The sequence below is a fragment of the Notamacropus eugenii genome, chromosome 1, assembly GCF_028372415.1.
Source record: "Notamacropus eugenii isolate mMacEug1 chromosome 1, mMacEug1.pri_v2, whole genome shotgun sequence".
Taxonomy (NCBI): Eukaryota; Metazoa; Chordata; class Mammalia; order Diprotodontia; family Macropodidae; genus Notamacropus; species Notamacropus eugenii.
In genome coordinates this window covers 693,323,699-693,466,019 of record NC_092872.1, presented here as the reverse complement: position 1 = coordinate 693,466,019, position 142,321 = coordinate 693,323,699, and the positions used below count along the sequence as shown (strand labels likewise).

General features: G+C 41.2%; 3 protein-coding genes and 1 long non-coding RNA gene across 4 annotated transcripts; all 4 read right to left on the bottom strand.

Moving 5' to 3' along the window:
• Positions 1-222: 222 nt before the first annotated feature.
• On the bottom strand, positions 223-33,828 carry CMTM3 (CKLF like MARVEL transmembrane domain containing 3). The gene is made up of 5 exons (XM_072635929.1): positions 33,621-33,828; positions 12,207-12,362; positions 7,335-7,430; positions 3,925-4,045; positions 223-2,289 (listed from the first exon to the last, which is right to left on the bottom strand). The coding sequence occupies exons 1-5, from the start codon at positions 33,747-33,749 to the stop codon at positions 2,261-2,263; spliced, it is 531 nt and encodes a 176-aa protein (XP_072492030.1). The 5' UTR covers positions 33,750-33,828; the 3' UTR covers positions 223-2,260.
• Positions 33,829-51,104: 17,276 nt separating this feature from the next.
• Positions 51,105-65,193, bottom strand: LOC140521196 (uncharacterized). The gene is made up of 4 exons (XR_011972828.1): positions 64,978-65,193; positions 62,029-62,190; positions 58,104-58,208; positions 51,105-51,388 (listed from the first exon to the last, which is right to left on the bottom strand). It is a non-coding gene; the product is annotated as an uncharacterized lncRNA (long non-coding RNA).
• A 4,918-nt stretch (positions 65,194-70,111) lies between these two features.
• Positions 70,112-97,637, bottom strand: LOC140521193 (chemokine-like factor). The gene is made up of 4 exons (XM_072635926.1): positions 97,405-97,637; positions 92,620-92,778; positions 85,129-85,227; positions 70,112-70,516 (listed from the first exon to the last, which is right to left on the bottom strand). The coding sequence occupies exons 1-4, from the start codon at positions 97,540-97,542 to the stop codon at positions 70,190-70,192; spliced, it is 723 nt and encodes a 240-aa protein (XP_072492027.1). The 5' UTR covers positions 97,543-97,637; the 3' UTR covers positions 70,112-70,189.
• A 20,268-nt stretch (positions 97,638-117,905) lies between these two features.
• Positions 117,906-131,897, bottom strand: LOC140521192 (chemokine-like factor). Its single transcript, XM_072635925.1, has 4 exons — positions 131,702-131,897; positions 125,054-125,212; positions 121,942-122,037; positions 117,906-120,033 (listed from the first exon to the last, which is right to left on the bottom strand). The coding sequence occupies exons 1-4, from the start codon at positions 131,789-131,791 to the stop codon at positions 119,836-119,838; spliced, it is 543 nt and encodes a 180-aa protein (XP_072492026.1). The 5' UTR covers positions 131,792-131,897; the 3' UTR covers positions 117,906-119,835.
• Between the last annotated feature and the right edge of the window lie 10,424 nt (positions 131,898-142,321).

Sequence of the window (142,321 nt, the reverse complement as noted above, 5' to 3'; positions counted from 1 at the left end):
AATGCAAGTTGTCCAGAAACTTGGAAAAGCTGAAAAACAAGTTTGTGTGGTTAGGTATTACTCCAGAATCCATGACCAGTTTTAGGCAGGATTTGTCCCTGGGGACAAATTTCAAAGAGGGGGAGGGAACATATATACATCTATATATATATGTGAACACAAACATGCACACACATTATACACGTGTGTAGATAAATTTATATATGTACACACAGGCACAACTAAGTAGTCACTATGGTTTAATCCATCTTGACTTCTCATGGATGATTGACATGCAGTATATTGTCAAGTGAAAAACTTTACAAATTAAAGGCACTTAAACATTTATATTAGTTCTCAAGTCATAGCAAATGCCATTTACTTAGATGATTGCTTTTGTATATTGAAAGCTTTTAGGCTTAAATTTTATATAAGAATGTTGTAAAAGATAACCTCTTGTTTGAGAGAGAGATACAGACAATCACAGTTAACTGAAACGATTAAAGATGGTCCTTCTCATCCCTAGAGAAAGTCATTGGCTATGTTGTAGTTTCCACAGTACTATGGTGTTCTGTGCCCCCTGAGTGCCCCTAGCCTGCTAGCAGGCACCCATTTGGAACAAGGGTTTGGCTACCAACGGCCATTGCATGATTCTGCTGCCGATTTTCTTTCCCCTGAGTTTGTTTCTTTATCTGTCAAATGGGGATAATATATATATATGCTTGTACCACCTCATTCACTGGACTGTTGCAAGGAAGGCCTTAGAGTCCTTAAGTCATGCAAACTGCTGATATATCTATTAATCACCTTGTCTCTGAGGTCTATTCCATCACTAATAAGTCTTTGATATTTGTATTACCTATTTTGAACAGGGGCTGGGATGGTGTCCTTTTCTATTGAAGGATGACAGCTTACTTCCTTAGGCTAGTCTTTTAGAACTACATTCTGGCAACCTTCACATGTGGAATTAGATGTGTTTGTATAGGTCCCAGTGGAGTGATGAGTATCCACTATCTGAAATGAAAGATGTCAGAATTGTCCCTGTGTACCAAGAACATGGAGAAAAGAACTGTCTAATAATGGATTCTTAGAAAGACCACTATTATTCAAAATGTCAAATGCTTCAAATGGCTGTTTCCTCAAGACCTGGTATGTATGTATGTATGTATGTATGTATGTGTGTATGTATGTATGTGTGTGTGTGTGCATGCACGCTCATGGAGAGAGAAGAGACAGAGCTGGAGGTCTGTATATGTAGCACAGTTTGTGGTACACTGTAGGTGCTTCATAAATGATTATTGATTGCTATGTCAAGGTGAAGAAAAAAATCTGTGACTTAATTAGTTAGCATAAACCTCTTGCTCTGTGGAAAGTGCCCACTGGGGCAGATTAACCACACATCAGCAGATACAGTCTTAGAGCTGCTTAGAGGCATTGAAAAGTTAATTGTTTTGTCCATTGTCATTGAACAGGTATGTCTTAAAAGGCAGGGGACCACCTAAGACACAACAATAATCTTTTTAACAAGTGACTTCCCCTGAGCCCCAGTTTTCCTCCTCTGTCTCTTAAGGAGACAATAAGAGGTAGAGGTTTTTTTTAAAGGCAGAAAATGAAACTCTCCTTGGCAAATAGATATCAATTTTTTGATAAGCAAGGTTCCATATATTTCAGTGAAGATTCCTGGGGACAGTCAAACCACAAGGGGTACAAAGATACCTCTTCCTTAACAGATAACTCAGTATCACATGTAATATAAAATGCTTGGTAAAAACCGAGGTAGGAAGACTACATGGCACTGTGGGACCTGAATGCAGGTATAGACTAAGGCCTCCATTGATTGCGTTGTATTCATCTCTGACACAGAAGTCTAAATGGCTCAATGGTTCGGGAGAGATATTTGTGTGAAGTGAATTCTTCATTATTATAAGTCTAAAACTCAAAAGTGTAGAGCTAGTTCTGCTCAACAGAGACTTTCAAGGAAACTTGATACTGAAAAGACACTTAAACATGGGAAAAGTGTGCAGACCACAGACTGAAACAACTTATCATGATCTGTTTGGAGGATAGAGCTGAGAGTGGGGAGAGTCGAGAGTTGTGTTGTTCTCCACAGCCACAGCCCCTTGGGAAACCATAATGTAGAAGGAATGAGAGGCATTGTTCAACATAAGAGGGAAAAGCCTCATTCCCAGCTGGCAGTGCACTCAGAGGCTGAAAAATTAAGAGTGCCCGTTGAGATTCCCTTGGTGACTTGAGCAGTAGTGTCGTCCAGGTTGGTCGATCATCAGTCGGAATCAGAATTGGAGTCTTCCTCTGAAATGGAAGAGAAAAACTTCAGAAACAGACTGTTCTTTAGATACAGATTAGCAACTTCAAAGGCCAGCAAGGCTGGGGAGGGCTCTTTAGGATAACCATGAACACCCTCCCCTGGCAGTTCTCCTGGAGTTGCTGGTGTCTAACTTGGTGTAACATGGACCATACTTAACCTTAGGTCTTTTCTAGCTCTGTTCCTCCCCTGTCAGATTCTCTCTGCGGGTTGGTAGGCAGGATAGGGTCTTGAGCTGCCAGGAATTAAAGGTCTGCCTCGGGTGGGACAGCATGATGTGGTTCCAGAAAGGCTGTCGCCACCAGGATGGCATTGTTAGGAAGAAGAGACCTGATATAATAGTCAGTGTTTATATAGCACTCTAAAGTTTCCAAAGTGCTTATAAACAGGATCTCATTTTCACCTAAATGCAACGATGGAAGGTGGGTACTAGAATTACCCCCCTCTTACAGACATATGAAGTGACTTGCCCAGGGTTACATAGCTAGTAAGGTCAGATTTGAACTCAGGTTCTCCTGAATCCAGGTCCAGTGTTCTATCCATTGTGCCCCGCCTCTGATGGGTAAAAGCTTGAGAGAGGCATAGTTTAGCTTGATACAAGGAAAAACTTCCAAATAAGAGCAGTCCAAAAGTGAAATGGGCTACTTCAGGTTCTCCCTCAGTGGAGGTCTCAGGGAGAAACCTGATAACCACTTTTTGGCTTTCTTTTGGATAACCATTTTTCACTAATATTTTAGGAGGATTTCAAGTTAAGTATGGGTTGGACTAGATCTCTTTGGAAAGTCTTCTTCCAAGTCTGAGATACAGTGCTTTTGTGACTCATTATGACCTTGGGTAAAATGTCTCCTCTTTCCAAGCCTTAGTCCCCTTATCATAAAATGAGGGGGTTGGACCGGAAGAGTCCTAAAATCCTTTGTCTCTTTAACTTTGTATGCTCCAACTTTGTATACTGTCTGCTTCTATCTCTTCTGCTTGCATATTGTGTTCTCTGCTTTAACCTGTTCTAAGATCACAGTCCTAGAATGTTAGCATTGGAGGGGCCTTGGGAATCACATGGTAGAACTTCCATGTTTTAGAAGCAAAGACCTTGATGCCCTGAGATGCCTTGTCCAAGGTCACACAGCTCACAAGCAGCCATCTAGAGACTCAGAGTTCTTACGTCGGAGCCACAAATTCCTTACTATTTCCACTTTACCAGATCTCCTGGCCTTTTAGCACATTCTCTCTTCTGAAGATATTTCTAGTATGCTCTGATTCTATAAAATATCAAAAGATAGATCACAGAAGGACTAAAGAAATATCAAGAGTCAGCTAACCTGGGGAGTTAGCTATATCTTACTTTTTAGCACAACTGCTTTAAAATTCTTTTCCTATACACACACACACACACACACGTGCACACATGCACACACGCACGCACACTTCAGATGGATCCCTATGGACCGACATATTTCACCTTCTTTACTCCTTCTCCCTTGCTCCTTACAAGGTGAAGATGGGGAAGCACAGAGTCACCCATCTCCAATGGAGGTGTGGGGTTGTAGTTAAAGAACTCACAAATGTTGTTCAATGACGTACCTTAGGAGAATTTTAAGGGTCATGAAACTGACACATCCACTTACCTTCTGATTTTTCAGCTTCTGTGTCATTGGCAGAATTTCCTTGTTTGAGAAATTTGGACAGATCATTAAAGATGACGTAGAAGTCAAAGGCATACACAATTGTGGCGATGAAACCAAAGACCTATAGGACACAACAGCAGGGATCACAAAACTAGGCCCAAACATGTCAGGACCACAACTATATTTAACAAGCTCGCCTGTGACATGGATAAGGTGGCTACATAGGGTGGTACTGTCAGTCAGCATTTATTAAGTGCCTGCTATGTGCCAGGCATTATGCTGAGAGCTGGGGATACAAAGAACGGTCAAAAAACAAGAACCCCAAAACCAAGACCACTCAAATGCAAGTCCTTGATCTCGAGGAACCCCAAGTCTATTGGGGGGAGACAGCATGCAAATAAGTATGTGTGAATAAGATACACACAGGGTAACGTGGAGATGTTCTCAGAGGGAAGGCACTAAGATTAAGGAGGACTGGGAAAGGTTTCTTGCAGATGATGGGACTTTAGCTAGGACCTGAAGAAAGCCAGAGAAACCAGGAAATGGAGATGAGGAGGGAAAGCAAGTGTTCCAGGGGGACAGTCTATGAAAATGACTAGGAGATGGAATGTCTTTTTTGAGAAACAGAAGAGAGTCCAGTATCTCTGGACTGCAGAGTATGTGGCATCAGAAGACTGGGAAAGTAGAAAGGGGCTAGCTTATGAAAGGCTTTGAATGTCAAATAAAAGATTTTATTTTTGACCCTGGAGGTGATAGGGAAAAGAGCAGAGTGACACTGGCCTGCCCTGCCCTTAAGAAAGATCATTTTGACAGCTAAGTGGAAGATTGTCTGCAGTGGGGAGAGAGAGACCTGTGGCAGGCAGACTAACTAGCAGGCTACTGCAACCCTGTACAGGTATGAGGCAATAAGGACCTCTGGCAAGCTGGGGGCAGTGTCAGGAGGTAAGTGATGTTACAAAGGTAGAAACAACAGGACTTGACAACTGATTGGATGTGGGGGTGGAGGTGAGAGTGAGGATATGAGGGTGACCTCTATGTTATGAGTCATAGTGACTGGCAGCATGGAAATACCCTCAGCAGTAACAGGGAAAACCCAGAAATATCCATTTCCAGATAGAGAACTGATGGACTCAGTGTAGATTGAAGCATATTTTTCCTCTCTTTTTTTTTTCTTCCTTCCTTCTTTCCTTCCTTCCTTCCTTCCTTCCTTCCTTCCTTCCTTCCTTCCTTCCTTCCTTCCTTCCTTCCTTCTTTCCTCCCTCTTTTTCTTTCTTTCATTCTTCATTTTTTTTACAACATGGCTAATATGAAAATGTTTTGCATGACTTCATATGTACTATGAGTATCATATTTCTTGCCTTCTCAATGGGTGGGGTAAGAAGTGGAGGAACGAAAAGAATTTGGAAATTAAATTAAAAATGAAATTTAAAAAACAGTGATGTTATGAAGATGAGAGGGCTTTGGGAGAAAGATAATGAGTTCAATTTTGGACATGTTGAGTATAAGATGACTCTGAGATAGCCAGTGTGAGATGTACCATAGGCAGACTGGCAGTTGGGAGAAGGTAGGGCTAGATAAGTAATCTGAGTCAATCTGGGTCATAGAGATGTTAACTGAAACCATGGGAGTTGATGAGATTACAAATGATACTTGTATAGAGGCAGAAAAGGAGAGGGCTCAGGACAGGGTCTTGGGGGAATACACAGTATCATCGAGTATGACCTGGATGAAGATCCAGCAAAGCAGAGGTGGGACAGTGAGAAATAAGGAGCTCTGGTTTCTTCACTGCACCATAGACCCTGTCCCAGTCCCAAATCCACCTTGTACATTTGTGAATCAGCCTGTGCTTCTGCTCACATCTTGCTCTAGCTTTGGAAGGCCCACCTCAACTCTCTCCACTCAGCCTAGCCAGATTCTACCCTTACTTAAAAACCCAGGACAAGTCTCTTGTCCATGAAACATTCTGTCCACCCTTATCTGCTGTGATTACTTCCTCTTGTGACTCCTAAACAGCTGTTGATTCTAAATTACTGGACAGACATAGAGATCATGAGCTACCCTATTAAATTCTTGCCTTGTTCATCCAACTAGACTCTGCCTTGAAGGCAAGGACCACATCTAAATCATTTGTTGGCTGCATTACAGTGGAGTCTTTTGTTAATTACTGAAAGTTATATTTTACCCCCCACCACCACTTCCCATCAATACCTGTTAAATTCCCTAGGGCAAGGGTGGGGAACCTGCAGCCTCAAGACCACATGTGGCCCCCTAGCTCCTGAAGGGGCCCTTTGACTGAATCCAAACTTCACAGAACAAATCCCCTTAATTAAAGCATTTGTTCTGTAAAACTTGGACTCAGTCAGAAGGCTGCATCCAAGGACCTAGAAGGTCACGTGGCCTTGAGGTCACAGGTTCCCCACCCCTGCCTTAGAGGAATAACAACCCAAGTTTCTGCAGCCTACACTGCATTTTCTGTAATGCATATTCATCTCAGAAATACTTTGTAAATTATTTCCAGTTGTCTGGGCCTCATTGTGGGAAATGGAGGTGACCCTAGGTTGTGCCAGTGGATCATGAGTTCTACGAGGTTCAATCATATTGGAAGGACTTCAAGTAGAAACCTAGAGACAAATTGTTCTCCAAGGACCGGCCTCGGTGAGTGCAGAAAAGTTCATTACTAGAAAGTGGACCATCAGGGCATGATGGGGTTTTTTTGACAGTTTTACTAGAGCATAAAAAGGATTTGATCTGTGTTGGTGGAGGGAACACCTACACTAATGAAATCATAGGTCTTTGGAAGTATTGACAAATTTGCCTTCAGATGATTAAATTCGGTCGGTGTTCATCAAGTCAGACTGAACCTTGTGTGCAAGGTGTTATGCTAGAAGGCTAACAGGACAGTCCTTCTCCAAAGTATGTTTATAATCTAACAGGAGGTAAGACACACCTCTATAAGGCACATACATAGTGTTAGTGTAAGCTACTAGGATGTAGAAGGTAAATGGGAAAACAGAGTTGTCTATGCAGACTGTTAATGTAACATGCTAAGATTAAGAAGGTAACTGGGCAAACACAGATGTCTTTAGGTCCCCTTGATTGGCTGAACAATCATAAAGTGCTCCAACTGGGAAGCAACCCTAAATAATGGTGATGCAAAGAAGGCTTAACCTGTGTCATTTCCTTTGATTCCCCCAGTCCTGTAAGCTATAGTCTAAGTATGGTTATGTCCCTATTCTACAGAGAAGGACCCAGAGTGAGGAACATATGTACAGGGTCACTTGGGTAGTAAGTGGCAGAGCCAGAATTTGAACCCTAGTCTCCTGACTCCTGGATTAGTGCCTTAGGGGAATGGAAGCACACATGGAACCTCACAGTTTCCCACCCCCAAAGCCTGGCTATCAGCTACTTACTCCAGCTGCTTTGGCTGCCCCATCTGAATACTTGGAGATGGCAGTGATGGAGATGGCAAAGTAGATGATGGCAGCTGTGACACAGCGAAGGAAGTCCTGGAAGAGAGCACAAGGGCAGAGAATTGAACGAAGTAGTCTGAGCACAGCTGCTTCTGCCAAATCCAGTTTCAGTTGATTGGATTCTAGCTGCCAGCACTGAATGGTTTGGGAAGGCCAGGGTTGGACCTGAGCTGGGAGCCAGTGAATAAGCAGGCCAGTGTGCTGGAAGATCCCTGGTGGGTTGCTGAGGTCTCTCTTGGTAAGACCTTCCCTCCACATTTCATAGAATTAGAGGTGAAAGGAATCCTAGAGAATGTTCTGTTAGAGCTTCAAGGCCCTTAGGATATGGATATTAGAGATTAGAGACTTTAAGAGATGGTCCAGTCCAGCCCTCTAATGTGACAGATTGTTTTCCCACTTATGATTTTCTTAATTTGGGACTTTTCTCCCCTTGCGTCCCATCAAAATGTACCTGTTTCTTCTCTATTTTCTCTAGAGGCCTGCTTACTACTGGTGAATTCATAAATATTTTCCGCTGATGTGCTAATTACTTGCTTCCACCACGTAATAATAACTAGAATAAACCACATTTATATAGTCAACTAATGGTTACAAAGATCTTTTATGTACGTTTATATTTGAGAATGTGTGGTGACATACTCAGGGTCATAGGGCTACTCCCCCTGGAGAGCTGAAAGGAGAACTCTGGTCCCAAGAACCTTTAAGGGCCAATGCGTTTAACAACACAGGGGCTTAAGGGGAAATTTCAGGAACCAGCATAGACCTGGTTGGAGAAAGGCAGGCTAATTTGGGGGCAGGGAAGATACGTTGTGATTTAAAGGACGTGGACCATAACCTTTCAGAATTTGTCTTGTTTCTCTTCCAAAGGAGCTAGAATTTGGTTTTGAATTCTTCTGTTCTTAGGATAACTGGATCTCACTGTCTCTTAATGCCTTTTCTGGGACTGGGACGGCTCTAAGGTGTGGCCTTACCTATCCTTTGTTTTTCTTTGTGGTTAGTCTCCTTCTCAAAGAGGACCAAAGACCCCAGGAGGGTGATGTCTTGATTTGCAAGTGAATTGGATTTAAGTGGGGCAGAGCAGTGCAAAATCATTAGCCCCTCTCCCTCCTCCAGAGTCATTGGGGTCCAGTGGAAAGACATAGGTCAACACAACCAACATTAGTCCCCTGCCCCCCATACAGCGGGAGACCTTGGCCTTTTTAAGCTAAGGTCTTTCCCAGATCTTTGTCTGAGAACAATACCCATTCAGTAGCTAAACTGAGGTAAAAGATAGCCTACTTTGCCTTCACAAAAGAATTAATGGGGGAAGGGGAGACCCTCAGAGTTTCTGCCCAGAACAGAAAAAATTACTATTTACCCTTACTGTGAGCCATCAAAACCCGAACAAGGAACAAGTGAGGCTTGGGCTGGGACTTGTTATCAGCCAATCAGTGAGAGCCCATATTGATTTGGGTTTAAACACATAATCAAGCAGCCCCATTTGAATCCTATTGGGCTTTGTCAAAACCTGGTTTTCCAGAGCTATATTTCAAGAAATCATAAATGAAAACTTCACGAGACAAAAGAGTTAATTGCCCCATAACTTCTTAAAAATCAGTAGGGAAGAAAAAAATCTAGCCCCCAAACCCCAAGATACCTTGTGAAGTGTAAGCCAACCATTCGTCCTAAGGAGGGAAGGCAGGCTGAGGCCGAGTTCAGGCTTTAGCATCTGACTCTGTCTTAGACAAATGGGCAGGCAGTGCTGGGTTCTGATACTGTACCCCAGGGTCTCAGATTTTTTTGTTCCTTATCTATTAAATGGATCTAACAATACTTATGCCACCTCAGAGAACTATAGAAATTTAGAGCTGAAAGAGATCTTGGTGGCCATCTTACTTGGACCTGAAAAAGAAATCCCCACTATAAGTACCCAAATGATCATCCAGCTGTTGCTTGAAGACCAGCAGTGATGGAGAACTCGCTGCCTCCCATGACTGCCTATTGCATTTTTAGACACCTTTAATAGTGAAGAAGTTTTCCTGCTATCAAGTCTAAATCTGACTTTTTGTAACTTCTAGTTATGACTCCTGGTGCTGGCCTTTGAAGCCAAAACAGAACAAGTATAATCCCTCTTAGCACATGAAAGCCTTTCAGATACATGTAGACAGCTATCATGTACCCCCTGAATCTTATCTTCTGTAGGTTAGTTACCCTCAATTCCTTTAACTAGATGTTCCTTATGTGACATGGACTCAAGGTCCTCCATCATCCTGGTAGTCCTCCAAACACTCTCAAGCAGATTCGGAATCTAGCGCTTTGTACTCCTTAATAATGGACTAGAGAAATGTGAGTTATTCTCTTGCTTAGACCAGGGGGCAGGGAGGGATCATATGTGGAGTTAGTCAAAATTTGAGACTAGAGCTCAGTTGTCTTAGGCCAGTGTGCTATCGGAGAAAGCAGAGGTGACACATTAAGGTTTTGAAGCCCCTTTTCCGTGAGTCGTCCTTGGAATTATAGTCACAATTCTCTCTTGCCTTCAGGAGGCAATGAGATACACATACACACACATACATATATATGAATGTTAGTATAAATAATTGTAGTTATATATACACATATATATAACCACATGTATTTATAACTAACATTCCTGTTATGTATAATTATATATAAATGTGTGTCTATATATTTATGTATCCCATATATATAAATACACACATATATGTACATACACACATAACATAAATTTTTGAAAATCCTCAAATTCCTTTAACTTCATAATTTCTTAATTATGTGGTAGATCAGCTTAGAATAACAGCGGCACCTGGTGGTCAATAAAGGAAACTTGTTCTTGAAATTTCTTGATTCAGTAGGGGAAAAAAGACCCACTTTACACAAACTCGGTCAGCCTATCCTTGGGTTCCTGGGCTCTCTTCTACCCTCAAATCATATTTTCCATGTTAGATCAATCCGATGGTTGCTTTTTTCTTTAATTCACTTCTAAGGTAAGTGTCCAAACACAGAAGGGAGATGGAGAATCAAGGCAGAGTTCACAAAGACACACTTACATATGATTTGTGACTATGAAATATTTCACATCTTATTTGACTGTCAAATGATAAACAAAAAATAAAACAGAGGTGCAAATATAATTGGAATCATTTTATTCCCCTCACAATCTGGCTCCAGCTTGGCTTTCTAGCCTTCTCATATATCTTTCCCTTTTACTCACTGTATTCTAACAATGTTCCTCACAGCTGACTCTCCATCGCCCACTTCCATGCCTTTGCACAGCTTGGTCAGCCAAACCCAGAGCCCATTTCTGCCTCACCTCCACCTCCTAGAAACCCTGTTTCCTTCAAGCCTCAGCTCAGGTGGCACCACTTCTGTGAGGTCTTTCCTGCTCACTCCGGCTTCTAATGAAGTGGCCTTCAAAAGTTTTCTGCTTATGGCACAGGATTATTCCTGGATGTGAGGAATCCCAGAAAATTATGTTTGGGAAAGGCTCAGGCATGTGCATGCCATTACAAGTGTTAGATTACCTGTAATTCAGAGCATACTCAATTGAGAACCACTGTGCTACTGAGCTCTGCTCTCCCTACCCCCATTACCTAGTATTGATTTTTTAGCTACTTATCTAGGTACATGTTGCCTCCCCTTGCTGGACTGTGAACCCTTAAATGGTAGGGATGGTTTCATTTTCCTCTAAATTTTCAGCACCAAGCACAGCGCCTGGCATACAAGGCACAAAAGATGTTTAATATAAGGCGTGTTAATTGATCTGGTGCTTTTCAGGTTTCTAAAAGGCTTTCTTTAAAACTCTGCTAAATAGGTGGTGTCAGCAGAAGAAGCTTTGGGTGATGCCAAGTCTTGATAAGAAATGTTTTTTGCCCTCAGTCCATTAAGACTGCGAGAGCAATCATCCCATTGACCAGTCATCTCCATGCTAGATATTTGGACTTCATCGGCCAGATTTCCCGGAACATCTTCTCTGGTATGCCTGTGTTGATGGGTTCAGCTAGGCAGGCAGTGAGTGTGCCAGTGGGCACTCCCTCCCACCCTGCCCCCCCTTTCTTGTTAAGGAACGAATAAAGTTCCCTGAATCTCACTCTTGTCAAACAGGACCCACTCTATTTGAGCAAGATCAGACATGTAGTCTCCTTAGAGGCTGCATGCTATAGTCCAGGGGTGGGGAACCTGTGACCTGGAGGCTGCATGGCCACAAGTTCCCCATCCCAGGTATAGTCAATTCATCAACAAGCATTTATTAAGTGCTTACTATATGCCAGATAACTTGCTAAATCTGAGAATACCAAAAAAAAAAAAAAAAAAAAGGCAAAAACAGACCCTGGCCTGAAGGAGCTCACATTTTAGTTGGGGGAGATTTAGTTGTGAATAACTAGGTTCATAAATATTATATACAGAGAAGATAGAAAGTAACCTCAGATGGGGCAGCACTAGTGGCTGGGGGGACCAGGGAAGGCCTCCTACATAAGGTGAGATCTGAGGCTAGTCTTGAAGAAAACTAAGAGGCAGAGTTTAAGAGGGAGAGCATTAGGCATGGGGAGGGGAGGATGATATAATAATACTGAATTTTTGACACCAGAAGACCTGAGCTTGAATTTTAACTCTCCTACTTACTGTCTTTATGGTCTTGAGAAAGTTGCCGCTCCTCTGTGGGCCTCAGTTTCCTTTGCTGTAAAATAAAGGGTTTGGACTAGACAGTCTTGTAAGTTCCCTTCTCTAATCTTTCAGCCATTCAGTGTTCCATAAAACAAAATTCCCTTCGTCTTTCCTCCCTCCCCACCCACCCTGATTCCACAGCTTGCTTACCGAGAGAGGCCAGCACATCCCTGGGAACTTCTCATTGATCTTCATGAAGTAGCCAAAGAGGAAACAGAGGGCCAGCAGGAACATCAAGAGGGGCACAGTCAGGAAGGGAGCCGCCGTGGATGCGATGTAGCAGATAAAGATGATGAAAGAGAGTGCCTGCCAGGGAGAGGAGTCTCAGCTTCCTCTGGGGATGGATGACCCAGGCCTGAGAAAAAGCTGAATCTGCTTCTCTATGCCTGGCCTTACGCACCTCACACCTTTCCCTTCCTCTTCCTGCCTCCTGGGCCCAAGTGAGAAAGGGAAACACCCACAACAACAGTGTAGTGGGACTGTAACAGTTATCTGGTTCCCCTTCACCTGTATCCAAAGTCCTTATGCCTCAAAAGTTCAATCAAGAAACATTTATTAAGCACCTACCGAGTGCCAGGTACTCTGCTAATCACTAGGGAGACAAAAAGAAAGTTACTGGCCTCAAGGCGCTTATGCCATTTAGATAGACAGGAGAGGGAAGGGACCCTTCATTAGAAACACTCCTCTGAGGTTCTGCTTCATGCTTGTCTGACCGTTGAAGATGGCCACAAAAGGGAAAATGTCCAATGTGACAGGATCTGTAGGAAAACGGGCCCATGGATGCATTGCTGGAGGAGCTATGAATTGGTCCAGCCGTTCTGGAGAGCAATTTGGAACCATGACCAAAAAGTTACTAACCTGCAATAATATTACTTTGACCCAACAATAATTATACTAGTAGGGCCTAGTAATATAATTATTGTTGGGTCAAAGTGATATTAGTAACTGGGCTCATCCCCAGAGAGATAAAAGGAAAAGGAAAAGGATCTATTTGTACATTTGGACAGCTCTTTTTTGTTGTTGTTGGCAAAGAATGGGAAATGAATGGTTGAACAAATTATGGTGCATGAATGTAATGAAATGCTGTTGTGCTATAAGAAATGATGCAAGGAGTAGTTTCAGAGAAACCTGGGAAGACCTGTATGAGTGGGTAGCAAAGTCAGCAGAATCCACAATTGTAACATTGTAAAAATGATAAATCAGAACTGGGATCCACACAATGAATGACCAGTTGTGATTCTGGAGGACCAGTAATGAGGCATTCTTCTCATTTCCTAGGAGGTGATAGACTAAATATACAGAATGACATGATCAATGGGGACATTTGTTCTGCTTGACGAGGCATATTTGTTATTAGACATTGGGAAATTCCTTTACGGCAAAGACCACGTTTAGAGTATCTCAACAACACTACATAGTAGAGGCAGATGTGTGTGTGTGTGTGGATAGTACCCTCTACCCCTGAGTTCAAATCCTGCCTGTAGGACTCTGGACAAGTCACTCAAATTTCTCTAAGGCTGTATAATGGGGATAATAATAGCACCCACTTCACAGGGTTGTTGTGAGAATCAAACAAGGTATTTTTAAAGTTAAGAAAATCTCAAAGCACTATGTAAATGCTAGTTATTATTATCCAAAACTGCTGCTGAATATGGATAAATTAATATGTGTAAGTCCTATGCTTCCTAAATATATCCATATCTACATGTATATTTACATATACATATGCACCCACATATACGTCCATTTTTATGCCTATGACTTTCTTAGCAATTTTCTCTTCTGCGAGGACAAGCACCAGCCCTCAATTCACACTTCCTTGGATGCTTAGCAAATCCACTGTTGAACAATAATACTTTCCATGTGGATGATCCCAAAGCTCCCGTTCTCTTATGGGCAGCTGAACACAACTTGGAACATTCCTTTTTCAGCAGAGTAGAACAGGTAGAGCCTTGGTCTGGAGTCAGAAACCTCTCTCAGCCTCAGTTTCTCCCTATGTCAGATCACATTTGTACTTCCTCTGTCACTGGGTAATTGGCAAGATCAGATGAGAAAATGTACCTAGGGCTCTTTGTGAGTCTTGAATATGTAAAAACATAAAAACAAATGTATTATGGTGCTCCTTAGTGATTTCATATCTATGATTCTTCCTTCAGCTTCCTCCCAAGAGAGCAGAACTTGGCCTCTGTAGTTGTCTCATTATCTCCAGAGAGAGAACAATGGGTGGTGTTAAAAGACAGGAGTTTTATGATCTTGGACAAGTCCATTTCCTTCTCTGAGCCTCAGTTTCCTCCTCACTTGTAAAATCGACCCCCTCACACTCATCAGGATAATGAGGTTTACATGCATAGGGGACCTGAGAGATCATCTGAGTTTTACAGAAGAGGAACCAGAGAGGGGAATTTTGGTTTAGTCATAGCGGGAGTAACAACTGAGAATCTAACCCAGGGCTTTGGACTTCTAATAATGCTACAAACTCTGCTGGCCACCCATGAGTCATATGCTGAAGGGCACAGAGCTCCTTCCCTATATCCTCCTGGCTCAGGAGCTGCATTCCCTCTGCCTGGACAGACAACAGCAAAGAAAGGTCCCAGCTCAAGTCCTCCCTTCTCTGCCCAGGAGTCTTCCATTCTCTAACTTCTTCCCAGAACTGTCCAACACATGTCATCATGAGGAAAGTGCTATGGAAATGAGTTCCTTATTCTCTATGTGTTCTGGATGTGATTCCTGGAAGGCAGATGTCCCTTCTCCTGCCCCTCTCTCAGCTACTGTCCCCTCATACACCGATTGGCCCTGGCACAGAGCTGGCCAGCCAGGGGCTCCCTGGTTGGTTGGTTGGAATGAGCCACGACACTTTCTGAAACTTTGTCTTAAGTTGGGGAGGAGGAAGAGGGGAGCAAAAGTCCCCCTGCTGACTCAGGTGAAGGGAACGTGAGCATCACAGCCCCAGGGACATCAGAGCTTTCCAGAGCAAGTGGGTGTGGACAGTGTGGTGCTGAGGAAAGAACCTATTTATTGAGCACCTACTACAGTCAGGCAGCATGCTAAGCACAGGGGATACAAATACAAAGGTGAGACAGTTCTTGCCTTCAAAGAGCTCGTATTCTAAAGGGGAAGATACAGTATGCTCACAGATAAGTAAATGCAGGAGCTATATAAAATAACTACCCAGTGATGAGTTTTGGGAGAGGGACTAAGAACTGAGGGCATCAAAGGGGCACTTGAGGAGGGAGACCATTCCAGGCATGGGAGACATCACGAGCAAAAGCAGATAGGCAGGAGATTAAAGTGTATGTATATTGGAGACAGTAAAGAGGACAGCTGGCCAAGGGGAGATGGAGTGAATGAGAGGGAATAACAGTAATCTACCTGGAAAGAAAGATGAGCTGCAGCCAGACTGTGAAGACTTGGAAGTGCCAAACAAAAGTTTGTGCCTTCCCCTAGTGTGGCAATGGGGAGCCAGAGGAGCTTCTTGAGCAGTAGAAGCATGGTCAGACCTGTGCTTTAGGAATACTAGATTGACTGTTGTGTAGAGAATGGAGGGGAAACCAATTAGGAAGCCACTGTCACAGTCTTTTTTAGTCTCAGGATCACTTTACACTCTTAAAAATTATTGAGGATTTCTTACCCCCCTTCCCCAAAGAGCTTGTGTTTATGTGGTAATATATATTATCAACATATCTAATGATATTTCCCATATTAGAAATGAAAATATTTTAGTATTATTTTGAGCATAATTTTGGCCTCACAGATCCACTCTCCCAAAGGATATGGGTAGTTCCCTGAACCCCACTTTGAAGGTCTGGACTGGGGTGGTTGTGTGATTGATGCAAAAGATATTGAGAAGATGAAATCAATAATCCCAGGCAGTTGATTGGAAATGAGAGGAGAGTGAACAGTCCCCTAGATTGTGAACCTGAGTAAACACCAGAATGGTGGTGCACTAAACAGAAATAGGGAGGATGGGAGAAGGACTGGATTTAAGTGAAATCATAATGAATTTGGACTATGTTGAACTTGAGATGCCTCTGGGATATTAGAGGTGGAGATATAAAGCAGCCAGTTGGAGAGGTGGGACTGAGGGTCAGGATAGAGAAAAGGGCTAGATTTGTAAATTTTGGAGTCATATTGAAAGAAATGCTCCTTGAATCTGTGGGAACTGAGGAGTTTACCAAAAATGAGTCGAGGGAAAAGGAGAGGCTTTAGTCTAGAACCCTAAAGCAAAATACTCTTCCTCTTCATGTCTGCCTACTGGCTTTCCCTGGTTTCCTTTAAGTTCCAGCAAAAATCCCACCTTCTACAGGAAGCTTTCCCCAATCCCTCTTAATTCCAATGCCTTCCCTCTGTTAATTCTGTCCTGTATATAGTTTATTTGTCCGTGTTTATTTGTTCTCTCCCCCATAGGATTATAAACTCCTTGAGGGCAGGAACTGTCTTTTGCCTCAGGAAAAGACCTTAAACCCCAGGGCTTAGCACAGTGTAATAAGTGCTTAACAGATGTTTCTTTTTGATTGATAAAACCTGCAAAAGAGAACTGGAAGATCAGCTTAACAGATAAAAAGACAATCAGGGCGAAGCAGCATCACAAAAGCCCATGAAGAGACAGTAGGGGTGACCAGCAGAGTCAGAGGGTATAAAGTAGTCCAGAAGCCAGGACTGAGAAAAACTATTACATTTAACCACAAAGAGATAGATCATTGGTCACCTGGGAGAAATCAATTTCCCACAGAGTGGCAAGATGGAAGCCATGTTGGGACAGGGTGAGAAGTGAGGAAGTTGAGGCAGGGACTGGACAAAGCTTTTTCTTAGAATTTGATTCGAAAGGAAGAAGAGATATGGGATGACAGACTGGAGGGGTGGTCAGGCCAAGATTTTTGAAATATGAGAATCACCAGGTACATTTGTAGGTAGCAAGAAGGAGTCAGGGAATAAAGATTTTAAGTCAGAAGACATCTTTAAGTCCTAGCACTGGTGTTTCCTTCTTGTATGACCCTGGGCAAGATCCTTCCCCAGTCTGGTCCTTAATGTCCTCTGAAAAATGCTAGGGATGAGCCAGAGAATATACTTTCCAGGTCTAGATACCATGATCCTTATCTGCTATGGCTAACAGGGTCTACAATGTGCTGTATGTAATATTACGTGCTGTATTTTATTTATTATTTACTGTTTATCTATAATATACAATAATTTGTTTTCAATATAATATGTTATGATATTTATTCCATTATATATAGATAGCTCATAAGACCATATTATAGATAGTCTATAAGGACTGTCTAGCCTATTCATTCTTCCTAATGTGCATTTCCATAGTGGTAGGGCATAATATGGATGTAGGTACCAGATCAGTTACTGGGGCAGACCCTGAAATGGACTTTTCTGCCTGTTGTCCTTCTAGTCAATGATGAGGGGTAGAGAAAGAAGCCTCTCGATGGTGCTCTCGTGGGAAAGATGCTGGTTCTACTACTTCCTGTGTGATCTGGGTCTCAGTTTTCTCCTATGTAAAATGGGGAGAGGGGAAGGAAATTGGAACTAAAATCCCTTCTAATTAGGTGGTGTAGTGGATAGAGTACTTGTAGTCTGGAAGATCTGAGTTTTAAAACTGCCTCAGACTACTCACTGGCTGTCGGCTTGAGCAAGTCACTTTACTTCTGCCTCAGTTTTCCTATCTGTCAAATGGGGATAATAATAGCATAAAGTTGTTAACAAGGATCAAATGAGGGAAGATATGTAAAGCATATTGCCAAAGTTAAATAGCTATCTAAAAGCTAATATTATTATGATAATGATAATGAATATTATATAGAATGATCCTACAAGTCCACCCAGTGGGTCCTGTTCTTGCCTGATCTGGTCAGAGAATGCTAGGAAGGATTTTAGAGAAGATCAGTCTAGCCCTCCTCATTTTAGAAAACTCAGCCCCCGAAGGGAGAAGTCACTTGCCTGTGGTCCTTCACCTAGCAAATAAAACCAGGACCCCAGCTCCAATCTCCCAATTTCTAGGCCAAGACTCATCGGCTTTTACCTCTAGCTGGGAGTCAGGCCCACCCATCCTTAGGTGGGAGCTTAAGTTTCTTGGGCAGTGCCAGGACCAACTCATACCAAAACTGTCTGACTACCTGGAGAGAGTCTGGACTCTAGCAAAAGGCACTTAAAACACGGTGTGTCCCCAATCTCCCATGGTAAATGACCTCTTCCATCAGGTTTAATGACAGCATCTCTTCTGACAGGTACAGACAACTGGCTCTCTTCCTACCTGTCTGGGGAGAAAGCTCCCGCTTCTACCACATCTCCCCTTGCTCCCCAGCTCGGGGCCCATATATCACATAAATGTGATAATGCTAATCTGCCAACCTTCCTTCCCCAGAGAAAGTGAAAATTTAGAAGTGGCTGCCTGCTGTTTTCTGGTCATTTAGGCAACCGAAAAGATGTGGGAGTGAGCTTATCAGGACAGAGGTATCAGAACAGAATGACCTGAGAGGTCAGCCTAGCCCAGCCTCCACATTGGAATACTCAGTCATTTGCTCCAGGCTCTGACTCCTACACAAGTTACTGCTGAAGAGCTTGGGGTCCTGGTGCTCCATGTCAAATGACCATGATTTTGGCAGACCTTAATGAAGGAGCCTAGGAACTGGGACAGAGACCTAATGATAATAAATAGCATTTATATAGGACTTTACAGAAGTTATCTCATTCCATCCTTACAACAATCCTGGGAACTAGGTGCTGTAATTATCCCCATTTTACAGATGGGGAAACTGAATCAGACAGTGACTTACCCAGGGTCACAGAGCTCATAAGGGTTTGAGGCTGGATTTGAACTCAGGTCTTCCTGACTCCAGGTCCAACACTCTATCCACTGGCCCACCCAGTGTTTCCTAGCTGTAGGAGGTTGCCATTTGGGAGCAGTTAGTAACAGGTTGGATGGGGTAGACTTCTCTGCTCAATTGGCACAAAGTAACAGGATGCATGTCAGCAGCATCTGAGGCCCAAGGTATCAACCTTTTCTCTCACATCCTCCCTTTCACAGCTGCATAGGGGAGGGACTGCTGAGAGGCAGGGTGGCAGGATGGGGGGAAGCTTATAGGAAGAAACTTTCAAATGCTTTCACTGCTACTTTGAAGCTCCAATTGACTTCTCTTTTGTGGCTCTGTTTATTTCAATTAAATTTTATTTTTTCAGTGAACAAAAATCTGCCTTCTCTCTTTCCCCCTTCCTTTAGATGGAAAAGAAAAAAAGAAACCTCTATTCCAAATACATATAGTCAAGCAAAATAAATTCCTGTGTTAGCCATGTCCAAAAAACTCCATGTTTCACTTTGCACTTTGTGTTCATCACCTCTCCATCAGGAGGGGGATGACATCTTTCATCGTGAGCCTTCTGGAATAATGGCTGGTCACTGTATTTCACAGTTGTTGGTCTTTACAGTAGTGTGGTTGTTGTATAAATTGTTCACCTGCTTTTACTCACTTCATTCTATATTGATTCATACAAGTCCTCCCAGGTATTTCTGAAAGAATGCCTTTCCTCATTTCTTAGAGTACAACAGTATTCCATCACTTTCATATACCGTAACTCCCCAGTTTGATAGGTAGTTTACAATTCTTTGTCCATGCAAGCAGAGCTGCCATAAGTAGATAGATGGATAGATAGAGAGATAAATGGATAGATGGATGGATGGATGGATGGATGGATGGATGGACGGATGGATGGACAGATAGGTAGGTAGGTAGGTAGGTAGGTAGGTAGGTAGGTAGGAAGGTAGGAGTCTTTTCTTCATTCTTTGATCTCTTTCAGGTACAGAACCAGTAGTGGTATTGCTGGGTCAAAGGGTATGCACAATTTATTAACTTTGCGAACGTCGTTCCAAATTGCTTTTCTGAAAGCCTGGACCACTTCACAGACCCACCCACAGTGACTACATGTGCTTGTTTTCCCACTGCTCTTCCAGACTTTGTCATCCCAATCTGTGTCAGCTTAACCCCACCCCTTTCCAAGGCCCAATCCCTCCTCTCAGAAGGGGCAGCAACAATGATCTCTTAGTATGTGGTGGTTTTTTGTGTCCTCTTTTCCCCCAGCCAGGCCAGGGCAGACTCAAGGGCCCAGAAGTAATAGTGGCACATGAAAATGAACACTCATCTTATAGTCAGAAGACCTGAGTTTAAGTCCTAGTCCCAATACATTCCACTGGTTACCCTCGATACATCACTGAAATTCTCTGAACCTTGATTTCCTTATCTGTAATCTGACGATAATATTGACATTCTCTGTCTCACAGAAGAGCACTGTGTAAGCCATAACTTAAATGAAAGGTCCCTCCCTCCATCAGTCTAAAACACAATAGCACATCAATGATTAAGTTGTTAAGTTCTGAGGAATTATCTGGGGCACATGCACAGATGTTACATCGCTTGCCTTGGGCCACGTGATCAATACCAGAGGTGAGCTTTGAACTTAGGTCTTCCTGAATCCAAGCTATCCATTACAAGACACTATCACTATGTAAGTCTGTAATAACCCTATGCAGAAATAGTGTTCTGATTTGTCTTATAACAATCTATGGACTTTGTTGTCGCCTGTAAGTGTGGTCTGGTAGGAACTGGTACTGATCTTAGAGTCTGAAGACCTCTGAGACTTACTAGCTATGAGATGCTGGATAAGGCATTTAACTTACCTAAGTATCAGTTTACTCTTTTATAAAAAGAAGTCACTAACACTTGCAACCCCTTCCTTCTTTCACAGAGTTGTAGTGAGGAAAAAGCTTTGTCAACCTTAAAGCACTAATGGTGGGGGGAAAAAGAGTTATTGAATGAAAAGTGCATTATTATTGCTGTGGGTGGTGGTGGTGTCTCACTCCGTGTCTAACATAATATGGCCTTGTACCTGCTTTAATAATGGAAGGATTCAGGTTTCGTCACTGCGAGCACTCATTACTCAATACTAATGAGTAACATTTATCTACTGGAAAGACAGTGCATTTCACATATGATTGTCACATATTATCCACTAGATGATTCTGTGGGAAAAGGAATGGGGAAAGAGAGAAGGCCTTGAGCAGAATAAGAAGATATTACATAGGGGACTTGGAGAGGTTTGGTGGATAGAGTACTGAATCTGGAGTCAAGAAGACCTGAGTTCAAATCCTACCTCAGACACTTACTAGCTATGTGACCCTGGGCAAGCCACTTAACCACTGTTTGCCTCACCTTCCTCAACTGTAAAATGAGGATAGCAGTAGCACAACAATCCAGGGTTGTTGTGAGGATCAAATGAGATAATATTCGAAAAGCATTTTCCAAACCTTGAAGCACTGGCTATGATGATGATGATGATGGTGGTGGTGGTGGTAGTGATGACATAGGTCAGAAGTTGAATTTGGGGAAAAGAAATCTGACAAAATTTGTGAAAAATTGAGGGTAATTTGAATAGTTTGAACAGTTGAACAATTTCTAGGCCCAGATAATGGTTTCGATTTTCCTTTATTGTAAAAGAAGTGGGATCAAAGAGAATGAGGGAAAATATTAAAAGATTATGGAGGATTAGGAATAGAACCCCAGGAGATACACAAGGTAAGTCAAGTAAGCACTTAGCAGAGTGACTGGCAAATAATATGCACTTAATAAATGTTTATTGAATGACTGAAGAATTAAAGGGATGAGCAGATTGGTGGAGTGGACTGGAGGGTAGGAGAGATGAGTGCAGAGAATCTGGTCAAGGCCCAAGGGATAGAAGAGGATGCTGTGGCTGCCAGCTGTGGTGGAGACAAGGAAAGGAATCCTAGTCAAGTTCTTCAGAAACGATCATTGATTATAAAAACTTTTCAGCAGGGGCTGAGTGTTAAGGTGTAGACAAGCACCCATAAATTCTTTCAAGAAGCAAGGCTGAAAATCTCAAGCAAAGAAACGTAAGGGAAATTGTGCAACGTCTTAGTCTGGAGATGCTGTTTGCATCTTTTCCAACACCAACAACAGAGTTGTCTTCCAACAGCCAAGTGGCTGTTGTCTGTGTTCCAAGTGTTGGCTAGTTTTCCTGGAGGAAAAGGGGAAGGGACTTAAGTAACACAGCTCTACACCCTAGGTTGTGTGTGTGTGTGGGGGGGGATGGAGGGTTCTTACAGGTAACAGAAGTAAGGCTTCAGTGAGGGTGAAAGTGATCTAATGTGGAGGAGGGAAGATGACCCTTTCTGGGATGATGGAGAATGGAGAAAGAGAAGGAAAAGAATGTTTGTGTAACTAGAGATTAAGTACAGATTTGAGGCTCTTCATACAGAAGAGGCAATTAGATGTTCTGAGGAGTAAGCAGCCACATATCTTCCTAGGAATGATAGAGGAGAGCCTCAGGAACTGTTGGCTAGGGGATCGTCCAGGTGGAAGCATAGGAAGAAGAGAGGGTAGTGGTAATAATTGGTGATCCTCTGCTCAGGGTTACTGAGGCAGCTATTTATTGTCCTAATAACAACAACAGACATCTCTTGTCTTCCCAGGGTACAACATATCCAAGACATAACAGAGAACCTTCCAAGACTTAACCAACCAGACAACAACTGCCCCTTTCTGGTGATTCACATGGGCACAAATGGTACTTCCAGAAAGAAAATGAAAAAGTATTGCCAACGATGATTAATTAAGCCTTAGATGAGACTGGGGGGCCCAGCTGGTGTTTTTCTCACTGTTGCCCACTGAGGGGAGGGGACACAGGAGAGAAAAATCATTTTGGGAAATGCACAGCTGGTTAAAAAATTGGCATCTGAGGATGGATTTTGACAAATCCTGGCCAGAGATGGAGTCTATGCAAACAAAGGCTGCCAAGAAGAGATTTGCCAGGTATCTTGCCAATCTAAAAATAATAATAAAAAAGCTTTACAGTATTAAGTATGGGTGAGGGAACAAGCTTTTATTAAGTGCCTGTTATGTGCCAGGACTGCCTGCAAACATTCCCAAAGTTAGCTACTATATGTAACCACAAAGAAGGAAGAAGAATAAATAGTTGAGACACTAAGAAATTCACAGGAAACAAGAAAGCTGCCACTAGCAAAACCCATGATCTCAAGTGTCTATATATAAATGCTGAAGGGTTAGGCATGGGGAGCCAGGAGTCCTGATTCAGTTATCCAGTTATCCACACATCTGCTGAATGATTCATTCTCTCTCTCTCTCTCCTCATTTTATCTCATCTCCCCCCCCCCCCCAAAAAAACCCAACAACAGAATGGCTAATTACTTCTTGATTTGCCTTAGTGATAATTTAATTCTGCCAAAGGTGAAGAAACCAACAAAAGGAAATCTCCATCCTCACCTCTGGTTCCTGGCTTCCTTCAAGAGTCAGCTCAAATCCCAGCACCTGCAGGAGCCTTTCCTGTCTCCTCCTCCTCTTTACCTGACTAAAGTCTTCCTTTGAGATTGCCTTCCATTTACATTGTATTTATCATGTAAATACAGTTATTTGCTGCCTGTCTCCCCCATTAGAATGTGAGCTCCTTGAGGGACTGTATTTTCACCTTTCTTTGTATAATGCCTGGCACATAATATAAGCCCTTAGTCAGTGGTTGTTGAGTGACTGACCAACAATTCTGGATCTAATTCTCACTAAGAGAGAGGAAATGATTTTGGGGATGGGTGTAAATCTTGGGAGCTCTGGAGGAAGCTGTCCACTTCATCCTGGATTTTGTGATACGAATTAACAAGGAACTCACCAACCAACCTAGATATTAAAGAAAATGAAAGTAAGACCTGGTAACAGCATGGCTGTAAGAGTGTGACGTGGTTCTGTAAAAACAGTGTGAGGAATGCTAAAGCTCAGAAGGAATTGTACATTGCCAAAGTCATCAAGGATCTCTTAAATCTCTTAATTGCCAATTTAATGACCATGCTTCTTGATCTCTCTGCAGCCTCAGACTTTGTCAATCACCCTCTCCTACTTCTTGGTCCTTCTCCTACCTTCTGGACTCCTCCTTTTCAGCCTCCTTATCCAAATCATAAAGTTCAGTCCTGGCCCTCTACAAGCTTTCTCTCTCTTTCTCTCTCTCTCCCTCTCCAAGCTCTCTCTGGGTAACCTCATCCACTCCACCTCCTGGGAATGGGTTCAATTAGCATATGTACATGATTACCAGATTATATATATCCACCTTCAATCTTTGTTCTATGTTTCAGTCCCACAAGGCCAACTGCCTATTCAACATTTTGAGTTGGATATCCCCTAGGCATCTCAAACTCAACATGTCCACCCCTCTCCAAAAAAAGAAAAACCCCACTCCTCTTCTGAACTTCCCTGTTACCTTTGAGGGACCCTAAATTTATCAAGTCACACAAGTTAGCGATCTTGGCATCATTTTGGATTCCTCTCACCCCCACATCCCAGATCTTGTCTTTCTACCTACACATCTTTTGGATATGCTCCCTTCCCCTTCACTCATGTAGGCATCACCCTAGTTCATGCCCTTATTATCTCTTGCCTAGATTTTGCAATAGGCTGCCACTTGTTTTTTTCTGCCGTCTCTCCTTACTCCAACCTTCCTCTTCACAGCCACCAAAGTGCTTTCTCATTATGTCATTCCCCAATGCAATCAACTATTCCCTCTAAAATAAAAAAAGGAACACAGACTGACCCCTTCCTACCCTTCCTATCTTCTTACATGTCACTTGCAATCCAGTCGTCCTGGTCTGCCTATCATTCCTCACACAGTATGCACCATTTTCTGTATCTGTGCTTTTGCATTGGATGTCCCCTGTGTCTGGAATAAATTCCTTCCTCACCACCTCCTGGGATGCCTGTTTTCTTTCAAGATTCAAATCTAGCACCATCTAGAGTGGGAGGCATTTCCTCATCCTCCATCTTCCCTTTTTCTTCCACTTTGATGGTTGCTAAACGTTTAATTTATACGTATCTTGTTCAGACTCATATAGGGACATGAACCTCCCATCAGAAAGTTCCTTGGCCTCTTTTCCCTCTCTCTGTGCCATCTCATTTCATGATCTTACCATCTCCCAAGGGTTCAATTATCTCTATGTAGATGCTTCTCAGATCTATTTCTTCAGTTCTAACCTCTCTCCTGACCTCCAGTCTTGCATTAAACAGCTGCTTGTTTCAGAAACATTTCAGTCATTATGGATGTTTCAGAAAAATCTCAAAATCATTATGCCCCAAACAGAACTTATCATCTTCTCTCCCCAAACCCTTCCCTCCTCTCCTCTTTTCTGTTTCCATGGAGGGTACCACAGTCTCAGTCACTCAGGCTCAAAACATAGGGTATCATCCTTGACTCCCCACTCTTTCCTCTCCAATGAGTTACCAAGTCCTGTCATTTTTACCTCTGTAATATCTCTTACATGAGCTTCTCTCTCTCCTGCACATGACCACCACCCAAGTATCAGCCTTCATCGCCTAATGCCTACTGCAGTGACTGCTGGTTGGTCTCCCTGCCTCAGGCTTCTCACGACTCCTGTCCATCCCCTGTTCAGAAGTCAAAGGGATCTTCTCAAAGTGCCAGTCCGAACATGTCACTCTCTTACTCAGGGAGCTCCAGTGACTTCAGGATCCCATTTAAAGTCCTCTGTTTGACCTGTAAAGCTCTTCAAAAGCTGGGCCCTTTCCTACCTTGCCTTTCTCATGCTTTACTGCCCTCCATGTACTTGACAATGCAGTCGCTCTGGCCCCTGCACAGGGCACTCATCTCCTCACTTGATACCTTTTTGCTGGCTGTTTCTCCATGTCTGGGATGCCCCCCCCCCCCCCCCTGCCTCTTGGCTTTCCTGACTCAAGGCTCAGCTCAGATCCCACCTTCTGCAAAAGGTCTTCTGTGGGAGTCTCCTCCTGCCCTTTCTTTCTGAGACTGCATCCCATTTGCACTGGCATGTATTTTCTTGGTGCACTGTTGTTTGCATGATGACATGAGCTTCTTGAGTGTGGGGACTGTGTTTCTGTCTTTCTTTGTATTCCCAGGGATCAGCACTGTTTTATCACATCATGAGTGCTTAATAAATGCCTGTGGACTGACTGACTAAAAATGGATTATTTCATTTTTCGCCATTGTATTAGGAGGCAGCTGGAGGCACAGTGGGTAGGGTGCTGGACCTGCAATCAGGAAGACCTGAGTTCAAATCCTCAGACTCTTATTAGCTTTGTGAGTCTGGAAAGTCACTTAACCTCTATTTGCCTCAGTTTCCTCAACTATAAAATAGGGACAATAACAACATCTACCTCTCAGGGCTACTGTGAGGAGCAAAGGAGATGGTATTTCTAAAAAGTGCTTAAGCATGGTGCCTGGCACCTAGTAGGTCCTTATTCTCTTCTCCTTCCTCCCTTGTATTTCCAGCATTTTTTATAGTATCTGTCACATAGTAGGTACAAAATAATGATTAACTACAGGGCCTCGGTAGGGCCTATCAGAGCTGAAAGACAGCTAGGTGGCATAGTGGATAGAGTGCCAGGTCTGGAGTAAGGAAGATCTGAGTTCAAATTTGGCGTCAGACACTTGCTAGCTGTGTGACCCTGGGCAAATCACTTAACCCTGTTTGTGCCAGTTCCTCATCTATAAAATGAGCTGGAGAAGGAAATGACAAACTACTCCAGTGTCTCTGCCAAGAAACTCCCAAATGGGGTTACAAACAGTCAGACAGGGTTGAAATGACTGAACAAGAAGAGTATGTAAATGAATTACAAAAGGGCTGAGACCAGTTTATGAAGAGAAGAGTGTCTCAGAGTAACTAGGCTTGATCTTCCCCATAATGACATGGCCAAGGAGCTGAAGTGAAGACTTGTCTAGCAGGGATATATTTGGAAAAGAGCATAGCGGCACCAAAGCTATCTATGAACTGTTCTAACAAAGTCTGAGTCTGCTTCCCTCAGAAATCAAAGTGGGACAGTGGAGCACGTCCTCCCAAGGACTTGAGGGCAAATGTTTATAGTTTGTTCTTGCTATGTCTTTAAAGTAAACATCAGTTTCTAAAAGCTAATTGATGTTAAATGGAGTTGTAGCATTAGTCACTAGTGGCTACTAGTGTGTGAATGTGTGTGTGTGTGAAGGTGTGTGTGAATGTGTATGTGTGTGATAGTGTGTGTGAATGTGTGTGTGTGATTTAGAGCAGAAGGGACCCTAAGAATCATTTAGTCTTGACCCTTCATTTTATTGATGAGAAAATTAGGGTCCAGAGTAAAGGATATGACTCACCCACAGTAATGCAGAGAATGCCAGAGATGTCATTGAAACTAGGCCCCTTTACTCCACTACACCAAGCTGTCTTCAACCATGTCCTCCGAGCCTATTCTCTGAAAGTCTTCTAACTTGCCCTGGTTGCTCTGGGGGGGGGGGGGGGGGGGGGGAGGGCTGGACAACAACAAGCAGTTTGCTGTCAGACATAGTCACTATGTTGGTTTTGCCATAAAGAAGGGTTCAATAGGGGTGGTTGGGAGGATTGGTGAGGAGGAGAGTGGTTACTGGTTAGTGACAGTGGTGTAAATACCAAAATCCTCAGTACAGCATTTTTTTTAAAGGAAAAGAAAATGGCCAATAGAAAGAAGGAAGCTAAACAATAGGAGATAGTGGTCTCAAGGCAAAGGAGAAGGACAAATTGAGGAAGAGGGGCTGTGGATGGGGGAAGGGCTATGACTAAGTTCCTTCACCAGAGGGAAGATGATGTCATTGACCTGGGGGTTGGGAGCAGCAGGCCTGAGTACCAGCTTTGTTTCCGAAGATGGATTTTATCAACTCCACCCTTCCCCTTCCTTAAACGTCCTATGGACTGAGTGATTCCCATCCAGTCAGACTCTGGAAGAAATTGCAGATTAGTACCATAGCCTTCTCATTTTGACTTTACAAGATGAGCTGTGGAGGGAGCTCACATTGTTTGAGTGACTTAAGGTTTAAGGCTGCAGGTTTCCCAGTCTTGATCTACACTTACTGCATTCCTCTCGCCTCATTTTCTTCATAACCCTCTGTCATCTGCCTTCAGCCATTCAATTAAAACAACTCTTCCACGATGCCAATAATTTGCCTCTCATTGCCAAAACTTCTGACCTCTTCTCAACCTTCATCTTGCCTGTCTTCTCTGAAGCCTTCAACACCGTTGATAATCCTGGCTGTCTGGATACTCTTTCTTCTACAGCATTTTCATGACACTGCTCTCTTTCACGACTCTTCTCCAACCTGTCTGAATGGTCCTCAGTCTCCACTGCATGATTGTCTTCAATATCACACCCTCAGCCATGGGTATACCTGCTCCAAGCTCTGCCCTGGGCTCTCTCCCTTCCTGTCTCTATACCGTCAGTGTTGGTGACTGGTACATCAGCTCTCATGGATTTCATTATCACTGTTTTGCAAATGACATCCAGATCTTGATATCCAGTCCTAGTCTCTCTCCTGAGCTCTACCCTCTCATCTACTGAACATTTTGAGCTGGATGTCCCCATCTCAAACTCAACATGTCCAAAATAGAACAAACCCACATCTCTTCGGAACTTCCCTGTTTCTGTGGAGGGCATCCTTCTAATCACCTACATTCAAAACTTCCATGATCTTTGACTCTTCCCTCTGCCTCACCCCATATCTCTGAACAATGGCCATGTCTTGGTGATTTTCACCTCCTCGGGATCTCTCAAGTCTATTGCCTTCTCACATGGCCAACATCTTAGTTCAGGCTCTCATTACTTCTCACATGGACTATTACAATAGCTTATTAATTGGTCTCCTTTTATCCCATTTCTCCTTCTAATCCATCCTTCACAAAGCTGCCAAAGTAATATTCCTAAATTCTGTCCAGGTCACTCCACTACTCAGTAAACTCCAATGGCTCCCTCTTACCTGTAGGATCAGATACAAAGTCCTCTGTTAGATATTCCAAACACTTATAACTGCTTCCAAACTAACTTTCCATGCTTATTACATATTTGTCTCCATGAACTCTGTGATCCTGCCCAAGTGGCCTTGCTGACATGACATTTCATCTTTTATCTCTGTTTGCCTTTGCAGACAGTCCCTCATGTCATGTCTGGAACTTACTCTTCTCTCACATTTCCCTGTTGGAATTTCTGATTCCCTTCAAGACTCAACTGGTTCACCACCTTCCACTTTTCCCTTACATTTCTTCCTACCCCGTCCCCTTCCCCTTTAAAGTTACTTTATATCTGGGTTTTTAGCTATGTTTTGTATTTTATCTCCCCAGAAACAAACATGGGAACAGGGAATGTTTCATTTCTTTCTTTGTATCCCCGGGATCCTGTATATAGCAGGTACTTAACAAATGCTGATTGAATAATTGGTGATTTTTTCCAGGAACCCTGCCTTGATACCTCCAGATAACTACTGACATTCTCATTTTCAGAGCTCACGTGGGGACTTTATTTTGCATAATTTTAAATGTATTTATGTATGACTGTAATTACAGATACGTTTTAGTGGCTTCCCCCCGCTGTGAGACTGTGTTTTATTTAAATTTCACCTCAGCACCCAGCACATATGATACTTTAAAAATGTTTTTTGAATTAAATTCACTCTGGCTTCATATAGATTGCATTGGTGGAAGAAAAGAGTTTGGCTCCTCTTTAGGAAAGTTTGATCACTGGTTCTTCGTATGAGCTGCAGCTAGATGTTGAAACCCACCCCGCCCTTGTCCTCTGCAGCAACGGCAGCTGTGGAAAGAGCATTGGGTCTGGAGTCAGAAAGCCTGGACTGCCACTGCCTAGGCAGATGAGCTGAGGCTGCTCATTTAACCTCTTTACACCTCAGTTTCCTCATCTGTAAAATGAAAATAACAATACTTACACAGAATTGTTGTGGGGATTCAATAAGAAATGTTCACATGGTGATTTGTACTCTTGAGGGGTTTTCTAAATATCAGCCTCTGCTATTATCATCTCCTCCCATGAGGTCCAGCTGCAGGGATGGGGAGCTTTCTTTGATTTCTCTTGGAAAAAGGACGAGAGACAGGACCCAGGGCTCCCTAGCACTTCCCAGACATCTTGATAACAGAATTTGTTCTCCTGATCTTACCTTGTTTGCTCAGTGCCCCTTTGAGGGATGGAATTTTTCAAGGGATGACTATAATCCCTTGTTATCCGAGTTCCTCCTTGACTCCAGGAAGGAGACTGGGGGTGGGGGGATGGGTGCTGAGCAGGATGAGCTGGAAGGACCCCCTCTGGTACTTCTGTTGCTCTGGCCTTTCTTGTTCCCAGGATCCCTGCCTCTTAGTGTCAGCTGGAGGTCCTCTTTATAACTTGCCTTCAGCCTTGTTTGAGCCCTGAACATGAGCGAGGTTAGCACTTGGTCAACGTTCAGGTAGAAGATCTCAACCTTAGGGTTCCAAGGAACCCTAAGTTCCTTGGAGAATCTTAGAATACAGGCTATTCTGTAGAATGCCTATGGTTAGAATTCGAAGAAATCTTCAGATGTAAAATGTTAGAACATGTAGTGTTGGAACCAAGAAGGTGTTAGATGCCCTTCTGAAGCATTCACCAGAAGATGTGCAAGAGGACACAGGATGAAGGGGCTGTTGTGGCTGCTCAGTTGTATCTGATTCTTTATGACCTTATTTGGAGTTTTTTTTTTTTTTGGCAAAGATACTGGAGTGGTTTGCCATTCCCTTCTCCAGTTCATTTTACAGATGAGGAAACTGAGTCAAACAGGGTTCAATGACTTGTCCAGGGTCTTACAGCTAGTGAGTGTCTGAAGCTAGATTTGAACTCAGATCTTCCTGATTCCAGGCCTGGCACTTTATCCACTGTGCCACCTAGCTGCCCTTGAAGTGTGTAGGAGTTGCCTTCCGAATGGATGGAACGAGTGTTCACACTGATGAGAACCCAACTATATTAGCTTCAGAATACAGAGGTGTAAGTCCAAGACCAATTGTCTGGACCAAGACACCCACTACCTCAACTCACAGAGGAGAAAACTGAGCCCCAGTGATAGGAAGTAACCTCCTCAGGGCAGCCCAGCCAGTTAAGTGGCAGAGTGAAGACCTGAACCTAGGGCCTTGACTCAAGCTCGTTGCTCTGTACCACAATTTCTCTCTCTGATGGATGCGGAATGGCAGGCAGTTGTTCCATCAGGGAAACCCTTGCCCTGGCATTTCTGCTCTTCCTCTGCAGGGCCGTGGGACTTGTGCAGCCTTCCAAAGAGGTGGGGGGAGGGGTGGCTCCAGCGGGAGGAGAAGTGTAATGGCTTATGGTGACTTCACTGAACAAAAACCAGATGTGTTAAGGAGGAGAAATTTGGCTGCAGTTCCTCTTTCAAAGGCCTAGGAGAGGAGGGAGGGAGGAGGGATGTGAGCCACATTTCACCTTTATAGGACTAGGAAAAGGGTGTGTGTGTGTGTGTGTGTCTGTGTGTGTGTGTGTGTCTGTGTGTGTGTGTGAGAGAGAGAGAGAGAGAGAGAGAGAGAAGTGGGGGGAAGGGAAGAGTAAGCAAGGGGGAAAGGCTGGCAAGGGGGCCAGGTAGCAAGGGGAGGAGAGCAAGAATGTTCATTTGTCACCACAGGACATGCAATCTTCAATGCCTGAAAGGCTCCGATCTAGTCATTTCTGAAATGTGAATGGACTGGTTTTAGTGATAAAGTTAGAAATCGTGTGCTCCAGCAAAGAAGGGCCCTGGCCTTTATCAGTTACAAAAGACTTCTCCAGGTGCAGCTGGGACACCAAAGTGACTGGAACTATGACTAGAAGCACTGTCATGAGATGAGGAGAAATTGGTGGAGATGTGGGGAGCATCACAGCTTCAGGACCAGCCCAGAAAAAAGAGGGGTCCTCTCCTAAATGGGTCAGTTACCCTTTTGGAAAATTGGTCATGGACTTTTAGAAATGGGAGAGAGGTGGTTTTTTTTGTTTTTTGTTTTTGACTATGGTGACTTCAAAGGCTCAAATTATTCCACAAAATGGGGACAAAGCAGTGACTTGAACCCAGGTTGCCCCATCCAAGCCCTATATTCCTTCTTAGTCAGAGCTGTCCAAAAGTGGGATGGGCTGTGTTGGAAGATGGCTAATGTGTTAATTAAGATCTTTAGCCAGAGTCCTTATTCCTACTGGTGCTATTCATGGAATTCCTGTTCAGGCAGAGGTTGAACTAAATGCCCTTAGATCTCTGAAATTTTATGATTCTATGAAAACCTAAGGGATGGAAGTAGAGACTGGACCAATGATTTCATTGGTGTAAAGAACTCCTGGATGAGGTAACTCCCCCAACCAGTGCAAATCAGCACCTTCTCAGAAACTTATGAAGAGTTGCCTAGTGCCCTGACAGGTCAAATGAGAGTCACTCAGCAAGAATGTTTCATAGGTGGTACTTGAACCCTCATCTTCCTGGATTTGAGACCAGCTCTCTAACCACTATGGCACAGTGCCTCTCATGAAGAAAAAAATAAGCATTTTCTGGAAGGATTGGGACAGATTTTTTTTGAAGGGCAGTGTCATAGTCACTAGAGTCAACTTTTTTTTTCTTGAAGCATTTGGGGTTAAGTAACCTGCCCAGGGTCACCGTTAAGGTTCTCCTGATTCCAGTACCAGCGCTCTACCCATAATCTTGATGCCCCTAAAGTCACCTCCAAGGTTGGACAAAGAGAGGACAAGCAGGTCCCTCCTAAGCACAGATTATTTTGGCAAGGGACTCTGGGTAGCCGCTGGGTAGAAGTTGTATTTAGCTTAGCAAGTCATAGACTTATGAAATGCTACAGCTGACAGAGACCTCCTTCTTTGACCCCCTCTGATCCAGCTCAGGGTCTCAAACTGAAGAGGCTGCTGTGGATGACTCCCTTCTCCCCTCCCCTCCCAACCCCAAATCTGTCTCAAGGAGGAAGTAGACATCAGCCACATCTCCTTCTGCCTCGCCCAGGAAGACTTCAGTCTCCCTCAGGCAGCAGCTAGGGTCAGGGTGTGTGGGAAGGGTTACTTGGGAACACCACAATATTGTCTTCCTCCCCGACCTCCAGCCCTAAACCCATTAGATATATATTTCTGATGCCTGGTTTGGGATGCTCCCGATATCTATGGGCAAAGAGGTAGACTCAGCAGTTGATAGCTAATGGCTCGTGACAAGCTCCCGTCTTAGAGCTGAGACCTGAGTTCTAGCCCTACCGTGCCCACCAATCCCTGTGCAATCTTTGACAAATTTCTTCTCTCTGGGCGTCAAATATCTTCTCTCTATTCTCTAATATTTCCAATGCTGATAGTCTATGTTCTAAGCTCCCTAGGAGCTCTGAAGATCTATGAACTACCAGGCCGGGACCCAGCATTTTGGAACCTTGAGGAGAGGGTCAGTTGGCAACAACTTTGAACAGAAGTCCGGGATACCGCTGCCAGGCTGGATGAGTCCCGGTTTACCAGGCTGGCCGGGGTGTAGTAGGGGACGCGTGCAGCCTGAACCCTACCACCCTCAGCTCCTTCCTAGTCGTGTCTCCGAGACTGGGTTCGGGACATCCCTGCCGGGTGCATGGTTCGGGATGGACTGGGGTGGGCGCGGCTGCTCTGGTGCGGTGCCAGACTTACCACGGATTACTCTGCTCAGGTCCCGTCCAGTCTAGCCCAGTCCTTGAGAGGCCCCCAGATACCCTCTGGTGTGCGGGATGCGGGGCGCCTCCTTACTTACCGATTCTCCCAGAAGGAGACGGCCCTTGCGGGAGCACAAGAACTCCTGCGTGGGGAGCAGAGTTCGCAGGCTTTGGGTCTGGGGGCCATCTGGGGCCTCGGCGGGCTCGGGGTCGGCTGGGGGCCACATGGCAGCTGCAGGATTGGGAGCCCTCTCTCCCTTTCGCCCCCCCTTACCCTCCTTTCTTTGAGGGAAACGGAAATCATGACACTGCGGAAACGCGAGGAGGAGGAAGGGGGGGAGAAAAGCGAGAAGGGAGAGAGATCTAAGAGTTCAACAAGTGGGAGGAGAGCCCTCAGAGGCCCAAGGCTCCCGCCCCCTCCCCAGACCCCTTCCCTACTCGTGTACTCGTCCCTCCCCTCTTCTCTTCTCTCCCCACCTCTGTCTCTTTAGTCCTCTCTCTCTCTCTCTCTCTCTCTCTCTCTCTCTCTCTCTCTCTCTCTCTCTCTCTCTCTCTCTCTCTCTCTCTCTCTCTCTCTCCCTCCTTCCCTCCTCATGTCTCTCATCTCTCGTCTGTAGGATACCCTTCCCTTTATCACCTACCTCCTCTATTCTCTGCCTTCATCCTGTGCCCTGCCCCGCCCCTTTCCATCTCTCCATACTGCTGTCAGATTCACTTTATGTGTATGTCCGGGAAAGTTCACACTGTTTCTCGTGATGTTCAGGACTCTCCACAGCATTACACTATCCTACTTGTAGAGACTCCTAAGACATTGAATTTAAAGTCAATAGACAAAGTTTTAAAACCCAGTGTTGCTATTTACTCCTTGCTTAGCCTGGGCCAAGTAATTTCTCAGCTGTCAATCCCATTTTCCTCATCTGAAATATATGTAAATGCCTTCCAGCTCTAAATCTAACCAGCCTATGATCTTATGATTACTTTTGAATATTTTCCAACCCCTCCAAAGCTCATCCCGTACTTTCTAGCTTTATTGGTTTTGCTCATGACTCTTCTCTGGCTATTTACTGCCTAAATTCCTATGCATTTTAAAACTCATAGCCCACCCAAGCCTATAAAGCACTATATTCTCAGAACTCAATCCTATCCCTAGTCAGTCAATAATCATTTATTAAGCACCTAGTATATGCCAGGCAATGTTCTAAGTGCTAGAGGATACAAAGAAAGGCAAAAGATAATTCCTCCTCCCAAAGAGTTCACAGTCTCAGGGAGGACATCATGAAACAACTATGTATGAACAAGCTATAGTCAATATGAATTGGAGATAGTCAACTAAGGAAAAGCACTAGAATATGCAGAAATTGGTAAGTGTTTCTTCTTGTTCAGTGGTGACCGACTCTTTGTAACCTCATTTGGGGTTTCCTTGGCAGAGACACTGGAGTAGTTTTGCCATTTCCTTCTCCAGCTCATTTTACAGATGAGGAAACTGGGGCAAATAGGGTTAAGTGATTTGCTCAGGATTACACAGTAAGTATCAGAGGTGGGATCTGAACTCAGGAAGATGAGACTTCTTGACTCCAGGCCCCAGCACCCTACCCATTGTGCCATCTAGCTGCCCAAAGGCTTCCTGTAGAGAGAATTGTCACTGAGACTTGAATGAAGCACAGAAGCCAGGTGGCTAAGGTGAGGGAGACTATTCTAGGCACTAGCGGACAGCCAGAGAGAATGTTCAAGGAACAGCAAGGAAACCAGTGTCCCTGGAGCACATCAAATGATATTATACATTATCACTCTTTGTTGCTGTTTCCCTCTTGCTAGTCTGTAAAGTTTATGATGACAGTGACCCATATCTTAGCTTTGTTACCCCCAGTAATAAATGAATGGATTACTACTGGATTGGGGGGAGTCTTGGCAGCCTCTGGGAATGTTAGTATCCTTGTTGTGTTTAACAGGACCTCGGATAAGTACATCTCTTTTGCTGGGATCTTCACTCAAATCTTACCCTCTAATTGTAAATGCTCCAAGGCTCTGTCCTGGACCCATTTCTCTTCTTTCTCTCTTCTTTCCCCTTTGGTGGAATATCATATCTATGTCAATAACATGTAGATCTGTATATACAGTCTCACAATCACATTTCCAAATATGGTACCCAAAACTCGACATATCCAAAATAGAACTCATTATCTTTTCCCCCCAGACCCATCCCTCTTTCCAACTTCTCCATTTCGTCACAGATATTACTATCCTTCCTGTCTCCCAGGTTTGTAGCCGAAGGGTGATCCTTGACTATCTTTCCTCGCCCCACACATTCATTTATTTGCTGTCTCTACTATTAGACACAGTATCTCTTACATCGATCTCCCCTTTCTCTTTTGACATAGCTACCTTCCAGTTTCAGGCTGTCATCACTCCTCACCTGGACTATGTCAATAGCTTCCTAATTGATCTCCCTGCTGTCTCTCCTGATGGATCAGTTTCAACTTCAATCTGTCTTCCATACCACTGCCAATATGATTTCCCAGTACAAGTTTGACCATGTCAGTCCTCTACTCAGTTAATTCCTAGGCACTCCCCATTAGGGAGTAACACATTTGGCATTCAAGGTCTTTCCCACTAACCTCTAACCTATCTTTCCAGTCTATGATCCAGGCAAATTGGCTTTGCTGTTCCTCACACATGACACTTCTATCTCTCTGCCTCTGCACAAGGGTGTCCTCCCAACCTGGAATGCACTTCCTAGTCACCCCACCTCTGCTAATCCCTTGTTCCTTACCTTGTGCCACTTTCTTCATTAAAGCCTTTCCTGATTCCTTCACTTCCTAGGGAACTACTGCCCCCTCTCAATTATCTTATATTTATTTATTTTGTATTGTGGAAGCATAGCAAAACCACCCACTCAGTCTCTCTTTTAGAAATATTAAGAAATCACATTTTCTCTGTGTCCTAATTTGAAGCCTTTGGATTCATTTGAATAAAATAAACCTTGTTGACATTTAATCAAAGCTCAAAGGACTATATCCCAGCTTAAAATGCTTTTGAAACATCACATTCAAAGGTCTAACCAATTTCTGAAGGGAAACTAAGTCAAAATTCAAAGGGAAATTCTAATCTGCTTGAATACAGAATTAGCACAGTGACCAGACAAGGGCAGAAGCCGCTTCGAGTAAATCAGTTGAGCTTACTACCTCTCGTGGACTAAATGGTTTTAGAAAAGTGATTGATTCTCCAGAGCACCAGAAAGGTAAATTATTATTGCTCTATTAATGGATCAAAGACTGTTCCTTAATTCCTGTACCTTTACTTAATATTGACTGTGGAATTTGTCTTTGTTTCAGAATTCTATAAAATGTATGATGACTTTGCTTGGGTAGAGAGAAATTCAGTTAACAGAGAAAATTCTGTCATTTGTCCCTATGAGAAACAAAGCTTGTAAATATATAGATATTTGTAAATAAAAGATAGATATAATTATACATACATATACATATATAAAAACACACACATATATATGTATATCCGTATATGCGTATATGTGTGTGTGTATATATATATATATGTATATATATATGTATATATATGTATGGTGTCCCAAAGTCTTAATTCAGTTTTGTTATTAATTTTTAATGCATATATGGTCCTTTAAAGACTTGAAATCCAAGCCACAGAGTATTTCTTCCATAGTATATACTTCTACAACATATGTACATGTTGTCTACTCAATAGAATGTAATTTCCTTGAGGGTAGAGAATCTTTCACTTATGTTTTGGTATCTTTCATGCCTGATACATAGTAGCACTTAATAATTACTTGTTAATTAGTAACAATAATCACTTCCTTTAGCCTAGCTCTTTTAGTATACCCATGATCACCTTTGATTCTTCAAACAACCCTGGAAAATCAAAGGCATATCATTCCCATTTTAGAGATGAAGTGGAGTAGCTTGCCCAGGTTTATAAAACTAGTAAATGGTGGAATGAGGGCCTCTTCCAATTCCAATAGTCCAATTCAGTAAGCACATATTAAGCCTACTATGTGCTAGATACTGTGCTAAGCCAAGCAGAAGTGTCAGGGAGGCAAGTTTGACCTTGATGTACATAATTCATAGCTTCTTAACAAAGCTGTTCAAAAGTGTAATATATTATATTTGGGGGGAGTGGGCTCCCCATCCTTGGAGGTCTTGGAATGGAGACTGGGGTCACTGATCAGGAAGGTTGTAAGGGAATTCCTGCTGAGGTTCAGATTGGGTGAGATGACCCTTAATCATTTAGATTTTGTACTTAACAAACTGAAATATGTGTGTGTAGGTATGTATGTTACGTGTATACATACATATACATATATATCCATATATATGTGCATATATGTATGTGTATATAGTCTTCCACCTTTGAATAAATGCATATACATATACACACATGTATGTATCCACATATATGTATGTATGTATGTATATATATAGTCTTCTGCTTTGAATCCCTTGCCAATAAAGGCATTTCTCTTGTTCGGGCAACCTACCAACACTCTTGTTCCTGTCCCCTACACCCAGAATGTCATTCTTTCTTTTTCTCTTTCTTCAAGGCTCAGCTTAACTGTCATGTCCTCTGTGAAGTCTTTTCCCCTCCCATCCAGTGGAGGGCCATGGCTTATTGCTTCTATGTCTATATATTGTTTAATAAACCTGGCCCTTTCTCTCTTTGAAGGTGACCACGATTTTAGTTCATTTCAACTCAAACCCTTGTTGCTTCTTCATTATAATGATAATAACAATAAGAAGAGCATTTATACCAAGTGCTTTACAAATATTAGCTTATTTGCTCTTCACAACAACTCTAGGAGGTTAGGTGCAATTAATATTCCCATTTTGCAGATGAGGAAAATGAGGCAGACAGTAGTTAAGTGATTTGCTCAGAGTCACATAGCTATTAAGTATCTGAGGCTAGATTTGAACTCAGGTCTTCCTGACTCCAAGTCCAAAGATCTATCCACTGAACTACCTAGCTGGATTCCTGCCTTCCAAATTTCCTTTAATTCACCCTTCACATGCTTGTAAATGTAAGCTTCCTAAAGTGACCACATCACCCCTCTGCTCCTAAAACACTTTCAGTTGCTCCCTGTTGTCTCCAGAATAAAATGGCAACTCCTTAGCTAGGCCTTTAAAACGTCTTACAATCTGGCTCCAGCCGACCTTTCCCTAAATTTTAAAAATATCTGTGATATTTTTATGTAAGTAAACTTTTATTAACAAGACTATTCCATTTTCTAAACACAAAACATTTTCTGGAAAAAATATCAGATTATCTGTAATGTCTATGAAAGGCCCGCGAAGGTAAGCTGAGCTCATTTTTTCCCTAACAGGCCAGAAAACTGTCCCCAAGTCTTGATTGGTACAAAGGACTAAGGTAGGGGTGGAGAACCTGTGACTTTGAGGCCACATGTGGCCCTCTCAGGCCTCAAGTGTGACTCTTTGACTGAATCCAAACTTCACGGAGCAAAACCTGTGGCCTCAGGGCCTCAGGGTCCCCCACCCCTGGCAGGGCTTGAGATATTAACAGAGCTTTCTGCTATGGGCATAGAAGGACCAACCTGTAAGGTCAGTGCCTTTCCAACTTAATAAGTGTCCCCATTTCTTTGCAAGTCAACACTTTCTTCTAACTAGGCCTATTTTCATATGGTGATGAATGGGGTAGAATCTCTCTGATGCAGCACTCTATCCTTACTTTTTATGCTGTGACTAAGTAAACTTCAATTTGTTAACTGTGTGTCTCACTTCAGACTAATTCAGAACTTGAACCTGGTGCTGGTCCTGCCTGACTCAGATCTGACCTACAACAGCTTCCCATTATGTACACTGTCATTCATTCAATATTCAACAAGTATTTAATAAGCATCTACTCTATCCCAGCCACTGGCACAAAAAAATGACTGCTGATTAATTGATTAGATACCAACTATGTGCCAAGTACCAGTGATGTAAATATGAAACTAAACCATTCTCTGTCTTTAAGAAGCTCATATTCTATCAAGGGAGAAAGCAGGAGTGTAACAGACTTTAGAGCATGAACAGATATTCTCTGCCTGTCTATGGGGAACCATGGAGAAACTTGATCATTCACTAATTGACCTAAGATACCTGCTTCTGGGTATATTTGGACTATTGGTGGATTGAATCCTCTTCCGATGTTGCTGCACCAGGGAAAAAATGTTGATGTGGGATGCCACACTGAAAGAAACTTGGCTTGCCTTCTACTCTCCAGAAAGGAAAATGGGATTTCAGCCAGGAGTGGAGAAGGAGGCCCTTCTCTACCCCAATCTGATGGTGATAGGGCCATCACTCCATGGGGGTAGGGGGACTCACATAGCCAGGCTGGTGCTGGGACCCCTGCCAGCCTTTGCTGGTCTTATTTGGTTATGTACCATAGCCCTGATCTCCTGAGCCCTAAAAAGTCTTTGGAGAAGCAGAAAATTACAGGGACGGTGGCAAACAACCTGGAGAGATTGTTGTCTCTATCAGAAAATGAAGCCACTGAAGAGAAAGTCCTGCTTGGTGTTTGATCAGTCTGTGTTGGGTAGAGATTAAATGTAAGGCAGCTAATTAGTGATCTTATAAAAGAAAGAAACTGCTTCCCAAAGAGGCTTGAATATTATGCTCCCAACTGACTGGAAGAGTGAGAAGGTTCTGGATTCTGTTGAAGTCATTCTGTGATTCTTTATTACTTTGCATTCTGTTTGCTATGTGGGAATAAAATGTTGTGTTTTATAACTGACTCATACGCTGGGTACCTTTTTATTTTCCCCTCTTGTTGGGGAAAACTCTAGACTTTGAGCCCTTAATTATTTCTAGAAGTATTTACTCTCTACATAGCACTTTTCCTTGGAAATCTGAGGCAGGGAGTGAAATGAAGCCTGAGGGAGGTTAATTCCCCTACTGGGAAGACAGGAAACTCTAAACCATTGAAATACTCCAGCTAAGGGGTAATAAAAGTCTGACCCAGTGCAGCAGATCTGGGCAAAGCCTCATAGATTGGTTGAGGGTAAACCACAATGGCAGGCAAAGTACAGAGTGTGGTACGGGTCACAAGCACCAGTGGCCTCAGCCAAGTGGAACCTTTAGTCACTGTGCTAGATACCATTTTGGCAGAGGGGGAGGAGTGGCAATGTAGAACCTGAGGAACTCAGAAAAACTTTCCTGGAGGTGGTATTTGTGATGAACTGTGAAGGAATCTGGGGATTCTTAGAGGTAGACAGTAGTGAATTCCAGACAAATCGGACAGCCCCAGCAAAGGCATAGAGATGGGAGACAAAGTATCATGGGCAACGAATGGCAAGAAGGTCAGTTCATCTGAACCACAGCAAGCAAGAAGGGGGATAATTGATAATAAAGGGAAATAATTTGTAATGAATATTTATTATGATAAATAAAATGATAGGTTGGAGCCAGGTTTGGGCTTTCATGTCAAATACTGGGCTTTATATTTAATTCTTTTTATTATTATTTATTTATTTATTTTCAGTTGTCTGATTCTTTTTTTTTTAAATTTTAATTAATTTATTTAAATTTTCAATGTTCATTTCCACAAAATTTTGGGTTCCAAATTTTCTCCCCTCCCCCAACCCCAAAACACTGAGCATTCTAATTGTCCCTATCACCAATCTGCCCTCCCTTCTAACATCCCTTCTTTCCCTTATCCCCATCTTCTCTTTTGTCCTGTAGGGCAAGATAACTTTCTATACCCCATTACCTGTATTTCTTTATTTCCTAGTTGCAAGAACACTACTCAACAGTTGTTTCTAAAACTTTGAGTTCCAACTTCTCTTCATCCCTCCCTCCCCACCCATTCCCTTTGGGAAGGCAAGCAATTCAATACAGGCCATATCTGTGTAGTTTTGCAAATGACTTCCATAATAGTCGTGTTGTGTAAGACTAACTATATTTCCCTCCATCCTATCCTGCCCCCCATTGCTTCTATTCTTTCTTTTAACCCTGTCCCTCCCCAAGAGTGTCAACTTCTAATTGCTCCCTCTTCCCACTGCCCTCCCTTCCATCATCCCTTCCACCCTGCTTATCCCCTTCTCCCCCACTTTCCTGTATTGTAAGAAAGGTTTTCATACCAAAATGAGTGTGCATTTTATTCCTTCCTTTAGTCGAATGTGATGAGAGTAAGCTTCATGTTTTTTCTCTCACCTCCCCACTTTTTCCCTCCACTGAAAAGTCATTTTCTTGCCTCTTTTATGAGATAATTTGCCCCATTCCATTTCTCCCTTTCTCCTCCCAATATATTTCTCTCTCACCACTTAATTTCATTTTTTTAAAGATATGATCCCATCCTATTCAATTCACCCCGTACACTCTGTCTGTGTGTGTGTGAGTGTGTGTGTGTGTGTGTGTAATCCCACCAACTACCCAGATACTGAAAAAAGTTTCAAGAGTTACAAATATTGTCTTTCCATGTATGAATGTAAACAGTTCAACTTTAGTAAGTCCCTTGTGATTTCTCTTTGATATTTACCTTTTCATGCTTCTCTTGATTCTTGTGTTTGAAGGTCAAATTTTCTTTTCAGCTCTGGTCTTTTCAGCAAGAATGCTTGAAAGTCCTCTATTTCATTGAAAGACCAGTTTTTCCCCTGAAGTATTATACTCAGTTTTGCTGGGTAGGTGATTCTTGGTTTTAGTCCCAGTTCCTTTGACTTCTGGAATATCCTATTCCATGCCCTTCGATCCCTTAATGTAGAAGCTGCTAGATCTTGTGTTATCCTGCTTGTATTTCCACAGTACTTGAATTGTTTCTTTCTAGCTGCTTGCAATATTTTCTCCTTGACCTGGGAACTCTGGAATTTGGCCAGAATCTTCCTAGGAGTTTCTCTTTTTGGATCTCTGTCAGGAGGTGATCAGTGGATTCTTTCAATATTTATTTTGCCCTCTGGTTCTAGAACATCAGGGCAGTTTTCCTTGATAATTTCATGAAAGATGATGTCTAGGCTCTTTTTTTGATCATGGCTTTCAGGTAGTCCCATAATTTTTAAATTGTCTCTCCTGCATCTATTTTCCAGGTCAGTTGTTTTTCCAATGAGGTATTTCACATTATCTTCCATTTTTTCAATCTTTTGGTTTTGTTTTGTGATTTCTTGGTTTCTCATAAAGTCATTAGCCTCCATCTGTTCCATTCTAATTTTTAAAGAACTATTTTCTTCAGTGAGCTTTTGAATCTCCTTTTCCATTTGGCTAATTCTGCTTTTTAAAACATTCTTCTCCTCATTGGCTTTTTGAACCTCTTTTGCCAATTGAGTTAGCATATTTTTAAAGGTGTTATTTTCTTCAGCATTTTTTGGGTCTCCTTAAGCAAGGTGTTGACCTGCCTTTCATGCTTTTCTTGCATCACTCTCATTTCTCTTCCCAGTTTTTCCTCCACCTCTCTTACTTGATGTTTAAAATCCTTTTTGAGCTCCTCCATGGCCTGAGACCACTGAATATTTATTTTGGATGTTTGGGATACAGAAGCCTTCACTTTTATGTCTTTCATGATGGTAAGCATTGTTCTTCCTCCTCTGAAAGGATGGGAGGAGATATCTGTTCACCAAGAAAGTAACCCTTCTATGGTCTTATTTTTTTTCCCCCTTTTTTGGGCATTTTCCCAACCAGTTACTTGACTTTTGGGTCCTTTGTCAAGAGTAGGGTATACTCTGGGAATCTATAAGATCTCATTTCCTCCAATGTGGCCCAATCAAGCATGTACTGGTCTGGGCGTAGGGAGGGATTTTTGTGCCCAGAATCTTAGTAGAGTTTCCTCTCCACAGTCACCTGGCCTCCAGTTCCACCAAGCCAGCACTGGGGGTGGGGGTGCGGGGATTCAGTCAAACTGTGGGGGCAGGGCCACCATTCAGTGTGAGACAAAGACCTGCTCCCTCAGGGCTTCCACACAGGGCTGAGGCAAGACTCAGCTCCTCAGTGCCCCCAGGGGTTTTTATGATCCAACAATGGTCAAGGGCTGCTGTAGGGGCTGGGGCTGCTGTGAGAACTGCTGCTGCCTGCCTGATATGGTGCATCTGCGGCTGCTGCCTGAATCCAGAGCTTTGGGAAGGGCCTTCTCCCTTCCTAGCCAGCTGAAAAAACCCTGTCACTGACCTTTGGTGCCTGTGGGTTGAAGGATCTGAGATCCGCTGCTGCTGGGACTAGGGATTCCTTGACTGGAGATTCTGCCCCTGAGGGCTGTTTGAGAGCCACGTGGCCAAGGCTGGGCTGGGCTCCGCTCTGTGTCGGGTGCAACAGACGTTTCCCATGGGCCTTTCAGGTCACCTTGGGCTGGAAATCTCCTCCACTCTTTTGTTCTTCACTTCTGCTGTTCCAAAATTTGTTGAGAGTCCCTCTCTACAGGTATTTTATGGGCTGCGTGGGGAGCACTTGCATTTGTGTGTCTTTCTACTCTGCCATCTTGGCTCCGCCCCCTTTTATTTTAATTCTTTGAGTAACAGGGAGCCAGTGGAGTTTAGTAAGTAGTAGAGTGACACAATCAGGCCTGTGATTTTGGCATATCACTTTGGAATATCACTTGTGGAAGAAGGATTAGAGTGAGGAGAGACTAGAGGCAGGGAGACAAATTAGGAGGCTAGGTGAGAAGTGACAAGGGTCTGAACTAATGTGGTGACCATAATTACAAAGATGTTATGGGGGTAAAAATCAATAAGGCTTGGCAAATATATGGATAAAGTTGAATGCTGAATCGGGAGTGACTCTGAGGTTGCTAATCTGGCTGACTGGAAGAACAATGGTACCCTCAACAAAAATAGAAAAGTTCAGAAAGGTAGACTGGAAGATTAGATGAGTTCTGTGTTGGCCATGTTGAGTTGAGATGCCCATTGGAACAATTAGCTGGAAATGACCACCAGGCAAATGGTGAATGTATAGATTTGGGATTCATAGACATAGAAATGATCATTAAACCTATGCTAGTTGATGAAGTCAACAAGCGCAGAGAGCTCTTCAAGAGGATTCAGAACAGAGACTTGGGGTCCATCCACAGTTTGGGGGTATAATAGAAATGTTGATTCAGCAAAGAAGACTGAGAAGAAATCAGGCAAGGTAGGTGGAAAACCAAGAGAGAGTGCCATCATGAAAATTCAGAGTGAAAAGACTTTCCATAGGGGGAGGTCAACAGTATCAAATAATGCAAGAAGGTCAAGGATGAAGATCAAAAAATAAAATATTTCCTGTCCTTCTGGAGCTTATAGTCTATTGGAGGGAATCATTTGTAAACAGATAAGTAAATATAAAATATATAGGAAATAAATCCAAGGTAAATTCTGATGTATACATAGGGAGAGAGGAGAGCATTATCAACAGGAACAAATCAGTGTAGGCTTTGGTTGGGTGTGTAAATCAAGCTGAGACTAGAAAGAAACCTATAAAGCAGAAGTGAGGAGGGTGAGGCAACACCCATTAATTCAATAGGCCTGTTTAAGAAGTAGTCAGGGTATGGCCCCTTTAATGAAGCAAAGAAAAGAAAGACCTCAGGCTGGGAGGGAAGCAGCAACAGTTTCTACTGATAATCACTCTGAGGCTAGGAGGGTCCAGAAGAGAACCTTTAGGCAGGGGCCCCATGGTGTCTGAGATTCAGAGTGCAATAGGCTGAAGGTTCAGGGAAGCTAAGGTAAGAGGTGAGGTGAGATGAGTTAGACTTGCCAGTAAAACCCAAGTCACCTGGGCTTCTTTTGGCCATCCAAATTTACCTTCCTTTGGAGAGTAGAAGGAAGGGGAGGGGGAGAGGGAGACAAGACAGGAGAGGAGGAGCTGAGTCTACTTACAGGGTTGTGTTCATCTGTTGCCAAAGAAGACCATGCCATCAGAGAAATGATGACATGACTTGCACTTGACTTTGTTTTGAGTGAGAGAGGGCTGTGCAGGTCACCAGCCTCACTTCTCCTCCTGAGCCATCTGAATCCAGTGACCAGATATTCATCAGGATGACTGGAGATGACCCAGGATACACTGGGAGATCTTGGCCTAAAGGAGCCAAGGTCTATACAGGTACTCCCTTAGGGTAAGGTAAAATAGACCTCTTTAAGAAGTAGTCAGGGCATGGCCCCTTTAATGAGGCAACGAAAAGAAAGCCGTCAGGCTGGGAGGGAAACAGCAACAGTTACTATTGATAATCACTCTAAAATCTGGAGGGTCCAGAAGAGAGCCTTTAGGCAGGGGGCGGGGCCTCCACTGAACCACTGAACCACCTCTTCTCAAGCTGTCAGCTTATTGACTGCCTCAGTTTGTCTATTGCATCCATGTCACAACCTTCCTAAAATCTCAAGGTTCCCCACTGATCATCAGATGGGGAATAGGAAATACCTAGAGTAGAAGGCTCCTTGTAGGAATAATTAACTTTTTCCTTCTCTTTTCACTATGTTCAGTCACATTTGTGGGCTCAGTTGGTTCACGGAGCATAGATTTCAAGCTGGAAGGTAACTTCTGAGGCCACTAAATCCAACCAACTCATTTTGCAGATGGGAAACTAAACCTCCCAAAACTTTAGGTGACTCGCTTAGGAGTATGTAAGACAGAAAGTATATAAGGCAAGATATAAATCCGGGTCTTCCTGACTCCACTTTCTGAGCATCTGAGTCTTGTGAATAAGAGGGCTTATGACTAGAGGGAGGAGTGGGGCTCTAGGGTTATTGTAGCTAATAGATTATATATATGAAACATTTTGGGTAATATTCCATTTCATCTTGATTGTTGATTAATTAATACTCTTCATGGGTTTGTAACTGGGCTAGCCTTAGATTGGAAATTCCTGAATCACCCACACCCACAGCTCTTTGGAAAAGGATGGAGATGTGTGTGCTTGGGATGCCAGATTTGAATCATGGACCATGAGAAGAGAAAGCAGGGAAAAAAGAGTGAAGAATGAATCTCCCCCTCTTTATTCCACCATCAACAGGATTGTTGCTTGTCCTAGGCTTGGGGATAGAGTGTGGGATCTGGTCCCCATCTCTGATCTAGGCTCTGGGTCTTCTCTCAGGATGGTCTTTGGCAGTTTCCTTTGCTGGCCTGTTGAATAGTTTTGACCACAGCTTCCATTTTAACCATTTGGATTTGCCTCAAGGAAGAGGGAGCAGAGAAAAAGAAACAAGCATTAAGCACCTACTGTGTGCCAGGCACTGGACTAAATACTTTACAAATATTGTCTCATTTGATCTTCACAAAAATCCTGAGGGATAGGTGCTATTATTACTTTCATTTTATAGATGAAGAAACTTAAGAAGACAGTGGTTAAATGATTTGTCTTGGGTCATAATAAGTGTCTAATAATATATGCTATAATATTAATCAATATATAATAATTAAGAATTTGTGTGATATAGTAATATGATTAATAACTAATAATTATATTAATTTATGTATTACATGCTATAATAATAAGTGGCTGAGGCTAGATTTGACCGCAGGACTTCCTAACTCCAGGTCCAGCCCTCTATCCATCATACCACCTAGCTGCCCCTGAAAGCCCAGGAGTACCTCATGGAAGCCTAGAAGTGTCAATTCCAAAGTCAGCTTCCAATTTTCCACACAGTCGTCAAGTCCAGGTAGAATGAAAAACACTTCCCACACCCCCAAACCCCTCCCCAATCTCCAGCACAGTTATCAGGAAATTTGAATCTCTGGGGTGGCAGAAGGCAATAGAGAGAGCCAATACTACACATCAATATATACGTCTCATATCTCTCCCTATCCTATAAACAAGGGAAGGGAGTCAATATTTCCATCTCAGTGTATTACTCAATAAACATGAGGGTTTAAACATGTGTAAACAAGTTCTAAAACTCTTTTGTGTCATGGATCTCTGACATTTTGGAGAAGCCTTGCTCAGAATCATGTTTTTAATATACAGGATTACAAAATAAACCTGATTTTTTTTTAAATTACAGTTAAGGTAACTGAAACTTAGAGAAGATAAGTGACTTGCTTAGGGTCACTCAGCTTGTAAATGTCTGAGGCTAGATTTAAAACCCAGATATGCTTGACTCTAAATCCTACATGCTGTCAAGCTGTCTGTTACTGTTATATGGAGTCTGTGGATAAGGGAGGAAGGTGGAAAACGTGGCAGAAAGAAAGACCTTGGGGAGACCCAGGACATTCATGAGTTTACTACATTGTAAACCCTGGGATCATGTCTTATTTACATCTCTCCCATAGTATCTAGCATGGTGTTAGTTGGAACCAGATAAATATTTGTACAATGAATGAATGAATGAATGAATGAATGAATGAATGATGGTCAGTTACCAGAATGTCTGGGAAATACTTCAAGTGAAGTGCCTGGAGATTCACAACTTCAAAGTCTTTGTTTAGATTGTTGTGAGGAAGGAACTTTGTCAACTAAATTGATATAACAATTTTACCTTTGTAACTTAAACTTAGATCACAGTTTTTTACTGAATGGCAATGTCTCAAGAGTCAGATCTGAAATTTGTGCTTGGTTCTGTTGGTGGAACTTTACACTAAATTTCTTTCTCTGGGCCTCAGTTTCCTTTTCTGTAAAACATATAGCATTGAACTAAATGATTTCTCAGGTTCTTTTCATGACATTTTAAGGGCAGTCTTAGACCCTTTCTATTTCTGCCTTTCCAAGTTCTATGTTCAATGATATCATATGTTCTAAGGTATCCATTTGGCTCTGTTTGGTCTAATGGTTTTTCAGATTCTTTCTGTCTCTAATATTCTATGCTTTACCATTCTTTGTACTAACATTTTATGTTCTGTAGTCTAATATTGTATGTTCTAAGGTCCAGTCACACTTTGAGAGTCTATTGGTCCACCATTCTATGTTTTACCACTTTGTATTCTGTGTTCTAACATTTTATGTTGTTCCAAAGTCCCTTAAATTTCTACCATTGTGTATTCTTTGTTGGTCTACTGTTGTAATGTTCTGTCATTCTGTACTGTTCCAAAATTCCTTTTTATGATATCTTTGAGATTCAAACCTAGTAGTGGTATTGCTAGATCAAAAGGTATGTATAGTTTGATTGCCCTCTGGACATAGTTCCAAATTGCTTTATAGAATAGTTGGATCAGTTCACAACTCAGCCAACAATGAATTAGAGTCCCAGTTGTCCCACATTCCCTCTGATATTTATCATTTTTCTTTTCTGGCATATTAGCTAATCTGATATGTGTGAGGTGGTACCTCAGAGTTGTTTTAATTTACATTTCTCTAATCAATAATGATTTAGAGCATTTCTTCATATGCCTACAGATGGTTTTGATTTCTTCATCTAATAACTTCCTTTTCATATCCTTTGACCATTTATCAATTGGGAAATGATTTGAATTCTTATAAATTTGACCCAGTTCTCTCTATCTTTGAGAAATGAGACCTTTATCAGAGAGACTTGCTGTAAAGATTGTTTTCTAACTTTCTGCTTTCCTTCTAATCTTGGTTGCCTTGGTTTTGTTTGTGCAAAATCTTTTAAATTTAATATAATCAAAATTATCCATTTTACATTTTGTAATGCTCTCTTGGTCAAAAATTCTTCCCTTTTCATCAACCCAACAGGTAAACTATTCCTTGCTATTCTAATTTGCTTATGGTGTCACCCTTTACATCTCAATCATATACCCATTTGACCTTATTTTGGTATTTGGTGTAAAATATTGATCTGTATCTAGTTTCTGCCATATTCCAGTTTTCCCAGTAATTTTTTCCAAATATTGAATTCTTATTCCAAATGCTAGGGTTTTTGGGTTTGCCAAACACTAGGTTACTATGATATTACTGTGTCTTGTGTACCTAAATTATTTCACTGATCCACCACTCGTTTTTTTAGCCAGATAGTTTTATTACTTTATAATACACGTTAAGATCTAGAACAGCTAGGCTACCTTCCTTTGCATTTTTTCCATTAACTCCCTTGATATTCTTAACCTTTGTTCTTTCAGATGAATTGTTATTTTTTCTAGCTCTATAAAATAATTTTTTGGTAGTTTGATTGGTATGGCACTGAATAAGCAAATTAGTTTAGGCAGAATTGTCATCCTGCAACTTTGCTAAAGTTCTTATTTCAAGCAGTTTTTTGGTTAATTTTCTAGAATTCTCTAAGTATACCATCATGTCATCTGCAAAAAGTGATAGTTTTGCTTCCTCACTGCCTATTCTAATTCTTTCAATTTCTTTTTCTTCTCTTATGGCTATATGTAACATTTCTAGTACTACATTGAGTGAGAATGATGATAATAAGCGTCCTTTCTTCACCCCTTATCTTACTGGGAAGGCTTCTAGCTTATCCCCATTACAGATAATGCCAGCTGATACTACTTGTCATTTTAAGGAAAACTCCCTTTATTACAATATTCTCTAAGGTTTTTCAATAGGGCTGGGTGCTGTATTTTGTCAAAAGCTTTTTCTGCATCTATTGAGATAATCATATGATTTCTGTTGGTTTTGTTATTGATATAGTCAGTTATGCTGATAGTTTTCCTAATATTGAACCAATTCATAAATTGGTGGCATAAGTACCACCTGGTTATAGTAGATGATCCTTGTGATATATTGCTCTAGTTTCCTTGCTAGTATTTTATCTAAAACTTTTGCATCAGTGCTCATTAGGTAACTCAGTATCTCACCTTCTTCATTTCAGCTTTTCCTGGTTTAGGCATCAGCACCATGTTTGTGTCATAAAAGGAGTTTGGCGGGCCTCATTCACCTATTTTTCCAAATAGTTTATATAGCATTGGAATTAATTGTTCTTTAAATGTTTGGTAGAATTCACTTGTGAGCCCATCTGGCTCAGTAATTTTTTTTTAAGAGAATTCATTGATGGATTGTTCAATTTCTTTTTCTAAGATGGGATTATTTAGGTATTTTATTTCCTCTTCTGTTAACCTGGGCAATTTATATTTTTGTAAATATTTTTTCATTTTGCTTAGATTGTCAGATTTATTGATAAATAGGGAAAATATTTCCTCATGATTGCTTTAATTTCCTCTTCATTGGTAGTGAATTCACCCTTTTCATTTTTGATATTAGAAATTTGGTTTTCTTTTTTTTTTTAATCAAGTTAACTAATGGCTTATCTGTCTTACTGGTTTATGTTCTATAGTCTAAGTTTCCTTTCTAGATCTGAGGATTTATTAGTCTAATAATCAAATACATAATCTATCTTACAAGAAACCAAAGGATTACTCCAGGTGAAGAATTTTTAAAATTTGATATTTCAGTTCTTTAAGGATCTGTGATCCTATGAGTTTAGACCCTCCCTACACTGACACAGGTCACAACATTTTTGACTCAGTAAATGCTCCTGAAGAGTTATTATAAACCAAAACATCTGTCATCCTGAAGCTAACCTGGTGTTAAGCCCTTCTGAGGAGCAGAGTTTGTGTTCTGATGACAGATATGATCTGTCAGTAATCCCATATTAAAGACCTTCCCAACATAGTAGGACCTGCAAAAGGCAGGCAGGCAGTCAAGAATCATTTATGAAGCACTTAAAATGAACTCTGCTACTTTGGCTTTTAAGGACCTAGGGCTACTTCCATCTATGCCAAAGTGAGGTATCAGAAGAGGACTTTATTTCGTAAAATCAAAATTGATATTCCTCTGGGAAAAAAAGACTTCCATACATTCTTTATTTTTGGGGAAAGCACTTTGTCATGAAAATGTCAAAATGGAAATTTTAGTGGAAATGAGAATCATCTTAGTAAAAGAGAAGAATGACACATGCTTGTGCTTTCCATGAGATTTTAAGTGTGCAGTCTTCTGTCTGGATGGAGGGTCACTATTAGATAGACTTCAATGTACCTTTTATCTTCACAAACTTAAGTTGCAAGGTTTGCATAACAACATCGAGTAGAGATAAGAAGGCAACAGAAAGTATGAATCCCTGCAAAGAAAAATATTGTTATTATTTTGGCCATTCACAAGACATCAACACATTTCCCCTCCCATTTCTTGACATTCAGAAGCAACCAAGCCTATCACCCTCATGCCCACCTCCCAGCTGACATAGTTCCTTAGGTCTTGATACTGCTTCATTCCTCTTCCTCTCACTCCCCTAATCCAGGGATGGGGAACCTGCGGCCTTGAGGCCACCTGTGGCCCTATAGGTCCTCAAGTGCAGTCCTTTGACTGAATCCAGACATCACAGAACAGATCCCCTTAACAAAAGGATCTGTTCTATAAAACTTGGACTCAGTCAAAAGGCTGTACCCGAGGACCTAGAAAGTCACACGTGGCCTCGAGACCTCAGGTTCCCTACCCTTGCCCCAACATATTATGTAAATGTGAGTTTGGAGAAGAAAATGACAAATGATTTCAATATCTTTGCCACCAAGAAAACCTACAAATAAGGTCATGAAGCATCAGACATGACTGAAATGACTAAACAGCAATAACAAATGTGAGTTATTCCAAGTGGTCATCTAGCCTGTTTGAATAGTATCAGGCATAGGGAGTTCACCTCCTTAGGAGACAATGATTATTAGTAAATGTAAACTGCTCCTCCTGCGTCTTCTTTCCAAACACAGCCTCAGCGGATCTTGTTGAAAGAGTACAGGGTTTGGAGATAGAATCTAATTTCAAGTCCTGGTTCTGCTATTTATTAGCTATGTGACTACTAAGTTTCCTGGGCCTCCATTTCTTCATTTGTAAAATGAAGGAGTTGGACAAGGTGACTGTGAGGTCATTTCTATCTGAAAACCCAATGACATGATCTCTACCCATCCACAGTGAAGAGAGCACAAGAGTTTAAACTAGATACAGAAATACTGGATGATTTGACCATGGTAATAGAAATCTCCTCTATTGTATTCTTAATGAGTGGAGAATGCAATATAGTCCTCTATTGATTTCAGTCCTACCATGTGATTTTAGGCAAGTCACCTAAACTCCTTTGCACTTCTGTATACTTGAGTGAAATGGAATTGATCTCATGTGCCCTACCTAAGCTCACAGTGTTGCAAAGACGAAGTAGAAGAGGGAGAGGGTGAATGTTGGGCAAACTCTAAGGTAGAACTAGAAAGGTAGGGAATTATGATGAAGCTTTCACTTGCCTGGAGGTGTGGGGAAGGTGACAAGTTGCCAGGAAGTGATCAGGAATATTACAGTAATATTGGGCTTCTCATCATAGATTAGATGCTTGAAATACACTCACCAGCCTTCAGGTGGCCCTGTCTGAGATGTACTTCTTTACTTATCAGAGTGTATTTCTTCACTTATCAATGGAAAGAACATTACACTGGGAATGAGGATACCTCAGTTCCAATCCTCTGATGTAGACCTATGTGCCCCACTTAGACCTAAGTTGCATAACATGGGGTAGTTTACTTCACTTGTCCGTGCTTCCTCATTAGTAAAAAGATGATAATAATAAGTAACCTGGGATCCTAAGCTATTTGCATAAGATTCTACTTATTGGTGGAAATTACTTATCCGATGCCAAAATTTCCCACGTTGTCCATGTCCGAAAAGAAAATATGCCTCAACATGCACTTGGAAACCATCACCTCTCCATTAGGAGTGAGTAGTATGTTTCATGATGAGTTCTCTGGTTGATGTAATTGGTCATTGGCTTCATTAGCATTATGAAGTCTTTCAAAGTATTTTGCCTTTATGATGTTGTTGTATAAATTGTTTCCCTAGTTCTTCTCACTTCACTCTACATTTATTCAAATAGGCCTTCTCAGATTTCTCTGAAACCTTCCTCTTCAAAATATCTTAGAGCATAATTTCATTCTACTACATTCATACACTATAGCTTGCTCAACTCTTCCCTAATTTAGGGCTACCCACTCAGTTTTCATTTTCATTCTTTGCCAAAACAAAAAAGAGTTGCTATACATATTTTTACACATCTTTAAAGTTATTTTTTTGTTTTGTTTTTATCTAGGACTAATCCCTCCCTTGATTTTTCCCTCCCTCTTACACCTTTTTCTCCTTTTCCCCCTTTATTTCTGTTTTCTTGTTCAGTAAAGTATATTTTTATACCCAGCTCTGTGCATATGTATTCCTTTTTTAAAAATTACATTTCATTTTATTTTCAGTTCCAGATTCTTTCCCTACCCACACCCTCTTCTCCACCCATTGAGAAGACAAGAAATATAAAACCCATTAAAAATATGAAGTCATGCAAAACAAATTTCCACATTAGTTATGTTCCAGAAAAAATAAGAAGAAAAATATGTTTCAATCTGCACTCTGAGTCCATTGGTTCTGTCTGAAGGGAGATAGTATGTTTCATCATGAGTCTTTTGGAATTGTGGTTGGTCATTTTGTTGGTCAAAGTTATTAAATCTTTCATAGTTGATTTTTTAATGTAATACTGGTTCTTATATATGCAAATTATTCTCCTGGTTCTGCTCATTTCACTTATGACTCTGGAGGATAAAGTGAGGTTGGTGACCCTGCACAGCCCTCCCTCACTCAGATCAAAGTCAACTGCAAATCATGTCATTGTCTCCCTGATGTCACAGTCCTCCTTCAAGAATGAAGGACAAACACTGCAATCATCAGTTCATATAAACCTTTCCAAGTCTTTTCTGAAAACATCCCTTGCATTATTTCTTACAGTAAAATGGTATTCCATCACATTTGTATGTCATACCTTACTCAGTCTTTCCCAAATTGAGAAGTATTCCCTTGGTTTCCAGTTCTTTGTCACCCCAAAAGAGCTGCTAGAAGTATTTTTATACATTTTTTTACTTTGTTTTGCTTTGGACTAATCCTTTAATTTTCCCTCCTTATTATCCCCTTGTCTCTTTCCCCCCTTCACTTCTGTTTCCTTGTTTAGTGAAATGTATTTCTGTACCCATCCATGTGCATATATATTCTTCCCTCCTTTGATCTATTTTGATGAGAGAAAGGTTCAAGAGTTATCTGTTCCCCCTACTCTGTCTTCTTTATTTGTATAGAAATCTACTTTTGCACCCTAATTATGTGAGATAATTTTCTCTGTTTTTCTTTCCCTTCCCTCAATGGTATATTCCTCTGCCCTTTCTCTTTGCATTCTTCTTTTAAGATAATCAAAACATAACAAACTGCTCTTTGGATCACCAATTAGAGTTGGACTCTTTCTATGACCCCAAAGATAGGGCTCTGAGGAGACATATTATTATCTCCCTATATTAGAATGTAATAATAACTAGCTCTGAAATGCAATTTTAGTTTGGTTAGTCTATTATGATTTTATGGTTTTCATTTCATGGTTACCTTTTTGTGTTCTTGTGACTCCTGTGTTTGCCCTTCAAAATTTCCATTTAGCTCTGGTCTTTCCTTTAGGAACACTTGGAAATTCTCTATTTCATTAAAGGTCTATTTTCCTCCCTGTAGGATTATACTTAGTTTTCTTCTTGGTTGTAAACCTGTGTCTTTTGCCTTCTGGAATATCATATTCCAAGCTAACTGCTCCTTCATAGTGGTGATTGCTAAACCCTTTGTCATCCTGATCATGGATCCTCAGTATTTGAATTCTCTCTTTTTGGTTACTTGCAGGATTTTTCCCCCTTTAACCTAGAAGCCCTAGAACTGGCATTGATGTTCCTGGGAAGTTTTAATATGGAGTTTTCTTTGGAAAGGTGGCCGGTAGATACTTTCTATTTCTACTCTGCCTTCTGGTATTCTAAGGGATGGATGCGGGCAGTTTTTTTGATTTCATGATTTCTTGGTTATTGGTTATTGGTCTGGGTTCTTTTTTTGGTCATGGCTTTCAGGTATTCCAATGTTTCTTAAATTAGGCAAGAAGGAAATAAACATAAAAGTACCTACTATATTCCAGGTATTATGCTAAGCACTTTACGAATATTATCTCATTTCATCCTCACAACAACCCTGGGAGGTAGACGCTATCATTATCCCCACCTTTCAAATGAGGAAACTGAAGCAGACAAGAGGCTAAGTAACTTGCCCAAGGTCACATAGCTAGTAAATATCTGAGGCTGGATTTGAACTCAGATCTTCCTGACTTCAGGCCCTGCACTCTATTCACTGAGCACCTAGCTGCCTATTACGTCTCCCTAATCTATTTTCCAGGTTAGTTTTTATGCTGTGAGATAACTTATATTTTCTTCTATTTTTTTCCTGTCTTTTAATTTTGTTTTAAAATTTCTTGTTGTCTCAGTGAGTCATTATCTTCTATTATGTCCTTTTTAATTTTCAAGGAGTTTGTTACTTGGACAAGGTTTTGTACCTATTGTGCCAAGCTGTTAATTCTGTTTCCAGTTCTTTCACCTATATCTCTCATTTCCTTTCCCACTATTTCTTCTAGAACCATCATTTCATTTCTAAAAACGTTTTAAATTCTTAAGAATTTTTTTAAAAAATTATTATTTTATCACATCTAGGAATTCTAGTTGAACTTGTGCCCAAGCTGTGCCCAAGCTGAAGTTTTTCTTTACATGTCTGGGAGTCATTCTCTTCTTTGGGCTTTTGTTGTTTTTTTGTTGAGTGTCCTTCTTACCATAATAGCTATTTATGGTAGAATTATTTTTCTGTTTGCTCATTCTTCCAGTGTACTCCCTAACTTAGGACTTTATATTAAGGCTAGTCATTGCTTACTTCCAGAGGGAATGTCTGGGTCAAGCTTATGTCTTCTAGAGTGCTGCTGTCTTGGGTTGAGTGTTGCACTATTCAAGCATCTCAGAATGTCCTTGCAGGACCTGTAAGCTTTCAGTGCTCCCTAAGTGGCCTAATCCAGAGCAAAATCCAATTGTTGTTCCCCTGGTTTGAGCTCTGAAAGTGCTTGACATGGAATTGGGTTTGAGCAACATATCTGTTTGGTGCTTCAGTAAACTGCTGCTGCACTCAGTCACTTCTAGACATCATTTAGAGTGACAGAACTGCAGGCTTCCCTTTTGGTCTGGGGTTTCTGCCCTGGTTGTTCCAGTGCAGGCTTCAGATTGAGCAAGAGGCTACAAATGAGATGCTGCTCTACTCCTGGGGTCAGAGCCATGCAGCTACTGATTGCTTCCAAACTTGTTCCTTTATCAGGACACATTCTAGGGAACTGAGGAGCTAGGGATCACTTCTCACCCTGGGATGCCACCCCTAGGTGCAAGTCTTCTCCTTATTCTGGATCTGTGACCCAGAACTTCAGAGCATGTGACAGAGCTGTTAGCTGGCATCTATCTATTCCTATATTGCACAAGGTCAAGTCCCTGTGTGTTATGGCATCTGAGACTCCTTGTGGCCCTGGTGCATAGCTGCTCCTTATGCTTGAAGAGACTCTGTCCCCAGTATCCACAGACTTTTCTGTCTCCCTTTATTGACCCAGGCTAGAGAAATGATTTGCTGAAATTTTCTTTTCTTGGATTTCCTGATCACAGTGTGGCCTGATGGATGTTTCTGAGTGGAATAGTTGTAGGTAGAGCTTAGCTGGTACTACTCTACCATCTTGGCTCTACCCCACACTAAACCCCCAATATATAGATAGCTATATTAATAGTTAAGGCCTTTTTCCTCACGTAGGGTCCTTGTGTATTGAAAGTGTATTCTTCTTATCCTGTAAAATATGAGTTATCCTTTACAGTGTAGGATCTCAAGGGGGAAAGTTCTAAGCACCTCTCCTTGAAGATCTTTGATTCTCATTTGAGAAAATGACCCAAGGCCATGCCCTGATACTTTCAGAACTCCCTAGGAAGACTCAGGACTGTATTAATTATTTACTCTTCTATCTGCCTAGGTACTTTTAATGTCTGTCTGCTTGATTTCACTTTCACCCTGAAAACCAATTGAAGTTTATTCCTGAGCCTCCAATCATAATTTTACAGGTAAGAGTCTATCTGGGCTCAAATGGCACCATAGCACTTAAGATGCCCTTAAAAAAAGATGACTCTTCTCCCTGCCAAGCTAGAGCCCTCTATCTGCACAAGTCTTCTTGGTCCAATCTGTCTTCTCCAACAGATTGCTCCTTTATCATTCCAGCTCTATAATAATAGATAAATCTGTCTATATGAATAAATTGGTAAACATTCTAATCCCGTCGTCTTATCTCAATCAACCATTTACTGTAGTCAAAGATCCCAAAGGGTAGTTCTAAAATCAGAGGTAATTATACTTTGCTCCTCACTAGTCAGGACCCAGGAACCCTTCTGAACGAGGAAGCATCTCTAACACATGTCAGAGACAAGACTTTTCTGTACCAAAATGGGGAGCCAGGAAGCCATCTTTGGAGCTGCCACCCACCACTCCTATGTGGATAAAACTTTGGAGGTCCATGGCATCACTCCCATCTCTAGCTGGGTATTAGTACTATCCTTTAATAAATCTCTTTGGGACCTATGCATCATGTGTATCGGTTTCTTCTTTTTCTCCCCTCTCTAGCTTGGATTCTGAGTTACCACCTAACCACTCATTTGGAGAGGCCAGTTATCAGATCTGAAATGGGCAGGAGAAACTGGTGCAATTTACTCATTTGAAAACTCAGCCTTGCACAGAGAGCCTCATTCATTTTCACGCACTGAAATGAGTGGCACTAATTTAGCATCATGCTGCCCACTGGAAAACAGACACTTCTCCTGCAGCAGGACAGAACATAGACATTTCCCCAAAGGATCTGAGTACAGATTTAACATGTAGAAAATGAAGCTTAAAAATAATTTACTTACAGTTACTTGCCAGTATAGTTTATCCATAGTGCCTGGTGGGAAAATTATTGAATAGAAGCCTACATAGGCAAGGTATATAAATGCACAAAAGTCATTGAGCATATCCTGAAAATGTGAAGTAGAAAAACAGTAAACATTTGAATACTGATGGAGTATCACAAAAATACTACAATTGCCTAAGGATTTAGTGCAATTCAGCTCAATAACCATGTGTTAGGCACTACACCATACACCAGGCATACAAAGACAAAAATGGAAATGGTTTCAAGGAGCTGACATTCTACTAAGAAGTCCTGCTTTAGCAGGATGCAGATCTACTACCTCTGGCCAGGGTCCCCTAGTGTTCTAGAGGCTTTTCCTGGAGCCACCTACAACTGAAGCTCCTGACTGGACTACACCAATAAATACTTTTATCGCTCCTGCTTGCTGTAAGGTGGACCTCTCAGGACATCCATCACCACCCACTATGAAGTGAGGCATCAAGGGAAGGCCTTCAACAATTGAACCACCTGCCTCCCTCAGCAGACCTCTCTCCAGGCACTGTTGTCTGAACTCATTCCTCAATAATTGTATTCAGTGGGATATAGTCCTACTGCATCAACCTCTCCAATTCCAGTGGTTCTGAATCCCTTGGCTATTGAAGTACAGATTCCATTCCCCATCCCCAGCTGCCTGGTCCTTCATTCCCATCTCTCTCAACCTTAACCCCTAGATGTCCCACTCCAAGTCTACTCACCCCTTCCACTGGGTTCTCTTTAATGCCTAATCTGTAATTAAGAAACTTGATTTCATCTTAAACCTTGTATTTCTTCCTCTCTCCATCTTTCTGTCCTCACTGACACCTGGCTCCCTCCAAATAATACTACATTCCTGAGTACTCTTTTGTGAACTGGATGTCTTTTCCATCACACCCTGCTTCTTCCCCTCCATCCCCACCCCGGTAGTGGTGGAGGAGCCAACACTCTTTGCTCCCCATTACCTCCTCCAGACTCTCCCTCTACCAATATTATGGCAACTTCTACTCCTTTGAGGTCCTCTCTATTAAAATTTGTCACGCAATCCAAATCCTGGTGGCTATTTTCCATTAAAAAAAGACTATTTGAAGAGAATTCCCTTTTCTTCATTCCTCATCTCATACCACTCAGATGCTTTTCCTTACTATCTTCTCTTTCATTCCTACCTTCCCTAAAGAGATGGCCCTTCTCCCTGCCAAAGCAGAGTCCTCTATCTGCACAAGTCATCTTGGTCCAATCTGTCTTCTCTAACAGATTGCCCCTTTAGCATTCCAACTCTATAATCTTCAATCTTTCCCTACCTTCTTGGCTCCTTCCCTATGTCCACAAACACACTCATCCTTAAAAACATCCCTTATCTTTAAAAAAAAAGTCACCTGATCTGCTAGTACTTGATTATCATCTCTATCTTCTCCTCAGGTAAGCTACTTGAGAAAGCTGACTACAACTGGTGCCTTCATTTCCTCTTCTCACACTCCAACCTCAACATCTAGCTGAAATTGCTCTCTCCAAAGTCTCCAATTATCTCTTTTTTAACATTTAATTTTTTCCAAATTAAATGTAAACAAAAATCTTTTGCATTCATTTTTTAAAATTTTGAGGTCCAAATTCTCTCCTTCCCTTTTCCTTCCTTGAGAAAGCAAAAGAAAAAAAAGAAAAACATTCCCATATTACCTGTGTTACAAAAAAAACCCCAAAACTTAGACTCCCCAAAACAAGAATAATATGGAAAATTAAAAAGTATGTTTTAATCTGCATTCAGACTCCATCAGTTCTTTCTCAGGAAATGGATAGCATTTTTCATCATAAGTTCTTTGGAATTGTCTTGGATCACTGTATTACTGAGAATGCTTAAGTCATTCACAGTAGATCATCATTCTTATTGTAATATATTATCATAATAATATAATACCATAATTGATAGAATAATACAATATAATATTGCTCTTACTGTGTATGATATTCTTCTGGTTCTACTCATTTCACTCTCTATTAGTTCATGTTCAAATGAACTTTTTATTGCCAAATCCCATGGCCTTTTCTCAATCCTCATCTTTTTTTCTGTTGCTTAGAAGCCTTTGACACTGTCAGTCACTCTCCTCTGTTGGATATTGTCCCCTCTCTAGGTGCCTATGACACTACTCTTTCCTAGTCTTCCTACCTGTCTGACCACTCCTCCTCAGTCTTTTGTAGTTCTTCACCCAGGTGACCCTTACTAACTATGGATACCCCCCTTCCCCAAGGGTCTGCCCACTAGACTATCTAATTTGGGTTCAATCATCATCTCTGTGCAGATGATTCCCATAATAAGTCCATAGTAAATGTTCTTCAAACTGGATGTTCATTAACCGTCTTGAACTTGCTATGTCCAAAATTGAACTCATTATCTTTTCCCACACTCCACTTCTCTTTCCAGTTTCTTAGTTTGCTTCTGAGGCCATAGTCTTCCCAGTCACACAAGCTCCCAGCCTTGAGGTCATCCTTCTTTTCTCTCTTGCGTTCACTTCACATTTCTCATCAGCATCCCCTTCTCTCCACCCATTCAGCCGTCACTATGGTATAGGCTCTCAGCATCTCATAACTGGAGTCAAGTGTCTCTGTTCCAGCCTGTCCTCTGCTCAGCTGCTCAGCTGTTTTTCCTAAAGTATAAGTTTGACCCTGTCATCTCCCTATTCCATAGTATCTGGTTGCACCCTATTACTTCCAAGATCAAACATAAAATGCTTGGTGTGGCATTTAAAGCCCTTTGCAACCTGACCCCTCCTTATCTTTCCAGTCTTCTTAAAATTCATTCCCCTTCAAGGTGTATTTGGTAAAATTTCTTCTTTGGGAGCAGGTAAGTATCACAGTGCATAGTGGTTGATGTGGAAGCAGGAAGACGAGTTCAAACCCTGACTTAGGCACTTACCAGCCATATGACTCTGGGCAAGTCACTCAATTTCTTTGTGCCTCAGTTTCTCCATCTACAAAATGGGGATAATAATAGCACCTACCTCCCACAGTTGTGAGGATCAAATGAATTATTTTTAACAGAATACTAAGAGAAGGATTCTATTTGAAAATCTTAAGGCCCTATATGAAGGCTAGATATTATCATTATTATTTCCTTAATTCTTAGTTTCATTCCCTGTAAAGTGAGGTTAGACTAGTCCCTCCCGACTATAAACCTATGATTCCACTATTCATTAGTTCTATGACTCTTCTGGGATTTTTCCATTTGGCATAAATCTTAAAACATGGACTCAAAGTAGTCAATGCCCCTGGGGGCAAGTGAAAGGTATATATGGGTGCAAATAGCTATAGCACATGGAATTCAACTCTGCCATTTATAAAGGAGATGAAAGCCAAGGAGGTTGGGTAACATATCCAAAACAGGCCATAGATACAGCAGCAGAGAATCTAATTCAATCCATGGCATAGTACAAAGAACACTGAATTTGGAGTGAGAGGATCTGCTTTAGTTCCATCTTATTGTTTAACTACCTGTTTGACCTTCAGCAACTCACTTAACTGGGTGAACTGGAAGAAAGTGGAACTCAGTTTCCTCACCAGTTAAATGAGGGTGCTTGACTAAATTAGAGGTTCTTAACATGGCTCTTTGAACTTGTTTTTTAAATATGGTCTTGAGAACTATTGTTCAATATAATTGGTTTCCTTCATACTTCTATGTACTTTATTTCATGCATTTAAAAATATTATTTGGAGGAGTCCATAGGTTTCTCCAGACTGCCAAAGGGACCCAGGACACGTAAAAAGGTTAAGAATCTTGGGACTATATAATCTTTTAAAGGTTCCCTAAATTTCATTAATTTCTGAATTCAATTCAATGAGCATTTTTCTGAAACTCACATGTCTGCTATGTATATATACTCACAAAGACTTACATTGAAATTATGAAAAGGAACACTTACAAAAATGGGCCAGATCAGTTTTGTTAAATATCTTGGGAATGCCAGTATATTTGCAAAAATGAAGAAAAAAAAGAGGAAGGATTCTATCATTAAGACCACTGGAATAAACACACTGGCTGTTTTGGTTTTTTTCGTCAAGACAAATGACAGAATCAATAATACCTGGAATACAAAATATGGAATTTCACAGGTCATCATTTAGATATTAATTTGCCAAGATTTTAACCTGTCATCAAGGAATCTGGAGCAGGTTGGAAAACAGAATCCTAATCTAAACTGGAATGATATTCACTTCAATATTCCAAGCAACTGGAATTTCATTGCTGTCGTCCTTTCCTTCCCTGATACAGCCCCACCTTATCTTCTTCCATAGTTGGAGTGCTTCTTCCACTCCAAGCCCCCACCCCCACCCCAATTCATCCCCTGGGGCTAACATGGCAATGAGTTCTAGGCTGGTCCTCCAAGGTCTGGCTGTCAGTCTATCCCCATTTACATATATTCATAGTTTTTGCAGGTTGGTGGATCCTTTTCTGAAAGCTTACACTTCTTTTGGTACCCTTTGAGATCCCAAGGTTGCCATCACTCCACAAGGTGACTTTGCAGGAGGATTTTAGTGAAGGAAGATCAACTTCGTTTAATTTCAACAATAAAAATCTATTAGGAATAAATTGCACATTCTTATATTTTTTTAAAAATCAGCTGCTCAAGGACACATTTGCCAGATAACAATTTGTGTGAAAAAGAGCTAAGGTTTTTAATGGACTGCAAGCTCAAAATGAGCCAACAGAATGACATCCAATTCAATCCAATAAACATTTATCAACCAACTACTATGTGTGGAGCACTGTGCCAAGGGCTGAGGATATAAAGATTAAAAAAAATTAGTTCTTGCTCTCAGGGAGTTTACATTCTTCTGGGGATACAGCATGGGTAAATAAATGCAAAATAATTTCCAGAGCAAGAGAGAATGGCTAACTTGGAGGGCCAAGGAAGGTCTTGCAAGGCTAGTAAGATATGATGTGGCACCTTAGTTGAGTCTTAAAGGAAATGAGATATTCTAAGAGGTTGTAATAGTAATTTAAATGGGAACATCTTTCCCATTTGTTAAAAGTCCCATGTGAACTTGCCATCAGAGCTATGAATATTGCATTGGTACTATAGAGTTGGAGGTGGAGAAGGAATGCATTCCAGGCATAGGGGGCAGCTTGGGCAAAGGTATATACAGAAAGGAGTAAGCCCACTGAGTACAGGGAACAACTAGTGCACCAGAAAATACAGTACAGGAAGGGAGGACAGTCAGAATCAGACTGACAAGGTTAGTGGGACCCACCTTATGGAGGGCTTTAAATGACAGACTGGGGGTAGGTGTGAGTTGTGGTTTATCCTACAATTCCCTGGACTTCTTTGGGCATGCCCATTTCTAACATGAGGGGCCTTTTTGAGCATACCCATTTTGCTTAACATGGAGCCCACTGAGCCCCTTACGATATGTTAGGTAGCCACTAAAGATTTTCCAACAATAAGCATTCATTGCAGGGCAGTTAGGTGGCACAGTAGATAAAACACCAACCCTGGAGTCAGGAAAGACTTGAGTTCAAATTTGACCCCAGACACTTAAGCAATGTGACCCTGGGCAAGTCACTTAACACCGATTGCCTTGACAAGAAGAAAAAAAAAAGCATTTATTAAGCACACAGACATGTGCTAAATACTAAATAAAACAGTGGGGCAGCTAGGTGGTGCAGTGGATAGAGCATCAGTTCAAGAGTCAGGAGGACCTGAGTTCAAATCTCACCTCAGACACTTGACACTCACTAGCTGTGTGACCTTGGGCAAGTCACTAAACCCCAATTGCCTCTTCCTGAGTCATCTCCAGTCATCCTGATGAATATCTGGTCACTGGATTCAGATGGCTCTGGAGGAGAAGTGAGGCTGGTGACCTGCACAGCCCTCCCTCACTCGAAACAAAGTCAAGTGCAAGTCATATCATCGTTTGTCTGATGGCATGGTCTTCTTTGGCAACGAAGGAGGAACACACACAAATAAAATAGTCCTTGAGTTCACAGTCTAATAGAGGAAGGAAATATGTAAATAACTTTGTTCTAACAAGATAGGATAAATTGGAGAAAAACAACAGAGGGAAAGTACTAGCATTTAAGGAGACCGAAGAAAGGTTTCCTGTAGAAGGTGGGATTCTGGGACTTGAAGGAAGCCAGGAAGCAAGGAAGGGGCAGATGAGGACAGAGAGGGGATGCCTGTCCAAGACGGTGAGAAGGTAGCTTCCACAAAGCTTGAAAGCTGATTCAACACAGGAGAGGAAAGAATCAAGACCGATTCCCAGGTGGTGCACCTAGGTGACTTGAAGGATACAAAGAGGGATCTTTGCGGAGGTATTTGCCTGGGCAATCAAGGGGGGGAAGCAAATGCATTTAGGGCATTAAGAGGGTCCAGGACGAGGGATCCCCATGTTCTCTCGCAAACTCAGGCGCTGGAGCCCGGGGTCCAGTTCTGGGGCCACAATTGTTAAGAGCAGCAGAGATCATCTGCATTTATCTCAGCAGGCAGGGGAAAGGAGTCAGGTTCCTGAAGGATTCCCCAAAGGGATAGCCCCGAACTGGTGCCTTCCTTTCTGCATCTTGCATCAGGCCCAGCCATCCCTGCTTCACCTGACTCTCAGAAGCCGAGGGCCCAGCCTCCCTCTTTCCACCCGGGGAAGCAGAGAACCTTAAAAGTGTGATGCTCACCTGGTCCCATCCACAGACTCTGAGGCTATGAGGCCCCGCCCCCAGACCAGCGGCCACACCCCCCGGCTGACCTATCCACAGACGCCTCAGGTTTCTAGGACCCGTCTAGGCCTCTCCAAGAGGCCCACGGGTCCCTCCCCTCTGCCCAGGCTGGGGTTCCCTTCCCCTCGGCTTCCCCCCGCCCCCGTAGAGGGCCGGGCCTCACCACTGAGATGACTTTTATCTCCCCAGAGCAGTTTGTGAGGAAGTAGTCGCGGATGCTCTTTAGGCACTCCCTTCTGTATGCCACGAACGGGCGACGCTTCCGTGGCTCAGCCGCGGATGTGTCTGGGGTCACCATGGCGGCCGCAACCCCAGCCCAGCCCCAAGAAGCTTTCTCTGGGGAGTCGCCTCCCAACGGCTGCTGCCCCCGCGCCCACCCTCTCCCTCGCCCCACTCCGCGGAGCAAACCCGCGTGGAACTCCCCAGGACCCCCTGCACGCCCCCGCAGAGGCCACTTTCAGGCCCCTGTGGAACTAGCCCCTCCCCCCAATCCTGGGACCCCTTGTGTCCCTCTGTGAAAGCCACCTGCCCTGGGACCCCCTGAGTGCCCCCGTGCACCCTCCTTCCTTGGATCCCCTGCATTTCGGTGCATTCCACACCCTGCCCCCTACCCTTGGTATTCCTGTGCTGCCTCCAACCCTAGGACCCTCCGCGTCAAGGAGCAAGACGGAATGGGATCACTCGTGCATGTGGTTGTGGCTCTGCGCTACTGTGTTTGTCCTCCCTAATGGAAGAGGACCATGACATCAAGATGGTGGCATGACTTGCGGTTGACTTTGTTTTGAGTGAGGCAGGGTTGTGCAAGGTCACCAACCTCACTTTCTTCTCCTGATCCATCTGGGTGCAGTGGCCTGATATTCATCAGGATGGCTGGAGATGGCCCAGGATGCAATGGGAGACCCTGGCCCTTTCTGGTTTAGGTCTTACCCCGATCTTACTTTGAGTGAGATACACCCATTCAATGAATAGGCTTCTTTAAGTTGCTAAAGGGATGGCCCCTTTAACAAAACAAAACAAAACAAAACAAATCAGACTGGGAGGGGAGGACCCTCAGGGTTCCTGGGTAAAAGAGAAACAATTACTGTTTAGTTATTACATTCACGCTGTGCTAGGTGGGTGGGGACTTGTCCAGTCTATGAGCTCAGGAGTGAGTTGGGTTTAAGGCTTGAACTTTGAGAAAGAAATGTAATCAGTAAAGCAGAGAAAAAAAAGTAGCTTTTGGGCATGGAGTTTACCTTCCCTTGGGCGGAACTCCAGAGGACAGGAGATCCTGCAAGTCATGTCATTATCTTGATGTCATGGTCCCATCCTGTACCTGCCCCTGGCAAGCTGTGTGACCTTGGGAAAATCACCCCTCCCCAGTCTTGCCCCGACCCCCAGTTCCCTCAGGGATCTCGTTGTCCCACTTTCACCATAGTCTGCCTTCTGTCCCCTACCCTTTACAGACTGTCCCCTGTGCCTGGAATATTTGCCTGCCTTCCTCACTTCTGACTCTTGGAAACCTTAGCTGAATCTCCAGTGTCCCCTACTTAGCAGAGTCCTCTTTTTGCGCTTAGGTGATGCAGTAGAGCTAGAGTTGAGAAGATCTGATTTAAAATCCAGCCCCTCTGTCCCCATTAGCTTTCTGACCCTGGGCAAGTCACTTAAACTCTCGTTTCCTCCTCAGTAAAATGGGGATGATACTAGCACCTCCCTCACAGAGTTCTGAAAACTAGATGAGGTAACCTTTATAAATCATTTTGAAAACTCTAAAGCACTGTATAAATGCTATCATCGTTATGATATCCTCTTTTTATTTAGTTGTGTATATGGTATAGGCAGCTAGGTGACAGGAAGTAGATAGCCAGGCCTGGAGTCAGGAAGACCTGAGTTCGAATCCCACCTCAGACACTTATTAGCTGTCTGACCCTGGGCAAGACACTTAACCCAGTTTGCCTCAGTTTCCTCATCTGTAAAATGAGCTGGAGAAGGAAATGGAAAAATCACACCAGTACCTTTGCCAAGAAGACCCCAAATGGAGTCATAAAGTCAGACATGACTGAACAACTACAAGTATATGTTATATCTCCCTAATAGAAGCTGCTGTCTCAGTTTTGGACCTAGTACAATGCTTGGCAGATAGCAGATGCTTATTCGGTATTTTATCTGTAAAATGCGAGTGGAGTGGGGAAATGGGACTTAAGTAGCTGCCAGCTTATCAACTGTGTTTCCTATGCCTCTTTCTTGTGTTTCCTCATCTGCAAAATGAAAGGACAGAAATGGGTCCCTTTCAGCTCTAAGTCCTCTGGATTTCATCTTTCTGTTTTAGGGCAGGGTTGCCCCCATATGAACAAGACTCTACCCTCCCCCTCATCCAGTACCAGCTCATATGAGGGGAGACAGATGCAGAACCCTCCGGAATAGTCTCACCTCATTTTTAAACCAAATACCCTACTTACTGCATTACAAAATGTCCTTTCCCCTTGTTTGCTCACCTTAACTTCCTCATGAGGTGTTAGAAGAATTCATGTGGGATTGGGTCCTGGAGATAAATATCAGCCACTAATAATGGCCTGTGGGCAGCAGCTGCTATTTTAACCAGCTTTGCGTGTGTGGTTGTCCTTTGTTGCCAAAGAAGACCATGCCATCAGAGAAATGATGACATGACTTGCACTTGACTTTGTTTTGAGTGAGGGAGGGCTGTGCAGGTCACCAGCCTCACTTCTTCTTCAGAGCCATCTGAATCCAGTGACCAGATATTCGTCAGGATGACTGGAGATGACCCAGGATGAGGCAATTGGGGTTAAGTGACTTGCCCAAGGTCACACAGCTAGTGAGTTTCAAGTGTCTGAGGTCAAATTTGAACTCAGGTCCTCCTGACTCCTGCACTAGTGCTCTCTCCACCGCACCACTTAGCTGCCCCACACCAGCTTTGTACTGACCTCAACACTGGTAGACTCTCTTCAGATTTGTCCTACTCTGACACTCCAAAAAGTCTACATAGGTTTTTCAGTGGGAAGTTTCCTCAACCCTGCCTGCCTTACCTGGAAGGAGCTAAGTCAGGAGGATAAATAGCAAATCTTTGTTTCCCCTGGATTCTTTTTCATCCATTGTTGGTCTCCCTGCCTCCTTTCCCCACCCCGATTCCTCCTCCACTCAGCTAATTGCTTTTCCTAAAGCATAGTCTGAACATATCCCTCTCCTCATCTCCATCTTCTGACTTCCCTGGCTTCCTTCAGATTCCTGCTAAAATCCTACCCTCTGTAAAAAGCATTTCCTGATCATCCTTACTGTGAGTGCCTCCTGTGTATGTCTTGTTTGTATATATGGTTGTTTGCCAGTTGTCTCTATTACGTGAGCTCCCTTAGCTCAAGGACTGTTTTCTTTTCCTCTGTATCCCCAGTGCTTAGCAAGGTGCCTGATAGTAAAAGCTTATTTCACTAGATTTTATTGCTTGGAAGATCTTAAGAGCACAGCCTAGAAGGTATTTGAGTCTTGACGAGGTGTGTATGGTGGAAGCCAGAGGGTCAGAATGTTAACCTACGACTCTACAGTTAATGCAAGTTGAATTAATATAAACAGCTAAAGAAACTCCACCTATCATGTAATCCTGGACCATCCCTGGCACTACACATTCTTTATTCTGTTTCTATAGTTGGCATAAGTGTAGGTGCAGGGATCTACTATTAAGTACTCCTGCTGCCAAAGACCAGTCTCATGGGAAACAAGGAAGTGCTGTTTTCCACAGTTCTGGGTGATAAGGGTTGTGACCTGTGACCTAGCATGGTCAGGTTAGAGGTCAGAAACTAATGCACAGGCTTGATGATCTGTTTGAGGAAAACCTATCAGAGAGGAGAACATAAAGTCATATGGCCAGGGGACAGTGTGATGGGGGAGATCCAAAGTTCGGGAAAACAGTATAAGAAACTCCATTTTCCTGAATGTGTTGCAGTCATCCTGTAACCTTGCTGGGGAGGCAACCTGTCCGTTCAGGGGGAATGGACGTAAAAATTAATAAAAGGTTTCATGATTTCACAACAGGCATTGTTCTTTGTTTAAGGTGAGCATGTTTCTCACAGTTGGAGGCTCATCCGTCACATGAGTAAACTCTGTCAATTAATCCAGTAAAACCTAATAAATGTACACACACACACACACACACACACACACACACACACTTGCTGGTATGAACAGTACTCTCTCAGTCTGCCACCCTATAATTGATATAATCAGAGCAGATCCTTGCTTCATACAAAGTATCCTTCAGATTTAGCTTTAGAACTTCATAGCTGATTTTTCGTAATTTAGCTCAATCCTAGGCATGTGACTATGGTACTGTATTCCTGAGAGTTCTGGATTTAGACTCAGGGGAGACCTGAATTCAAATTCTGTTTTCAATACTAAGCAGCTGCATGACTATGCATGATTTTACTTTTATAGAGTCAAGTCACTTTATTTCTCTGGGCCTGTATAAGACAGGGAAAATAATAGGTGAAGTCGTTCCCTGATAGGGTTACCATAGGGATTGGATAAATTGTTTGTAAAAAGCCTTGCAAAAGCTTAAAACAAGATGTCAATATTATCTAGTCTTGTTATACTGCCCTTCTGCTCTGTACTCATAGAGCAATAATTTTAAGTGTTTCATAGAAACCCATGTGGTGCAATGGGAAATTCCCCAGATTTGGGGTGAGAGGGTCTGGGTTCAAAACCTGTTTCTGTTAGTCGTTTCCTCTCTTAGGCTCTCAGTTTTTCATCAATGAAATGAACAGTTTGGACTAGATCCGGGGTGGGGAACCTGTGGCCTTGAGGGCACATGTGGCCCTCTAGGTCCTCAAGTGTAACCCTTTGACTGAATCTAAACTTCACAGAACAAATCCTCTTCATAAAAGGATTTGTTCTGTAACACCTGGACTCAGTCAAAAGGCTGAACTCAAGGACATGTGACCTCATAGCTGAAGGTTCCCCACCTCTAGACTAGAGGTTTCTTCCAGTTCTTTATGGCAGTGGATAGGAGACATTCAGCTGCTTTTTAGCTAAACAGCCTTCCCCATCTTGTCATTTTGAAAATGAGGAAACTGAGGCCCAGAAAAAGTAAGGGAATGGTCCAAGGTTACCCAAATAGATAAATCCTAGAGCCACAACTTGACCTCCAGTCCTCTGATTCCTAAAACCAATGTAATCTATCCACAATTACAAGGTACCTAGTTTACCCCACTTCTTTCAACATTTTGAAAACTCTTCCCTAACCAGAAACTATTCCTTCTAAAATTTAAGGGGAAATCTTTCTCAAAAGAAAGAAAGGAGGACAGAAGTGTTCGTATGTTTTGCAAGCAATGATTATTAAGCGTTTTGAACCATAGTTCTGAAAACTGACAACCCTGGAAGGGCTGCCCTGTTCACTTTGCTGGTGCAGGTTGCGTGGCTGATGATGCAGCCGCTGGTGCAGGCTGCGTGGCTGTTGGTGCAGGTTGCGTGGCTGATGATGCAGGCGATGGTGCAGGTTGCGTTGCTAATGGTGGAGGCGGCATTACTGATGCCATTGCCAACGCTATCACCTTCGACACTTCTTCTGCTGCTGCTTCCTTCTCCATAGCTTCTTTTTTCTTTTCTCTTAATACTAATAGCTGTTCTTTCAATTCCATCTTCCATTTTTTATACCATATTCTGCCTCCTTGGCAAGGCACCTCAAGGAAACACAGACCCGCAGAGATAAAACAACAGGCCTGGAAAAGAAAAAAAAAGTTCTGCTGTAGCCATTCCTAAGAGGCCCACATGACATTGGGGATTCTGTGGAATATCAGCGCTTGATGGAAGCTACACTTCTGAGGTGGAGACTTTAATGTAGGAAGGAGGGAAGGTCACTGGATTTGGCATTTCATAGATTTAAGAATTTGGGAATTGGTAGAGACCTTAGAATCTTCTATTTTAACCTCTTCATTTTTATTTATATTAATTATTCATTTTGTTGTTGTAAGGGTAAGGGTTAATTGACTCAATAACCTCTCGCCATCCCCACTTAAAGTAAATCTAAAGATATTTTATACCCTGACACTTATATCAAGTGACAACACCCCTTTTTAATCAGTCAATTAAAGGTATTAAACTAGGGAGGAAAAGAGTCATTTTGAAAGAAGTGATATGCGACTGATCATTGGAAGAAATCGTATAATGGTAGGACATATATTGGAATTGGCTGACAAGTGGTGACATTTACATATGCAAATCAGAACATCAGAAAATAAGATGGAATAATGAGAATGAGTGATTAAATAAACAAAAGAACCCCAATAATGCAAATGATTGTACATTTTTCTTAGAGATTAGTTACCAATTAACTCCATCCCCAAGGATTTGCATATTGACTTTAAAAAAGAGTGCCTACTTTGAATTTATTTCATGCTCTTTCTGAACTTTCTGGACAGTTGTAGAACCTATATTTGTTACTGCTATATTGTTGCAGTCAGTATGTATATTTTTGTTTTGATTCTGCTTTCTTCACTTGACATTATTTCATGTTAGTCTTGTCATATTTGAGTCTCATCTTTTTCTATATGAAGAAAATGAAATGCAGAAAAATTGCTTGCCCATGGTTGCACAGCTAATTAAGTGCCAGCGGTAGACTTTGAACTCACATCTTTCTGACTTTAAGTCCACTATGCTACCTCTCACAAATGTGTGTATGTATTGTGCATGTATTTGTATACAACACACATATACACAGATGAGTGCATAGGTGTATACATACGTATACATGTATATACATAGATATTATGTATTTGTAATAATCCCAAACTGGAAACAAATTGATTGTCATTGGGAATTGCTCCATGATAATAGTATGTGTTGTATTGTATGAATATGTGCATATATATAGATACACATAATCCATACACATATGTGCATACACATAATACATATGCACATGCTATTATCATTGGGTCATTCCCAATGACAACTAGTTTGTTTCCAGTTTGGAATTATAACAAATAGTGTCGTTAAAAATATTTTTATGTAAATAGGTCTGTTTTTCTAGGCAATAACCCCCTTGAGGTATGGGAGAACTGGGATCACTAGGTCAAATGTCTATGTATTTTTGTAACTCTTATTCTATCTATATCTATCTATTCTATCTTATTCTATAATTCCACATCACTTTTCAAAAAGGATGATCTAATTCATATCAGCAGTGGTATGACTGTTCAGCCACAGATGCATAAGCACTGAATTATGTCATATTAGGCTCCTAGTAGACTTAGAGGTAGAAGAGACTTTAGAGGCCATCTAAACTAGCTTCATCATTTTACAGATAAGAAAATTGAGATTAAAAGAAAAAGAGGTTAAATGACTTTTCCAAAGTCATAGCTAATAAGTGATAGAACTGGGATTATTTTTGCCAATTTGATGGGTGGCAGGTGGAATCTCAGAATCACTTCAACTTGCTTTTTTCTTATTATTAGAGAGTGTGAACAATTTTTCAAGGGGTAGCTGATAATAGATACTTCTTTCAAGAACTGTTTGTCTGTATTCTTTGACCACTGAAGAATAGTTTTTGCATTTTGTTAATTCCCTGTATACCTGGATGTCAGATTTTTTATCAGGGGAGTGTAATGCGGTGTTTTTCATTTATTTCTTTCCCTTATTCTGGATGTACTGGTTTATATTGTACAGAGGTTTACACACATGATTATATGTATGTGTGTATACACATACACATATATATATTTGGGGCTGCAAATGTTCCCTCAAAGAAAGTGGCATGGGGCCTGGCTAATTTCCATTTGTCCCAACACAACTTCCCCCTGTACCAGATAATCCCTCTTCCTGCTGCTACCTCATTTCTGCTGGTTTGCTTCAAAATTCAGCTCAAATCTTACCTTATGTAGGAATGTAAGCTCATTCTTTGTACTGGTATCCCCAGCCCTTAGTATAGTGCCTGGCATTCAACAGGCATTTATTAAATGCTGGTTGATTGAATGAGGCCTTTCATTGTCTTCCCCACTGCCAGAGCCTTCCTTCTGAGATTACCTTCCATTTACACTGTGTATGTACACACTTGTTTCCATGTTCTCTTTCTCATTAGACTATAAATTCCTTAAGGGCAGGAGCTATGGTTGTTTTTGTTTTTTTTTTTTTTGCTTTCTTTGTGTAGCATATATATATGTGCCCATGTAGGTTATGTGTATCAATATTGGTTTCTCTTAAATGTGGCTCCCAGAGAGGCAAGAATACATATCACTAGAGTTTTCTTCACTCCCCCTTATCCAAGTGAGACATCATTCCTGTGAGGGGGGAGCAAGAGGTTGGTCCCAAGAGGCTGGCCAATCTGCTTTCCTCTGGCTAGAGTTATATCTAGACACTTCTCTAAATATTGGTAGTCTAGGAAAAATACTTTCTAAGTCCAAACCACTCTTCCGATCATATCCCTTGAACAGGAGATAAAAAGCTCTAAGCAATAAATCCAAAAGCATGGCTTCCTTCCCACTAAATTCTAGTTCCACAAAGACTATCATACACAGCCATTTATTCAGTAAAATACACCCATTTATTCAAGCTGATTGTAAACAAAAATCAGAGAAGGTGACTTGGCAATCTTTTGCATTGCTTTCTATGTCCTTTCTGGCTATCTTTAGGATTGATTATATGGATTGCCAATTAAGTGTGTGTAAGTTGTTCATTTTGACAGGTCTTGGGAAGTTTTCTGCTATGTCTTGGATTCAATCCTCCCAGCATGCAGCAAGACTGTTTAATGTTATCCTACTGATAAGTTGCTGCCTTGGTCCCCCTAACAGTCTTTAACTTCCACTGTTCTTCTGACCTTTATGGGATGATTACATGCTATTTCTTTGACAACCTGGACTATTTTTCTCTTCTTTCTATATCCCCCAATGCTTAGCACAGTGCTTTATGTAAACAGTTAATGCTTCAATCATTCCTTCCTTCCTTCTTTCCTTCCTTCCTTCCTTCTTTCCTTCCTTCCTTCCTTCCTCCCTTCCTTTCTTCCTTCCTTCCTTCCTTCCTTCCTTCCTTCCTTCCTTCCTTCCTTCCTTCCTTCCTTCCTTCCTTCCTTCCTTCCTTCCTTCCTTCCTTTTTTCTTCCAGTTAACTGCAACTTCCTCCTTTTTACTAGTTTCATTTATAGTAAGTCAAAATAAGGCATGATTGAACTCCTCCAGTGGAATGTCTATTCATGGTCATTGGACAAGGCTCTCACATTTAGAGTACCAGCAGACAAATGAAAGTTTATTAATGGTCCAAAAATGGTGTGATTCTTAGCACCCTCTGTTCCTTTCTCCGGCCTATCATGTCAGCCCACTTCTGATTAATCTACCAAGTGGCCAACCTTCTACAGATAAAACTTTCCATACTTAGCTAGGCTGGTTTTTGGAAAACAGATTCAGTCTATTCTTGTGGCAACATACCTACACCTGTACTTGATCCCATCCCTTTCTGTGTTCTCCAGCAGATTGCTTCCTCACTGCAATCTTCTTATTCTCTAAACTATCATTTCTCCTTAGCTACTGATTTGCTTCAGTACTACTACTACTAAGTTCAGACACCCCCAGGTCTCTCCCATCCTTTTAAAAATTGTATCATCCCTTAAAATGGGGCCTCCCTGAGGGAAGCAGAAGAATGACAGGAAGCAGTATATCCACAAAACTGCTCCAGGCTCCCAAACTCCTCCCTATCTAGAAAAGGCACCAGACTGAATCCTAAGGGGGAAACCCAGAAAAAGATACTGCAAGTCATTTATCCAGTCTACAATAGGAACACAGACAGGGAGGTCTTTGGACACTGGGAACTGGGTCAGACTAGGAGCACAATACCTGCAAACAGTCCAGCACCTAAGGATAGATGTGCACCAGGGCAAGAGGAGCCAAACTGGAGCCATTACACCTGCGATGGGGACACAGGTGTAAACTGGCAGCTTTGTCACCCATTACCCAATTCTGGGTCACAGATCTGTGGCAGAATGAGAAGGGGTGGTGTTAGGGATAGGGAGGCCATGGGGCCGTGTACCAAGTGTAACTTCAATCCCAAAGCCCATTGGCATGGGGTTCTCTCCTCAGTGGTGGAGGTGAATATCCTGCACATGCATGAGGGGGCCATGTACAGTTGGTGAGACTGGGACAGAAGTAGGTCTTCATTCCTTTTTGTGCTCCAGAGTCACTTTGATTTCTTCAAGTCTCTTTGGGCTTTGTGGTCACTTTAGGCAGTCCTTGCTTACATTTTTGTGAGAAGATGGAAGAGACCACACCTACTTCAGGTTACTGAAGGCAGTAACCAATATGGGAGGAGCTGGGACTAGACACTAAATCATAACTTTGATACCAGGTCATAACTTAGAATACTATTACCTAAGAAAATCAAAACAAGAATATCGTGACCTCTCTGTGATTGGGACATGCTCAGTACACAAACTTATGTTTGGGCATAACATTGGATTAACTCCCAACTAAGCAGAAAACTAAAAATGTCCACCAATCAGTAGTGATGCACTCTCTAGCTCCTCCTGCATTTGTTTTCTATAATTATGATGGGGATTTTTAGGGTTCTTCGTGGGGATCCACTAAACTGTCTGGCTACCACCTCTGACAGAAGATTGCACAGTTTTCTAAGTACTCATAATGATTGATTAATTTACTACCTATAATCAATCTAGAGATACTTGGCCTCTTACTTTGTATCAAAAGAACACCTCACAGTTATAAGTACATGGAGGTACATGGTTCCCCAACCAGGGGAATTCCAGACCTTACAGGCAGGAATTAAGGTCTCCATTGGAAAAGGGTAGGATCAGATAAGTTGGAGATATCACACAATGACACACCATGCCACATGTCAGAGGACAGCTATTGAATCACATGAGGCATGCTGCACAACAAAGAAAAAAGTTTCTAAGCTGGCAGTGGTGTAGCTCAGACCCCAGGCATAGATCAAGGACTCATTTCCAGCATCAGACTACAGAGGACAGGAATCCTAGGTCAAAGGGGAGCCTTCAATTCTGCCACTCAGGACCAACAGAGATTTCCAGCTGGCTGTTAGAGGATTTCTATTCTCCCTCAGACCCAAAGTCAGACCAGGAACTTGCAGATTCAAGACCAGAAGGGAAGCAATTAGACTTTGTCCTAGATCAGATCACTCTGAGAGCATTGAAAACTTAAGGGTACCCAGACTGTCTGTGAGATTCTAGAATAACCGAACACTCAGTACCTCATGAAAGCAGCAGCAGGACTAGTCCAGACTTTCCCCCCAAAAGTGAGGCAAAGCCTCACCCTAACATCAAGTCTGAAGTCAAGAAGTAGCTTGCAAAAATAAAAACCACACTACAATGATATGTATAGTGTGTGTGTGTGTGTGTGTGTGTGTGTGTGCGTGCGTGTGTGTGTGTGTGGCAGAGATACTTTTGGCCAGAGGCCCAAAAGAAGAGAATGACTCCAAAATATCTACAAGATAAACCTCAGAGAAAAACAGAGCTTGGGCAAAATTTCATCTAGAATTCCTGGAAAAGAAGAAGTAAGAGTTTATAAAAGAGTTAAGAAATGTTTTTGTAAATGAAATGAGAATGCTTGAGGAGAAAAAAATTGGAAAAGAAATGAGAACTATGGGAGAAAGACTTGCAAAGCCAATCAACAGCTTGGCACAAGGAGTACAGAACTTTGCCCAAGCAACAAACTTCCTGAAAATCAGGATGAACCAAGTACAAGCCAAGGACTCTGTGAACAAACAAGAAATATTAAAGCAGTGCCAAAAGAATAAAAATATAGAAGAAAATGGACCATTACTGTGGCAAGGCAATCCTTTTATATCTTCCTAATTGAAGCCCTAACTCACTCACTACAGTGACTTTTTACAAACCTATTCATTCCTCTCAAATCTCCCATGGTTCCCAACCCTCTCAGCTGAGGACTTTGCCTTGATTCCAAAGTAAGAGGCCAAGTGTCTCTAGATTAGAGATTTAACTGAAAAAATTGAGGCCCAATGTCCTATTCTCATCTTACATTACTCAGGTACCTTCCACACTATCTCCTCATTCATCCCCATCTTGAATAATGAGGTGGCCTTTCTCTTTTCCAAGGTAAACTCCTCTCTGAGCAAAAGTGATCCTATTCTATTGTCTCCTCTAGGAGATTGCACTTTCTATCATCTCCACTCTCTTGTCTTTAATCTCTCCTCATCTATTGGTTGCTTTCCTGTTGCCTACAAACACATGCATATTTCCCCCATCCTCAAAAAACCTTCACTTGATCCATTCTTCCCTATTAGTTATCATCCTATATCCTTCCTGTTTTGTCTAAACTCCTTCAGACTGCCTACAGTAGTTACTTCCATTTTGTTTCCTCTCAACTTTCTTTAACTCTCTACAGTCTGCAACCAACTTGATTATTCAGCTGAAATTGTTTTCTCCAATGTTACTAATCATCTCTTAAAATCTAGATCTCTAATCTAATTATGTTTTTCCTCAATTTTTATTTATTTTGACCTCTTGGAAGGGTGTGTGTGTGTGTGTGTGTGTGTGTGTGTGTGTGTGTGTTCGTTCTTCGTTGCCAAAGAATACCTTGCCATTAGAGAAATAATGACATGACTTGCATCTGACTTTGTTTTGAGTGAGGGAGGGCTGTGCCGGTCACCAGCCTCACTTCTCCTCCAAAGCCATCTGAATTCAGTGACCAGATATTCATCAGGATGACTGGAGATGACCCAGGATGAGGCAATTGAGGTTAAGTGACTTGCCCAAGGTCACACAGCTAGTGAGTTTCAAGTGTCTGAGGTGAGATTTGAACTCAGGTCCTCCTGACTCCTGTACTGGTGCTCTATCTACTGCACCACCTAGCTGCCTCTATTGGAAGGGTGTGGTACTATTGATCACCATCTTCTCTTTGGCACTCTCTACTTCTAGGTTTTTCTGACACTGCTTTCTCCTGGTTCTCCTCCTACCTGTTTAACCATTCCTCATTCTCCTTTACTAGATCTTCATCCAGGTCACATCCACTAATTGTGGCCATTCCAAAGTGCTTTGTCCTGGGTCCTCTTCTCTTATCCTTTTATACTAGGGGTGGAGAACCTGCAGCCTCAGCACTATTTCACTTGGTGATCTCATCAGTTCCCATGGATTCCACTCTCATCTCTATGCATGTGATTTTTAGATTTGTCCAGTCCTAATCTTTAACCTGATCTCCAGTCTTCTATCTCCAACAGCTCATTAGACATTTTCAGTGGGTTTTTTTTTCATGTTTCCATTTTCATGTTTCATAGCCATCTTAACTTTCTTATTACTGTGGAGAGTATCATCATCCTCTCAGTTATCTAGGCTTGAAACCGAGGTCTTATCCTTTTTCCTCTCTCTTACCTTACATATTCAATGAATTGTGAATTCCTGTAATTTATACCTTTGTAATATCTCTGGTATCTTGCCCCTTGTCTTTTCTCACACTGTTACCACCCTGCTGCATTCCCTCATCCACTCATACCTAGACCATTGTAATAGTCTGCTGGTTGGTCTCCCTGCTTCAAGTTTCTAACCAATTCAGTCCATCTTCCATTTAGCTGTTAACCTGATCTTCCTTAAGCACAGGTCTTACCATGTCATCCCTCTTTACAATAAGCTCTTTGTATTTGAATTGCATCTTTTGTGTTTGGTTCCCACCCCACCCCCCGCCCCATCTTGGGCAACTGAGGAACATCCCAAGATGGTCATATTTAGGTTTGGAAGTGATATGACATTGAGAGGTCCAGACCTCCATGATCAAATATAAAATCCTGTTTGACTTTCCATGACCAGACCCCTTTCTATTTTTCCATTCCTCATATACCTAAACACTCTTGCCACATATTCTGTGATCCAGTGACACTGTCCTCCAACAAGTCACTTCTCCCAGCTCCAAGTGCTTTCACTGGTTGTCTCTCATGCCTGGGACTCTCTCCCTCCTTTTCTCCCATCCTAGCTTCCCTGACTTCCTTTAAGTCTCAGTTAAAGCCTTTCCTAGCCCTCCTGAATCTTAGTACCTTCCCTTCAATATTGTCTCTAACTTACCTTGTATATATCCTGTCTGTACTTAGCTATTTGCATGTTATTTCCCCACTCTTGTCTTTGAGAACAGGGATTATTTTATGCTTTCTTGGTGTCTCCAATGTTTAGCACAGAGCCTACTGGTAGGCTCTTAATAAATACTAGTTGTATGGAAATATGTTTTGTGTGATTGCACATGCATAACCCATATCAAATTCTTTTGCCTTCTCAGTGAAGGGAGGGAGGCAAAGGAGGGAAGGAGAGAATTTGGAACTCAAGTTTCAAAAAAACCAAATGATAAAATTTGTTTTTGCAGGTAATTAGGGAAAAATGAAATGTTAAATAAAAAAACTATTTGATTGACTTGAAGCTATCTCCCTAAAACTCTCTCCTCTTTCTTAGCCAAACACCTTGAAAAGGTCTTCTATATTCACTGCCTCCACTTCTTAATCATTCACTCGTATCTCAACGCTTTGCAATATAGCTTACCCTCATCACTCAATTAAAATTGTTGTCTCCAAAGTTACCAATGATTTCTTAATTTCCAAATCCAATGGTCTTTTCTCAGTTCTTATTCTTAGCCAATTCATTGCATTTGACCCTCTTGACCATACTGTCCTTTGGGATGCCCTCTCCTTTCTGAGTTTTGTGAAGCTCCTTTTTTCTGGTTCTCCTACCTGACTGCTTCTTGGTGTCCTTTGCTGGCTTATGATCCATAAGGAGTGGATGTCCTGCCAAGTCATGTCTGGGTTCTTCTTCGCACTACATTGCATTAGTAAACTTCCTCATCAGCCCTCATGGGTTAACTGTCATCTCTATGCAGATGACTCATATTTAAACATACACACACAATTATATTTCTTTGTATAGAAATATACCAATATTCAGCCCAGCCTCTCCCTTGAGCTCTAAGACATTTCAGACTAGATATCCTAGTGGCATCTCAAATTCAACATGTCTAAAACTGAATTTGTCATCTTTCCCTCAAAACCACATTTTCCTATTTCTCCTGAAGGGGGAAGAGAATAAGCATTTATTAAGTACCTATTTATCAAGTGCCAGGCACTGTGCTAAGCACATTCATTCTCACAACAATCTTTGAAGATGGGTGCTGTTATTATCTGCATTTTATAGTTGGAGAAACTGACAGAAAGAGGTGAAGGGTCAAACAGCTAGTAAGCGTTTTGAGGTCAGATTTGAACTCAGTATCACCATCTTTCCACCTCCTAGGTTCATAACTTTGGCATTGTCTTCAGCCTCTCATTCTCCACTGTACATATTCAATCACCTACCAAATGTTGCCATTCATGATTTCTCTTGCATTTGATCCCTATTCTCCACTCATACAGCCACTGTCTAGGTTCAGGCCCTTATCTCCACTGGACTAGATTATTGCAACAGCCTCCTGAGTGATCTTTCTGCCTCAAGTCTCTCACCACTCTAGTTCATCCCACATGCTGCTGCCAAAGTAATTTGCCTGTAGAGCAAATCTGAGCATTGTTGTTCAGTGTGTCTAATTCTTCATGATCTCATTTGGGGTTTTCTTGGCAAAGATATTGGGGTGGTTTGCCATTTCCTTCTCCAGTCCATTTTATAGATGAGGAACTGAGACAGATGAACTATCCTGCTGATAAATCCTGTGGAGTTCTTGTTTTTTGTTTAGTAGCTTCTGAATTTCTCCATCTTTTCATCAAACCAGACTTGATGTTTGCAAGTATTCTGGCCCAGATGAGTAAATGCAGTGCTGTATACCAAATCTTTGAAAGTTTTCTACTCCTTTTCTGCTCCACTGTTGGCAACCATGTGATGGTTCCACTTTCCCTTCAAGTTAGCAAAAAACTTTCCTGCTCAGAGAAGTGCTCTAATCTGTTGACATTAAGTCTTCTGGTAGTTGTCTTGCCTGGGGGCTACTGCTTTTGTTGAATGCAAATACTTAGCTTGGAGAGGATAAGTCTATGATCAATCCAGTACTCTGTACCATATATTGCCTTCATCACACATCCTGTTTGTCTCTTCTCTTTACAATGGTATAGTCTGTTAAATGCCAACATTTGCTGTGAGGGTGCAATTTTGAAAATCAAGTAAGAGAAGTAGACTAAATATTGGGAAGAGAAATGAGAGTGATGCAAGAAAATTATGAAAAACAAATCAACTACTTGCTAAAAGAGACCTCAAAAATGCTGAAGAAAATAACACTGTAAAAAATAGACTAACCCAAATGATAAAAGAGATCCAAAAAGCCAATGAGACGAATGCTTTAAAAAGCAGAATTAGCCAAATGGAAAAAGAGGTTCAAAAGCTCAATGAAGAAAATAGTTCTTTAAAAATTAGGATGGAACAGATGGAAGCTAATGACTTTATAAGAAACCAAGAAATCACAAAACAAAGCCAAAAGAATGAAAAAATGGAAGATAATGTGAAATATCTCATTGGAAAAACAACTGACCTGGAAAACAGATCCAGGAGAGACAATTTAAAAATTATGGGACTACCTGAAAGCCATGATCAAAAAAAGAGCCTAGACATCATCTTTCATGAAATTATCAAGGAAAACTGCCCTGAGATTCTAGAACCAGAGGGCAAAATAAATATTGAAAGAATCCACTGATCACCTCCTGACAGAGATCCAAAAAGAGAAAATCCTAGGAACATTCTGGCCAAATTCCAGAGTTTCCAGGTCAAGGAGAAAATATTGCAGGCAGCTAGAAAGAAACAATTCAAGTATTGTGGAAATACAAGCAGGATAACACAAGATCTAGCAGGTTCTACATTAAGGGATCGAAGGGTGTGGAATAGGATATTCCAGAAGTCAAAGGAACTAGGACTAAAACCAAGAATCACCTACCCAGCAAAACTGAGTATAATATTTCAGGGGAAAAATTGGTCTTTCAATGAAATAGAGGACTTTCAAGCATTGTTGATGAAAAGACCAGAGCTGAAAAGAAAATTTGACCTTCAAACACAAGAATCAAGAGAAGCATGAAAGGGTAAACAGCAAATAGAAATCATAAAGGACTTACTAAAGTTGAACTATTTACATTCCTACATGGAAAGACAATATTTGTAACTCTTGAAACTTTTTCCAGTATCTGGGTAGTTGGTGGGATTATACACACACACACACACACACACACACACACACACACACATACTCACACACACAGACAGAGTGAACAGGGTGAATTGAATTGGATGGGATCATATCTTAAAAAAAATGAAATTAAGTGGTGAGAGAGAAATATATTGGGAGGAGAAAGGGAGAAATGGAATGGGACAAATTATCTCTCATAAAAGAGGCAAGTAAATGACTTTTCAGTGGAGGGAAAAAGTGGGGAGGTGAGAGAAAAAACATGAAGCTTACTCTCATCACATTCGACTAAAGGAAGGAATAAAATGCACACTCATTTTGGTATGAAAACCTTTCTTACAATACAGGAAAGTGGGGAAGAAGGGGATAAGCAGGGTGGAAGGGATGATGGAAGGGAGGGCAGTGGGAGGAGGGAGCAATTAGAAGTCAACACTCTTGGGGAAGGACAGGATTAAAAGAAAGAATAGAAGCAATGAGGGGCAGGATAGGATGGAGGGAAATATAGTTAGTCTTACACAACACGACTATTATGGAAGTCATTTGCAAAACTCCACAGATATGGCCTATATTGAATTGCTTGCCTTCCCAAAGGGAATGGATGGGGAGGGAGGGATGAAGAGAAGTTGGAACTCAAAGTTTTAGGAACAACTGTTGAGTATTGTTCTTGCAACTAGGAAATAAAGAAATACAGGTAATGGGGTATGGAAAGTTATCTTGCCCTACAGGACAAAAGAGAAGATGGAGATAAGGGAAAGAAGGGATATTAGAAGGGAGGGCAGATTGGTGATAGGGACAATTAGAATGCTCAGTGTTTTGGGGTTGGGGGAGGGGAGAAATGGGGAGAAAATTTGGAACCCAAAATTTTGTGGAAATGAATGTTGAAAAGTTAAATAAATTAATTTATATATAAAAAAGAAATTATCAAGAAAAACTGCCCTGATATTCTAGAACCAGAGGGTAAAATAAATATCGAAAGAATCTACTGATCACCTCCTTAAAGAGATCCCAAAAGGAAAACTCCTAGGACTATTGTAACCAAATTCCAGAACTCCCAGGTCAAGGAGAAAATATTGCAAGCAGCCAGAAAGAAACAAATTGAGTATTGATAACACAAGATCTAGCAGCTTCTACATTAAGGGATATCAGGGCTTGGAATATGTTATTCCAGAAGTTAAAGGAACTAGGATTAAAACCAAGAATCACCTACCCAGCAAAACTGAGTATAATACTTCAGGGAAAAAAGTAGTCATTCAATGAAATAGAGAACTTTCAAGCATTCTTGATGAAAAGACCAGAGCTAAATAGAAAATTTGATTTTCAAACACAAGAATCAAGAGAAGCATGAAAAGGTAAACAGGAAAGAGAAATCATAAGGGACTTACTAAAGTTGAACTGTTTACCTTCCTACATGGAAAGATAATATTTATAACTCTTGAGATGTTTTTCAGTACTAGAGTAGTTGAAGGAATTATATACATATAGACAGAGGGCACAGGGTGAGTTGAATAGGAAAGGATGACATCTAAAACAAATAAAATTAAGGGATAAGAGAGGAATATATTGGGAGGGAAAAGGGAAAAATAGAATGGGGCAAAGTATCTCTCACATAAAAGAGACAAGAAAAAGCTTTTTCAATGGAAGGGAAGAGAAGGGAGGTGAGAGGGAAAAAGTGAACCTTACTCTCATCACATTTGACTTAAGGAGGGAATAACATGTGTGCTCAATTTGCTATGAAACCCTCTTACATTACAGGAAAGTAAGGGAGAAGAGGAGAAGGGAGGAGGATGATAGAAGGGAGGGCAAATGGGAGGAGGGCATAATTAGAAGTAAATACTTTTGAGGAGGGATAGGATTAAAAGAGAGAATAGAATAAATGGAGGGCAGAATAGGATGGAGGGAAATATAGTTAGTCTTCCACAACATGACTTTTATGGAAGTCTTTTTCATAACTACACATGTATAACATATATCTAATTGCTTGTCTTCTCAGTGGGGATGAGTGGGGAGAGAGAAAGGAAGAGAAATTGGAACTCAAAGTTTTAAAAACAAATGTTAAAAATTGTTTTTACATGCAACTGGGAAATAAGATATACAGGCCATTTATAGGGTATTGTCCTCCTAGAAAATCGAGGGTGTGAGGATAAGAAAAGGGAGGGGTGTGCTAGAAGGGAGGGCAGACTGGGGGATGAGGTAATCAGAATGCATGCTGTCTTGGGGTGGGTGGAGAGGAGAGATGAGGAGAAAATTTGGAACTCAAAATCTTGTGGAAATGAATGTTGAAAATGAAAAATAAATAAATAAATTAGAATTTAAAATAACAAAAGGCAAAAGATAATCACTACCCTCAAAGAGCTCACAATATAATGGGGGAGATGGCAACATATGTACAAACAAACTATATACTATAAAATTAAAAATTTATTTTAATTCTATTTTGCTAAAAGGAAAATTCTGAAAAACAAGTCAGCAGCTTGCTAAAGGAGACCCCCAAAATACTGAAGGAAATAACACCTGTAAGCATGTGCACGTTCCATATTCTGATATGAGTGGAATTATTTCTGCAAAATTTTTTGGTGTTTTGACCACAGGGTGGAATCCACATCTGTTTTGAGGTAAGCAGGTCAGGGTTGGGTGAAGCAAGACAATTTTAGCTTATTTTTTTCTAGCCCCTTCTTCACACCAGGAGGTTAGCAATGCAGTCCTTAAAAAAGACTGCTCAGATACCTAGGGGGCTGCCCAATTCCACTGTTGCTTGTGAGAAGACAACCCTATGCTACAGCTTCACAGGTGAGAGTTACGTTGAGTCAAATGGACACCAAAGGTGGAAAACATTCCTGAAAGGACTCAGTAACCCTCACACCAGAGGTACCAGTCTTTCTTGAACACACCCTATACCCCCTGCTCCCATACCACGTTATTTTTAACAACTTCATATGTATTTGTACTATTTACTTATTTATTGTACTTGTCACTCCCATTAGAACCCAAGCTCCTTGTGAGCAGACATTATTTCTTTCTTTGTATCTGCATCCCCAGCCCATAAGGATAAATACCTGTTACATGATTGATTGAGGTAACTTCTCCATCCAATATACCTTGCAGCTATCAGAACTTAGCTGATTCAAAAAAATCAGCAAAGAATTTTACAAATGATACAAAAACTAGTATTATCTTTCTTTTCCAAAATGATTTGAATTCTGATGTAATATGGAGAAAACAAGTCAGAAGAGCTCTACTTACAGCTCCACTTATGATGTACTCATCTGTTCCCTCTTCCCAGAGAACCAGGATGCCAATAATTATAAGGAAACCCGCAGTGAGTAAACAGTTCAAAATATCCTGTAATGCAGAGAAGATAACAGTATTATAAGTGATAGGTACTGATCTATTACTTGATACTACCATCCTTTCAGGCACCCAGATTCACCACCTGAGAGTCATCTTAATAGTTTTTCCTACAATTTGTTATTTATTAACATTTTTCTTTTTTAAATTTTGAATGCCAAATTCTCTCCCTCCTTCTCACTGCCTCCCCCACTCACTGGAAAGGTGAGTGATGTGATATCAATTATACATGTGAAATCATTCAAAACATTTTCATATTAGTCATACTTCAGTTTGTACTCATTGTTCATCAGTTCTTTCTCTAGAGGTGGATAGTATTTCTTCATCATGAATCTTTTGGAATTGTCTTGGGCCATGCTTCCCAGTCACCAATGGGGTGAAGCAGGGCTGTGTGCTTGCTCCCATGCTTGTTAGCACGATGCTTTCAGCCATATTGTCAAATGCTTTCAATGAGAATGAACACAGCATCAAGGTCAGCTACTGCATTGATGATAAATTCTTCAACTTGAAAAGGCCACAAGCCAACATCAAAGTGGAGGGAGTGTTGGTGCATGATTTTCTGTTTACAGATGATTGTGCACTCAATGCAACCTCTGAAGCTAAGATGCAACAAAGTATGGATCAATTCTTTGCTGCCTGTGCTAATTTTGGCTTAGTAATTAACACCAAGAAAACACAGGTGCTCCATCAGCCACCACCACACCATTCATACATGGAACCATCTGTTACAACAAATGGAGAAGTTTTGAATGCAGTGGATAAGTTCACTTACCTAGGTATTGTACTTCCCAGGGATGTGCACATAGACAATGAGGTTGATGCATGCATTGCCAGAGCTAGCTCAGTGTTTGGGAGGCTCCAAAGAAAAGTATGGGAGAGAAGAGGTATTAGACTGACTATCAAACTGAAGGTGTACAGAGCTGTTGTGCTGACCTCATTGTTGTATGTATGCCTGTGAAACCTGGACAGTCTACCAGCATCATGCCAGGAAACTGAATCACTTCCATTTGGACTGTCTTAGGAAGATTCTGAGGATCCCCTGGCAGGATAAGTTACCAAATACTGAAGTCCTTGCTTGAACTAAACTGACAAGCATTCAAACTATGCTTCAGAGAGCATGACTCTGATGGGCTGACCATGTTGTTTGAATGCAAAACATACGCTTGTCAAAAAGACTGTATTATGGAGAACCCATACAGGGCAAGCATTCACCTGGTGGTCAGAAAAAGCAATACAAGGACACTCCCAAGGTCTTGCTTAAGAACTTTGGAATTGTGTGATATGGGAAAAACTGGCACAGGGTGGCTCAGCATGGCATATCCACATCAGAGAAGGTGTTATGCTGTATGAGCAAAGCAAAATTGAAACAGCTCAAAGGAAATGCAGGATATACAAATTTAGAGTGTTGGGATTGGAAGCTCAATTCCGTGTGGACGGTCTCGGGCGGGTAAAAGTGGGACTTCTAAATCTTAGAGTCTTACGAGGCCCTCCATGAACAGCGGGGGTTCGAGAAGGTCAGACTGAGCTAGCTCGGCTGCTCGGGTATTTCCGCCTCTCCCCGGGAGATACGTGATGGGTGGAGTCTCCCTGCCCTCGAGATTGTCCCGGATTGGAGCACACCTAGTTACCTAACAGCACGGTATTGAGATGCAAACTGTGTGGCTGAAGGTTAAGTAGGATTGAGGAAGCCTGAAAGCTCTCTTAGCACGTGAGGAGCCAAAGAGGACAGTAGGCTCCGCTCTTTTCTTTCCTCTCTCCCTTCCCCCTCTCTCCCCGCTTGTACTTCTACTTCCAATCCCTTAAGCTTAGCCTCCTTAGGAAATCTCCCCCTCTTCCTCCTAAGGAAGACCCCCCTGCACTTGTAACCTGGACCCTGAAATAAAGCTCAACCCCTGTTCGACTCTGGAACGTCCTTTCTCTCATATGTTTATCCGGTTTGGCCAACTGAAGACCTGGGACAGGTAAGAAAGACTCGGGTAGCCCAATACAGGCCTCTAGGCCTGGCATTAGAGTATCAATCCCAAATGTTCACACAGACTATTTGTGCTAGACCTGTGGTAGAGCATTCCGAGCTCATATTAGTCTGATCAGTCACAAATGGACACATTGAAACTTGACTCTAGCACAGTGATGTCATTTTGGTCCTCTTTGAGAACAAAGGACAACCAGGGACATTATATTGATCAGAATAGCCAAGTCTTTCATAATTGATCATCATTACAACATTGCTGTTAAAATGCACAATGATCTCCTAATTCTTCTCATTTCACTTTGCATAGTTCACAGAGGTCTTGCCATGTTTTTCTGAAGCCACACCCCCTCATCATTTCTTATAGCACAATAATACTCCATTGCAATGATATGCCACAACTTATCCATCCATTCCCCAATTGATGAGCATCCCATCAGTTTCCATTTATTTGCCATGGCAAAAAGAACTGTTGTAAATATTTTTGAATATATAAGTCTTTTTCCTTTTCTTTTTATCTCTTTGGGATACAGACCCATTTGTGGTATTTCTGGGTCAAGGGGTATGCACAAATTATTCTCCAGAATGGTTGGGCCAGGTCACTACTCCACCAGCAGTTCATTAGTGCATCTATTTTCCCCTTATTCCTTCCAGCATTTATTATTTCTGATAGGAGTGGAATGGTACCTCAAAGTTATTTTAATTTGCATTTCTATAATCGATAATAATTTAGAGCATTTTTATATGACCATAGATAGCTCTGATTTCTTCTTCTGAAAATTCTGTTTATATTCTTTGACCATTTATCAAATGGGGAATGGCTGTTTTTTATAAATTTGACTCAGTTCCCTACATATTTGAGAAATGAAACATTTATCTGAGAAACCTGCTGTAAAAAATTTTTATATTCATTGTCTGTGGTACCTTTTTATCAAAATGTGGTTTTCCTTTTCTCTTTTAATTATGGTCTATTTTTTGCTTTCTCTTTGTCTGAGATAGTGATTACTACCCCTGTCTTTTTTACTTCAGCTGAAGTATATTAGATTCTGCTCCAGTCCTTTAATTTTAACTCTGCAAGTGTCTATTTCAAACGTGTGTCTTGTAAACAACATATTGTTGGATTCTACATTCTAATTCTGTTTCTGCTACCTGTTTCTGTTTTGTGGATGAGTTCATCTCATTTACATTCATGGTTTCGATTACTATTTCCCTCCACCACATTTTCTTGTATTTCTTCTCTTTTTTTTATCTTGTCCCTCCTCAAAAATCTGTTTTATTCTAACCCGTCTCCCTTAATCTGTCCTCCCTTTTCTCATACCTTTTCCCCTTTCCTTTACTCCCTTGCCATTCTATTTCCTTATTGGATAAATTACATTTCTCTGCCCAACTGAGTATGTATATATATATATATATATATATATATATATATATATATATATATACATGTATATACACATATATTTCTCTTTTTGAATCAATTCTGATGAGAATGATGTTCAAGTATTGCCCACCCTCATTTCCCTCTTTATTGTAGAAGCTCTTCCTTTTTTGCTGAGAAAATTTCCCCATTCTACCTCTCCCTTTTCCCTTCTCTTAGAGCATCCCTCTTTCTTACCCCTTTACTTTTTTGGAGATCATTCCAACATAATGGATTCCCACCTCTGCTCTCTATATTACCCCCTTTTAACTGCCCTAATTATGATAAAGTTCTTGGGAGTTACATGTATCATCTTCTCACACAGAAATGCCAATAGTTACCTTTATTGAATCCATTATGATTACTCTTCCATGTTTACCTTTTTATGCTTCTCTTGAGTCTTCTGTTTAGCTCTGGTCTTTTTATCAGATATGCTTGAAAGTGCTCCAATTAGATGTCCATTTTTTTCCCCTTGAAGGATTACCCTCCGTTTTGCTGGATAGGTTATTCTTGGTTGCAATTCTAGCTCCTTTGCCTTCCAGGAAATCATATTCCAATCCTTCCACTCAGATAACTTGGAAGCCACTAAATCTTGTGTGATCCTACGATTCCATGATAATTGAATTGCTTCTATCTGACTGCTTGCAATATTTTCTCTTTGACCTGGGAGTTCTGGAATTTGGCTATAATATTCCTAGGAGATTTTATTTTGGACTCTCTTTGAGGATATGATTAGTGAATTCTTTCAATGTCTATATAACCCTCTTGTTCTAGGATACCATGGCAGTTTTCCTGGATAATTTCTTAAAATATGATATCTAGACTCTTTTTTTGATCATGACTTTAAGGTAGTTCAATAATTTTTAGATGATCTTTTCTTGATTTATTTTCCAGGTCAGTTATTTTTTCTGATGAGCATTCTTTTGATTTTGTTTTATTGTTTCTAGTTTTCTCATGGAGTCATTAGCTTCCACTTTCCATTTCTAATTTTTAAGGAATTATTTTCTTCAGTGAGTCTCTTTTTCCATTTAAAGGTGTTATTTCCTTCAGTATTTTTTGTATGCCTCTTTTACTGAGCTGTTAATTCTCCTTTCATTATTTTCTTGCATCATTCTCATTTATTTTTCCAATTTTTACTCTACCACTCTTATCTCTTTAGCTGTTCCAGCAATTCTTTTTGGGTTTGGGTCCAATTAGCATTATTCTTTTGAGGCTTTGTAACTGTTTTCACATTATTGTCTTCTTCTGAGTGTCTTGGTCATCCTTGTCACTATGGTGGCTTTTTATGGGCAAATTTTTTTTTTGTCATTTGTTCATTTTTCCAGTCTACTTTTGACTTTGAACTTTTTGTTAAAGTTGGGATCTGCTTATTGTGGGATAGGGGGGCACTATCCCAAACTTCAGGAATTTTTGTACTTCTGTTTTCGAGTAGTCCTGGGGGGTCTGCAAGTTTTTGAAGCTTTCAAGGTGGTGTGATCCTGGAAGGGGTATGGTCACTGCTCTCCTGGTCTGTACTCTGGTCTTTACCCATGACAGGCCCCTGGTCCCCTATAGCTGCAAGGTCTAGCACTGCTCTTTGCTTTGGTACAGTGAATAGGGCCTCTGCTCCCTAGTGAATGACTACCAGTGCTCCTCTCTTTCCTGGAACTATGACTCAGAATTGCATATAGGAAATAGAGTTGTCAATAAGCATCAGCTGTACCCAGGGCCAGCAAAGGGTATACTGTAATCTCTTTCTGACCTCTTTACCATCTCTGGGCTGACAGTTCTTGAAGCTGCTGCTGCTGTAGAGGTGGTGACACCTGCTTTTGCTGCTGGAGAGTGTGTTGGCTATAGACAGGCCTCCACCTTGATGCTGCAAGACTTCTATTGACCTCTCATGTTTTCTTAGGCCAGAAAAATGTCTCACCCTAACCTTTTGTTGGCTTTGCTACTCCAAAATTTGATTTGAGGAACTATCTTAAATTATCTTGTTTGGAAGGGAATATTGGGAGAGTTCAGCTGGGTGGCTGCCCATAATTTGCCATTTTCTCTAATCAGTCACATTGATTCTTTCCTCTCACTCTCCAATATTCCACCAGATGATAAGGCTTCTTAAGGCTACCTTCATACCATCTTGAGCATTCTTCACTCACAAAACCCATTATCCCTAGTATCAGGTACCTAGGTGGTACAGTGGATAAAGTTCTGGGGCTAGAGTTAGGATGAACTGTTTTCAAATCCAACCCTGTATACTTACTAGCTGTGTGGCACTGTGTAAGTTATTTAACCTCTATCTGCCTCAGTTTCCTCATCTGTAAATTAGGACAATAATAACACCTACCTCACAGAAGTGTGAGGATCCAATGAGATAATATTTATAAATCACTTAGTACAGTGTCTGGAACTGAGTAGACACTAAATAAACACTTGTTCCCTCCCCTCACTCCTGGACTATTGCACTGCTGCTTGGTCTGCCTCAAGACTCTTCACACTCCAATCCATCTCTCCACCACTCAGTTACCACAGTGATCTTCCCAGTCTTCTCAGGTCTGACCATGTCACCCACCACAAACTCCCTTACTGCCATTCAGTCAACTTCAGTGAATCCCTATTACCTCCAGAATAAAATTTTACATCTTTTTGGCTTTCAAAGCTTTTCATAGCTGGATCCTGTCATACCTTTCCAGTTGTCTTATAGCTTACACCCCTCTACCTACTCTATGATCAGTGACACTGGTCTCCTTTCTGTTTCTGGCTCCAGACACCCCATCTCCTGACTCTGGGTATTTTCTCTGGCTATCCCTCATGCCTGGAATGCTCTTCCTCCTCATCTTCACCTTTTGACTTCTCTGGTTTCCTTCAAATATCAGTTAAGATCCCACCTGCTACAGGAAGCTTTTCCTATGACCTCCTTTAAAAAGAATTTTTACTTCTAAAAATATTTTATTTTATTTTCAGTTCCAGATTCTCTCCTTATCCGTTTTCTTTCCCCATACACTGAGAAGGCAAGATAAACAAAATTCACTACAAGTATGTATAGTCATGCAAAAGCCCACATTAGCCATATTGAAAGAAAGAAAGACAGGATGGGAGGAAGGAGGAAAGAAAGGAAGGAAGGTAGAAAGAAAGAGAAGAAAATAGTCTTCAAGCTACACTCTGTGACCATTAACTCTCTATTTGGAGGTGGACAGCATGTTTCATCATGAGTCCCTTTGGAACTGCAGGTGGTTATTTTGTTAATCAGAGTTACTAAGTCTTTCAAAGCTGATCATTTTTGCAATATTCTTGTTACTATGTAGGTTGTTGTCCTGGTTCTGCTCATTTCACTTTGCTTTAGATCGAAGTTTTTCTGAAACTATCCCCTTTATAATTTCTTAACAATAGCGCAATAGTATTTCATTACATTCATATACAGTAACTCATTCAGCCTTCTCCAGCTGGTTGGCATCTTCTGTTTGCAATTCTTTGCTGTCACTGATACAGCTATTATAGATATTTTTGTACATATGGGTCCTTTCCTGCTTTCTTTTATCTCTTTAGGGCATAGACTTAGTAGAAATATTGGTGGTGTGCACAACTCAACAGATTTTTGAGCATAGTTCCAAATTGCTTTCCAGAATAATTGGACTAGTTCACAGCTCCACCAACAGTACTTTAATGTACCTACTTTCTGACAGCCCTTCCAGCATTTGTCATTTTCCTTGTCTTAGTCAATTTGATGTATCTAATTTGCATTTCCCTAATTATCAGTAACTTAGAGCATTTTTTTCCCCACATGGCTATCGATAGTTTGGATTTCTTCCTCTGAAAACTGTCTGTTCATATCCTTTACCATTAATCCATTGGGGAAATGGCTTTTATTATTGTAAGTTTGACTCAGTTCTTAATGTGTCTTAAAAACAAAAACTTTATCAGAGAAACTTGTTACAATTTCCCTCCCTACCTGCTTTCCTTCTAGTTTTAACTACATTATTAAATCATAGATCTTACATTTTAACTATAGGTAAGGGATACTTACAAATGCTGGCCACATTATGCACAATAACAAGTGGTTTAGACCTAACACATATATTATAATGAATGACAGAATTATGCAGCATTCCAGTAGCAGGATGGCTATGTAAGATTCATGGGCTGGTGCGATGATAAAGCTGACAGCTGCTCCCAGGACAAAAACCTATAAGAGAAGAGAGAGATTGCATTTAAACTTTTTTGTTACCAACTCTCCCAACATAAAATATGGAATTGAATCAAAACCCAAATAGAGTTAGTAGCTTGGGAACCATTGGGAAGTAGATGGAATATGGGACTGAATAAAGGACCTTGGATTGAACGTAAGGGCCCTAACTCACCAACTTGGGTCCTCCCTTCACTTCTCTGTGTTGTCCTCATCTGTAAAATGGGAATCATAATACTTGTACTTTTTTTCTCCTGGTGTTTAATTTAATTTAAAGTCAGTTTAATCATAATAACACCTTATGATGAAACCTTGAGCAAGTCTCTTCCCCTCTCGGATCCTTAGTTTATCCACTGGCAAAATGAGAAGGTTGGATTACATAACAACAATTGACTTTTAGGTTGTACTTGAAGGTTTGAGAAGTACTTGACTATATGACCTTATTTGATTCCTGTGGTGCCATGAGACAGGTGCTGCTCTTTAGCCCAGAGGAGATGGAGAAGAAGGGAAGTGACGTTCCAGAGTCACACAGCTTGTACAGGTCTGAACTCAGACCTGGATATACCTGATTCTAGGTCCAAAGCTCTTCCTACTACACCATGCGACCTGAGATGCTCATTAAGGTCCCTTTCTGTCATAGCTTTTGATAGTCTATGTTTTGAGGCCCTTTTTCCAGCTCAAAGAGTCATGATTACATGATTTTATGGTTACTGTGCATATATCATGTGTTTATGGTGGCTGCAAATATATCGTTCCCTTCAAGTATGCGCAGTGAGCTCCTACTCCCTTCAAAGTGGGCACAAAATAGCAAAATTTAAAATAAACTGGTTTTTTCCATCTCCCTTTTTTTTCTCAAGAATTTCATAGAACCTTACTCTCATTGGGAATGGGTTAAAGAGAGAACAACATATATGTGTGTGTGTGTGTGTGTGTGTGTGTATAGGTACATAGGTATATATGGGTATTAAAATCTTCTAAATTCAGAAAGAAATACAAGGGCAAGGAGATTGGGGGGGGGGAAGGAGAGAGAGGATAACGGAGGGACTCCTGGAGGGTTGGATAATTTAAGAAATAGGAGGTCAAAGTAGCAGGTAGAAGTAAAATGAAGGAGTAAGGAGGGATACAGTGAATAGGGTGAGAAGGATAATGAGGAAAAATAAGAAAGGGAAAGTATAAAACAAGCAATCATAGCTTAGAGTATTAATGGGATGAATTTACCTATAAAACAGAAATGGATAGCAGATTAAAATTCTGAATTCAGCAATATGTTGCTTTCAGAAAATACAATAAAAATTAGAGATACATACAAAGATAAAATAAAGGGCAAGAGTAGAATTTATTATGTTAAAAAAAAGCAGAGGATAGTAATCATTATCTCACACAAACTAAAATAGATTTAACCAAAAAAGAAAAATGGGGAAACTACACTATGGGTCAGCAACATCATTCAGTATTGTTTTATTTCACTTAAATAATTAGACAGTATAAAATATCTGAGAGTATACCTACCAAAACAGACACAAGAACTATATAAACATAAACATTAAAATACTTTTTTAATACAAATAAAATCAGATCTAAATAACTGGATAATATGTATTTTTCATAGGTAGGTAAAGCCAATATAATTTTGACAATTTTACCTAATTTATTTATTCAATGCCATCCCAATTAAATTACTAAAAAATTATCTTATTGAGTTAGAAGAAAATAATAACAAAAATCATTTGTAAGAATAAAAGGTCAAGAATTTCAAAGAAACCAAAGGAAGAGATGTAAAGGAAGGAGATTCAACAGTATAAGACCTTAACTATATTATGAGGTAAGAGTTGAAGTGTAAAATGAATAATTTTGATTATTTTAAATTAAACATTTCTTGTATAAATAAAACCAATGTAGCCAAGAATAGAAAGAATGCAGAAAATTAGGGAAAAATTTCATATGCATTCTCTCAGATGGGATGTGATTGTGTTAGGATACTGTTGTGGTGTAGGAAATGATGAGCTGGTTAATTTAGAAAAAAACATGTCTCGACTTGGAACTATGAAAGAAGATGCTATTCACCTTCAGAGAAAGAGATGACAAGTGGAAATATGCATAGTACAGTCTTACATATGTGGGTATGAGTGTATATGTATATATATATGTGTATTTATAAATATATATTATATATAATATATATTACATATTATATATATTATTATATATATTATAAATGTATATATATGTGTATATAAATCTAAAATCTGTGTTTAATTGTAGTCTTCTTTATGATAGTTTGGGGAGAAGGGAGGGGAAAAATAAAGTTAAAAGTGCATAGCAGCAAAATAAAGAAAACCTACAAGGAAGTAAAGAAAAGCAGGGTAGCCAGATCCACCGAGAGGCTATTGCAACAGTCCAGATATGAGGTGATGAGAAGCTGTACCAGAGTGGTAGCAGTGTCAGAGGAGAGAAGGGGACATATTGGAGAAATGTTGCAAAGGAGAAATCAACAAGCCTTAGCACCAGATTGAGTATGGGGGAGGGAGTGAGAGATAGTGATGAGCTGAGGATGATTCCTGGGTTTCAAGCTTGAGAGTCTGAGAGGATGGTGTTGCCCTCTACTGTAACAGGTAAGGTAGAAGGATGGAAGGGTTTAGGGGAAAAGATAGAGATTCGTTTTGGAGGTATAGTTTAAGGTGTTTACTGGACATCTAGTTCAAGATATCTGAAAGTTGCTTGGAGGTGTGAGAATGGAAGCTCAGCTGAAAAGTTGTAGCAGGATAGGTAGATCTGAGACTCATCAACATACAGAGGTTAAATGAATCTGTGGGAGCTGATGAGATCACCAAGGGAGGTAGAGGGAGAAGAACATGAACTGAAGAGAAAACTTTGAGGTGCACCTATGTTTGGAGGGCATGTTCTGGAGGAAGATCCAGAGGAAGATCAGAGTAGTCTGATAGGAGAAGAACTAGGAGAGACTGGTGTCCTGGAAAAGAATATAATTTCCTTGAAGGTAACAATTGCATCATTTTCCAATTTTATACCTAATACAGGGTCTTATATCTAATAGGTACTTTTATTGTTGGCTTGATTGAATTGAAATGGACCGATTTTTGACCAGTTAATTTAGTTAAGCAACCAGCAAGTGACTGATCAACTGGTCAAAATAACCCACCCAATGTGGATTTGCAAAGTCACAAAGTCGATTAAGAAAAAAAGACCATTTCTCAATGACTATTGATCTTGGCCTTGGCATGGAGGGAAAGAACCTTGGACTTGAAATCCTAGTACCTAGATTTCAACCTGGACACTGCCACTTACAACCTGTAAAATGAGGAGGTTGGACTTGGTACCCTTCCTCATCTTCAGTCTCTCCCTATCTCCTGGCTCCTTTCTTGCTACCTACAAATATGCCTTATCTCAAACATTTCCTTAAGCCACTAGTGTATATACATATACATACATATATATATATGTATATGTGTATATGCATATGTGTACATATGTATATATATTTTTTCTTCATTTTTAAATTGCTAGAAGGAATTGTCTGCCTACCACCTATTCACATTTCAATCCCAAGCAATCTGACTTCCAGACTCCCATGGTATAAAACCTCACTTCTAAAGGCTGCTGCTGACCTCAATTATTAAATCTGAAAGCCTTTCCTGGGTGTTCATCCTCCTTGACTTCAATTCACTTTTCAAAATTGTTAACCATTTGCTTGCTCCTCCTGGATACACTCTTTCATGAACTTCCAGGTCATTGCCCTGTCCTGGTTCCCTTCCTACTGGACTGACTACTTTCTTCTCAATCTTCTTGGCTAGATCAACATTTATCTCTCATCATTCTACTGTTCCACAATACTTTGTCCTTGTCCCATTTTTCATCTCTTCCTATACTCTTTTGCTTGATAGGCAACCAGTGGGTAAGGGAGTCAGACGTGGAATCAAAAATTCCCAAGGTCAAATCCTAGTTCAGACATTTAATAGCTCTATGACTGTCGCCGAGGTATTGAACCTCTCTGTGATGTAGCCTTCCCAATTATAAAGTTGAGGTGGCAATAGCACCTACCTCCCAGGGTTATTGTGAGATTTTGTGCCTCACTTTGCAAACCTTAAGGTGCTATGTAAATGCTAACTTTTATTGTCTCGTTTGCCGCCTGAGTTCAGTTATTAATTCTATGCAGATTACTCTCAAAGGTACATATCTGGCTTTAGTCTCTCCCTTGAGATCAGCCCTGGATTTCCAACTTCCTGCTGGACAGCTCCCCCTGGATGTCTCATAAGCATCTCAAAAATCACAGATTTTTGGTCGACTCACCCACCAGTTCACTAGCTATGGAATCTCAAGCTAGTTCCTTCCTTCTGGGGGTGGGGGGTTCTTGATTCTCCCATTTACAAAATGAGGTGATTGGATGAGACGATCTATGATATCCCTTACAGCTCTTACTTTCAAAATTGATTAAGAAAGCCCCCTTTCTCCGGGTCTTCGAGTCTCTAAGTCCCGGTCTGGTCCGCTTTCCTTTCTCTTTCCTTGTACCGCCCCACCTTTCCCCAAGTCCCAAACCAGCCTGGGAGCCCCAGGGCGGAGCGGGGCGGGGCAGGACCCGTTGGATCCTATGGGCTCCCAGAGGACGCTCACCAGCCTGACGATCTTCAACATGCCGGGTCCGGAAACTAGGTAACTGAGAGCGGCCACAGTCACCTTGGGGTGCACTTTCAATCGCCCCTCGGCCCGCAGTCTTATCTTAAGTGCCTTGGGCCACTTGAGTTTGTCCATGGTGACGGTTGGAGTGGAGGTGGGCCCAGTTTAGGGCCACCAGTCCGGGAGCGGTAATGAGTGAGAGGCACTGGGTCCCCCCAGCAGCAGCACTTTTCCCCGCTCCGCCCCCCCCCCCCCCCCCCCAACGGCTGCATCCTGGCACTGACCACGTCACCCCTGCCTAGCTCTCTCCACTCGGTGCTTTCGGACTGATTCCTCACTTTGCCCCTAATTCCACCCCTAGGCTTCGCCGGCGATTACATAGAAACCAGAATTGGCCGGTGATTTGATTGGCACAATGTGTATATAGCATTAAAGAAGTGCTTAAGACTCAAAGGCACTGAGATGTGACTAGCATAGGGTTATATAGCCAGTAAGTATGTGTCGGAGGAGAGACTCGAACTCAGATGCTCTAATCACTTGCCATACTACCTTTTCTTCCATAAGTTTTTTTTAAGGTCTTTCCACTGATCTTTGCAGATTTCTATGTTATCTTGAGACTTGCTCCACTTGGATGTCCCATAAGCATCTCAAAAATCACGGATTTTTGGTGAGATTTAAGGTTTAAGAGCTGCATGGGATTTCAGAGGTCGTGAAGTCCAACCCCCTAAATTTACAGAGTAGGACACTGAGACTCAGAGAGGTTAAGTGATTGTTCAGTCATGGTAGTGTCCAAATCAGGATTAACTCTGATCTTCCTGACTCCAGGTCCAATGCTCCATCAACTATGCCCAGCTCTTCTTACCCACGATTTCTTTTCATTTTTATGCAGACTGGACCTGTGATTTCATTGATATAGGAAACTCTCACATGAGGAAACTTTCTTTACTAAGGCAGGTTGACACCTCTGTGAGGGTCTCTTTTAGGCTTACCCAAGTGCCTAGAACACTGAGTCTTTGTTACTTGACCAAGGATACCCAACCAGTGTTATGTTTCAGTTTGGTCAGTTAACAGGCATTTATTAAGCAACTTCTATGGGTCAGGCAGGGCAGCTAGAGAGTCCAGTGGATAGAGCACCCAGCTTGAGGTCAGGAAGATCTGAGTTCAAATGTGACCTCCCAAGGGCTTATTAGCTGTGTGAACCTGGGCAAGTCACTTAACTCCTAATCACCTCAGTTCCTTCTCTGTAAAATAGGGACATACTGCAGAGACAAATAGCAAACCACTCCAGCATCTTTGCCAAGAATGAACCCATAGACTTGGGGTCACAGGACTGAATGGCCAAACAATAAATGCACCAGACATTGTGCTAAGTAAGCACTAGGAATATAAAGAAAACCTGCCCCCTCCAAATAGAAGCAAAATCAAAAACAGTCTCTATTCTCAAGGAGCTCCCATTCCAATAAGGGAGATGCTATGTAAAGATCTAAGTATGCAGAATATATGTATACAGCATGAAGGGGGAAAGCTTTAACAGCTATGGGGAGGAGAGCTGGAAAAGGTCTCCTGCAGAAGTGGGTTTTGAGCTGAGCCTTGAAGGAAACCAGGGAAACTCAGAGGCAGAGTTGAGGGGGTTGAGCATTTCATGATAAGGGACAGACACAGCAAAGGTACAATAAAGGAAGACAAAGTATCATGTTTGAGAAACTCTAAGTAGGAGAGCGTGGCTTGATCATAGAATTCATAGAGGAGAGTAGAGTGTAAGAAGACTGGAAGAGTTGGAAGGGATAAGGTTAGGAAGGACTTTAAATGTCAAATAAAGGATATATTTGATCCGGTGGTAAGATTTAACCATTGTTGTTCCTTGAGCAGGGCATTGACCTGCCAATCACACTGGCAGCTGAGTAAGGGGAGACTTGAGGCAGGGAGATCAGTTTTTGCAGGCTATTGCAATGGTCTATACAAAGAAATGATCAGGGTCTGAACTAGGGTGGTGGTTGTATGATTAGAGATAAGGTGACATTGGAAGAGATGTGAAGATAGAAACAAAGGATTTGGCAATGGATTGGGTATATGAAGTGAGGGAAGTCAAGGATGATATTAAAGCTGTAAACTTGGGTGACTAGTGAGGATAGAGACCTCTTTGTAGCCTTTGAGACTCTTGACCACCTTCTACTTCTGGAGAATTTCTCTCTCCTGGGTTTTTGTGATTTATCACTTAGTCATCCTTATACTTTTCTGCTCACTCCTTTTCAGGTATCTTTTCTGGATTTTCATCCATGTCACTTCCACTAATTGTGGGTTTCCTCAAACTTCTGTACTGGGCTGTCTTCTCTTCCCTCTACCTCCTGTCTCAATACCATCATCTTTGTGGGTAGTTCCCAGGTCTATATATCTACTCTGAGTTTCTCTCCTGAGCTAGAGTCCCTTGTCATGAACTTCCCTATTAGACACTTCTACCTAAATGTCCTATGAGAAAACTCAACACGTCCAAAATGGACTCATTCTCTTTCCCCTCTTAAATCTTCCTCTCTGGAATTCCTTATTATTGTGGAGGACACCACCATCCTCCCAGTCACCACAACCTTGGTATCATCCTTGACTTCTCACACTCATTCACCCCACATATCCAATTAGTTGTCAGATCTGATTTTTTTTTCTATTTTTAAGATACCTCTTGTATATGTCTCATCCTGGAGACCCATAGGTGTCACCCTGATGCAGACCCTCATCACCTCTTAACCTCCAATATTGCAATAGCCTCTTTTTAAAAATAGTATTTTATTTTTCCCCAATGACATATCAAGACAATTTTTAGTTTTCATTTTTACAAGATTTTGAGTTCTAAATTTTTCTTCTTCCTTCCCTCTCCTTTTCTCTTCTGAGAATGGTAGGCAATTTGATATAGGTTATACATGTGCTATCATTTAAAACATATTTTCATATTGGCCACAGTTGTAAAAGAAGAAACAGATCAAAAGGATAAGTCATGAAAAAAATAATGTAAGTGAAAATATTCAGGTCCATCAGTTCTTTATCTGGATGTACATAGCATTTTCCTTCTTTAGTCCTTTGTTTTGGATCATTGTGTTGCTGAGAACTGAGTCATTCATAGTTGGTCATCACGCAATGCTGCTGATACTGTGTACAATGTTTTCCTGGTTCTGCTCATTTCACTTTGCATTAGTTTGTACAAGTCTTCCTAGGATTTTCTGTAATCTGCCTGTTCATCATTTCTTATTATACAATAGTATTCCATTATGTTCCTATACCACAGCTTGTTCAGCCATTCTCTAATTGATGGGCATTCCCTCGGTTTCCAATATTTTGCCACCGTGAAAAGGGTCACAATAAATATTTTTGCATGTGTAGGTCCTTTTCCTTATTTTGTTTTTTTGAATGTCTTTGGGTGGGGGTGACCTAGTAGTAGTATTGCTGGATCAAAGGTATGCACAGTCTTATTGCCCTTAGGGCATAGTTTCAAATTGCTCCTCAGAATGGTTGGATCAGTTCACAACTCCAACAGCGTATTAGTGTCCAAGTTTTCCCACATCCTCTCCAACATTGGTCATTTCCTTTTTTTGTTATATTAGCCCATCTGATAAGTATGAAGTGGAACATCAGAGTTGTTTTAATTTGCATTTCTCTAATCAATAGTGATTTAGAGCACTTCTTCATATACTTGTAGATATCTTTGATTTCTGAAAACTACCTATTCATATTCTTTGATCATTTATCAATTGGGGCTCATATTCTTATAAATTTGACTCAGTTCTCTATATAAATTTGAGAAATGAGGACTTTGTCAGAGATACTTGCTGTAAAGATTGTTTCCCAACTTTCTGCTTTCCTTCTAATCTTGGTTACATTGGTTTTGTTTGTACAAAAGCTTTTTATTTTAATGTGATCAAAATTATCTATTTTATATTTCATACTGCTCTCTATCTTTTGTTTGGTCACGACTTCTTCCCTTCCCCATAGATCTGATAGGTAGACTATTCTTTGCTTTTCTAATTTGGTTGTGTTGTGTCCCTCTTTATGTCTAAATCATGCACCCATTTTGATCTTATCTTGGTATGTGAGATGTTGGTCTATACTTACTTTGTTTCCTGCTGTTTTCCCACAAAGGATAAGGTCTTTGGATTTATCAAATACTAGCTTACTATGGTCATTCACTACTGTGTCTTGTGTACCTAATCCATTCCACTGATTCACCATTCTGTTTCTTAGCCAGTACCAGATTGTCTTGCTGATTATCACTTTATAATATAGTTTGAGATCTGTTATTGTTAGGCCACCTTCCTTTGTATTATTTTTTCATTAATTCTTTTGATATTCTTGACCTTTTGTTCTTCCAGATGAATTTTTTTGTTATTTTTCTTGTTCTATCAAATAATTTTTGGTAATTAGATTGGTATGGCACTGAATAAGTAAATTGCTTTAGGCAGAATTGTCATTTTTTATTGTATTGGCTTGGCATAACCATGAGCAATTGCTATTTTCCCAATTGTTTAGATCTGACCTTATTTGTGTGAAAAGTGTTTTGCAGCTGTGTTCTTATAATTCCTGAATTTGTGTTGTCAGATAGACTTCCAAGTATTTTATATTCTTTACAGTTATTTTAAATGGAATTTCTCTTTGTATGTTTTGCTGCTGGGCTTTGTTGGTCATATAAAAATGCTGATGGCTTATGTGGGTTTAGCTTATATCCTGCAACTTTGCTAAAGTTGTTTATTTTTTCAGGTAGTTTTTTAGTTGATACTTCATGGTTCTTCAAGTATACCATCATATCATCTGCAAAGGGTGATAGTTTTATTTCCTCATTACCCATTCTAATTCCTTCAATTTCTTTTTTCTTCTCTTGTTGCTATAGCTAACATTTCTGGTACTATATTGAATAATGACCTTGTTTCACCCCTGATCTTGTTGGGAAGTCTTCTAGCTTGTCTTCATTACAGATAATGCTTGCTGATTGTCTTAGATAGATACTGCTTATAATTTTAAGGAATGCTCCCCTTAGTCCTATGTTCTCTACTGTTTTTAGTAGGAATGGATGCTATATTTTGTCAAAAGATTTTTCAGCATCTATTGAGATAATCATATGATTTCTATTGCTTTTGTTATTGATATGGTCAATTATGTTGATAGTTTTCCTAATATTGAACCAATCCTGCATTCCTGGAATAATCCCACCAGGTCATAATGTATAATTCTTGTACTATATTGCTGTAATCATTTTACTAGTTTTTATTCAAAATATTTGCATCGATATTCATTAGGGAAATTGGTCTATAATTTTCTTTCTCTGTTTTGGCTCTTCCTGGCTTAGGTATCAGCACCATATTTGTGTCATAAAAGGAGGTTGGCAGGACTCCTTTGCCTATTTTACCAAATAGCTTATATAGTATTGGAATTAGTTGTTCTTTAAGTGTTTGGTAGAATTAATTTGTGAACCCATCTGTCCCTGGGAATTTTTTCCTAGGGAGTTCATTACTGGTTTGTTCAATTTCTCTTTCTTAAATGGGGTTATTTAGGCATTCTATTTCCTGATATGTTAATCTGTTTGTATTTGTGTAAATATTCATCAATTTCTTTCAGATTGTCAGATTTTTTGGCATACAACTGGACAAAATATTTCCTAGTGATTGCTTTGATTTCTTCATCAGTGGTGATTTCATCCTTTCCCTTTTTTGTTACTTGATATTTGGTTTTCTTCTTTTTTTATTAAATCAAATTAACCAATGGCTTATCTATCTTACTGGGTTTTTTCATAAAACCACCTCCTAGATTTATTTATCAGTTAGTGGGTTTTTTTTTAAACTTTCAATCCTATTAATCTCACCTTTGATTTGCATGATTTCCAATTTGGTGTTCAATTGGGGATTTTTAATTTGTTCTTTTCTTAGTTGCATACCCAATTCATTGATCTTTTCTTTTCCCATAGAATTTAGAGAAATAGAATTTCCCCTAAGTACTGCTTTGGCTACATCCCATCAATTTTGGTATGTTGTCTTGTCATTCTCTTTAATAAAATTATTGATGGTTTCTATGATTTGTTCTTTGATCCATTTATTCTTTAGCATTAGATTACTTAGCTTCTAATTGATTTTTAATCTATGTTTCCACTGCCCTTTGCTGAGGATAACTTTTATGCATTATGATCTGAAAAGAATACATTCAATATTTCTACCTTTCTACATTTGATTTTGAGGTTTTTATGCCCTAATATATGGTCAATTTTTGTGCAGGTGCCACATGCTACTGAGAAAAAGATATATTCTTTTCTGTTCTCATTCAGTTTTCTCTAAAGGTCTGTCATATCTACCTTTTCTAATATTCTATTTGCCTCTTTAGCTTCTTTCTTGTTTCTTTTTTGATTGGATTTATCAAGTTCTGAGAGGGGATAGTTGAAGTACTTCTCTAGTATAGGTTTGCCATCTACTTCTTTCTATAACTCACTTAACGTCTCCTTTAAGAATTTCGATGCTATGCTACTTGCGGCATATAGGTTTAGTATTAATATTACTTCATTGTCTATGGTACCTTTTAGCAAGATGTGGTTCCCTTCCTTATCTCTTTTAATTAGGTCTATTTTTGCTTTTACTTTGCTATCAGGATCGCTATCCCTACTTTTCTTTATGTATTTCAGCTGAAGCTGATTCTGTTCTAGCCCTTTACTTTTACTGTGTGTGTCTCTCTGCTTCAAGTGCATTTTTGTAAACAGCATATTACAGGATTCTGGGTTTTGATCCACTTTGCTATCTGCTTCCATTTTATGGGAGTGTTCATCCCATTCACATTCACAGTTATGATTACTAACTGTATTTCCCTTCATCGTATTTTTTTGTCCTCTTTGTCCTTTCTCTCCTTTCCCCCTTTTCCTCCTCATCAGTGTTTTGTTTCTATCACCTCCCCCAATTTGCCCTCCTTTACATCCACCCTCACCCCTTTGCTCAATCTCCTTCCCTCCTACTTCCCTGCCAGGTAAAATAAATGTCTATATTCAACTGATTGTGTATGTTGTTCCTTCTTTGAGCCAATACTGATGAGAGTAAGGTTCAAGTGATGCCAATCACCCATCCTCCCATCGTCCCCTCCACTGTAATAGATCTTTTGCACCTCTTCATGGGAAATAATTTATTCCATTCTACCTCTCCCTTCCTTCTGTACCTATTGTACTCTTTTTTTCTCATTCCTTAAATATTTTCATGCCATTCCCTCAATTCACCCTACACCTATACTCTCTGTTTATTTAGATTCCTTCTAATTGTATTATAAGTGATATAATTTTTAAGAATCATAGGTATCATCTTTCAATAATGTTTAGCTTTATTTTTCCAAATAGTTTAGCTTTATTGAATCCCTTTTGTTTTCTTTTCCCTTTCTACCTGTTTATGCTTTTCTTGGGTCTTGATATTAGAAGTGAAATTTTTGGTTTAGCCCTGGTCATCTTCTTATGGAAGCTTGAAATCCTTTTATTTCATTGAATGACCATTTTTTTTTTCTTCTTGATGTATTATGCTTAATTTTTCTGGGTAAGTGATTCTTAGTTGTAGTCCTAGCTCCTTTGCCTTTTGGAATATCATGTTCTATGACCTCTGATCTTTTAATGTTGCAGCTACTAAGTCCTGCGTAATCCTAATTTTGGCTCCCCAGTATTTGAATTGTTTCTTTCTGGCCACTTGCAGTTTTTTTTTTCCCTTGACCTGATAGTTCTGAAATTTGAAATTATTTTCCTTGGAGTTTTTATTTTGGAATCTCTTTCATGAGGTGGATTCTTTCAATGCCTATTTTGCCTTCTGTTTCCATGATATTAGAGCAATTTCCCTTGATAGTTTCTTGAAAGATGCTGTCCCAGTCCTTTTGATTATGTCTTTCAGGTAATCTAATGATTCTGACATTGTCTCTCCTGGATCTATTTTTCAGGCCAGTTGATTTTTTCCATGAGGTATTCTACATTTTCTTCCATTTTTTTCATTCTTTTGAATTTGTTTGATTGAGTCTTGATGTTTCATAGAATCATTAGTTTCCACTTGCCCAATTCTAACTTCTAGGGAGTTGTTTTCCTCAATTAGCTTTTGTACTTTTTTTTTCTATTTGACCAATTGTACTTTTTAAGGAGTTGTTTTCTCCAGTGGATTTTTTAAATCTCCTTTTCCATTTGGCCAATTCTATTTTATAAGCCATTATTTTCTTTTTCCAAGCTGTTGACTTTTCTTTTTCATAATTCTCTTGCATCACTCTCATTTCTTTTCCCAATTATTCTTCTGCTTTTCTTACATGATTTTAAGCTCTTTTTTGACCTCTTCCATGAGTTCTTTCTGGGCTTGAGGCCACTTCTCATTTTTCTTTGGGGTTTTTCCCATAGCTGTTTTGACATCATTGTCCTCTTCTGAGTTTGTGTCTTCATCTTCCCTGCCACCATAATAACTTTCTATGGTCAGATTATGTTTTTGTTTTTTGCTCATCTTTTTTTGGACCTTTTCTTTTAAATTTGAGCTCTGCTCCCATGGAGGAAGATGTCATCTTAGGCTTCTTGTTTCAGGGTCTATAGGCCCTGACTGTTTACCTGGTGCTGCACTGATGTTACCTGGAGGTCCCTGGAGGACCCACATCATGTCTGATGCTGCACTGAGGGGGTTGGGGAGGGAGTGGGGGTTGTAGGGATATGGCAGCTTACTTCTTGCTGAGCTTAGATCCTAGTGCTAATGTCTGGCATGTACTGAAGCTGCTGGAGTGTTTCTGTGTTTCTCCAGGGATACACTAAGGTACATGGTGGTCTGGCCACTGGCAGCTGCTAAGCTGAAACACATGACTGGGCTGGTGCTGGCAGTTGTCTGTATGCTAAAGCACCTACAGGCTTGGCCTCTACTTCTTTGCCAGGGGCTACACCAAAGCATGTGGAATCTGGCTGTTGCAGGTGGCCTATTTGCCTGGTACTATATTGAAGCACTTGACTGTTCTCAGAGCTGGAGTCTGCCATTTCTCTGGCTATGCTGAGGCACCTGGGGACTCTGGTATTGGTGTTTGCCTCTTGCACCTCACTGGGGCTCAAAATCTGCTTCTAATTTACTGAGATGGAGCTTCTTGCTGACTTGCTGGGATGCTGCCTGTCCTGGACTGTGTTCCCCCTTTACCAGAGTGAGACAGACCTTTCCTGCTGATCTTCCAAGTTTCTTAGACTCAAAGACTGTTCCACCCCATTTTTTTTTGCTAGTTCTGCTATTCCAGGATTTGTTTGGGGGGCAATATTTTACGGTTATGGAGGTGAATATGGGAGTGTTATGGTGATTTACTGGTTACTCTGCCATCTTGGTTCCTGTAAGTCTGTGATAGCCTCTTAATTAGTCTCTTTGCCTAAAGCCTCTCCACACTCCAATCTATCCTCCACTGAGGTGCCAAAATGACTTTTCTAAAATTATATGTCTGACCATGTTATTCAATAAACTCTATGGTTCCCTATTATCTCTTGAATTAAATAGAAAATCCTCTGTTTGGCATGTAAAATTCTTCAAAACCTGATAGAGCATACTTTCAGGGACCCACACACCCAATTCTTGCTCGCATGTTGAGGTCCCCATACAGTGGCTAACTACAATTACTCAAGGTTCTAAGGGTGACCTTGAGGGTTTAGATTTCTAGTATTACTGTTCATAAGCCCCCACTGGTGTGCTTCCCATTAACACTCTGCCAGAATAAATTAGTTTTTAGCAAAGGAATTTACTAAGATGGTCTAGTAAGTAGTTATAAGAATATTCCTCCCACCTGCTAAGGTCTGAGACACATTCTCCCACAAATATACATAGGATTTATGGAGAGAATGGGCACAAATTTTAAGTAAAAGGTGGACAGGCACGCGGTAGATAATACATCCTATAAAGGGGTCCCTCCCAAATCCTGGCTACTGAAAACACTTTTTTCCTGTATAGTGTCCTCATGAAGTTCCTCTTAGCTGTTGTTCTCTCCTGGGTGCTAAAAATCTGTGTCTTTGCATAGCTTATTGCCAGCACTTTCCTCTGCCATGAAGGACATGTTCCCTGATGCTGCCTTTCCTTGGGTGTCTATCACTCCCATGCTGGATGGGTTGTCTCTTAGTGGTCTAGTCTCTCTAATTTCACCTAGATGTGTTATTTGTTCCAAGTCTGTTCTTTTTGATGTCATAGTCATTGGGGTGGGGGAAGAGAAAAAGGGGGAGAGAGACAGACAGACAGAGAGAGAGAGAGAGAGAGAGAAAGGAAAAAGAGGGAGGGAGGAAAGGTGAAAGACAGAGACCCAGAATCCTCCAAGCTGGAACTCTTCCAATTAGCTAGTAGCACAATGGATAGATTGTTGGGCCCAGAGGTACCATGACTTGAGTTCAGATCTGGCCTCAGACACTAGCTGGGTGACCTCAGATAATTCATTTAACTGCTGTTTCCTCAACTGAAAATGGGGTTGATAATAACACTACCTGACAGGATTGTTGTAAAGGACCAAATGAGATAATATTTATAAAACGTACTTGGCACAGTGTGGGGTGGTCTACAAATGCTTACTACATTCTCTCCCTTCCCTTCACATCTTTCACCACTAGACTGGTTTGCCTTGATGGCTAATTCTGAACCTACTTGTTCTTCTTATACATAGCCCAAAAAGTTCAACTTAATTTTCTCCACCAATTATAATGTATTTATTTTTTCATTCAGTATACAGCCTGTACCCAATCTCTCAAATCTCTGTGACCCAGCATTCCATTCTCTGTTACCTCCAGATCTCCCTACCTACTTCCTACCCTTGATCCTATCTATACCCCATTTCTTCCTTGGCCACTTGGTGGTCCAAGTCCCTGGCCCTTTTCTGTTGCTTCACAGTCACCCCAGACTACTTGGCCACTCCTTGATTCTTCCCAGTCTGTTGTATATAAGATTCATCTTGCCTCCAAGAAAGGACTCAGATTCAATCTAGCCCACTTCCATTAGTGATCCAAATGCTTTAGGTTCCTTAAGAGTCTGGCCAATATGGTGGATTTTTAGAATCACACCCACCTTGGATGGTGTTCTAATAAACCTTGTCCTTGGCTAAAAGAAGGCTTAGGTTGAATTCATTTGGGCAGGACTCACATGTTGCTATTTTGGGTCCTGGCACCCCTAATCATAAACAGCATGATGTATCGATTTTATTTCTCTCACAGTGGGTGGCAAATATATGCACAGAGCTAAATATTGAAACTGGGCTCCTTTTGGGGTTCAAATGCCCAGTTTATATATCCTTCCAACAGAGGCTGGTGTCATTTCATCATCATTTCATCTCAGGACAGAGGAAATACCTCTTCTGTTAGAGAACCCCCAGGACTTGGGCTATCTAGACAAAAGAATCTGTCTCCACCCAAGCCTGAGCAGAACACAACGGGGCTTCCATACCTTAGATTAAATTATTTGTGAGCTTGGGTTGGGGTTTGATTAGGATAGGGAGACTCAATGTAATCTCATTATCAGTAATGTCTTTCTAAAGAAAAAACTGAACTTTGCAAGAAAGGCTGGGGGAAGCTCTGAATTTCCAAGGTAATGATTATTAAAAATCATTTTTCCCACTACTCAGTCTTAAAGATGACCAAAAAAAAAGTAGAGATTGTGAGCTCACGTTATCATGAGGACTATGATAATGAAATTATGAATAGAAAATACTTTGCAAAACTTAAAGCATTATATAGCTATTACTTTTACTAAACATTTTAAGATATGTGGGAATCAGGCTTTGCTGCTCATTATGTGACCTTGAGTATGTCTCCTTTCTGGAACTGTTTTCTCTTTAGTTAAATGAAGAGGTTAGACTATATCAGCTTTCTTGCAGATCTGACAAATTATTCTCTAAGGTCCCATTCAATTCTAACTTTCCATAAATTCCTTTTTATGGAATCAAAATTGGAAGAAGTCCCAAGGGTCATCTAATCAAAGCTATACTTGAAAAAAATCTTCATTACAGTTTTCCTGACAAATGCTCAATCTCCATTTGAAGTCTCAGGGGTCAGCTAGTCCAAACTATATTTGAAAAAATCTTCAGTACAATTTCCCTGACAAAAGCTCAATCTCCATTCCTCCAGTAAAGAGGAATCCTACTGAGGCAGGGTCAGTTTCCTTTTGCATAGCTATAGTTGTCAGCAAGCTTTGTCTTAGATATAGAGTAGGATCATAGAGTCAGAGCTGAAAGTGACTTCAGAAATCTTATCCATTCCCCTTCCTTTTACCTATAATGGAAAGAGAATTTGGTTTTCCCTCTATCTCCTTGTGGATATAATCACAGAAAGTAAAAATAGCATGACTGAGTTTTGAGATGTTAATAAAATATTAATACCTGGTGATCCTTTAATGAAGTGTGAACATATCATTCCATTCTTGGAAAGGATTAAAGTAACCTCATTGAACTAAGAATTGAGCAAACCTTTGTTGTTTAGTCATGCTAAACAACATGTTTAGTCTTTGTTGTTTCAGTCACACCCAACTCATCATGAACCCATTTAGGGTTTTCTTGGTAAAGATACTGGAGTGGCTTTCCGTTTTCTTCTGCAGATCATTTTGCAGATAAGGAAACAGAGGCAAACAGGGTGATGTGACGTGCCCAGAATCACATAGCTAGTAAGTGCCTGAGGTGGGATTTGAATTCAAGAAAATGAGTCTTCCTAACTCCAGGCCTGGCCCTCTAGTCTCTGTATCACCTAGCTGCCCCAAGCAACACTGTGCAGGGCTTTAAATAGATTTAAATGTCTTTGCTAAAGGCTAATTTGATCTGCCAGCTGAATGTTAATGAGAAACGCTAGTGGGGGCTATAATAAATATCCTTTGAACCTTGAGATAACAGTCAGCCAGGTTACCCAACCTATCACCAGAATGTGAGTGAAAGTTGGGGGGATCTTCCAAAGGGAGAGTTATATACATGTGTTCTGTATGTTCATCTTTTGTTGCCGAAGAAGACCATGCCATCAGAGAAATAATGACATAACTTGCACTTGACTTGTTTTGAGTGAGGGAGGGCTGTGCAGGTCACCAGCCTCACTCTCCTCCAGAGCCATCTGAATCCAGTGACCAGATATTCATCAGAATGGCTGGAGATGACCCAGGATGAGGCAATTGGGGTTAAGTGACTTGCCCAAGGTCACACAGCTAGTGAGTGCCAAGTGTCTGAGGTGAGATTTGAACTCAGGTCCTCCTGACTCCTGCACTGGTGCTCTATCCACTGGACCACCTAGCTGCCCCAGGTAATAATAACTAGAATAAACTACATTTATATAGTCAACTAATGGTCATCAGGATGACTGGAGATGACCCAGGATGACGCATACATACTGGGAAACTGAAGATGAAATAGCTTAAGTGACTCACCTAAGGTCACTAGAAAGTGTCAGAGCTAGAATATATTGAATCATAACAATTCTCTCTTGTTCTGTTGGTTTTATTTCTGTCCAAGCAGACCAAGTCTAGTGCCTTTTCCATGGAATAGTCCCCCTCTCAGGTCATTAAGTTGGACACTCAGGAGACCTCTTGGCATCCTTTTGTCAATGATGCCCCTCCCTACCTAGGCCAACTCTCCCATTTGAGGACTCAAACAACCTTCCACTAGCAATGCATCTTCATGCCATCCTTTTCTTCCAGTGGGACCCTTGAAGGTTGCTTGCCTGGGCTTTAGCTGAGTGGATTGTAGTGAAGGAACATTGGATTAGGAGTCACAAGGATTGACTTTGTATGACTTTGGCTAAGTCAGCAATCCTTAAATGTTTATTAAGTGCCTATTGTGTATTAGGCACTATTCTAAGCACTGGGGACCAAAGACAGTCCCTGTTTTCAAGGCGCTCACAATCTAATGGGGGAGACAACATTCAAATCATTATGTTATTGTTATCAGTTTGTCCTTCATATTCAAATAGGACCAATTACATCATGGGCTTATCTTGGGCATGAACTGAATTTAAGTGTGGCAGAACTGCATAAAGTTGTCAGCCTCACTCTCTTCCAGAGTCATCAAAGTCAACTGGTAATGGCTCATGATATAGTTGATGCCAGGCCTAGAGGCCTGTGGGCTACCCGAGTCTTCTTACCTCACCTCCCGAGGTCTTCGGTTGGCCAAACCGGATGCTCGTATGAGAGAAAGGACGTTCCAGAGTCAAACAAGGGTTGAGCTTTATTTCAGGGTCTTGGTTACAAGTGCAGGGGATTCTTCCTTAGGAGGGAAAGAGAATCTCCCAAGGAGGCAAAGATCTTACAATAAGAGATTGGAAGTAGAAGTACAAGCGGGGAGAGAGGGGGAGGGGAGAGAAGGAGAAGAGGAAAAGCGGAGCCTTGTGTCCTCTTTGGCTCCTCACGTGCTAAGAGCGCTTTCAGGCTTCCCTGATCCTACTTAACTCTCCAGTCGCATAGTTTGCATCTGAATACCGTGCTGTTAGATAACAATAGTGTGCCCAGATCCGGGACAATCTCGAGGGCGGGGAGATCTCTCTCCCATCACGTTTCTCACGGGAAGAGGCGGAAATACACGAGATAGCTCGGTTCACCTCGATTCCCAGCCGTTTCCTGGGGGGGTCTCGTGAGAGCTCTAAGATTTAGAAGTTCCCACCTTTACCCGCCCGAGACTGTCCACACGGAATTGAGCTTCCAACCCCAACAAGTTGATGTCTAGCCAAGCTCTAAGTTCTCCACCCACTCCAGCCACCTTCATTGCTTTTGGAACAAATTGTTCTCATCTGTCCATTCTGCCTGGGGAAATCTTCACATGCTTGGGGTAGACACCTCCTAACTCACCAAAGGTTTTGAGACCCCTTGGTTACCTGGTTTAGCCCGTCTGTCAAAATGTTTTACCACAGTGTGGCCACTATGCATGCTACAGCTTCTTGGAACCACAGGTGAGAGTTGAGAGCAAGATAGACACCAAAGGTGGATGAGCAGCCCTGAAAAGGGCTCAGCAAGCCCTCACATCAGAGGTGCTAGTCCTCCTGGAATACCCGATACACCTCAAATTACCATGTATAAACAAACCATATAAATTGGAAATAGCCAAGGGAGAAGATACTAAAATTAAGGGGGATCTGGAAAGGCTTTCTATAGAAGGAGGGACTTCAGCTGGAACTTGGAGGAAGCTTGGAAAGCCAGGAAGCAGAGATGAGGAGGGAGAGATTTCCAGGCATGAGAAAGAGCCTGAGATAATGCAGAGTTGGGAGATGGAGTTTCTTGTTTGAGGAAAAGGTGTTGGGATTGGAAGCTCAATTCCGTGTGGACGGTCTCGGGCGGGTAAAAGTGGGACTTCTAAATCTTAGAGTCTTATGAGGCCCTCCATGAACAGCGGGGATTCGAGAAGGTTAGACTGAGCTAGCTCGGCTGCTTGGGTATTTCCGCCTCTCCCCGGGAGATACGTGATGGGTGGAGTCTCCCTGCCCTCGAGGTCGTCCCGGATCTGGGCACACTATTGTTATCTAACAGCACGGTATTTAGATGCAAACTATGCTGCTGGAGAGTTAAGTAGGATTGAGGAAGCCTAAAAGCTCTCTTAGCACGTGTGGAGCCAAAGAGGATAGTAGGGCTCCGCTTCTTTTCTTTCTCTCTCCCCTCCCCCTCTCTCCCCGCTTGTACTTCCACTTCCAAGCCCTTAAGCTTAGCCTCCTTAGGAAGTCTCCCCCTCTTCCTCCTAAGGAAGACCCCCCTGCACTTGTAACCCAGACCCTGAAATAAAGCTCAACCCTTGTTCGACTCTGGAACGTCCTTTCTCTCATACATTTATCCGGTTTGGCCAACCGAAGACCTGGGACAGGTAAGAAAGACTCGGGTAGCCCAATACAGGCCTCTAGGCCTGGCAGTTGGCGCCCCAACAGGGATTGGGAGCGTAGATAATCCTGGGTGCTTTTGGGGTACACCCGGAAGGGGCTGTGAAAGAAGCGAGTCCCGAATCCTAGATTCGGAAGGAGAGAAAGTGGAGAGAAGCTTCCCAAACCCCTGGGAAAAGGGCAGGGATGAGGAATCGATTGCCAGTAATAAAGCCAGAGGAACAGGAGGTCTGGGCTGAGACACTTCACAGGGAAGGCAGGGAGGCGGGGGTCACAATAGAGTTAAACGACCTCCGAGAATTTTGTAAGGAAGGGCCGGAGAGGCCAGGGCGGGATTGGAATAAGAGTGGAAGCGGAGAGAGGGGAGGGGAGGACCCAGGCAAGCAAAAAGTTAAGCGGAAAGTTAAGGAGCGTAAAGAAAAAATAGACTCGGAGCTCCATCTAGAGGATGGAAAAGGCGAGGCAGGGGAGAATACGCCGTGCCTTCCCTCCGCGCCTCCTTATAACCTGCTCCATTGGTCAGACAGTCCAGGGCCACAGTCCAGTTTGGAAAAAGGAAGGAGCCACATACCCATAGAGTGGAAGAGAGTGGCGACTCTTAAAGAGGCTTGTACCAAGCATGGCCCTAATTCACCCTTTGTTATAGCCATGCTTGAAACTCTCAGTGGTCAGTTCGTTCTGACTCCTAATGACTGGAAGAGCTTAGCTAGAGCCTGCCTTACCCCTGGGCAGAATGTGATTTGGGTATCAGAATTTTCTCAGAGGGTAAAGAGCACTACCGGTGGGCTAGGGGCTCAGGCCCCCCAGGCTTATCAGCAATTTACAGGAACAGGGCAGTTTGAGGCTACAGGAAATCAATTACAGTACTTGGCCGCCGATTATGTCTTGATTGCCGGAATGGCTATCAGCCGCCTCGGGATGAGGTTATCAAATTTTTAGTAAGGGCCATTGCTGTTGCTCTGGAGTCCCCACCCTTGAATTGGAAGTCAGACACCCCGATTTGGGTGGAGAAATGGCCCCTGACTCCAGAAAAACTCCAGGCATTACAAATATTGGTTAAGGAGCAATTAGCACCCTGGAATGCTCCTGTGTTTGTTATAAAGAAAAAATCCGGGAAAGTCAGGTTCCTTACAGATGTTAATCAAGCATTTGTAAGCACCTGGCAGCAGCTATACCTAAGTAAAGAGCCAGTATGCATTCTTATCAATTTTACCTTAAAGGCGATCCTCGCTAAACAAAGAAGGGGAAAAGGTCGCCTAATACAATCAGAGCTAAGATCAAGAGGCCTAATACAATCAGAGCTAAGATTAAGAGGCCTAATACAATCAGAGCTTGATACAGCTGTCTCAAAAAGCGCACATACTACTCCAGCTATGAGACATTTTAAGATACTAATAGGGGGTCGAGGGTATGTTTGTGTCTCCATAGGAAAAGGAATGCGTGGATTCCCATTAGAAGGATCCGTAAGTGGGAACCGAGGTTGGAGACGGCGGAGACGCAGGAGGCGGAGACCCTGGAGAGCCCGGAGACCCCGGAGAAGGATCATACACCACCTGAGCCTGCTGCTGACAGCTTTAACCTTGCTGCCCAGAGAGGAGGCAGCACTCATCACAAACCCAGGACACTTGGGGGGGAAGGGGTGACCAACTTTTCACCTGAATACCACAGGCTTGGCCATTCAGGCTTGGCCGTTGAGATCCATTTGCAAGATTAAGGGAGTGGTGATGTAAGGCGCCTACACCAGCTGCTCCTCTTAAAATATGCTTTGGGATTAGTTGATTGCACTTCCCCTGTTGTAACTCAGCCATTTAGTTTCATCTTTGTTTTATTTGATGCCTCCCTTTGTCAGTTGTGCTAGCTGCAGATTTCTGTGTGAATGAAGTCTTGTTGTAGGGTACTCATATGCTAAAGGCCTTCCTAATCCACTCAGCCTCCAGCCACTGTTTGCTCTAGAGCCAGGTGCCCTCCGCGCAAAACAAAGAAGGGGATATGTTGGGATTGGAAGCTCAATTCCGTGTGGACGGTCTCGGGCGGGTAAAAGTGGGACTTCTAAATCTTAGAGTCTTACGAGGCCCTCCATGAACAGCGGGGGTTCGAGAAGGTCAGACTGAGCTAGCTCGGCTAGCTCGGGTATTTCCGCCTCTCCCCGGGAGATACGTGATGGGTGGAGTCTCCCTGCCCTCGAGGTCGTCCCGGATTGGAGCACACCTAGTTACCTAACAGCACGGTATTGAGATGCAAACTGTGTGGCTGAAGATTAAGTAGGAGTGAGGAAGCCTGAAAGCTCTCTCTTAGCACGTGTGGAGCCAAAGAGGATAGTAGGGCTCCGCTTCTTTTCTTTCCTCTCTCCCCTCCCCCTCTCTCCCCACTTGTACTTCCACTTCCAAGCCCTTAAGATCCTAGCCTCCTTAGGAAATCTCCCTCTCTTCCTCCTAAGGAAGACCTCCCTGCACTTGTAAACTAGACCCTGTAATAAAGCTCAACCCCTGTTCGACTCTGGAACGTCCTTTCTCTCATACGTTTATCCGGTTTGGCCAACCGAAGACCTGGGACAGGTAAGGAAAGACTCGGGTAGCCCAATACAGGCCTCTAGGCTTGGCAGTTTTTTTTTTTTTTTTTGAACAGGGGTGTATGTTGGGGAGTTATTCAGTTGATTTGGTCATGTCTGACTCTGTGACCCCATGGATCAGACCATCCATGGGGTTTTCTTGAGAAATATATTGGAGTGGTTTGCCATTTCTTTCTGCAGTGAGTTAGGCAAACAGAAGTAACTTGTCCAAGGTTACACAGCTAGTATGAGGCCAAATTGGAACTCAGGCCCAGCACCCTATCTACTGAGCCATCTAGCTGCCTATATTGGGTGGTAGTGGTAGTGAGAATAAAATCCAAGATAGCAGGTGGGGGGCAGTTTGTGAAGAGCTTTGAATGCCAGAGGATTTTACATTTGATCTTGGAGATGATGGGGAATCACTGGAGTTTCATTTCCATTTTCTGAGTCTGTTTCCTAATATATGTAATGAGGGTAATACTTGCACTTGTCCCTCAGGCTTTTTTTGAAGACATTTTAATAAACTTTAAAATAATATAGAAATGAGAATTGTTAATGAAGTGGACAATGGTATCTACAAATTTATAAATTACAGATGTTTCAAAATATTATAGTTAATTCCTATTTCTTAGGAAGTTACAAATTATTCTATGGAACTTGGTGTCCAAACACTCATTATGGCACTGCTTCACATAGTGAAAGAAACTTAGAAAATTCCAGTGGAAGAAAATTAGACCAGAACTATAGTATGAATAATTTTTATCATATGCTCAGCGTAGAGTGGAGTGGTTATAAAAGGATTATAAAAGGGGAAAGATGGAAACAATGTATATTAAATAAATATTACCAAGTAAAATTTTTGTCACATATCCCAGTTGTTTTTTGCTTGATTATGGGCTTATGAGTGTAATGGTTTCCTTTTGAAACTGGTTAATAACAACTTGCTTTTCATATAACTCTTATAGTTTTCTAGGGGTACAGGGTGTGTTCAGGGAAGACTAGGTACCTCTGGTGTCAAGGCTGCCAAGCCCTTTTCAGGGATGCTTCCCACTTTTGGTGTCCACCTGTTCCACCTCTCACCTGTGGCTACAAGAAGCTATACCATGCACAATGACCACACCTTGGTAGACTGTTTTGGAAGACTGGCTAAATCAGGTTGAGGATAACCAAGGGGTCTCAAACCTGTTGCTGAGTTAGTGGGGTGTCTACCCCAAGCATGTGAAGACTTTTCGTAGTGGAATGGGCAGATGAGAACAATCTGTTCCAATAGCCACGAAGGTGGCTGAAGCAGGTTCTGTGGAGTCCTTAGAGCTTGGTCAGACATCGAAGACACCAAAGTCATCCACTGCATCTTGAGTCATCACCAGTCATCTTGATTCTGTCTTGCCATTGGACTGTGATGACTCTGGAGGAGAGAGTGAGACTGATGACTTCATGCAACTCTACCTGACTTAAATCCAATTAACGCATGAATCAAAAGATATCACCCATACCATTTTTACCACTTTTACTATCTCAAAGCCCTGTGGCAACAGGAAAGTGATGAAGCAGATGTGGCTACATACTTTAGTGAGCACAACTCTTGACTGGCTGGCCAAGTTGTTCGAATGTGAAATGTATGCTTGCCAAAAAAGACTATTTTATGGAGAACTGACACAGGAAGCGATCACATGGTGGTCAGAAGAAGTGATACAAGGGAACTCTTAAGGTCTCTCTTGAGAACTTTGGAATTGATTGTGTGATATGAAAGACGCTGGCACTGGACTGCTCAGCATGACATGCCCACATGAGAGAAAATGCTGTGTTCTATGAGTAAAGTATAATTAAAGCAGCTCCAAGAAATGTGAGATACACATATTTAGAGAAATCACCCCAAATGTTCATGTGGACTATTGATGCCTGATCTGTGGTAGAACATTCCAAGCTCATATTGGTTTGGTCAGCCAGTTGGACACACTTGACTCTAGCATAGTGAAGTCATTTTGGTCCCCTTCGACAACAAAGGACAACAACCAACCAACCAATAGTTTTCTAATTCTTTTCACATTATTTCATTCATTACACAAACACATAAACCCAACCCTGTATACAGTAAGCAAACTTGTTGCTCTTACATAGACTTGGAATTGCTGACTTAACTAGTAGAATACACTACTTGAGGTCAGTGAGTGTTCTTTAAAAAATACTTTATTATGAACTTGACAAACACCACACACAAACATTTCAATATACAAACAGAAAAAGGGGCTTATCTATGAAATCATGAATCTCTATTCTGTATAGCTTGTTTAAAAAAAAAAAAGCATATCAGGTTTAACACAGTAGCACCACCTCTGCCCTGCTTGTCTGTCCCTTTTTGAAACATCCTTCTCTTTTGCATATGTTAAAATATTTCACTTAGGTTTTTTAAATCTCTTTCACCTACCCTCTATCCCTTCCTTGCCCTGGGTCACAACTAGTCAAACAAAACAAATGCACAAATTGGTAATATGAAGATGCATGTCATTCTGCTCCTATATCCTAAGAAGTGGCTAAGCATGCTTCATCATCAGTCTTTGGGACTGCATTGATTAGAGTTCCAATAAGTCTTTCAGAGATGCTTTCCTTTAGGATAATGTTGTTACTGTGTAAATTGTTCCCATGCTCCAGCTCATTTCACTCTTTATCAGTTCACACAAGTCTTTAGGGGCTGTTTCTAATTTTGCCTTTGCATCCCCAGTACTTAGCAGAATACCTTGAATACTTGTCCTGGGCATTTGTTTCTTTGTCTTTTCTTTCCAAATGCAGGTGGAACCTGTTACCTCAGGCCTAGTTCTTCTCTCACCTTCCTCATAAGGTAAACTGTGGAACCATCAGTCATCAGAAGTCACTGAGGTTCCTGCCATGTTTCCCTTATCATTTCCACCAGCTCTAGAACCTTTATTCAGGGGATGACAAGACGGGAGAAGGGGACTTTTCTCCCATTCCTTCTACCTTTCCTCACTGATCTTATCCTCTTTTGTGGTCACGGGAGCCAGCTTCAGTTCTGACCATGGAAGTTTCAGACTGTGGAAGTTGAATTCCTTTAGCTGTGAGCAGCAGCAGAGTTACCGCCTTGAAATCAGCCTATACTCTCAGACTTCAGGTGATGCTCTGCCTTCCCCAGTCTCTATAGCTTCTACCTTTCCCATCAATTCTTTACTCCACCCTACTGCTAGTCTCTCTAGCTCATCCTAAGATCTTGTCTGTAATATGTATGTAAAGTGATTTGCAAACTTTAAACTGCCATACATCTTCTGTTACTATTTGTATAATCCAAAGTCTTCTGGGTACCCCTCTCCTGTCCTAAAAGCTTTACCAATGCAGTACACACAAGGAGAATACAGTCCTGCAAAAGCAGGACCAGGAATAGAAGAGGTAGCGAGCCACCCAAGAATTTTCAAGACCCCTTTTTTACAAATGCACATATTTTCAATGTAAGAAAACTTTCTCACAGTAGGCAGGGATTTTGTGACAGGCCTATTTTTCCTATATAAAATAGGAGTGTTGCCTTGGATCACAATCCCACATGGGGTCAGAAGTGCTGAAGCGGTCACGAGTGGAAAAAGTTTAAGAAGCCCTACATTAGATGACCACTGAGGTCATTCTTCCAACTTGAACATTCTGTGGTCCACTGCACTGAATGAGATGCAGAAGTTCACATTCCCTATGAACACAGGTGAGGGGGCAATTCTTAAACCTTGCCTTGTCCAAGTTCTAGCACTAAGCTTTGAGGCAAGCCAATACCCTGGGCTGGAAGGAGACTGGAAACTTTAGAATTACAGAATTTAGAGCAGTTAGGGACTTTAGGGCTGATTTAATCCAGCTTCCTAGTTTTATAGAGGAAAGCAGCCAACTATCAAGGCCAAGCCACCTGCCATTCAGATGGAGCCAGGATCATAGAACTAAGTACATCCTGTTCTTCCATCTCTAGGGCAGATATGCTACCAGTCTCCCTGTTTCCAGAATTTGTCCAGTGGAAATTTTTCCTTATTTTACTTTTCCCCCCTTTCCCCAATTTCACACTTTAGAGAAAACATGAAAAACTACAGAAATATACTTGAATACAGAATAAACAAAATTACAAATCTTCATATTTTTCATTAAAGGGCTGAGCCTGATAGCTCTGAGTGTCATGAGAGTGGTGAGAGCGACGAGAGCGTCGCCTTTTGTCATGAGAGTGCTTTTTCTCGAAGGGACCACTTGGATTAAACATAAGTTTTCTGTAAATGAGGGCAGCATCTGCGATGGTAAACACTGTTGCCACAATTCCCAAGATCTGTTTAAAAAAAAGTTATTACTTTTAGTCATTCATGTAATAGAGAAAAATTTCCCATTCATCCCTTGTAATTTTTAACAAAATCTTTCTAACAATCTTTACTGAACCTAGATCTCTAAGTTGACTCCTTCACTTACATGTAGAATGGTAGGGATCTTAAAGATCATTTAGCCTAACCCCCTTTTCCCTTACTCTCATCTCTGTTAAACTCTTCCCCTTTTCCCAAAGTTTCTTCAGTAAGGAGGGAGAGAAAATAAACGTTTGTTAATGAAAAATAAAACTTTTTTAAAAAAAGTGTCTCCAGTAGCTGTTTAGAAAAGGAGAGAAGGGCTGGTTATTTAGAAGAGGCCTGAAAGAATACTCCTGTGTATTGTGAGCTAGAGGAGTCTATTTCTCCAGAGCATGAGTCCTTAGCATCATGTCTTTACTGTTTAATACCTTCATTTTAATAGAATCATGAAATATTAAAGCAGAAAGGAACCTTAACAACCACCCAGGCTGGTACTTCCTGCAATCTACCATTCTTTTGGTGAAATTGGTAAAAGTGAATCAGCTTGATCTAGGGAAGTTGTATAGGATCTATATACATAAATGTTATATAGAATTGGGCCATAAATGTCACAGACTGAGCTCCAGCTACTTATAGCAAATAGCATTTTTAGGATTCCTTTTAGAGGCCTGAAAAATACAGCTGATCTGCATTAAATATATAAATGTTGCCCATGATGCTCTTGAGGAACAAGTGGATGGTGATTAATGTCTTAATGAGAAACTGACTAAAGATACCACGCAGAGAGCAAGCAAATGGTCAAACCTGTGTAGAGGAGGGATGCCCTTACTGCTGGATTCCTGAGAATCCTCCCTCTCACTGCCATATTCTCTTCTTTCTTCTGAGCACAACACCCTTTTAGGTGACTGAAGTGCTTAGGTTTGTAATAAGTACAGGGAAACTTACTGGCCTGTCTCATCACACTGTTTTGAAGAGGACAGGTGTTTTCTTACGAGAATGTGGCAGATCTCCTTGGATTAAAAATGTGAAAATCTTTGTTTCTTCCTCTAAAATAGACAAATTGGGTCTAAAGCGGTGAAAGTGGAAGAAGGGTAATCACAGACTTAAGAGTTGGAAGAGACATTAGAGGTCATTAAGCCCTACTCCCTTCATTTAACAGATGAGGAACTGAAGCACAGAGGGGTCAAGTAACTTGCCCAAAGTCACATAGTAGTAAATGGCAGAGGTAGAACGCAAACCCAGATATACTAACTATACAGTCTGTACTCTTTCTGTTATAACAGATGACTTCCCAGGACCATGAAAGAATTGGGGATTTTTTAACCTGAGAAGAAAAGATTTCTTGGAGTAAGGGTAGTTTAGGTAGATACATGATGACTGCCTTCAAATGTCTGAGTTAACATATAAAAGGTTTACCATATAAAAGTGGCATTAGGATTAATCAATGAGGTAATAAGGAGGCAGACTTTTATATTGTGGGGGGTAATGTAGACTTCTCTATCAATGGGGATGTGTAAACATACACTGGGTGACCACTTATTGGAAATGATAGAGATGATTTCAAGATAGGGGTTAGAACAGATGACTTCTGAGGTCCCTTCTAAATCTGGGATTCTATGACATTATTTGTGTACAAATCTTAAGAAACATATATGTAAGTAACATTTCCAAATGGAAAGAACTATTAGGTGGTCCAGCTATGTGGACTCTTGCAGATAAGGAAGCATTACATTAATATGAAGAAATACAAATTTAGTATATTTTCGGGAATAAATGGTACACTAATTTTAGTGTAAAATTATACTCCAATTCTGGGGACACAACTGATACCATTAATTATTCAGACTTTTATAGATATCAGTTAGCTTAGGGAATGAAGCTACCAAGCCTCTACTTACCCCTCCAATAGCAATATATACTTCAATTTCTGGTACCAATGCCAAAACGGACACAATCATAAGGAACACTATGGTCAGAAGTGAGTTTATAATATCCTGAAAACAAAGCATAAAGAAGTCAGATTTTCCTGAAAACTGAGGCTGACAAAAAATGTCTTTGGAATTGATATAGCAAAGTTTAAGAAAGGCAGTATGGTTTAATGGGAAGACTTGGGTGTCAGAATTGGGCTCAAGCTCCATGGGTTATTAATTGGGCAACCATTTGCAAGTCACTTCTCCAAGGCTCAAGTTTTTTCACTTGTGAACTTGGAATGAGATCATTGTGAGTGTCAAATGAGATATGTGTGGGAAGTGCTTTGCTAACCTTAAAGCACACTTTAGTCCTCCAATGCTGTAGGAATGAGGTGCTCAGAGTGACCCCCAGTGGTCCCGTTTTTATCTACGTAGTTGAGTCACAGCGACTAACCCAGAGTACCAATAGTGGATGAGATACTTTGGGTAGGACAGATAGACTCTAGGGATCTCAGTTATATGATGCTAGCAACGCTCACTGTTTAGGTATTGTAGGTGCAGGGAAATATTCATGAATAGCATATGTTCTAACTCAAATAATGAGGCAGGGTGGGATAGTGGAAAGAGCACTTAGATTTAGTCAGAGGATCTGGGTTCAAATTTCATTTTTACCACTTGTCCTATGTGACCATGCTAGGTCTCAGTTTCTCCTCATTCATATGAAGGAGTTGGCCAAGCTAGCCTTTTAAGTACCAGTCATATATTAGGCACTTACTAAATGCTTTTAGATGTTAAGGGGCCTTCCAGTTCTAGATCTACGATCCTATAAATTATTCTGCTGCCTTTAATTAGATGGTCAGAGAGTGGACAATTTGTACAAAACAAAACTCTCAGTGAATATTCATCTTGTCAAACACAACAATTAATTTGACAATAAGTTTACTCCGGTGATACCTCCTGGTAAGGTTACCCAATGCGATATGACTGGTTGATTTGACAATATCTTGAACTACAGAATTTGATTTCAGTGAATGTATTTTCAAGAAAAGGGACTTTTGTGCAGTTTACTTCCTCAGCTGTCCCACCAATAGCATCAGCTCTTCAGTGTAGACAGTCTAAGGGGTCTTGGTGGGCCCTGTCAGGACCCTCTGTCTCCACAAGACTACCTCTTTTTAACTTGTGAGAAATGCAAATAGAACATAAATGCTCACTCTTTGATACCAACAATGTCCCTGGCCTTTATTAAAATATATTCATGTTATGCCTGGGAGTAGCCCCTTGCCCTCAACAGTTATCAGATGAGCTAGCAGAAAGGATGCATTCATAACATTGCTGTGGAGATACTGCCAACTGCAATAAACCTCTCAGGGTCTCAGGGTCTGGAAGTTGGGGGGTGCTGAAAATGGCAATCAAAAGATGAAGGGAATATTAAAGAATAACTTTGCCTAGGTCAGGTCGACCAGAGGCTGACCTGCATTACAAGTTATATGGGTTGCTGGACATTTGAGATTCACTCACAGACCAACTTGACTGATGGGTTTGTCACTTTTTAGAATAGGCTTATCCAATACATAACAAGAATTGTATTGGTCCTATGAGTGCACAAGTGAGCAGGGCTTATGTACTACCACAGAAGAAAATGCTTTTAAAGAATATGGTTGATGTCCATCAATTGGGGATTAGATGAAAAAAATATAGTTATATGCATCGAACAGAATTTTTTGGGACTGTAAAAAAATGACAAGGGATGGAGTCAGGGAAACCTGGAAAGACATGTACGAAGTGTGCAGAACTACAACACTGTAAAGAAAAACGCTGAGACTTGAGAACTCTGATCAATGCAATAATGAACTGTATACAACTCCAGACAAGCAATGATGAACCATGCTACCGAACTCTTGACGAGAGGTGACAGACTTGGTGTGAGGATCTACTTTTTAGATATGGTCAATGCATGATTTGTTTTTCTTGACTATATTTAATGTTTTAAGGGTTGGTGGATTTTTTTAACAGGGGGTTATAAGGAAGAAGGGGGCTATTAATAGTGGCACTGAAAAAGAAGACAGAGGGAGAGAAGGATTACAGAGATAGTAAGCAGGGGGAAACGAATAAACATTTACGTAGTTCTCACTATGAGCCAAGCACTATACTAAGCACTTAATAAACATTATCTCATTTGATTCATACAACAACCCTGCAAGGTAGGTAATGTTACTGTCTTCATTTTATATTTGAGGAAACTGAGGCAAAGAGAGATTGGGTGACTTGCACAGGGTCACATAGCTAGGAGTGTTGGATTTAAAGTTGGATTTAAACTCAGATCTTCCTGACTCAAAGCCGAGAGCTCTGTCTACTAACCACCTAGCTGCCTAAAAAAGAGGGCCACTTGAAGCTTTAAAAAAATGAATAGAAAAGAGCAGAAGGAGATTCAGAAGGAAACAAAGACAAGCAGAAGAATTTTAAAATTCACGTGTTGAATTTATCATATGCTTTTTTAAAAAGCAAGTTGTATGTAATAAAGTTTCACACAGTCCTTTTTCTGTCCTTCTTTGTATATGGAAATGCTCATTAGTTAGTGTTTGTCTGATTCAGAACAAAAAAATTATCCAAAACCTTTTTAAAAGGAAAAATTATTGAGAATATTCTTCACATTTTCACTATCATGTTGTACTACATTGTTTTCCATTAAGCTTAATTTTTTGCCTCTGAGTTTAAAGACAGGAATTTTGTAGGATAGCCTGTGTTCTTCTCTCTGGCCAGGATTATCTCAGATATGAGCTGATAGCTGTCATATGCTACACTTCAATTATGCAGCTTTGAAGATCAGTGAAGTGGGACAGTGAGTCACTCCAGAGACTTAGTGGGATAAGACTCTGAAGCTTATAGATTAGAGGCACTCCTACTGGCCAACTCTTCCAAGACTGCCCTATGAATGGGCAGAGGAGTATAGCACAGCTGTGTAACAGAGCTCTATGTAAGCATGTAGAGAAATCAATACACTGGCCTGGGCTAAAAAGGTCTTTAATATTAAAGAATGGGGCTTATACAGTAAAGGCCTTAATATACAGAAAAAAATTTCACTATAGAAACGAACACTTACGAGTAAAGGCCAAAACAAACATTTCAACAGTAGGTCAAGTCTTAGTATATACAGTACTACGAAAAAAACCACACTGATGGCCTCCAAAGCTGTGATTACTATGTATGGCTCAGGGGCCTGAGCAATAACATACAAGACCAAGGCTACTATAATCAAAATCTGTAAGAAAAAAGAAAGGATTTACTTCAATATCATTTTGTTTCAAGTTGTAAATATTCCTAACTACGACTGCTTTCTAAATACACAGGCATGAGGTGTGACTGTGAAGCATTAAGACAGATTTCTTCTCTTCTTTGCTGAGGGAAACTCTTCCAGCACATGTGCCCTTTCTATTTTTTTCCTTTCTTTCCTTCCCCCAGCTCTTTGTTTCACTAATTATTCTTCCTTTCTCTTCAATCCACAAACCCTCCCATTCCCCAATTGGTGGGGTATGCCATCACACACACACACACACACACACACACACACACACACACACACACGAGATGGGAGTGTGAGAAAGCCCAGAAGCTTTCATCCATGTAGGAACCTCCCAATGTGGAAACTCTAACAAAGCTGATTGCCTGGAACACTGATTCAGTGATTTGCCCAGGGTCAGAGGCACTACTTGAATCCAGGTTTTCTGAGGCTATATGGTCTGAGATCCTCTTTCAGGAGATCTGTGAGGTCAAAACTTTTTAATAATAATCCTGAGATGTTATTTGCCTTTTACAATCTCATTCTTCCATAAGCATACAGTGTTTTCCAGAGGCTACATGACCTATGTGTTAGATTTAGCTGTGAACATGGACATTGAGTTATTATTTAATCTGCAGACTTGTACTTTGCCTTACAAATGAAAGAATTTGCAGACATGTAAATGGATGAGTGGGGGTGAGGAGAAGGGGAATAAGTATTTCCACAATACCTAGTATGTGCTCAGCACTGTCCTAAATACTTCACAAATACTATTCTGCAAGGTAGGTAATATTATTATCTCCATTTTATAGATGAGGAAACTGAGGCAAACAGAGGTTAGAGTGATTTATTTGCTCAGGGTCACACAGCTAGTAAGTGTCTGAGGTTGGATGTGAACTCAGATCTCTTTGATACCAGGCACAGTGCTCTATCCACTGGGAGCAATAATGACCAACAGACAAACTTTAGTTATTCAGACTTGGGTATCTGAAAGGCATTTTCTCAAAAGTGAAGTAAACCAGTCACTTCAAGGAAAAAAAACCTGAGAGTATTTGTTGCCAATGACAAAATTTGAGCTTTCAAGGAAAAATTGGAATTTTGGAAAACTTGGATACATCACCATAAGTTTGACAGTTTCCTAAATACTTAAAAAGGCTTTTCTGATGAGACTGGTGGTGATAGTAATAAATATGATTTTCATACTATACAGTGAAATATGTCATTAATTGGGGAATCTGCAAAACACAGTGAATACATTTTTTTCCAAGTGACCAATACATGATGTTACAGAATTATGCATAGGTAAACAATCCATTCAAAGTGCAAGATAACTCAATGAATTTTAAAGAGTACAAAAAAATACATTGATAGGGTTTCAGATTCCATACTACAACTAACCTTTAAGAAACTAATACTTATCAAGTTTTGATCAACTAGTATCAAAAGATAATATTCACAATTATCTGAAAAGGCTATTAAAATACCCTTTTCCAACTATTTATCTGTGTGAGGCTCACATACTTCAAACAACATATTACAATAGACTGAATGTTGAAGCTGATTACAGAATATAGCTGTTGGAAAACAAACATTAAAGAGATTTGCAAATAAATGTAAAATGGCAATTCTCACTAAATTTGGTTTTGGAAGATGTTATTTTTCATAAAATTTTAGTTACATTAACATATAATTGGTTTGTTAGTTTTATTTTAAATGAACTAATAAACATTTAAAAATATTTCCCTTTCTAATTTCTAATATGGTAGACATCTACAGGTACCACCCACATAAACAAAAGCTCTTTAGAGTCCTCAATAATTTAATTTTAACAGTATGAAGGGGACCTGAGACCAAGGAGTTTGAGAACCGCTTCACTCATGACAATATATAACTACTCCCTATTATTTTTTGATATATCATCACTCGCATGGCATAATGGAAACTAGTATATCTGGGCTTATGTCAAGAGACTTGAGTCTGAATGTTGCTTCCAACACGTACTAGCTACCCGTGACTATGAGTAAGCTGATTATGTATAGAGGCAAACTCCTTTTAAAATATCCTACATTTACACCCATAACTCATTCATGACACGTGCTTATAATCTGGCTTCTGGCCCACAACTCTGGCGAATGATTACTGCTTAATTATGAAGAACCTCCTAAACATCAAAGCCAATGGCTTTTTCTGTCCTCATCCTTGATCTGTCTGCAGCCTTAGTTGCCGTCAATCACCCTCTTCTCCCTAATCCTCTCTTTTAGTTTTGGACAAGGCTCTCCTTGTTCTCCTTTGACCTGCCTGACTACTCCTCAGTCTCCTTACCCAGGTCACACCCACTAACTGTGGCAGTCCCACAGGGTTCTGTCCTCCACCCTGTTCTCTTTTCCTTCTCTACTATTTCATTTGGTGATCTCAGGTCCGATGGATTCAATTATCACATGTGTGCCAATTTATTTATCAATATGCTCCTTTCCAGCTTCTAAATTTCCCTATTACTGTAGAAGGCGCCACCATCTCCCCAGCCCCTCAGGCTCAAAATCTAGGAGTCATCTTGGATTCCTCTCCAACCCTCACTTAGAGAACTCCAGTAGTTCCATACTGGTTGTTGTCCTTCGTCTTCAAAGAGGACCAAAATGACATTACCATGATAAAGTGAAATTTCAGTGTGTCTGACTGTGGCTGATCAGACCAATGTGAGCTCAGAATGCTCTACCACAGGTTTGGCACAGATAGTCTGTGTGAATATTTGGGGTGGATATCCCAAATTTGTGCATCCTGCATTTATTTTGTGCTGTCTCAATTCTGCTTTGCTCAAAAAGTACAGCACCCTTTCTGATGTGGGCATGCCATGCTGACTGGTCCTGTGCCAGTGTCTCCCATGTTGCAGAGTCAAATCCAAAGATCTTGAGAGAAACCTTGGGACTGTCCTTGAATCGCTTCTTCTGGTCACCGTGTGATCACCTGCCCCACGCAAATTCTCCATAAAATAATCTTTTTGGCAAGCATGCATTTTGCATTTGAACAACATGGCCAGCCCATCAGAGTTGCGCTCTCTGAAGCATAGTTTGAATACTTGGCAGCTCAGCCTGAGCAAGGACTTCAGTGTCTGGTACCTTATCCTGCCAGGTGATCCTCAGAATCTTCCTAAGACAGTTCAAATGGAAACGATTCAGTTTCCTGACATGGCGCTGGTAAACTGTCCATGTTTCACAAGCATACAGCATTGAGGTCAGCACGACAGCTCTGTAGACCTTCAGTTTAGTGGTCAGTCCAATATCTCTTCTTTCCCAAACTTTTGTCTGGAGCTTCCCAAACACTGAGCTAGCTCTGGCAGGGCATGCATCAAGCTCATTGTCAATGTATACATCTCCTGGAAAGTACACTACCAAGATAAGTGAACTTATCCACAGCATTCAAAACTTCTCCATTTGTTGTAACTGATGGTTCCGCATATGGATGGTGTGGTGGTGGCTGATGGAACATCTGTGTTTTCTTGGTGTTAATTATTAGGCCAAAATTAGTACAGGCAGTAGAGTACTGATCCATACTGTGTTGCATCTCAGCTTCAGAGGCTGCATTGAGTGCACAATCATCTGCAAACAGAAAATCATGCTCCAACACTCCCTCCACTTTGCTCTTGGCTTGTAGCCTTTTCAAGTTGAAGAACTTGCCATTGTTCATCTCTGTAAGGGTAAAGGGAATAGATTGTCCTGCTACAATCATAGGGGGATCTCTCTTTTAGTCACTGCTGGCAAAATTCTTACTAGAGTCCTCCTTAATAGGTTGATCCTTCACCTGGAAGATGGTCATATACCTGAGAGCTAGTGTGGCTTCAGAAAGGGCTGAGGACAGTCGATATGGTGTTTGGTGCCCAACAACTTCAGGAGAAATGCCAGGAGCAGAACAGAGGTCTGTACATGTTTGTAGATCTGACCAAGGCCTTTGACGCTGTTAGTTGTGAGGGCCTATGGAAAATTGTATCAAAATTTGTTTGCCCAGAGAAGTTCATCAATATTGTACGTCAATTTCCTGATGGCATGTTTGCCCAGGTTCTGGATAATGGACAATGCTCTTGTGCCTTCTCAGTTACCAATGGAGTGAAACAGGGCTGTATGCTTGCTCCCATGCTTTTTAGCATGATGTTTTCAGCTATACTGACAAATGCTTTCAATAAGGATGAACACAGCATCAAGGTCAACTATCATACTGATGGCAAGTTCTTCAATTTGAAAAGCTTCCATATTACTTCTAAGATCAAACAGAAACTCCTCTGCTTCACACTGCTGTCACAAATGGACACCTTTCTTTTTAGTGCTCTTGCATATCCCTCCTTTCCATGCATTCAAAGGTGCAGCCATGCTTGTTGGTCTTCACAGGACTTGTACCCTTTTCTCCAAGCCTGGAATGCTCACTCTCTATTCCTCTTCTTAAAATCCTTAGCTTCCTTCAAGACTCACCTGAAGGACTGCCTTCTCTAGGAGGCCTTTTCAGTTTCCCTGCCTTAGTGCCTTCTCCACTAAGGTTACCTTCCAATTACTCTGTAATGTAGGGGTAAGAACTAGACCTGTGATACAGGGAACTCCTGAATAATAAAACTTCCTCTAGGGTACACAAAGATTTTGACTTGCCCTGAGTCATACAGTAGGAGACAGGACTGGAACCCAGATAGTCCTGGCTTTCAGGTTCTCCATCTTGGATGTTTTCTCTATATAACTTGCAGTTTCCTTCTTTATAATGCAAGCTCCTTGAGGACAGGGGCTGTTTTTTTTTTCCTTTGTATCTTCAGTAATCAGCATTGTGCATGGTATGCAGTAGTTTATATAAATGCTAACTAGCTGTCTCACTGCCCAGTCTTGGTGAAGGGCTTGCATGAATGAAATGAATACGAGTTTCAAAAATTTGTTTTTCTTTACCTGTTCATCCTGTGGCCCTTGCTTGTCTTTCAAGGACCTCTTTCCATGACTCTCTTGGTTCCCATTTCTGTGGCACAGGTGAGATAAGATATCTTGGGGTCAAAGGAAAAAATGATACTTTTCTTTTGCCCTGCAGGTTCTATCCCCCCTCTTTTAGAGCTCAGATGGATAAATCATTCCTCAAAACTCATTCTCTCAGGGCAGTGGTTTACTAGACTCCAGGTTCACAACAGGAAAATCAGTTAACGCATATTAAGTAACAAAGCACTGAAAAACAGGGTCATGGCTCCCTGAAGCCTCAAATCCAACATATCCAAAGACAACTCATTATTTTCAGATTCTTCTCCTCTTACTCCAACTACATTCTCTTTTTGACTTCTCTACTCCATTCCATCTATTTCAACAGCACCACCATTCTTCTCACTCATTCTGGTGTGAAGCCTTAGTCTTTCATCTTTCTCCTGTCAAGTCATATTTCCTCCTAATTCCTTTCCCCTTTCTATTTCCATTTCCCTCATCACCTCTCACCAGAATTCTCAAGGAAATCTCAAAAGGTCTAAACACTGCCTCTGCTAGTGAGTAAGTCACTTCAACTCTGGGTCTCTGCTTCTTTTTCATCTGCAAAATAGAGATGGCTGAACCTACCTTAGAGAGCTGCGAGAAAAATATTTTGTAAACCGTAGATGTATTATATGAACAAACGTGAGCATGCATTATTATTACTTCAAGGCCCAGTTCATCTGATTCACCCAGCTAGAGATGACCTCTCCTTCCTGGGAACTCCCACAGCACTTCTTACTTTTCCAATGGTACTTACATTCTATCTTACATTTATGTTACCAAATAGGATGCCTCTTCTCCCCTACCGAACTGCAAATTCCCAGAGGCCAGGGGCTTTGTCTTATTCATCTTTGTAATGCCTGGCACATAGCAGGTGTTCAGTCAATGTCTCTGGCGTGAGCACTGGAAAATCTGTCATATTACTTCACAGTCACACCTGACAAGTACCTGTAATTTCTATTATTAAGATCTTAAGGTCTCAACTTCCTTAATTAAAATACTACTTTCCCGATGTTTCAAATTAATCTCCAATTGTACAGTCATTATCTTACTCTCTCAAAGCGTTATAACCGCCCACACCCTCATGTTCCACTTGTCCACTTACGGACGCACACTATGTCCGTACGCTCGGCCATATTCAGCTCTATAGAGAATGAGGCTCATCGGGGGCCCAAGGTTACTTTCTCTGCGGGGTGGCCAGGTCCTTCTCCCTTTCCCAACTGGCCTCCCTCCAACAGCTCCCCAGCCCAGACTCCGGAGAGGCCAAACGCTCGGGCGGAAGGAGCCCTGGCTTTTCAGGCCTTCTCTCTCTCGGTCCGTGCGCAAGTCCTTTTGCCCGCACATCTGACCCATGGGGGGCGGCCTCGAGGCCCTGACCCCGGACTGCCAACGCTGCCCAGCCCCCACTCGGCCTGTTCTACTCTGCCCCCACGGCTGAGGCCCCTTCCCCTCCCCCCTGTCACCGACAGCCTCTCCCTAGGCCAAGCCTCCCCCTCACCAGCCGTATCATCTTCACTATGCCCTTGATGGAGGTCAAGAAGCCGATCAGAGTCCTGGGCTGCCCCTCCGGGTCAGTCAGGGTGTCCATGGCCCAAGCCAGGCGTTCCTACCCTGACCCCTCCCCGGCTTCCTCCGACTTGGCTCCGGGGCACCCCAGCCGCCTCCCTGCTTCACTACGCATGTGCGGCCGGCACCTCGTGACCGCGCCTTCCTGGGCTCGCGATGCCCTGCAGAGCCTCAGAGCCACGTGAGTGCCCAGCCTGGTGACCGGGCCTTCCCAGCCTCATGACCCCCTGCAGAGCCTCAGAGACAGGGATATTGGGGTCCATTGATTCTGCTTCTCCTTTGTCTCGTGTGTCCTATTGATCCGCTGCTTTTTAACCAATACCAGAAGGTCAGTCAGTCAATAAACGTTTATTAAGTTACTACTGGGTGCCAGGCACTGTTCTAAGAACTGGGGATACCAAGGAAGGGAAAAGCCCTTGTTCTCAAGGAACTCACAGTCCCATGGGGGGTGGGGAGGAGGAGATAGCATGCAAATAACTATGCAAATATACAAATGAGTTATGTGCAGGATAAATTGGAAATAATCAACACAGAAAGGCACTTGTTGTGTTTGTACTTCGTTCTTGAAGAGGACCATGACATGAAGATGATTTGACTTGCAGTTGACTTGATTTGAGGGAGGGAGGGCTGTGCAAGGTCACCAGCCTCGCTTCTCCACAGCCATCTGGGTCCAGTGGCATGATAGCTAGAGATGGCCTAGGACACGATGTGAGACCCTGGCCCTTTCAGGCTGAGGTCTTATCACATTCTCACTTTGAGTGAGATACACCCATTCAATGAATAGGCTTCTTTAAGTAGTTACTCAAGGGATGGCCCCTTTAATAAAAAAAAAATCAAATTGGGAGGGGAAGACCCTCAGGGTTCCTGGGTAAAAGAGAAACAATTACTATTTAGTAAATACATTCACTCTGTGCTAGGTGGATGGGAACTTGTTGTGCACTTATGAACTCCAGAGTGAATTGGGTTTAAGGCTTGATCTTTGAGCAAGAAATGGAGCCAGTAAACCCAAAGGAAAAAGGCAGCTTTTGGCAATGGAAGTGTACCTTCTCCTGGGTACTAGCGTTAAAGGGGATTGGGAAAGGCTTTTTTGGTAGAAGGTGGGATTTTAGCTGGGACTTGAAAGAAGTAGAGATGAGGAGGGTGTTCCAAGCTTGGGGTTCAGCCAGTGACAAGGGCCAGAGTCAGGAAATTGAGTGTCCTGTTTGAAGAACAGTGAGGGTGTCATTTTCATTAGAAAGAAGAATACCCAAGTTGGGGTGGGCTGGGGCAAGTGTAATAGTAATTTAAATGGAAAGATCTTTCTTATTAATTAATAGGCCCGTATGATCTGCTTAAATTGCCTGGAAGTCTAGGTCACATGTGGTGGGAGGAGCTTGCTGAAGAGGTAGAACAGGAAGGGTAGAGCAGAACTGGGAGGAAGTAAGTGAGTGGGGTCAGGTCAGAGGGGAAAGAACACAGGCCAGCTGACACAGGCCTAAACTGACGCATTATGACAGTTGAAAATGAGAAGGCCCTGGCTGAGGGAGGGGAAGTTTGAGACTGATACATTGTGACAGTTGAAAGTGAGAAGGCCCTGACTGGTGGAGGGGAGACTTGAGACTGATACATTGTGACAGTTGATAGTGAGAAGGCTCTTGCCGAGGTAGGGGAGGTTTGAGAATGGCTTTGCCCTCTGCTGTGATCATGTTTATTAACTTCTTTGTCTCCATGATGGATTTTGCTTTCTGGTTCTGGGATTTGGCTTTTTGGTGTTTAATTAAATGTTTTTCCTCTGCCTTCTATATGGAGAGTCTTTTATATTTTGTGATTGAGAACTACGCTGGCATATTCATAGTCACCACCAGTGCTGTTAATGTTGCCTTGGCAATACATTTGGTGGCATGAACAGGATCGCAAAGTAAAAAAATTCTCTATTTGGAGGCAGAAATGATTTAAGGGAAGACATTAATATCCCAAGATGGAAGAATTTACCATTTTCCTCACTAGCAAGGGAATGGGCTAAAAGTCCTGGACCCTGTGAAAACTGGGAAGCAAAGTTGCAGGAGGGGGAAACTGGAGATTTGGAAAGGTATTTGTAAGGAATAACAATAAGACCAGGGAAGGAGTTGGCAGGGGTAAGTAGGGGAGGCCGGATTTTACTAATGGCTTACCATATTATGTGTACAAACAGAGATGAGCTGCTTAAGGAAAAAATTCTGATGGAAAAAGAGTACAAGAGCAGTCTGGGTGAGGGGGCAGGGGGGCATCTCAGGCAGAAGGAAAGGCTGTTCATTTAGCTCAGAAGAAGCTGAAGGCTGACAAAAGAAATGCGTATCAGACCTTTGTACAGACCCAGCCTTGTTGCCACAATGACAAAGAAAATGAAATAATTTTAGAGAAAGAAGTTTCTCAGTCAGAAACACACCCAATAGTGAGGTGGAAACAGGAGAACCAAGGCGGTAACTCAGTGTTTAGGGAAATAATTGAGGATTTTACTCAGCAGGTCATAGAAATTTTGAGTAAATTCACCCAAAGGATGGGAGAATCATTAATATCTTGGATGGTGAGAATCAGTGATGATGGAGCTAGAGGAATAGCTATTGATCTTAGTCAGAATCCTTTTGTACAGCAAGCTTTTAGATTACAATATGCAAGGAGGTAGCAATACAATTAATCTATTAGCTTTGGCTGTTAGCTTTGGCAGCACTGGTGGTGACTATGAATATGCCAGTGTAGTTCTCAATCATAAAATATAAAAGACTCTCCATATAGAAGGCAGAGGAAAAACATTTATTTAAACACCAAAAAGCCAAAGGCTACAGTAAGCAGTATCCTATTGACTCTATTTGGACTAATGGAGACAGACCCTGGTATTCACTTAGGGACTGTATAAGAAAGTTAAAGAAGAAGGTAATGAAGACTGCCATAATGACTGGACATGCAAATACATACTATGATACTCCCTTTGCAGTTTACCATAGGAATATAATAGTGAAGACAGCTCCTCCTACTTACAAGTGCTTGATTTTGACTTAATAATTGAGGAAATAGGGCACCCTCTTTCAGAAGTACTGGACAGGATTTCACAGGTGACTTAGAAGACTGGGGAAAAGATGAAATTGCTAGAGAAAGAAGAGTAAATAGCAGATTCAAAATCAGAAAAAAATTGACAAGGAGAGAATTGTTTTCTGCTCTGTTGAGATCAGGGGTAGATTTTAGAATCATAGATGGTATTTCAACTAATGAACTATACAGAATGTACCAAGAAAAGGGATTTGATACTAGACAAAACAGAGAAGTAAGAACTGCCCCTACAGATCCTATTGAACCATTTTATCCAAGTTTGTCGCACCTTCAGGGAGAATAGGAAGTTGACTGAGCCCCAGCTCAGATTAAAGAAATACACAGATGGGATTACAGACCCCATATCAATTTGACCATATATTGGAAAAATGAATCAAATACTGTAACCAGGGCATTAATAGATACTGGGGCAGAGGCCTCCCTTATATATGGAAAACTTGATAAGTTTAAACATGGAACTCTTATCACTATCACATGATTGGGAGGGGCTGAAATATAAGCCAGACAAATTAATCTAACAATGAAAATTGGACAATTACCTAAGAAAGAATATACCATGGTAATTGTATCCATTCCTGAATATATCATTGAGATAGACGTATTGAGAGGTAAGGCTTTAAATTTACCTGAGGGGAGATACTAGTTTGCAGTAAGGAAGACAGGAATTAATACAGTTTTAGTGGGTAAAATAAAAATGGATCCAATTGCTTTGCCTGAACCTTCTGAAGTGATTACTTTAAAGCAGTATCATGTGCCAGGTGGACAAGATGAGATTACCAGTACTATAAAGGAATATGTTGAAGCAGGATTGTTAGTCCCTACAACCACTCAGTGGAATAATCCTATCTGACCAGTACAAAAGTCAGATGGGACATGGAGGATGACAGTGGATTATAGACAAATGAATAAGGTCACTCCTCCCTTGTATGCTGCTGTTCCAGATACCATTACCTTAATAGAAAAAATCCAGAAATATGATGGGACTTGGTATGCTGTTATTGATTTAGCCAATGCTTTCTTTACCATCCCAATAGATCTGAAACAGTGGGAGCAATTTGCTTTCATTTAGCAGGGCTGACAATATACTTTTACACACTTGCCACAAGGGTATCTGCATAGCCCTACTATTTGTCATAGGATTGTAGTTCAACATTTGGATGAATTAGAGCTACCTGGTGTACAGCTTACCCACTACATAGATGATATTATGATACAGGGAAAAACTATGGAAGAAGTGGAGAAGAGTTTGACACTTTTAATTAAGCATATGAAAAGCAAAGGGTGGGAGATTAAACCTGCAAAGATTCAAGGGCCAGCTCAAACTGTAAAGTTTTTGGGTATACAATGAAATCAGGGAGTGCGAGAGATTGTCTTACAAACCCAACAAAAGATTCAGAATTTTCCTATCCCCACCAATAAGAAAGGGGCCCAAAAGTCCAGAGAATTTTTTTGGATATTGATGACACCACATACCACATCTAGGATAAATTTTGAAATCTTTATATAAAATTACTAGGAAAAAATATGAATTTGATTGGGGACTTGAGCAGACCAAAGTTTTTGATGAAGCTAAGGCAGCTATTCAATTGGCCTTAGATTTATGGACTATGCAAAGTGGCCCAGTGGAATTACAAGTTACTATGCAGGATGAATATGCAAACTGGAGTTTATGACAAAAACAACAAAGCCTAAATGTACCCTTAGGATTTTGGTCTAGGAAATTCTGTTCATCTGGAATTCAATATACCCCTTTTGAAAAGCAGTTGTTAGCTGCATATTGGGCTTTGGTAGAGACTGAACAGCTGACTTTAGGCCATGAAGTAATACTAAGGCCTGAAATCCCAAGTATGACCCAGGTAATGAGTACCCGAGCTTCTCATAGAATTGGACATGCACAGGAAGCTAACATAATTAAATGGAAATAGTATGTTCAAAATAGATCTAAAACAGGCAAAAGTGGAGCTTCTACTTTACATGAATCTATAGCAAATGTAGATTCTGAGAGAAATGGTACACCCTCTGAATCAAAGCAACAGTTGTTACAGTCCTTGGTAAAATGGAATGAGAGATATGGTGGATTAACTGAAGAATAAAAGAGACATGCATGGTTTACTGAACCACAAAAGACATTGGAAAGCAGTAGCCTATAACCCATGTACTAGGCAGACTTTGGAAAACACTGGGATATGTGGAAGTAGTCAATGTGCTGAACTTATGGCAGTACACCAAGCTATCAAAACAGAACAAGGAGGACAGTGTCATATATTCACTGATTCATGAGTGGTAGCTAAAGGGTTAACTATATGTATGCCCATGTGGAAAAATCAAAATTGGGAAATTCATGGCAAACAAGCCTGGGACAAAGAATTATGGGAAGATATATGGGACATGTCTTTGGTTACTAATTTGTCAGTTTTTCATGTAGATGCTCACATGGCCTTCACTACACCAAAAGGTGAGTAAAAGCACATCCTGACCAACTAGCAAAGATTGTTATTCAATATATTGTCCCTACTCTGACACCAACTGATGATCCAGTACTAGCAAAATGGGTCCATCAAATGGCTGGCCATTTAGTGGTGTGTCCAGGCCACACACCACTGGACACAAGACCAAGGTATTAGTATCTCTTATTCATTGTTAAAACAAATAGCTGAAGAATGTTATATATGTCAGTTGGAAAAGGAATGAACTGTTCTCAGGTAGTAACTGGAGAGATAGCCAGGGGGAAAAGTACCAGCCCAAATTTGGCAAATAGATTATATTGGACCCCTATACCAAGATAAAGGATGCAAATTTATATGTACTTATGTTGACACCTATTCAGGTATACTAGTGTCTTGTCCCTATAAGAATGCAACCCAGAAAAATATTATGGAACCCTAATGAAGATTCAAAGTGACAATGGGTCACATTTCAAAGGTAATGAAATTAAGCAATATTGTGTATTAAACAACATAGAATGGATTTATCTTATTCCACATTATCCACAAGCATCTGCATTAATTGAAAGAATGAATGGATTATTGGAAGAACAGTTAAGGAAGTCAAGTTCTAATAATTCTTATCAACATTGGAAAGATAATTTGTTCATTGCTTTATGTAATTTGAATAATAGACTGTTGGGAGATAGTACACCTCCAGCCAGAATGATGATCTCAAATCTGCAAATTAGAAAACAACAAACACATAGGATCCCAAATGTTGAGTATAGGACTGTGAGGTCAGATGTTGCAGTACTGTATCCGGGGACACCTGGTTTGGCAGGATATGATTTACATTATTTAGAGGACTTTTGGTTGGATAGGAAAGAAATAAATACAATCTCTACTGAAATATGTATGAGAATCCCAAAAAATCATTTTGGACAGATATTACCTAAATCAGGATTAGCAGCTCGTGGAATGCATATATTGACTGGAGTGATAGATTCTAATTATCAAGGAGAAATTAATGTAAAATTCCAAAATTTAGGTGATGGACCCATACAGTTTTGTAAAAATGATAGAATAGTTCAAGTGATTTTTATTCCTTGTGAAACAAGACCACTTGTGAAAACTGACCCTCCTTCTGAAATAGCTAAAAGCAACTGAAGGATTGGGTTCTACTGATAGAATAAAATCAGGAGCTAAGGTGTGGGTAACATGGAAGCCAGATGACATTCCAAAGGGTGCGGAAATTATAGCACATGGGAAAGATAATACCGTAACTGTTGTTTATTCAGCAGAGGATGATGACCAAATTGTACCCTTCACTCATATATTCTACTGTGAATGAGGCTGTGATAGTGGGTTTATGGACTCCAGAACCACAGCTGACCCTGTATCTACCCTGCTTCTGGTTATTGTTTCCTTGTTTTCTTTGTTTGCTTGTTTGCCTTTTCATTTGTTAAGCTTGTTTGCTAGATTTGTTTCCTATAGGCTTAGTGCTCTCCACCTGCAGATGCCTGATCGTTTAAGCCGGACATCACCTCCTATCCATGACAGTGATGTGTCATCTCTGGACCTGAAGCTGACCAAACTCCAGATGCCAGCTAAAGACCTGATCTCTCAAATGGGACCTCTTAGGACAGGGACAGCTCTACATCCAATCTCAGCAGGAAGTAGTTGTGGAAGAAGAGACCTTTGCCCCTTACCTCAAGATTTTGGGCCCCAGTTATTGAGGGGAAATGATGGGGTGCTTGTAATATCAGTTGCCCCACAGACCTATGCAATGAATATGAAAGATCTTGGGGCCAAATGTAATAGTAATTTCAATGGAAAGATCTTTCTCATTAATTAATAGGCCCGTATGATCTGCTTAAATCGCCTGGAAGTCTAGGTCACATGTGGTGGGAGGAGCTTGCTGAAGAGGTGGATCAGGAAGGGTAGAGGAGAACTGGGAGGAAATAAGTGAGTGGGGTCAGGTCAGAGGGGAAAGAACACAGGCCAACTGACACATTGTGACAGTTGATAGTGAGAAGGCCCTGGCTGAGGGAGAGGAGGTTTGAGAATAGTTTTGCCCTCTACTGTGATCATGTTTATTAACTTCTTTGTCATCATGATGGATTTTGCTTTCTGGTTCTGGGATTTGGCTTTCTAGTGTTTAAATAAATGTTTTTCCTCTGCCTTCTATATGGAGAGTCTTTTACATTTTGAGATTGAGAACTACGCTGGCACATTCACAGTCACCACCAGTACTATGAATATTGTCTCAGTGATACGAAGAGTGAGGGTGGGGAGATGGAATATGTAGAAGGGAATTGTCACATCTAGTAAGATTGGGAATTTAGGAGGGAGGCAGATTATAAAGAGCCTGAAGCCCCAAGCAGAGGATTTTATGTTTGATCCTGGAGGTGAAAGGGAGCCAGTGGAGTTTATTGAGTATATGCGTGTGTGTGTGTGTGTGTGTGTGTGTGTGTGTGTGTGTGTGTGTGAGAGAGAGAGAGAGAGAGAGAGAGAGAGAGAGAGAGAGAGAGAGTTACACCTGTGTTTTAGGAATATCACTTCAACAGCTGAGTGAAGGATGACCTGGAGTGGGGAGAGACTAGTGTCAGGAAGGCCATTGTAATAATCCATGTGTGAAGGGACAAGGGCCTGAAACAAAATGGTAGCAGTATCAGAGGAAAGAAATAGTTGTGTAGGACAGATGTTAGAAAGGTAAAATTGACAGACTTTGGAAGGAAGGAAACAAGCAATTATTGAAATGACAACTATATGACAGGCAATATTACATATATTTCATCCTCATGACCACTGTGGGAGGTCAGTGCTATAATTATCTCCCTTTTACAGTTGAGGTAACTGAGGTAGACAGAGGTGAAGTGACTTGTTCATTGTCACACAGCTAGTAAGTGTCTAAAGCTGGATTTGAATTCAGGTCTTCCTGACTCCAGGTCCAGCACTCCATCCATTGAACCATAAAGTCTATTTAACAAGCTTTATATATTGTCATTACCATTCATAGGCTTTGCATTAGTAGTTATACTCAGTTATGCGAGAGGATGCTTCCCAGAGATCTTTGGTACATAATGCTGGTCGTAAGCATGAGCACATTGAAAATCTTATAAATCTGGCTGATCGATAAGTGATCCATGGGAGAAGGGGGCTAGCCTCCTCCTCCCATGAATCAAAGAGAGAATTGTGGGAATTGTGTGAACCAAACTGACTCCATTTTGAGACCTAAGTTTCATTTTCCTGTAAATTCCACTTGCTTACTAATTATGGGAATTAGTTGACATCCTATTTCACAAGTGGAAAAGGCCACTTGCTCAATCTCCCCCCCTCCCAACTCTCAAAACTCACTCATTCCTCTCCCAACTGGAAAAGTCCCAATCTTTCCTCCAATTAGAAATCAGATTATCTAACTTTCTATTGTGGTTTATATTCTGTTAATCATTTTCTTTTAGTGCATAAAAAAATCTGTCTCCCCCTCTATTCTAGGTCCAATGCTAAACTGAGGAAGTTGTTGTTATAAATTGGCACTCATTGCTTAATAAATTGATATGCTTGGAAGTTTGAATCTTTGTTTACTTGGTCATTTCAAATTTCACCCATCATACCAGAGACTGAAGTGGTGCAAAGAGATGAGGGAGATTATGCCTCCCACTTATGGGATGGAGTATAGTTGTATATTTGTGATTATACCCTCTGAAGTAAATATGCCTTTGTAAAAGCTCCATTGTGCTACACTTAGAGCTCCTGTAATAGTCGCTTATATCATTCTCTCCAGATAAATGAATGAAAAAGTATTTATTAAGCACTTACTGTATTTCAAGCACTGTGCTAAACATACAAATACAAAAACTATACAGTTGCCACCCTACAGAGACTTTATTCCAATGGGGAGAAATAATACACATTGAAGAATAGTGACCAGGGAGGGATATTTTGGTTTGAAAAGTCACAGGGTTGGTACATGGAACCAAAGAAGGTAAGTAGATTAATACACTTTTCCATTGGCAATGGCAGTTCTTGATTTGATTTTGATTCCAGAGCTGGAAAGCTGGGGAGTGTTTGGTGACTGAGTGTGTGGTAAGAAGATGACCAAGGTATAATGTGTAGCATGGCTGGGGCCAGCTAGATGTGATGCAGATATGTGCTGCTGTTATTTACTGGCCCTCAGCTCATTCTCCCTTATTTCTTAAATAGTTCAGTGAGTACTTGACCCATAGTCTTCCTCCCCTCCCCAAACATCTGCCTTCATTCTTGAGTTCTTCAGTATACACATTGACATTATCTCAAACACCCTCACTTTCTACTTCACCTTTTCAAACTCAAATGACATATATAGTATTTTCCTTCCATCTCAGCCACACACTAGACTATATCCTTGATCTATCTCATCAATTATCCAAGTGTTCTTCATGAGCCAGAGCTCTGGAATTCCTTTTTCAAATCACACTATCCTATCTTTCTTCTCCCTTATTCTACCTTGGTTATTGTGTCAGTTTGTTTGCTTAACTGCACTTTATTGTTACAAGGGAAGTCAATTGTGTGCATGGTTTTTTTTCATCAATAATACAGTTACATAAATAAAAGACATTATGACTGAACTCATATTACTTATATTAATTTTCATGTTTAGTGCTATGCCAATCAATTACCAAGGAATTACTTTATAGAAATAGAAAATATAATAACAATTCATTTGGAAGAAAAAAAGGCTTAGATTTGCAAAGGAAATAATTTTTTTAAAATCTAACTTTGAGTGGACTTATCATGACCAAATTTTAAACAATATTGTAAATCAGTAATCATCAAAACTATTTGGTAATTGTTAAAAAGAATTACATCAGTAACAGTAACAGGATGTATATCATCAAGAATAGCCTAGAGGAGCAGGAGCCAGAAAAAACTGAACACAGTAAGCCAGTGTTCATTAAACCCAGGAACACAAAGTAACATAGGAGAGACTTTCTTTTCAATAAGAGCTCCTGGCAAAATGAGAAAACAGTTTAGTAGAGATTAAATTTAGCCCACTATCATGTACTAAATCACACTTTAAGTTG

What these genes read in the sequence shown, in the direction of transcription:
- CMTM3 (XM_072635929.1), bottom strand. Translation starts at nt 33,749, where the DNA reads ATGTGGCCCCCAGCCGACCCCGAGCCCGCCGAGGCCCCAGATGGCCCC. An exon ending in GGATGTGCTGGCCTCTCTCG is followed by an intron (nt 7,431 to 12,206) that starts GTAAGCAAGCTG and finishes GCTCTCTTCCAG; the next exon opens with GACTTCCTTCGCTGTGTCAC. An exon ending in AGAAGCTGAAAAATCAGAAG is followed by an intron (nt 2,290 to 3,924) that starts GTAAGTGGATGT and finishes CTTCCATTTCAG; the next exon opens with AGGAAGACTCCAATTCTGAT.
- LOC140521193 (XM_072635926.1), bottom strand. Translation starts at nt 97,542, where the DNA reads ATGGACAAACTCAAGTGGCCCAAGGCACTTAAGATAAGACTGCGGGCC. An exon ending in GCATAATGTGGCCAGCATTT is followed by an intron (nt 85,228 to 92,619) that starts GTAAGTATCCCT and finishes TCTGCATTACAG; the next exon opens with GATATTTTGAACTGTTTACT. An exon ending in AGTACATCATAAGTGGAGCT is followed by an intron (nt 70,517 to 85,128) that starts GTAAGTAGAGCT and finishes TTTCTTTTCCAG; the next exon opens with GCCTGTTGTTTTATCTCTGC.
- LOC140521192 (XM_072635925.1), bottom strand. Translation starts at nt 131,791, where the DNA reads ATGGACACCCTGACTGACCCGGAGGGGCAGCCCAGGACTCTGATCGGC. An exon ending in TAGTGAAGATGATACGGCTG is followed by an intron (nt 125,213 to 131,701) that starts GTGAGGGGGAGG and finishes TTTTTCTTACAG; the next exon opens with ATTTTGATTATAGTAGCCTT. An exon ending in GTTTGTTTTGGCCTTTACTC is followed by an intron (nt 122,038 to 125,053) that starts GTAAGTGTTCGT and finishes CTTTGTTTTCAG; the next exon opens with GATATTATAAACTCACTTCT.